Raw genomic sequence first — 144179 nt, 5'->3', positions numbered from 1 at the left:
TGTACAGTATTGCTGTAGAAGTATAGACTGGGCCTTGTTCCATAATTTTGTGAGCACCAACTAGCAACAATTGTAGGAACTTTGGGCCAGAGAATTTCCATTTGTAGGAAAATTGCTAGTTTGCTATCATAAAATAAAATTATCTTTATGACTGAAGGACATAAAATAGCCTTTAAACATGAAATATCCATAATCTTGGATGGTTTCATAAAAATTCTTGAATAATGAAGGCAATGGCCAGAAGATTTCCATAATAAAGTGAAAATGGTTGATACAGAAACATACTACCAAGGAAGGCAAGGAGGTACCAAGAACCAGGGTGCCTCTGTTCCCCTAGGATAAACCCTGGAAGCAGCCAAGTAGCTGCTGGATTTTATTGTCATTTATTGGTTACCTGTAGAAAGTTCTAGATTGACCAAAAAAGAACTGACCTTTTAAAGAATGTAAATGGAAATCATCCTGTTTAGAAGGTCAGTACCATGAGTAATGAAAGTAAAAACAAATTAGATTTGTAGGCTGAATTCCATGCTGTTTGCCTCTACATCTGTTTTTTTATCTACTCACAGGTAGGGTCCAATTGGTCCAGCACATTGACAATGGAACAGTGGTCCATTAAAGGGGTTCCCCATGGAAATCACCAAGGGAGTTTAAGTGGAGCATTAAAGTAGAACATGTTGATTCCCATCAAAAGACCTGCCTTCAGCACCAGAAGGTGATTGCAAAATATAAGTAGATAACCTGTTGTGCTTGCTGGAGGTACTCACCTTGTCCATGTCATCAGTGGATAATGAGGGGTTACAGTAATGCAAAAATGGGCTGCCTCTTAGTTTCCAGGCTGAACAATTATGATAAATATTAAACATTGCAATGGATTGTTTTAAACAACTGGAATTCATTATCTTCATGGTTTCAGAGACTAGAAGTCTTGCTTCTTCCTGAGATTGAGAACATTCTGGTGCGCTGGCAATTTTTAGGATTCCTTGGCTTTACCATCATATAGCAATGTCCTCTCTTTTCTCTTCTAGGTCCAAGTCACTCCTGACATCCAGCTTTTCCTCATGATTTTCCATTTTTAAGATCTTAAGTAATTATAATACAGCCTATCCTTATTCAGTTGGCAACAGATTAACAACATATTCAGAAGGTCCTATTTACAATTGGTTAACATCCATAGGAAAGACATTAAGATTAAATACCTGTTTTATTCTAGTTTACATAACTCAGTCTGCCACTAGCTGAATCTAGACACATGTGTGTTTCAACCTCTGAGACACAGCATATTGATAACAACATTTCTGTCTGGCAACAAGAGACAAAGAGACTGCTGATGGCTATGGGGAAGATTCCCTAGCAGTAAGGCTCTGGACACAGCTAGCAAGTTAAACAGATACTGGTAGCTCTATTGATGAATACTGACATAAATTACACTTACACTAGACTGGGTTTTGCACACCTATTAGTAGATGCAAATGACCAGAGTAGTATAAAAGAAACAGAACAGAAGATACTGTTCTGAATTGGACCACCAAGTCATGTTTCATCAGAACAAGGAACACACATCCTTAGAGTGATGGTTTGATATGAAATTGGAATAGGTGATTTAATATTAGTTCCCTAAAACCATGAGATACACAGGCATGAAGTGCTGGCATACACACCTTCAAGAGTTCATACCCTACCGCAATGGAGTGGCCAAGGGTGGATCCCAATATGATAAATTCCCTGGGAAAGCAGATAGATTCTTCTGCTTTCACAGAGAAGCTGGGAAAGATTGGGTGGGGGAGGGTTCTAGTTTGACTATAAAATTCTTCCCCAAATCACTTCCTTTTTTTCTTTTTCCCCATATCATCTCAAATTTATTTCTTGGATGATGCAGTGGTACCAGGACGAGGGCTGCAACTGCAAGTGCCAGAAGCAGAAATGATTCTCTGAAAGACAAATCAGAGCCAGCTTTGCAGATTTTGGCATTTTATTAGAGACAACAATGTTCTGTTGTAGCAAAGGTAGCCAGAACAGAAGTAATTTTAGGTTCCTAAGGATAGCAAAAATTTTTATAGCCATTAAAAAGAATTTAGCTTGACTCCTATTGGATGAAGTTTTGTCCATAGTCTTTGTCCAAGGAGACTTTTGTAGCTGAAGGACTAAAGAAGTCAATGGGCAGTGTTTGAGACATGAGATTTTATTCAGGGCTTACTTACAAGGAAATGGAAGTCAGTTATGCTGCTCTGAATGGCAGAGGGTTCAGAGCTCAGTATGTAGGTGCTCTCCATTTTGGGGAGCTGATCAGGCTGGTTATAAGGACTTGAGACAAAGACATTCCAAGAAGAATGAGAGCATAAGCATGGAAGTGGGTGTCTTGTAGTTTACATTAAGTGACAGAGGCCCAAATTTACAAGGACTGTAAGACAAACCTTAACTGAAATAAGTCATACAAGCTGCTGTGTGCAGCCTTCATGGCCGTTACGGAAAGCCCTGGGCCTGGAGCTCCCACAGTCCATCCCCAAGAAACAATTTGCATTGACCATAGCACAGATATTGCAACCATAATCCACAACAATAGAGTAAACAGAAGGGTGCAAGCAAACCAGTACATATTGACGGTAATCCTATTAATAAATTTTGCCATGGCCAAGTTAAAGAATAAAACCATTTGTACAAAGAATCTTGGATAAATGTTCAAAACATTATAATAGACTCATTGAATTTTACTGAACATTAACCACAAAAATAAATTTCCTCTTAATAACAATATATCCTTTATACCTTTAAAACTAAACTCATTAGAAAAATGCTAAATACTCAAAACACTTTAGTCAATGCATTATTGAAACAGTAGTAAATAAAATTTAACAGTAATTAATGGCACATGAAGACTTTAAGCTAAGTTTTACTAGTAGCTAGAAGAGTTCCTGGAGAGGGGATTTTAAATACTATATTTTTGTCTCCCTACAGTGTCATGGAGTCCTTCAGGGTCAGATCAACAGTCACTTTGGGGCATAAGGAGAGTTTATAAATTTAAGCATATAGTTCCCTGGGGATATGGGTTCCAGATTAGTAAAACAAACATCTTTTGGCATTTTGTGTAATTCTAATACCCTATGGGCTTAGGATTCCCAACCAGCCTGGCTGCATGGGCCAGAACTAGAGCTAATTAACCTCATTTTCCAAAATTTCTAGTGTTTGTGGAATAGTCAAGAGTAAATTATTATTGTTAATGCACTGCAGTCATAAGGTTGCTTGTCTCTTTAAATGCATTTGCATATCTTACAGGGGCCCATCAGTTACCATCTCAAGAGGATGGGGGCACTTGCCCTAGGCTGTGTTAATACTGATTTTTGTTGAAGAATAATTGAGTCCATTGCTGTAAGAAATTTTTGTCATCTTTCAGGAGTTTTATATATATATATATATTTTCATATATATGTATATATACATATATATATATATATATATATATATATATATATATATATATAATTGAGATTGTTCAAATACCATACAATTATCCAAAGATCCAAAGTGTATAATCAATTGCCCATGGTACCATCATACAGATGTGCATCCATCAACACAATTAATTTTTTTTTCAAATTTTAGAACACTTTCCTTAGTCCAGAAAAGAAATAAAGACAAAGAAAGGAAACTCAGATCCTCCCATACCCCTAACTACACCCCCACTCCATTATTGATTCATAGTTTTAGTATAGTACATTTGTTACTGTTGATGAAAGAATGTTAAAATACTACTCCCTGTAGTATATAGTTTGCAATAGGTATATACATATTTTTTCCTATCTGCTTCTTTATTATTAACTTCTAGTAATAGTGTCATACATGTGTTCCAGTTCATGAGAGAAATTTCCAATATTTGTATAGTTAATCATGGACATTGTCTACCACAACATTCACTGTTTTATACATACCCATATTTTAAACTCCAATTTCCCATCTGGTGACATACATGACTATGAGCTCACCCTTTCTACCACCTTCACACACCTTTCAGCACTGTTAGTTATTCTTACAACATGCTACCATCATCCCTGTACATTTCTAAACATTTAAGTTCACTCTAGTTGAATATTCTGCTCATAATACACAATCACTCCCCATTCTTTAGCCTCATTCTCTATCCTGGTAACTTATATTTCATGTCTATGAGTTTATATACTATAATTAGTTCATATCAATGAGATCCATGCAACATTTTCCTTTATGTGTCTGTCTTATTTCACTCAATATAGTGCCATCAAGCTTTCTTCATCAACCCATCTCTTTCAATATGGTTTTGTTCACACACCATATATTCCATACTAAGTAAACTGTATTTGGTTCTCTCTATAGTCATGTATTTATGTATTCAGCACCATTGCCACTATCTATATAAGGACATCTCTATTTCTTCCACAAGAAAGGAGGAGGAGACAAAGAAGGCAGAGAGACAAAAGAAAAAGAAAAGAGAAAGAAAGAGAGAGAAAGATAAGCAAAAAAATGAACTTGACAGCTAGAAAGCAGCAAAAGGAAAGATAGCATTAACCTAAAGCAGAATAAAGAGTCAGACAACATCACCAATGCCCGGTGTCCCACATGTTTCCCCTATTCACCATCCCCCCATATTTATTTAGCTTTGGTATATTGTCCTTGATATATTAAAGGAAGCATAATACAATGTTTCCATAAGTTATAGTCTCTAGTTTGCATTGATTGTATTTCCCCCAATCCAATTCTATGTTTAACACATTGCAATGTTGACATTCATTTGTTCTACCTCACATAAAGACATACCTGTATCTTTTATTACAATCATTGAGCAGCCTAGGTTTCCCTGAGTTACACAGTGCCAGTCTTTATCCTTCATCTTTTGTTCTGGTGTCCCACATGGTTCCAACCTTCCTCTTTCAATCATACTCATGGTCATCTTGGTTCAATTTTCTTGCACTGCTGTGCTACTATCTCCCAAAATTGTTTTCCAAACCTCTCACTCCTGTGTTTTCCTTTCTGTCTGCAGTGCATCCTTTAGTGTTTCCTGTACAGCAGGTATTTTGTTCACAAACTCTGTCATTGTCTGTCAGAGAATATTTTAAGCTCTCCCTCATATTTAAAGGATAGTTTTGTGAGATATAGGATTCTTTGTTGGTGGTTTTTCTCTTTCAGGATCTTAAATGTATCACCACACTTCTTTCTTGCCTCCATGGTTTCTACTGAGAAATCTGCATATAGTCACCTTTGTATGTGATGGATTGCTTTCCTCTTGCTAATTTCAGGATTCTCTCTTTATCTTTGATATTTGATAATGTGATTATTAAGTGTCTTAGCATAGACCTATTCAGATCTATTCTGTTTGGGATACACTGTTCTTCTGTGCATGTGTAATTTTGTGTCTTTCATAAGAGATGGGAAATTTGCATTCATTATTTCATCTGTTATTGCTTCTGCCCCTTTTCCCTTCTCTTCTCTTTCTGGGACACCATTGATATGTACATTCTTGGGTTTCATTTTGTCCTTATGTTCCTGGAGACATTGCTTATTTTTTTCCATTCTTTTCTCTATCTTTTCTTTCATTTGTAGGCTTTCAGCTTCCTTGTTCTCCAGTTCCTGAGTGTTTTCTTCTGCCTCTTGAGAATTCCTGTTGTATGCTTCCATTGCTTCTTTCATCCCTTGTGTTGTGCCTTTCATTTCATGATTCTACCAGGTTTTTTTTTTTTTTTAACTTTAGTTTCTACCTTATGTGCACCCAGTGTTTTCATTTTATGGCTCATCTCTTTCACCATATCGTCCCTAAACTTTTTGATTTGACTTATTATTATTTGTTTCAATTCCTGTATCTCAGTCAAAGTATAAGTTTATTCCTTTGACTGGGCCATAACTTCATTTTTCTTAGTTTGAGTTGTAGTTTTCTGTTGTCTAGTCATGGTCTCCTTGGTTAACCCAATCAAGTTTTCCCAGAGCAGAATGTGATCAGGTCCCAGAAGGAAGAAATATTCAGTATGTGCTTTCCCTGAGGATGTGTCTTAGAAATTTGGTACACCCTGTGATGTCTCAGGTCACTGTGATTTTCTGCCCAGCAGGTGGTGCCTGTCAGCCTGTAACTACAGACTGGTGTGAGGAGGTGTGGATCATGGCTGTTGTCTCTCCAGATCTGAGGCCTACTTCTGAATGGAAGGTTGGTAGTAAAGCTGGGTCCCACCATTTTCCTCTTAAGGAAGATAACCCCCTTAGAGAGAGGTCATTAGCATTTGAATAGACTCTGCCTGTGCTATCTTCACCCTTGTCTGGGTCAGAGCACTGGGTAGTGAAAATGGCTGAGGCTTTCTTCACTGAGCTGAAACAGGGACAGAAAGCTTCCTTTAGGAACAGTCCACAGCCATGCTCCAGCTCTCCAAGGTCAGTCATTACCCAAAGCCTCTGTCTGCTTGTTGGGGATTCATAGCTTATAGTGAGCAGTCCACACTTGTTAACTGAAACCCCAGTTGGAGCTCACTGAGCTATATTTGCTTGCTGAGAGAAAGCTTCTCTCTAGAACCATGAGGCTTTGCATCTCAGGCTGTGGGAGGAAGGGGGTTCTGGTTTGGATCCACAGTTTCTATGTACAGATTTTATGCTATGATCTCAGACATACCTCCCAATTCAGATTGGTGTATGATGAATGGATGGTCGCTTTTGTCCCCCTGCAATTATTCCAGATTATTTTCTAGTTGTTCCCCATGGTTTATTAGTTGTTCCAGGGAGACTAAATAGTTTCCATTCCTCTCTATATCACAATTTTAGATCCTTTCAAGTATTCTTTTAAAGGTCATTCATTCTCTCAATCAACACTTCTGCAGTGGTGTTGTAGGGTAGGTGGAATGTCCAAAGGATACCATGTTCAGCAGCCCAGGCTTGAGTTAGCTGCCTGACAAATGGGGTCTCTCTATCACTGTTCACATGCATGGGGACCCCAAAGAAGGCACATATATTTTGTAGGTGATGTATTGTACCCTGTTGCTTGGCCTTGCCCACCGAGAAGGTTAGCAGCAGTCCCGTAGTCATATCTATGGTGGTGAAGGCATATTTTGACCCTTCAGAAAGAGGAATGGGGCCAAGATATTCTACTTACCACCAAGTGATTAGGATCTTGTCTTGGACAGTTGCCCAAGTTGGTGAGGAAGAATTCTGGACTGCAGCAGTGAGCAGGAGGGGTAAACATCCACTATACCTTTTAATTGGTATTGGGTGATGGATAGTTGATACTGCTGTGTGAATTTCCACAGGATCTGTTTTCCTCAGTGCCTTAACTTTTGATGCAGAAACTCAGAAGCTTCATGTGCAGCTGGTGGTAGACTGTAGATCTTTGCCAATGCCTTTGCTTCTATTTTACCTTGCAATGAATTGGTGTTATGGGCAGAGACATGAAAATGCTTACCTTGCTTTGTGGACAATGACCTTCCATACAGTCCAGAGCTCAGCCCACTGGCTGCTATGCAAATTATATTCAAACACCAGATGGTGCCAGTATTGGGCTGGACAGCCAGTGCTGTCCAGGTAGCAGGTTGTCCATGTGTTAATCTGTCAGTATACCATGCAGAGTCAGGTAAACTTCCTTGTCTGTCAAAGGTGGGCATGGGAGGATCCACCTCAGAAGGATTGATAGGAAGTGGTACATGCTTCTATTTCACTTAGGAGTTGCTTCATAAAATTTGATATATCTCTGCATTTAAAAGTCTTTTAAAAATTCTGCATTTTGGAGGTATGCTTTCCATTATTTCAGCATGCTGAACTGAGTACTACCTGAATGGGTTTTTTTTATAGTGTCATGTATACACTACTATATGGGTATGGCCATGTATAAGGTCACTGGACACCCTTGAGTTAGCCCATTGACTTGTAAGAGAGCACTATAATCTGCACACAATTGCTTCCCCAAAGGGCTATATCTGAGTTCTGCACCTTTCCAAAGTTGGGACAAGAATCCAATAGGTACACAGTTATTCTATTGCTTTTGCAACAGACACCACCAAAAGCCAATATTGGCACTGGCTACATACAATACACAGGGTATATCAGGGTCAAACCCATTAAAGCCTATGCTTGCATGAAAGTTCACTTAGATTTTTTAAACACACCCTGCCATGGAAAAGTCCCATTCCCATGTTTTTCCTTTTCTAATTATGGTGTAAAAATAATTTAGAAATTGTGCTAAATAGAATACAAACAGTTTCTGATAACATAGTAAACAAAGAAAAGCTATTGCAGTGTGGGGCAAGTTTGTATTTTATCAATGACAGCTGAAGGAATAGCTTTAGTTTTAGCCAACTGGACAATACCACAGAACTTGACAGAATGTGCAGGGACTTGTACTTTGCTTTGATTTATCACCCATCCTTGACTTTCAAGTTGGGCCACCATTGTGCTATCAACAATTTCTACTTCTGGAAAAGAATTACTGGTTAACACATCATCAATATAGTGAAACATAGTGACATTTTTAGGGGGTGTCCATTTCTTTAAATCTTGTGCTACAAGTCCAAGGCAGAAGGTGGAAATATTGAGATATCCTTGAGGAAGTACAGCAAATGTCTATTGTTTTTCCATCGGAAAGTGGACACCTGCTGGCTGGAGGGATCTATAGAAATACTAAAAGCTTTAGCAACACTTAACACCAAGTGAAATTGGCTTGAGTACTTATATCCTGCCACAAATTATCTATAGTCAGCACAGCTGCAAACAAAGGAGGAATTCTATATTAAATTTACTATAATTAATAGTCACTTGCCAGGTATCATTAGGTTTTTTCATTGGTCAGACAGGGCTATTAGACTGTTAGTGGAGCTTATATTGCCCACTCTCTCTAATTCTTTGATGGTGGCAGTTTTGGCTTGATGGTCCCCTGGTAGATTATACTGAAATATTGCCACAGCACATCAGGGTGAAAGCATATTTTGATCAGGAGCTGTTGCTAGGGTGGTGAGAGCTGCCATGCCATCTTCCCTTACTGTGGGATCAGGGCATTGAATTTGCTCTGACTTAACCTTTTGTTGGGCCAAAGGATGAGCAAGCTTATTTTCCTCAGTTTTACTTTTCCAGACAGTGGCTCATCATCTTTTGATGAGGAATCAACAGGGTCCCACACTTTAGGGTACCAGTAAGGAGAAGCTAGGGTATGCTAACTTGCCCATTGGGCAGCTTATGCCCTCTTTCTCTAGTGTACTGGCATGCCAGTATTTCTAAACTTTTATCAAAACTGTCTTTCAATTCTGCTTGGGTCAATTGCACATCCTTTTGCAAATTAAATTATTTTTCTAAGTGGCATACTGCCACATCAGCAATTAACATATTTTCTGTAGCTGCACACACAGCCTCCAAGAGTGGCCAGGCTATTGTACAGCAGTCCTGCAGCTTTCCTTTTTCTCATGGAATCCTACTATGGCCTGTTGCAGGTGGGCTATTAGTCCAGCCAGAGAGTTACTAACATTTCCATACTACCTTGGCAGATTCCATTCATCTAGGATGGTAGCCACCCCTCCCCACATAGACATCACAGGCCACCCCAGTATCCCATTCAGGGACTATCCCTTTCCCTTTCCCAATTCATGATGTGAGTGTCTGAGGTTTCTTTAGTCTCCAGGCTGGTGCCTTGCCAGATGTCATGGCCCAAGGGGAGCTTTTCAGCTAAAGGACCAAAGAAGGCACCCGGCAAGGTTTGAGACACGAGATTTTATTCAGGGCTCATTTACAAGGAAATGAAAGTTAGTTACACTGCTCTGAATGTCAGCTAGTTCAAAGCTTAGTGTGTAGGTAATCTGAACTTTGGAGGGCTGATCAAGCCAGTTTTAAGGGCTTCAGACAAAGACATTCCAATGGGTATGAAAGCATAAACATTGGAGTGGGCATCCTGTAGATTACATTTAGTTCCAGAGACCCAATTTTACAAGGACAATAGTTCAAGCCTTAACTAAACTAGGTCATGCAAGCTGCTTGTGCCCACTCTTTAAGGCTCTTAGGGAAGGCTCTGGGCCTGGGGCTCCCATATCCAACTTATATGGTGTGTTTAAGGCAGGTGAGCTTTATTTTGTATTGGGCAAAAGGTAATGAATTCAGGGCTTTATTTACTATCTGGGTTGGCTGTCTTGGTGGGGATTTCAAATTTCAAAGGTAAAGTAGAAATTCAATATGGCATGTTTTTGGGGATTTTTCCCCTCCATTAAGGACTTGACGAAAAATGTTTATAATGTCTCATTCACTATTAAATGTGTCTCATCTTATATCACTGATTTTGTGGGTTAGATGATGTTAGAGATTTTTGGCCCATTCACAATGGTTTTTGTCCTCCAGTTGAATCATTTGTCGAGATAATGGCTGTGTAGTTGCATTTAACAGTAAAGAGATAGAGAAAATGACTGTGGAGTGTCATCAATGTGATTAAGAGGACACGGGCCTTTAATCAGATATCTCTGAGACAAGGTCCCCATGACCCTAGAGGTCAACCAAAAAGACACTCAGATCAATGAGATTCAGTAGGTGTGTAATTTTTTGCCATACATCTGTTTAGAGGATCCTGTTCATGTCATTTTTTATTCCAGAGGTGTTGGTAGTATTGTCCCCCATTTCATTTATGATTTCCATTATTTGTATACTCTGTCTTTTCTCTTTGTTAGTCTAGCTAAAAGATTTTCAATTTTATTGATACTATCAAAAAAGCAAATTTTGATTTTATTGATGTACTATTGTTTTCTTGTTTACTTGTTTTCTATTTTGTTTATCTCCACTTTAATATTTATTTCCTTTTTTCCTGCTTGTTTTGGGTTTAGTTTGCTCTTCTGTTTCTAGTTCTTTCAGTTTTGTGGTTTGGTCTCTTGGTCTAACATTTTTTTATCTAATGCAAACATTTAGAGCTATAAACTTCCTTCTCAGAATGGCCTTTGCTGCATCCCATAAATTTTGGTATGTTTTATTTTCATCTTTATTCCCCTCAAGATATTTCCTAATTTTGCTTCCAATTCACTCTCTAACCAATTGGTTATTTAAAATTATGTTTTTTTAATTTCCACATACTTGTTAATTTTACCTTTCTCTCTCTGTTACTCATTTCTAGTTTCATGCATTCATGGTTGGAAAATGTACCAGTATAAATTCAATATATTTTTTAATTTATGGAGACTTGTTTTGTGACTCAGCATATGATATATCCTGTAGAATGATCCAAGTGCACTCAAGAAGAATGTGTATTCCATTTTGGTTGTTGCAGTGTTGTGTGTGTGTGTGTGTGTGTATGTGTGTGTGTGTGTGTGTGATGGAGAGAGAGAGATTTCAAGCTGGTTTAGTGTTATTATTCAAGTTCTATACTTCCTTATTGATCTTCTGTCTAGATGTTCTAACCATTATTGAGAGTGGTATGCTCAAGACCCCTAACATTAATGTAGAACCATCAATTTTTTCCTTCAAATATATCAATATTTGCTTTGTATATGTTGGGGCTCTGCATTTAGGTGCAAATTTATTTATACTTGTTATATCTTCTCATTGAATTGTCCACGTTATCAATATATAATGACCATCTTTGTCTCTCATGAGTACTTTTGAATGTAAATATATTGTATCTGCTACTAGTATAGCCATGCCAGCTCTTTCTTGGTTACTATTTGCGTGGTATATTTTTTCCATCCTTTCACACTCAACCTACATGTCTCTTTGAATTCAAGGTGAGTCTCTTGCAGGCAGCTGATAGTTGGGTCATGTTTTTATCTGATCTTTCCAATATCTGACTTTTGGCTGGAGACTTTAATCCATTTACCTTTAATGTCATAGTGACAATATGTGACTTTCTTCTGCCATTTTACTATTTGACCTTTGTATGTTGCATACTTTTTTCCCTCAATTCCATTAACCCCTACTTTGTGGGACTGGTCTAGTAGTGATGAACAACCTCAGCTTTTGTTCATCTGAGAATGTCTTGTTTTTGGAAGACAGCTTCCCTGCATACAAAATTCTTGGCTGGCAATTGTTTTCTTTCAGCACTTTAAGTATTTCAACCCAATTCTTCTTGCCTCTACTGTTTCTGGTGATAAATCAGCACACAGTCTATCTGGGATTTCCTTGTATGTACACAATGCTTTACTTTTGCAGCTTTCAGAACTTTCTCCCTTTGCATTCAATAGTGTAAACAATATATAATGGGGATTCTTTCTCAGAATGTGTGCCTCTATAATTTTTTTAATATTATGTTAATTGACTCAAGCTGCTTTTGCCTGTAGAGCAAATTCTGGGAGAAGTGTCACTGCATACAGGACTTGCTCAAATTTGTCTTTTGAGGCAAAACCAGGTCCAAGGACCCACAAATGGGGTACAGACTGACTCCAAAATGCCCTGAGGAAGGGATTGGGAAAGATGGCAAAATCCTGCCTTATGGATCACCTAAGCTGTGCTCTCCTGGCCTGCTCTGCAATTGCAGCCTTCAGTTAACTGCCCTCTGCAGCTCTGAGGAAGAACTGGACCTTTAAATCCCCACAGCCTTCCTCCCCCTCATCTCTGTCCTGGGCAGGGTTGAAAAAATGGATACTGAAACCATTGTCCAGATAGTATTAAAAGAATAGCTGCCCTAAGAGCTAGACCCCCAGCAATCCAAATTCACTAATCAAATGCCATGATCAGTGATTGGCTGTGCCCACCCTTGTTATGGGGGAAGAGGTTTGTTACATTCCTATTATCAGAGAGCCAGCCAGGGACTGGATTTCAAGGTGGACTGCCATGAAAGTTGGGGATGGGCACTGGTAACTACTGCATGGACAGAGTAATTTATTATCCTTTACCATAGTTTGTCAGGCTCTTCCTCTTTTTGTTGGATGCTGTGAAGTGTTTGTCTTGCCACTAGAGTTTCAAAATCATTCTTTCAGACAGTTTCTGTGTTTAATAGTTGTTTTGGTTGAAGAACTGAGTCCTGGATCTTCCTACTCCATGATCTTCCCCAAATGTGACCTCATTTTTTGTCCCATAGTCTATTTAATTCATTTTTTTTTATAAATTGAATATTCGTATCATCAATGGTATTAATATCAATTTGACTAGAATTTTGACACTAGTTTCTGTTAAATAATAATTTATTGAAATTTGGTTAGATTTCAGAGTTTTATTAAGTCAATTGAATTGGGGAAATTTCAATCACAAGGATATGGGGAGAAATTCCACTGAACAAAGAGAGCAGGGAGCTTTTATGGATAGAATGAGGGAGTTTCTTGGAAGGAAATCTTGCTGCTTAATAAAGACTACATTTCCTAACATATCTAGTGCAAAGTGTTGCTTGGCAATGAGGTTAGCTGTTGCAGGAATATTGAGTTGAAGATAGCTAATTGACTGATTTAAATTATCTATTCTGGGCATAACAGACATTTACAGTGCATAAAAACTTACTTAGGTTTTGGTTTTTATGACATGAGGCATAATACAGGTGCTTGCAGTTGGGTTTTTTAGATTTTATTTATCATTTTCTAAGAAAGTCAAATCAATGGAAATTGCTTTTGTTGGATTCTACATTTGGCTGCATGTAACAAAAAAACCACAAGGTGGCTCAAATGTTTAAGAGGATCTTTATTCTCATGTAACTACATGTCTTGAGGCTGGCAGATTTTCCTTTGGTCCCACAGCACAGGGATGTGTATTGGCAGGTCTCTTTTATACTCATTACCTTTATTTCATTTCTTGAAATAAAATATCACTTCAAATATTATATCTGAATTTCCTCAAGGCAAGTTCAGGCTATTCAGTTTCCTTTAAAGAAGGTTCATGTTTCAGTTTTCTGGAGAGTCTATTTTTGAAGACTCAGTTTGAGCCCATGGTCAGAATATCTATCTTTAGGCCAGTAACAAGCTGTTATGACCACTGTAGCTTTGCAATATGCTTCAAAGTCAGGTAGTATGAGGCCTCCTAATTCTTTCCTCTTTCTCAAGATATTTTTGTGTATTCAGGGCATCCTGGCTTTCAAAATAAATTCAGTTATTGTTTTCTTTATTATTATTGCAAAGTAAGTTTTTGGGGTTTTAATTGATATTGCATTCATTCTATACATCAATTTAGATAGAATTGACATCTTAATATTTAGTGTTCCATTACATGAACATGGTATGTCCTTCCATTTATTTAGGCCCTCTGTGATTTCTTTATCAGTTTTTTGTAGTTTCTGTGTATAGGTCTTTTTTGTCCTTTGTTAAATTTATTCCTCAATATTTGATTCCTTGTGCTGTTATTGTAAATGGAATTTTTTTCTTGATTTCCTCCCCAGGTTACTGATTTTTCCTTGTTGAGCTTGTACCCTGACACATTGCTATATTCATTTATTAGTTCTAGTAGCTTTGCTGTATGCTATATTCATTTATTAGTTCTAGTAGCTTTGCTGTATATTTTCCAGGATTTTCTATATATAGGATCATGTCATCTGTAAACAGTGAATGTTATAGTTCTTCCTCCCAATTTGTATGCCTTTTATTTATTTTTCTTTCATAATTGTTCTAGCCAGAACCTCTAGCACAATGTTGAATAACAGTGGTGACAGTGGGCATCCTTGTCTTGTTCCTGTTCTTAGAGGGAATGCTTTTGGTCTTTCCCCATTGAGTATGATGTTAGGTGTGGGTTTTTTATATATTGCCTTTATCATATTGAGGAAGGTCCCTTCTCTTCCTATCCTTTTGGGTGTTCTTATCAATGATGGTTGTTGAATATTCTCCAATGCCTTTTCTGCACCTGTTGACATGTTCTTGTGTTTTTCTACTTTGATTTACTGATGTGGTGCATTACATTAATTGATTTTCTTGTGTTGAACCAGCATTGCACAACTGGAATAAAAATTGCTAAGGGTGTATAATTCTTTTAATGTGCTGCTGACTTTGATTTGTAACTATTTTTTGAGGATTTTTATGTGTATTTATTGTAGACATTGGTGTATAATTTTATTTTCTTGTGATATCTTTCTGTGGCCTTTGGTATTAGGGTGATGTTGGAGTCATGGAATGAGTTAGGAAGCTTTCCCTCCTTTTCAGTCTTTTAAGAGTTTGAGAATGATTTGTACTAATTTTTTCTTGGATGTTTGGTAAAATTCATATTTTAATCCATTTGTTTCTGGACTTTTCATTTTGAGGAGTTTTTTGATGACTGATCCAATCTCTGTGATTCATTTTCAAGGTCCTCTAACTCTTCCTTAGTCAACTTTGGTTGTTCAATCTTTTCTAGAAAGTTGTTCATTTCATCTATGTTGTCTGGTTTATTAATATATAGCTGCTCATAATGTCCTTTATCGCATTTATTTCTGAAGGTTCAGGTGTTATGTCTCCTTTCTCATGTGTGATATTATTTATTTATTTGCACCCCCTCTCTTTTTTCTCATTAGCCTAACTAAAATTCCATTGACTTTATTGCTTTTCTCAGAGAGCCAACTTCTGTTTTTGTTGATTCTCTCTATTGTTTTCATGTTCTCAGTTTCATATATTTCTGCTCTATTCTTTGTTACATCTTTCCTTCTCTTTGCTTTGGGGTTAGTTTGCTGTTCTTCCTCTAATTCCTCCAGGTGAGCAGTTAATTCCTCAAATTTTGCTCTTTCTTCCTTTTTAATACATGTATTTAATATAGGCATTGAAAGCAATGAATTTCTCACATCACCATCTATGCCACATCCCATAAGTTTGATTTGTTTTGTTTTCATTTTCATTTGTCTTGTTATTTTTACTAATTTCTCTTGTAATTCCTTCCTTGACCCACTGGTTGTTTAAGAGTGTATTGCTCAACCTTCATATATTTGTGAATTTTCTGGCCTTCAATCTATTACTATTTACCAGTTTTATTCCAGTGTTAGCTGATAAACTGTTTTGTAAAATATCAACATTTATAAATTTACTGAGACTTTGTTACCCAAAATATGGTCTATCCTGGGGAAAGTTTCATGTGCATTTGAGAAAAATGTTTATCCTCTTGTTTCTTTGGTGTAATGTTTTATAAATGTCTGTTAAGCCTAGTTCATTTATCATAACATTCAACATTTCTGTTTCCTATTGATCCTCTGTCTAGGTGTTCTAACCATTGATGACTGATGACAGTGGTATATTGATGTCTCCTACTATTTGTTTAGATGTGACTTGTTCTCCCTTCAGTGTTGTCTGTGTGTCTAATTTATTTTTATGTGCTTATGGATTGGTGCATAAATAATGACTGTTATGTCTTTTGATGAATTGTACCTTTTATTAGCATGGAGTGTCTTTCTTTGTCTCTTCTAATTGTTTTACATTAGATGCCTAATTTGTCTGATATTACTATAGTTATCCTCACCCTTTTGTTGGTTGCTGTTTGCATGAAATATCTTTTCCAACCTTTCTCTTTCGACCTATTTTTGTCTTGTTTGTAAAATGAATTTCTTGTAGGCAACATATATCTGGGTCCATTTTTTTTTAACCCATTCTGCCAGTCTATAACTTTTTATTGGGAAGTTTAATTCATTAACATCTAATGTTATTATTGTAAGGGCAGTATTTTTTTCTGCCATTTTGTGTTTTGAATTTTATATGTCATATCTTATTTTCTCTCTCTTTCCTTTTACCCTTCTTGATAGTTTAATTTCTACACTCATCTTCAAACCTCTCTCTTGTTTTTGCCTGTGAACCTGTAGCACTCCCTTTGTATTTCTTGTAAAGCATGCCTCTTGTTCACATACTCTCTCAGTGATTGTTTGTTTGAAAATATTTTATCTTTCCCCATATTTTTGAAGGGCATTTTTGCTGGATATAGAATTCTTGGTGGCAGTTTTTCTTTCAGAATCTTAAATATAACATATCATTACCTTCTCACCTCCATGGATTTTGCAGAGAAATCTGCATGTGGATGTATGATTAGTCATAGTCAAGTAATTAAGAAATGAGCATAGTTATTCATCATATTCATAATAAGCAGAGTTAATAATCATAATTAATGATCATAATACTCACAATTAATCATATTAATTGATCATGTTAATCATAAGACATATTAAATCATAATCATCATAATATCATAATTTATAATGATTATGTTATAAGCATAATTAAGCATAATTAATAATAAATTGATGGGATTATTACTCAGAATTAATAATTAATCATAGTCTAATCAGAATAATTATTCATAGACATGATTAGTCATAGTCTTATGTTTAGTAAGTGTCTTGGAGTTCATTTATTTGGATGTATTCTGTTTGGGCATTGGTGTACTTCTTGGATCTGTAAATATATGTCTTTCATAAGAAATGGGAAATTTTTCAATAATTGTTTCCTCCATTATTTTTTCTGCTGCTTTTCCTTTTTTCTCCTTCTGGGAACAGCATTTCATGTATATTCATGTGCTTCATGTTGTCATTGAATTCCCTGAGACCCTTCTCATATTTTTCCATTCTTTTCACAATCTGTTCCTTTGCATGTAGGAGTCCAGTCATCCTGTCCTCTGTCATCCTGTCCTAATCCTTTCTTCTGTCTCTTCAAATCTGTTGTAAATCTCCATTGTGTTTTTAACCATATTTCTAATTGTATAATACAACATATACACATAGAGGTAATAAATTTCCAGATGCAATTGAACATGTAGAGAGCAAATTTCAAAGAATATTATTGATTACATTTCCACTCTTTCAGTTTTTTCTGTATTGTGAAATATAACATATATGCAAAAAGAAAACCTCTTTCAAAGTAAGATTTTGCAAGCAGTTATATAGGAAATTTCCAAAGTTGTTATGAGTTACAGTACCACCATTTCAGTAATTTGCTTATTATGAATAAAACATATATACAAAAAAGTGATAGCCTTCAAATTAAAATATAACCAGTTGTTATGGAACAAATTTCAAAGAATGCTATTGGTTAGAGTTCCACCATTTCAATACTTTCCTTCTAGCAATTCTAATACCCTAGCAACTAAGATAAAGATAATTATTTAGAGATTCAGTATTCATAATCCTTTGTTAAGTTCCATATTGTCTGTCACTATCCATGTTTTTTTCTCTTCTCTCATGACTTTCTTTCTCATAAGTTCTGCCATTTAGTTTTCAATCTTTTTAGTTCTTCCTTATGTACATCCAATGTCTTCTTTATATACTTCATCTCTTTATACATATCTTCCCTCAACTCATTGATTTGATTTTTGAATTCATTTAGACTTTTGTTTGAACAACTTTAAATACTTGTTTCAATTCCTATATATCATTTGAAGTGTTAGTTTTTTCTTTTGACTGGGTCAAAATTTGTTTTTCCTAGTGTGACTCATAATACATTTTTTGATGTCTATGCATATGGTTTCCTTAATTAGTTTATTTTAGAGGTCCTTTTCACTCTTTTATTTTGAGTTTTCTTGTCAGTTCACTTTGTTCTCTTTCTGTTCTTTGGTGTTTAGTTCAACTTATTCTAGACCTCTAACATAGCTACAGTTCAGCTGATCAGAATTTCTCAGCTCTTGTTATTCTGGCTCTTGCCCTGCATATATGTCATTCTTGCTGGCCAGTTATCATATTAGCTCTGCTCCCCCCAAGTCCTCTATATTACCAGGCATGCACAGCAGACTGCCCTGGAGAAATAGGCAGTGGGCACCACAGCAAGTTCTATTTGCAGTTAAAACAAGTCAGCTGGAACACATTGGTGTTTGATTTTTCACTGGCCAGCAAGCCCTGTGTTTGTTTTAGAGAACTGTTTTAACTGTTGTGTCATCTGTATTTCTCAACTTAAACAGGGATGGTTTCCCATGCATGGGGTGTAGATCAGCTCCACTTGGCCTGGGATAAGGTCTGGAGAGTTTCTGAAAAGTCCTAAAATTTCTTTGCATTTTCTTGTCTGCCCAGCCAGTGCCACTGTTTGGTGACTTAATTGTCCACAGAAGGTGTTACCTTCTGGATCAAGGGCTGTTTCTGGCCAGATGAGGTTAAATTACCTCTTGGAGCACAGCTGACACTAACCAGGTGGGGTGAATTACCTCTTGGAGCTCAGCTGAGTCTGACTGGGTGGGGTTGAATTACATGTTTCAACCTTGCTGAGTCTGGTTGGATATGGCTGGATTACATCTTGGAGCCTGTCTGAGTCTGGTCTGACAGTGCTGAGTTACCTCTTAGAGCCCAGTTGATTCTGGCAAGGTGGGGCTCAATTATCTCTTAGAGCCTGACTAACTTGGGTTAGGTAGTGCTGGATTGCCTCTTGATGTCCCTGTTTGATTGGGCAGTGTTGAAGCTGTGGGTTTCCTACACCCTCATATTGCTGGGTAAAGTCTTACTCAATGTGGGGCTATGTCCCCCATTCTCTCTGATGCAGAGGACTCCCCCAGCTGCGCAAGTTTTCAGCCTTACCACAGGCAAGTATTTGGCCACTGGCTACTATTTCTCTGAAGAGTGGGGAAAGGGCTTTCAGACCTAGGGTTTGAAACAGTATCTGCTCACATTTTCTCAGGCTCTTCATCCCTCACTGCTCTGGGCCTTGAGATGTCCTCCCCTATATTCCTCATTTCTAAAGGATTGGGATGTGTCTCACCACAGCGAGTGAATTTTTAGTCTGTGTGCCCAGTGGGAGATGAGAGTAATCCTATCTGCTGGTTCTGTGTTCCTTCTGTGCTGTGCAAGAACAAGTGATGGGAGCAAAAGGATCTGACAGCCCGTAATGGAGTTCTCCTACTTATAACTTTTTGTTCTTCAAGTTCACATCTGTAAGGTGCTTCTCGAATCCATACCCTCCTACATAATTCTTAAGAAGTCAAGGCTACCCATTAATATAGCTGAATATTGGAGGAGAATTTTTTTGGCAGCCGTTTACATCACTATGTTGATAATGTCTCTTCCCAAGGTATATTTTTGAGACTAAATACTCACATTTTTATTTCTGCCTTTGTGCCATGCATCCACTCCTGAAGAATTATACTAAGATTGAGATAATTTGTAGTATTAAGTCTGGCATGAAAGGCAACAGTTTTCATTTCATTGTTTTCTATTAGGCTTTTTCCAAATTTTGCATGTATATACTAATAGATGATGTTCAAAATTTTTGTTTTATCACTTGAAGTGTTTCAATAAGTTTTATAGTCACATTTATGTCAGGATTGAGTTATGTGTGATTCTCCTGGATTTTCATTTCATAACCATATATCTGCTATATTTCCAGATATTATAACCACATACAAGAGAAAGACACGGGAAATGTGGGGATTGTTAAAGAGGGAAGCTTCAATTTTAATCAAACTTCTGTCATTCAGTTAAAGCCACTTAAAAGAATTCTGTGGAATCTTATTGACATCTTACTGAGAGGCAGCTGCAGCATAATTATACAGAATGGAGATATTTTAGTGATTGATTCAAATCCTGACTCTTCCATTTCTGGCTGACGTCCTTCAAAAATTGGTTAAGATATCTGTTCTTCAGTTCTTGTATGAGATTGAGTCTCTTGAGGAAACAGAATCAGCACACTAAAATTGAGTAAATTTGAGGAGTACATAATAAAGGGATTATAATGATGTTGTGGGATCAAGATAAGAAAGGATTGTGCAGATACTGTGCCTGGTACTGGGGGCAACTTTATTACTGTATGATGTTAAAATGCTAGGATATAATAGATATTGGGAATCTTAAGGTGAGTTTAGAATAGCAGGACCATCCTGACACACAAGGTATGACCTTTCATTAAACATGCAAGAAGCCTGGAACAACCTGATGGAAAGAGCTGAGGACATGACTCTTACTCTTCAGCTTTTTCCTTCCCCACAAACCTCCTACAGTTCTCACTCTGGCTAAACCCAACTTTAAACAGCACATCTGGGGAACCCATTGTGATGTACATACAGGGAAGCCTTCAGTAGCACAGATTAGGGTAGGGTAGAGGGAATATCTGAATGTGTAACAGAAAATATTGCTGTACAATCCACCCAACGATTTGAAGAGGTGAACATTGTAACACAGATTTGATATAAATTTGGTCCTACTGCTGCATAAAACATAAAATCAAAACCCACCAAAACTATTCTTCATGGCTAGGGGGAAAGAGAAGAGTAAAACAATTAATATAAAATATATGTGCCACAGATACCAAATCTGTGGCTAAATCATATTAAAGAAAAAATTGGCAGCCTTTTTCACCACAGATTCTTCTTTCCTCTTACCATCTGCTAATCAGTATTTTGGTTGGACAAATTTCTTTGTCTTGTAAGGTAACCCAAAATTTCATTTCTTTGGTATTTGTCTTCACTAAAATTATGTAATTTTCATTTTCTAAGACCATTGGGCAAGAAATCTCCAGTAAGTCACTTAGCTTCCAAGCATGGTACTCCTTAACCCTGGGGTAACAACAAGCAACTTTTCCCATGAGAATTTAAATTAAATATCCTTACCAATATAGTTACCATTTTCAACCTGTTTGTTCAGCAGCATGAGAAGCATGACCAAGTTCAATCTCAGATTCAAGTTGATTGTAACTGTGACTGCACACTGCATTGTATGTATTTCTCCCTTGAATATTAGGACTGTTGGGCTCACAAAAATCAAGATCACACTGATAGAAAACCAAACATATTGAAATGGGGGTATTATGTATAGTAAGGAAATCAGCCACTCCCATTTGAGCATGAAAGAGATGCTACCAAATCTTGGTGACTGCTTTAATTCATAAGCTGCAACCTACAGAAAACACCTTGTTGAGTGTTTTTCCCAGGAGGTACTGTAGCAGCCTTCAGCATTAATTTCATCTATTGTGTCAAGACAGAATTATCTGGGTAATAGTTTGTGTGGTAAGACTAGTGGATTCCATGGTTATGAGTTCAATTCTATATTCTTTTCCATAAAAATCCATCTGCTAACCAGAGGCTATGTAATATGAGATCCCATGTGAAAGACATTATGAAAATCCATGAATGGTAGAATAGTGGAGAAATTTATTGTCTGGAAATGCCAAATATGGGTCTGTATAAACTATAAAGCCACAACAAACACAGATCAACAAATACTGCACCATGCTCCTAGGGAAAATATGGGCCTCTGGCCACATTTTCATCAACCAATCATACATAACCTTGTTTAACATGTGTTCCTGCTGAAAGATACCCTATTAAATACAAATTATTGTTTCATGAACATTGAACCCATTGCTAATAGCACAATAACTCATGGCTGAGTGAAGCTTATATAACTCAGGCATGTTCTCCATAAGGCACAATACAGCTCCGTATGCTTAAGAACACTAGACACCACTTCAGCACTGTGCTTGAAGATCATTTTAAACAGTGAACTCACCAGCACAAAGCACAAAAATGTGAAAAACATTACACTAAATATAGTGAAATAAGGAAATTTGTTTAGAGCATAAAAGCTGAAATAAGAAGGCAGAATATAATGTTTTTTCCTCCTAACTTGGGAATATGCACAGAGTAAGACTTAATGTTTCTACCTTTCTGTACATGTCTTCAAATGATTGCAAATGCAATGCAAGTATGATTTGGGGTTACAAATAAATTTTAATGAGTGAATTAATTCACAAATACAGAATCTGGCAGTAATAAGAGTCAATTGTTCATACCTAAAACATGTGTCCATCTTTTAGAGAATAAATGGTCTCCTCAAGCAGCATAGAAGAGTCCAATAAAATCAGCTCAATCTCAGAGGCCTAGTTCATTCCCTAAGTGAATGATCAGTCAGTTACCTTTGGCTTATCCTGTTGCCAAGTTGGTCATTAACCAAAGCATCTTTTGTGAGGCCCAGTTCACATTGATGAACACAAGTAGAGTCTTTATCCAAGCCACGACAGAATTTTGCAAATGGTTCCAAGAAGTAAGCACCGGGGTAATTGAAAACAGAGCCTAGTATATCCCAGGAAGAATCAATGTCTCCACCAGATTATTGGGATCCTTCTCTGAAGTGATGCCACAATGGAGCAAGGACTTACAACAATTTTCAATCTGTTTCAAACAACTTGCCCCTCTTACCTTTTTCTTCTCAACCCCTGCCAAGCCATCTATCCATTCAGCCTTCTATGAATAGTGTAGAGCCATAACTCAGGGTTTCTTTTCATTCACTGGAAAAAAGCTCCTATAACTGGAATATTTCCCTTCACCACACTCTTTTAAGAACATCCTGAATGGGGCTTATGTCAGCAGTTGTCCATTTATGACTGTGGCAGAAAGCTGAGTACTTTCATACTAATCCAGGGCCACACATTTTGTCTTCTCTGATTAGTGGTTATGACAAATTCCCCTTAAGACAACGGATGTGGATTGAAGGAAGTATGCTTAGGTAGCAGAAACAGGAGTATGGCCACCAGCTCAGGCACCTCAGTTGGGCTTCTGTTATTGGGTCATTCAGATATATGCCATTTCCATAGTGGGTGTGCATATGTGTATCTGCATTCATGTATGTTAATATAATGCTTCTGTGCATTTTCAATTCTGAGGTGTGGTGGACTTGATATCATTCAGCTTATATTATGAACAAAGGATGACCTGTGTGGATAGGACTTCTGATAGAAGCACACAGGGTGCTTGATGTAAATACATCAGGTAATATATATGCCAACCTCACTCCTTTCCTCCTTCTCATCTTCTACTGGGCTTCACTAAATTGGTGTGGACAAACCTCCCTGCTGGGTGGTGAAAAAGGTGAAACAAGAATGTGAAGAATCTAGGGACAGAGTGTACATTTAGCACAGTTCCTCATCTATGAAATAGTGATGTTAGCACTTCTGTATAAGGTTACTATGAGGATAAAGCCAAATGATTTGTGTAAAGAGTTTAGAACTGCAGCCATTGACAGTTGCTCTCAGTTATCATTCTCAGTACACTATAAACATGGGGATTGGGAGAGGCTTATTTGTTCACTATGTCCAGGTTTTAGAAAATTTTCTGGCATATCTTTGTAAGCAAATTCATGAATTTAGTATTTCTGTTTACAAAGATGCTTGAGAAAGTTATATTTTCACTAGGCTAATTGATACCCTCAATTATATGTAGGTAATCTTAGTGAAAAAAAAAGCAAAGAATGTATGTGTTCCCACCACCTCTTCTACAGTGATCTTTCTCAATAACCTGAAATCACTAAAGGAAACCAAAGTAAGAATATGCTAAGTGCATAATTTTAGGATATAAAAATGAGTATGTAAATATAGGTTTTTTTGGACTGAAATAAAAATATTGAAACATAGCCTAGAGAAAAGATTAAGTCAGTGTGCATGATTTGTTTGCATTATATAATGGGTTTGGGAATCAATATATTCCATGCCTTATAACGCTTTAAGGTGTAATTTTTTCCTTTCATTTATCGATCTTAAATCTGGAAACTTGTGATAAAATATGCACTTCTAGTTTAACACTTTGGTCCATATTAAAGTCCAAATATTGTCTGCTGGTATGTCATTGGTGATGTTTCTATTTTTTCCAATTAATGGGATATTCATATTTTTTCCTTTGCACAAGATATAAGGGAGGCTGGAGTGGATTCTGAGAATTTCAATGAAATGGAAAGGAATTGCCAATGAGAGTGAAAGTAGTATATTTTGCAAAAGTTTGGCTCTGGCTTCCAGAGCCCTGATATTAGAAAGTTTCATTAGTTTAAAACTTTGCATTATATTGGTAGTAATCTCAAGAAAGGAAAAACAGATGTACAATAATAATCTCATGTATTCTGATCATCTATAAGTAAAGCCCTTCTCCCTGCCATTCCAGATTTCCACAAATTTCCACTCTATTCTCTTAAACAGTCTCACATCACCAAGTTTCCCTGTATGCAGAAATCTTCTCAGAAGGATCTATTCACTATGGGATAAACTTAAATTTGGTTATTCTTTAAATGACACTGAGGACAACAGAATTGCAGTGCCACAGACAAGAACACGAGATAAAGGACAGAAAGTGCTTGAGAACAGTAGTTCCAGGTTTCCTCCAGCTGGGCAGAAACTTCTACACCCATAGTGGCTTTGTGCTTGGAGAAATGAGTGGCTGTGTTTGGGTGAGTGTTCAGCCTGGAATGCCAAAGGGGAAAGGGCAGCTAGAGCTGCAAACACCATAGGGGAAAGGGCAGCCAAAGCCACATATGAGCACAGTGGGGAGAACACTTCCACTCCCTTGGCATCCTCTTCAGTAACTGGTATGGGTGATAACCCTTCACAGACCCATGGCCAAGAGCCCACAAACAAGGGACATACCATTGTATCAGGCAGATGATCATGGAAAGGGGCAATTTTCCATGCAGCCATCTTTGCAGCTAGCTGGGAGACAACCCTTCACAGGGACATGGCCAAGAGTTCCTTTAAGGGAATCTGGGATTCATTGGACTTGTGATGGCATTCTCTCTTCCTCCACAGAAACCCATTATGTGCACAGTATAGAGGCTAGTGTACCACATGGAAGTGCCAGGAAACCTCCCCCAATTCCAAGGACACATGGGTGACCTGCAGAGAGGGACTGTGGGACATTTGAACCAGAGAGGGAGATACACAGGTCTTCAGCCCCAGAGTATGTCACCTGCAGACCCAGGAAAGGCTGAGACCATTGTGACTTGGAGTGGTCTTCCTGCCAATCTGCATAGGGCATACCCCCTCAGACAGGGCTGGCAGTTGCTACCACACATGGAAAATGAGTTCACTGACTGGACTTCTGTATGGTTTGGTCTCTCAGTGCATAGACAAAGTTGGGGAGAACTGGGTTGAAGATAAGAGGCTGCTCAGGACCACCATCTGCTGATAGTTCAGGGAAAGTGCACTTCACCAAGCTGTAGCTCTGTCAAATTGTAGATAAGTGTTTAAATAAATCTGCATATCCTAAAAGAACCCTAACAAGACAAGCAAATGACAAGAAGCCAAAAACAACAGAAAAGTATAAAACAGATGAAGAAACCAGAAGATATGGATAATCCAAATGCCAAAATTGAAAAAAAAAAGAGAGGAAAGAGAATTTGGAGAAATTAATCAAAGAATTACTCACAAACATCAATATCATAGTTCAGGATATAAAAGATGTGAAGAAGACCTCAGAAGAGCATAAAGAAGAATTTGCAAGAGTAAATAAAAAATAGTGGATCTTATGGAAATAAAAGATTCTGTTGATCAAATTAAAAAGATTCTTGAGACAAATAAGATGAGATTTGAAGAGGTAGAGGAAACGATTAGCAAACTTGAAGATAGTGTGGTGGAAAGTGAAAACACAAAAGAGCAAATGGTGTAAAATAAAGAAAATTGAAGCAGATCTCAGGAAAATGATGGACAACATGAAGTACGCAAATATAAGAATCATTTGCATTCCAGAAGGGGAAGAGAAGAGGGTTAGGAAGAGCATTCAAAGACATTCTTAGGGAAAACTACCAAAACCTTATAAATGACATAAATATGCAAATCATAGATGCCCAATGATCCTCAAATAGAATAAATCCAAATAAACCTCCTCTGAGACATGTTCTGATCAGATTGTCAAATGGTGAAAAGAAGGAGAAAGATCTGAAAGCAGCAAGAGAGAAGCAATTCACCATATACAAGGGAAACAACATAGACTAAGTAGTGACTACTCAGCATACACCATGGATGGGAGAAGCAGTGGTATGACATACTTAAAATTCTGAAAGAGAAAAATTGCCAGCCAAGAATTATTTTTCCAGCAAAGCTCTCCAGCAAGATTGAGGGGGAGCTTAACATTTTCACAGATAAAAAATGTTGAGAGAAGTTACTAACTCAAGAGACCTGACCTACAAGAAATGCTAAAGGGAGTTGTAGTGGCTGAGAAAAAAAAAGGAGAGGGAGGTATGGAGAAGGGCACAGAACTGAAGATTTTCAGTAAGGATACCTTAAAGGAAATAAAGAGAGAGAGGAAAAATAAATATGACAAATAAAAACTGAATGATAGGGAGAACCTTAGATGGTGGCTAGGAGACACAGGGCAGAAAAACAAAAACAAAAACAAAAACAAAACAAAACAACAACAAAAAAAAAAACACCTCAGTGAAAAATACTAGATAAAAGCCAGAAAGTGGCCCAGAACATCAGTTCCAGTGATGCACCTGCTGGACAAAGCCTGCTGAACCCACAGGGACCATGCACTTGGTGAAACCAGGAGTCTGCATTCTGAAACGAGTGAGTGAGCCTGCTGAATATATGGCAGCCATGATGCAGTTTGGGGAAACCATGGGTTGGCATTAGGAGATGGCTAGCTATTTTTTAAAAACTCAAAAGTGGCTGCAAATATGGCAGTGAGAACTGCACAGTGAAATGTAGCAGGAAAGGGCTGTGCAAACACCTCAGTATCTGGCATGATTGATAGCCTTTCACACAACCAGTGCTAATTGTCTCAGACCAAGGAAGACAGAGGTGAGCCAAAAGGGGAAAAAAAACAAACCCCTTGCAGCTGTCTTCCTGGCAGGCTGTGCTATCTCCTGCCCACCTCAGGCACCACAGCCCAGAGTCATGCCAGATAACCCAATGTGACAGGAAGAGATTCCAGCAACATGCAAACATGCCACAATATCTAGCATGAACAGTAGCCTTCCATGTACCCACAGCTAATTGTCCCAGAACAGGGAAGGTGGAGCTATGCAAAAATGGGGAAACTAACATGTTCCATTCAACCATCCTTACAGCAGGTTGGAAATGCCCCTACACATCCAGGTGGCCCAGAACTTCCCTTGAGGGATGGCATGCACTTGTGATGTAGCACAACCTTCCTTCAGTAGATGCCCTAGAAGGGCATGTCTTAAAAGAGGGACCTGCTCAGAAATCCCAGGGACCATATGCCAATACTAAGAACTTTTGGGTCAGCAGCAGAGACAAAATGTGGCATGACTGAAATGAAGGTTTAGATTCTTGGAACAGCCTTAAATCTCTGGGAACACATGGGAGGTTTGAGTATTAAAGCTGCCCTCCTTCCCTAACCTCTCAGACGCATGCCCCAAATTCAGGGTGGACAGCACCAACAACACACCCAAACTTGGTGCACCAAGTTGACCCCACAAGAATCAGACCCCCACACACCACAAAGACAAAGTTGGGGAGAACTGACTTAAGAGGAATAGGTGACTCACGGATGCCATCTGGTGGTTAATTAGGGAAAGTGTATGCCACAAAGCTGTAGATCTGAAAAATTAAAGATTAGTCTTTGACTATTCCTACATATCCTAAAAGAACATTATCAAGTAAAGCAAATGCCAAGAGGCCAAAAATGACATAAAATTTTAAAGAATATGGAAAAACCAGATGATATGGATAACCCAAACCCAAACACCCAAATCAAAAGATCAGAGGATACACAGTACTTGGAGCAATTAATCAAAGAACTAAAGATGAACAATGAGAGCATGGCCCAGGATATAAAGGACATAAAGAAGACCCTACAAGAGCATAAAGAAGAAATTGCAAGAGTAAATAAAAAAATAGAAGATCTTGTGGAAATAAAAGAAACTGTAGGCCAAATTAAAAAGACTCTGGATACTTGTAATACAAGATTAGAGGAAGCTGAACAACAACTCAGCCTCCTCAAGGACCACAGAACAGAAAATTAAAGAACATAAGAAAGAATGGGGAAAAATTTGAGAAAATCAAAATGGATCTCAGGGATATGATAGATAAAATAAAATGTCCAAATTTGAGACACATTGGTGTCCCCTAAAGGGAAGAGAAGGGTAAAGGTCTAGAAAGAGTATTCAAAGAAATTGTTGGGGAAAACTTCCCAAACCTTTTACACAATATAAATACACAAAGCATAAATGCCCAGCAAACTGCAAATAGAATAAATCCAAATAAGCCCACTCCAAGATGTATTCTGATCAGACTGTCAAATACTGAAGAAAAGGAGCAAGTTCTGAAAACAGCAAGAGAAAAGCAATTCACCACATACAAAGGAAACAACAAAAGACTAAGTAGTGACTACTCAGCAGCCACCATGGAGGCAAGATGACAGTGGCATGACATATTTAAATTTCTGAGAGAGAAAAATCACCAACCAAGAATACTTTATCCAGCAAAACTCTCCTTCAAATGTGAGGGAGAAGTTAAATTTTTCACAAACAAATGCTGAGAGACTTTGCAAATAAAAGACCTGCCTACTTCAAATACTAAAGGGAGCCATACTAACAGAGAAACAAAGAAAGGAGAGAGCAATATAGAGAAAGGCTCAGTACTAAACAGATTCAATATTGACTCATTAAAGAATAATAAGATAGGGAAAAATACATCTGACAAACAACCAAAGGATAGGATGGCTGATTCAAGAAATGCCTTCACAATAATAACATTGAATGTAAATGGATTAAACTCCCAAATTAAAATATATAGATTGGCAGAATGGATTAAAAAATATGAACCATCAATATGTTGTATGTAAGAGACTCATCGTAGCCATAGGGACACAAAGAAATTGAAAGTGGAATGGTGGAAAGAATATTTCATGCAATCTACAGCCAAAGGAAAGCAGGAGTAGCAATATTAATCACAGATAAAATAGATTTTACATGCAAGGATGTTATTAGAGACACAGAAAGCCACTACTTACTAATAAAAGGGACAATTCAACAAGAAATAACAATCACAGATGTTTATGCACCTAATCATGATGCCACAAAATGCATGAGACAAGCACTGGCAAAACTAAAGGAAGCAATGGATGATTCCACAATAATGGTGGGAGACTTCAGCACATCACTCTCTCCTCTGGAGAGATCAACCAGACAGAAGACCAATAAGTAAATTGAAAACCTAAGCAATCTGATAAATGAATTTGTTTTAACAGACATATATAGAACATTACATCCCAAAGCACCAGGATACACATTCTTCTCTAGTGCTCACAGAACTGTCTCCAGAATAGATCATATGCTGGGACATAAAACAGGCCTCAATAAATTTAAAAAAAAATTAAATTATTCAAAGCACATCCTCTGACCACCACGGAATGCAATTCAAAGTCAATAACCATCAGAGACTTTGAAAATTCACAAACACCTGGAGGTTAAAAATGAGGGTGAGATGAAATCATTCCCAGAAAATCAAAAGCTGAGAGACTTGAACACTAGTAGATCCATCCTATAAGAAATGCTGAAGGGACCTGTGCAGGCTGAAAGGAAGGGACTCTAAACAATTGACTGAAACCACATGAAGAAATACAGATTTTCAGTAAAGATCACATGGTAAATATAAACACCAATACTATAGTTTTGACTTGTAACTCCACTATTTACTTCTTACAGGATCTAAAATGCATAAAGTGTAATGATAAATCAGTGTTTTTTTTTTTTTTTATTTTTGCCTGCAGATTTTATTTTATTTTATTTTACTTTTTGTTCAAATTCAGTTTTATTGAAATATATTCACATACCATATAATCATCCATGGCATACAATCAACTTTTCACAATACGATCCTATAGTCATGCATTCATCACCACAGTCTATTTCTGAACATTTTCCTTACATCAGAATTAGAATAAGAATAAAAAATAAAAGTATAAAAAGAACTCCCAAACCAACCCCCATCCCACTCTATTTGTCATTTAGTTTTTGTACCCATTTTTCTACGCATCCATCCATACACTAGATAAAGGGAGTGTGATCCACAAGGTTTTCACAATCACACTGTCACCCCTTGTAATCTACATTATTATATAATCATCTTCAGGAGTCCAGACTGCTAGGTTGGAGTTTGGTAGTTTCAGGTATTTACTTCTAACTATTTCAGTGCATTGAAACCTAAGCAGTGTTTTCTATATAGTGCATACGAGTGTCCACTAGAGTGACCTCTCGACTCCATTTGAAATCGCTCAGCCACTGAAACTATTTCATCTCATTTTGCACACCCCCCTTTTGGCCAAGAAGATATTCTCAATCCCACAATGCTGGTTCCAGATTCATCCCTGAGAGTCATATCCTGCATTGCCAGGGAGATTTACACCCCTGGGAGTCAGGTCCCATGTAGGGGGGAGGGCAGTGAGTTCACCTGCCAAGGTGGCTCAGTTAGAGAGAGAAGACCACATCTGAGCAAAAAGAGGTATTCAGGGGGAGAATCTTAGGCACAATTATATGCAACTTTATCCTCTCTTTTGCAGTAATGAGCTTCATGAAGGCAAGTCCCATGATCAAGGGCTCAGCACATCAAACTGCCATTCCCAATGTTTGTGACAACATCAACACCAGTCCAGGTGAGGAAGACCAACACTTCTGCACCTTCCTGCAGCTCCTTGGGGTGGGGGGGTTAAATATATTTTTTATTCTCTGCAGAAATTACTTTGGGATGTGTCACTATTTCACTCTAACCTATACTAATCTACTGTATCTCACTTCCTATTTAAAGTTCCATGTAATTGTGGTGTTTGAACAAACCAACAGTATAGTTATACTGTTTAGAAAATATAGATCCTGCACCAAATAGACATCTCTTCCCTTGGTCTCACGTGGAAGTTGAAGTTTTAAAACACAGTCAGTTTTGACCTTTACCATTTGGCCTGGTTTGCCCTAGTCTTAACCAGATCTGATTCATTCATATCACTGATTGAAATCTGGGATCTTTATCAGCATTTTTGGATTCAATGTAAAATATGTAATTTTTGACAAGAACTACATAAAAGTGGGGGAATGGAGGAGTATAGGAACATAGTTTATGTATCCTATTGAAGTTAAGTTGGTATCAAAGAAAACAAGATTGTTACAGATTTAGGATGTTAAATTTAAGCCCTATGGTAAACACAAAGAAAGTATCAGAATATGGTCATGGAGATGAAAAGTAGAGGATGGATTATGAGAAGTGGGGGAAGGGGCAATGGAGAGTTAATAAGAAATTAGTGTAGGGTCTCTGTTTGGGGTGAAGGAAAATTTCTAGTAATGGATTGTGGGAAGGTGATGGCATTGCAACATTGTGAATGTCATAAATCCCATTGAATGGAATGCTTGAGAGGGGTTGGATTGGGAAGATTTATGCTGTATATATGCTTCCACAATTAAAAAAAAAGACAATCAAAATAGATAATGGCAATTAAATGCCATAGATGATCTGGGATGAGATCTAAGAATAGGGGAGAAAAGGCTCAAAAGGGCACAATTGGGACAACAGAAACAAATGAAATACAGAATGTAAGCTTTATATCAATGTTAAATTTCTTGAACTTCTTAACTACACTTAATGTGATTACATGAATGAATATTCTTGTTCATAAGAAATGTATATGTGAATTATATTATTTGTTCAACGATGTACACAACTTGCTCTCATATGTTCAGAAGACAGAGCAATAGATGATGGATGATAGGGTGGGAGGGAAGGAGGGTGGGAAAGAAAGAAATGGTAAAGAGACCAAATATTAAAGGTAGTAGATCTGGGTATCAGTGGAGGGGAGTCAGTGTATGCTGGAGTTCTGTGTTTAGGGTTTGTATTATTTTTGTAACTGTCCTGTAAGTTTGAATTTATTTCAAAATAAAAAGTAAAACAAAACTGAAGGATAAGATGGCTTATTCAAGAACTGCCTTCATAGTAATAACACTGAATGTTAATGGTTTAAAGTTCCCAATTAAAAATAAAGATTTGCAGAATATATTAAAAATATGTATCATCAAATTGTTGCTTAAAAGAGATTCATCTTAGCCCCAGAGACACAAAAACCTGGAAGTGAAAGGAAGTGAAAGGTATTCCCTGAAAGCTGTAGCCAAAAAAGCAGGTGTAGCAATATTAGTCTCAGATAAAATAGACTTTGAATGCAATGAGGTCATAAGAGACATAAGAGAAGGACACTATATACTAATGAAAGGAACAAGTCAACAAGAAGTGAAAACAATCATAAATGTTTATGCACCCAATCAAGGTGCCCCAAAATACATGGGACAAATATTGGTAAAACTAAAGGTAGTAATAGATGTTTCCACAATAATTGTGGGAAATGTTAATACATCACTCTCTCCTATAGATAGACCAACCAGACAGATGACAAATAAGGAATTTGAGAATGTAAACAATGTGATAAATGAATTAGACTTAACAGACATATATAGAGCATTACCTACAAAATTATAAGGATACACATTCTTCTCTAGTGCTCATGGAACTTTCTCCAGGATAGATCATATGCTGGAGCATAAAACAAGCCTCAGTAAATTTAAAAAGTTTGAAATTATTCAAAGCACATTCTCTGATCACAATGGGATAAAACTTGAAATCAATAATAATCAAAGATCTAGGACATTCACAAATCTCTGGAGGTTAAAAATCATGAACAATCAGTGGCTTATAGAAGAAATTGAAAAAGAAATTGCTAAATATCTAGAGATGAATAAAATGATAACACAACATATCAAAACTTATGGGATGCAGCAGAATTTATAGCTCCAAATGCATACATTGAAAAGGAAGAAGGAGATACAATCAAAGAACTAATGGAACAATGGAAGAAGCTATATAATGAAAAGCAAACTAATCCTAAACCAAGTAGAAGAAAAGAAATAATAAGGATTAAAGGAGAAATAAATGATATATAGGAAAAATCAATAGAGAGGATAAATAAAACCGAAAGCTTGTTCCTTGATAAGATCAACAAGATTGACAAGCCCTTAGCTAGACTGACACAATAAAAAAGAGAGAAGACCACAATAAACAAAATAATAAATGAGAGAGGTGTCTTTACTTCAGATCCCAAAGAAATTAAAAAAAAAAATAATGAAACTATGAAAAATTGTACACCAGCAAACTAGACAATTTAGAGGAAATGGATAATTCCATGGAAACACATGAACAATCTAGATTGACCAGAGAAGAAATAGAAGACCTCAACAAACCAGTCACAAGCAAAGAGTTCCAATCAATAATCAAAAAACTTCCTACAAATAAAACCCCATGGCCAGACGGCTTCACAGGGGGATTGTACATTTCCAAAAAGAACTCACACCAATCTTAAAGTTTTTCAAAAAAATGAAGAAAATGGAACACTACCTATCTCATTTTATGAAGCAAACATTACTATAATACCAAAACCTGGTAAAGATTCTACAAGAAAGGAAAACTACAGTCTAGTCTCCCTCATGAATATAGGTGCAAAAAGTCTCAGCAAAATACTTGCAAATTGAATCCAAAGTCATTAAAAAATTATACACCATGTCCAAGTGGGGTTTGCTGCAGGCATGCAATGATGGTTCAACATAAGGAAATCAATCAATGTAATATAAAGCATTAATAAATTAAAAGGAAAAATCAATTGATCATCTCAACACATACTGAAAAAACCTTTGACAAAACTCCACATCCTTTTTTGATTAAAAACACTTCAAAAGGTAGGAATTGAAGGAAACTTCCTCCATGTGATAAAGGGCATACATGAGAAACCCACAGCCAGCATATTACTCAATGGCAAGAGGCTTAAAGCCTTTCCCCTAATATTAGGAAGAAGGCAAGGATGCCCATTGTCACCACTGTTATTCAACATTGTGTTAGAAGTTCTAGGCAGAGCAATTCAACATGAAAAAGAAATAAAAGTTCTCCAAAATGGAAAGAAGTAAAACTGTCATTATTTGTAGATGATATGATCTTATATTTGGAAAACCCTGAGAAACTGACTTGAGATAATTTAAAAAAAAAATAGGAAATTGGTGGGATACATGATTAAAGCATGTTAGTACTGTTCCTATACACTAGTAATGACCAAACTGAAGAGACACATGAGAAAAAGATTGCAATCTCAATAGCAAAGAAAAGATACAAGTACCTAGGAAAAAACTTAACCAAAGATTACATAAAAGACCTATGCATAGATAGCTACATATCTTTACTAAAAGAAATAGAAGGGGACCTAAAGAGATAGAAAAATATTCCATTTTCATGGTTAGGAATGCTAAATGTCATGAAGATGTCAATCCTACCCAAACTCATCTACATATTCAATGAAATTCCCAATCAAATCCCAGCAACCTAATTTGCAGACTTGGAATAACTAGTTATCAAATTTATTTGGAAGGGAAAGATGTCTTGAATTGTTAAAAACATTGTAAAAAATGAAAAATTAAGTGGGAGGACTTACACTTCCTAACTTTGAAGTTTACTATGAAGCCAGAGTAGACAGAACACATTGTTATTGGCACAAAGATAGACACATTGATCAATGGAACCAGATTGAGAATTTGAAAACAGACTAGCAGATCTATGGTTGACTTATCTTTAATAAGGTCCCCTAATCCATTTGACTGGTACATAATAATCTCTTCAACAAATGGGGCTAGGAGAACAGGATATCCATATTCAAAGGAATGTAAGAGGACACCTACCTCACACCCTACACAAAATGTAACTCAAAGTGAATCAAAGACCTCAATAAACATGAAGTACCATAAAACCCCTAGAAGATAATATGGGAATCATCTTCAGGACCTAGTATTAGGAGGTTGCTTCTTAGACCTTACACGCAGAGCACAAGCAATAAAAGAAATAATAGATAAATGAAAACTCCTCAAAATTAAAAGTGTCTGCATATCAAGTGAATTTGTCAAAAAGGTGAAGAGACAGTGAACTCAATTGGAAAAAATCGGAAACCATGTATCTAATAAAAGACTGATATCTTGCATATACCAAGAAATCTACAACTCAATGACAATAGTACAAGTAACACAGTTATACAACGGGCAAAAGGTATGAAAAGACATTTCTCTTAGGAGGAAATAGAAATGGTTCAAAAACACATGAAAAATTATTCATCTTCACTATCAGGGAGATGCAAATCAAGAACACAATGAGATATCTTGCACCAATTATAATGGCTGTCATTAAACAAACAGGAAACTACAAATGGAGAGGAGGTGGAAAAATTGGAATTCTTATTCATTGCTGTTGGGACTGTATAGGGGTATACCCACTCTGGAGGACACCCTGGTGGTTCATCAGAAAATGAGATATTGAGTTACTTTATGACCCAGCAAATTCATTTCTCAGTATATACCCAGAAGATCTGAAAGCAGTATCATGAACAAATATTTGCACACCAATATTCATAGTGGCATTGTTCACAATTGCCAAGAGATGGAAACAATCCAAATGTCCTTGAAAATATGAGTGTATAAACAAAGTGTGGTATACACACTCAGTGGAATACTAATTGGCAGTAAGAAAGAATGAGGTCATCAATCTTATGACAACATGGATAAGACTTGAAGACATAATGATGAGTGAAATAAGTCAGGCACAAAAAGAGAGTATTGTATGTTAACACTAATGTGAACTCCATGAAAATTGTAAAATAAATGTCTTATATTGTAGAATATAGGGAACCTAGAGATAGACAGCATCTGGTGAAGGTAAAACAATAATCTAATAAGAAGAGGTAAGACATTGAGGGCAATGTTAATGATATGGGAATGCTCAGGAATGACTATGGTTTGTTAAGTTTCTTGTGGTATGGTAGGAACAGATTGGAAGCCATGTAGTTATGTTAGGGTAATTGTTTTACTTATTCCTTTGTTTTGTTTGAAATGTTTTCTTAAAATTTTTTCATAAATAAAGACAAAAAATTATGCTGAAGTATCTCTAATTTCATTCTAAAACCCCAGAATTCATGTAAAATAGAAATACCATCATGTCATAATTCATTTCACCCTGTCTTCTCTCATTGGTAGCAGCATGGAAATCCCTTATTCATAACACTCACCAATACTTCCATGTTAATAATGAGAAACTTTCATATCTATGGTATTAAAGAGACACCCAATCTCTGGTCAGGATCTCCATTTCTTATATTAGTTTGAAGAGCATGATCTCAATCCTTCATGACCACATTGACTCCTCTAAACAATGTGCTGGTGAAGATGATCAAGCACAGAAGGAGATTGTAACAGAAAATGTTGAGTGGGGTTGAGCCCATGTATACATAGAGGAGTGGGTTTACACAGAAGCAAGAAAATACTATGAATATCACAGTAAACACACACACACACACACACACACACACACACACACACACACAAACTGTGGATATGGGCTGACATATTTGGCCCCATGAGATTTAGATTTCTGACTGATTGCATTTTGTCAGTCAACTTATTGTGATTTCACAGCTGAATGTAAGAAAAATGGAAATGTTTTGGAGCTATGGGGAGAGAGGAGGAGGCATGGATTTATAGTTTGGAGAAAGTCTATGGTCTAGGGATGTATAGTGATATTTCTGAGTGCTTAACTTGCTGTTTATTTAAAATATGTTCATATATTAAAAGTGAGATTGATCAACAAGGTTTGGACTTTTTCCAAAACTGTTTTATTGATCCATATGGAGTTTTCAGACATAGTAAATATGGTGATTGACTTGGTTGGATTTATGCCAGGTCAATGCAGAAACACCACACTTCATGGGAGAAATCCCTAGATGATATCAATAAGTTGCTAACAAAAACAATTAAAAAACTGTATTTGTATGTGTTCATAAATTATACCCTCTCAAATCTGAAAATAATGGATCTTGTTCATTTTATATTTCATTATTTTTGCATTTTATGTATATAGAGAGAGACGAGAGGGGGGGAGAGAGAGAGGGAGAAAACACAAATATTCATTGAGTAAAATATTGTTAAATTTTTATTCAGTCATCTTTTCCTAAGATAAGTGATCTCATTTTAAATAAAAGCAAGATTCCAAAATTTAGAGTCTAAGTTACTGTAAATGTTCATGTTTTATTTTCCTAAATGCTAAAACAAATACCATAAAATGGGTTGACTTAACAACAGGAATTTTTCAGAGGATAGAAGATAGAGGCTAGTCTGTTTGCTTCTTCCTGAGATGATATCTTTATCTTCTGGCTGGATGGCAATCCATGGAGTTCCTTGGCTTTTTTGTCACATGTCAATGCACATGGCAGCATCTTCTTTCCATTTTCTGTTGACTTCCAGCTTTTGACTGTTTCTTGTGGCTTCTCTGTCTGACTTTCATTCTGTTTAAAAAGGATTCCAATAATCCAGAGTAAAGCCCAACCTGATTCAGTTGTGCCACACCTTAACTGAATTAACATTTAACAGATCTTGTTGACAATGGATTCATCCACATCCACCCACCAGAATGCTGGTCAAGACCACCAAGTCAAAACTGGGTGTAAAGTTCAATTTACCACACTACACTTCTCTCTGCTTGCATATTTGTTTGAATGGGATAATAAGAGATCCTAAAATTCATTGAGCCCCTTTCCTGAAGCAAACAGTGTATATACCATTTTATTTAATTCTTAGACTGTCCCTTACAAAAGCCAGCTTTACAGATTTGGAAACAAGCTGGAATTTTAAGTGATTTGCCCATGTCAACTCACTAATCAGTAGTGATTCTGGCACTTATACTCTTTTCTCTGAGTCTAATGGTCATTTTATTACACTGCCTATAGTGTTCAACATGCTGCCTCAGTACAGCCGTTGGCTGAATTAATATGCTCATAAATTGTCTTTTCCTTCTCAAACAGAAGAAGAAAGTGCTATTTTCATAGCATTATTTGGTCACACTCATGAATAATTCCCTATGGAAACTCACTTTGCTATAAACAGTAAACTGTCTCTGATAAGAGTTCCACTATTATTAAGCTGACTACACATGAGTGGTTCCATCATCTATTTCATGCTCAGTTATTTCAATCACAAAATGAGAAAGCATTAGTATGTATTTTCTAACATATTTTATATCTTTTAAATTATATTTTGTGATAAACAGGCCCATCCTGTTTGGCCTAATTCTAAGTGGCAGACAAATGCACCAGAGTTCTGATGGTTGATTGGTTTGCTTTAAGTACAGATATGATTTAATCTCAAATAATCAAAGTTGAGGTAAATGACCTGGATTTCGCCCCCATGGACTCAGACTTTGGGGATCAGTTACAAAAGAAAAAGGAATATCTAAGGCTTGATGATGTAAGGTTCTACATATAAAATGTAGCCATTCATCTTCCTCTCTTCTAACAGTAGAAGCTTAAGCAAGTGCGAAGGACTAGGTGTGAGATGACTTATCCTGCTTTCATTGGAACAAATTAATGGAAAAGGAAGATGTTGGAACTAATTGCTAGGTATGCAAATAGAAAAATATTTCACATAAGAAGGGGAAGTTGTTTTCTGTTTCCAACACATCCTAAACAACAGAATCTTCTAATGTCTTCATGAGTTTTATGCTAAAGATACTGAAGAGCAACAGGAACAGTGAGGAATGGATGCTGTGAAGTGATCTGTGGGAATTTATTTCTCATAAATTTTATCATATAATGTGGAGATTCTCCTTTCATATAGAGGTTTTCATTTTGATGCAGGGCACATTGACTGGTGACATGATTTCATTCATTTCTTAGAATTTTAAATAACTCAATGTACTCTCAGAAGAAAATGGTGTCATAATGGTATGTATTCACCCAAAATATAAACTCATGAACTTTGGACAAAGTGAATCATGGTGATATTATTGAATTGAGTGAATTAGGGTTAAACTTAATATTTTAATTTGGAGATGTAGTTTTTATCTCATCAGAAAACTCTCTTTGCCTTATTTGGATTAGGCAGATCCATATCAAATTTGAAAAGCCAAGAATGACTTTAAAATATAGAAAGAGGCAATGTGAACTTATGGGCAATGTATATGTGCTACTCTGGAGTATTAAGATACTTACTTTCTCTGGGTCTGAGGCCCATTAACAATTAAATGAAGGGCATAAAGGAAATCAATTCCTATTGAAGACCTACTATTTGCTGAATGAACAGGATTCATTTAATTCCACCTTCACAGCTGCCCTAGGAAATTTTTTAAGTTTAATTAGCTGAGGCTCAGACACAAAAGATTGTACTAATCAATTTTGGGCTGGTTGTTTATGAGACTTTTAAAAAGTGCACCTTACCTTTCACTTTTGAAAACAAATGCAGGACCCTGAAATTGGGCCTTTTACTTATGTTTTATCTTCTAGATTTTTTTGGTTTAAATATAAATTTCAGCCATATATGTCTTGTGAAGTTCAAGAGAGACACTCATTTTAGGTCCACCTCTGACCACAGGGAAAACATTCTCCAAGTTATAGTGTAATCCAGCAGCAATAATTCATGTAATTCCAGTGCATTTTATGTGATCCCATACACAATAAAGCTCATTAATGTCAATGAAAATTGATCCAAAGTTCTAAAATAACTCTCTAACAGTTTCAAGTCCCAGATTCCCAGACACTGGTAATAATTTTCTTCCATAATTTCACAACATGTCAGTTTGCAATTCAGAAAACCAAATAATCATTATAACTTTCATCAATATGATACTCTGAGCAACAGAGAATCAAAGTAGAAATATGTGTCTCCATTCAAAAATATTGGCCCATGACATGTGGAAACTTAGAGCTGGCTCTGTTTGATTAGTGTTTGGCTTATCCTTTTCTCCTCCAGAATTTAAGACTGGATTAAAGAAAGGAATGAGGAAAGAACCTCAAGATCTGAATCTCTCCTAATTTCCTTGCAAGTTATGATAAAAGACTAACTTTTTAGTTGAACTGACCACTTTATATTCAGGTGAATATCATGTTAATTTCCTACTAAGGCAAATATTTTGATTCATTTCATGTTGCAAACATTTTGTAAGCCTAGTATTGGGCCATTCTACTAGAAATAGAAACATGCATTATATATAGATACAGCCCTTTTCCCAAACATGGTGGCCAACTGCCTGGATTTGCCTGGGTGTGAAGTAATTTTAGGGAAGTGGGACTTCAGTTTAAACCAGAACAGTCTCCAGAGTACTGGGACAAAATGGGGATCCTACTCTTAAAACTCAAGTAAGGGTGATCAGGCATAATAAAGATATGATTGATAATGATGATGATGATGATTGACAGGCTTCCCAGGGAATCCACCACATGTCAGTGTCTATGACAGAGCCTGTGTATTATTTAAATTAATTTTCACAAAATCAAATGTGTAGGGAATCTGAGAGCTGTGACTAACTGTGATAACAAACCTCCTAGAACACCACCCCTTTAGTCTCTTACCAGGGATCCTAACTAGTCTCTTACATGCTTACAATTTTCAATTCACCCAAATAATCCATCATGATACCTAGAAACGTACTTAATATCCTTATCCTTCCATATTCAATGGCTTCACATCTCACAGAACAAAATCAAAGTCCTTGTAGTGGCCTGGCATTTCCTACAAAAAATTCCCTCTTATCATTTTCATTTCCCCCTTGCATGCTATGCTTCTGGAACACTATGTTCAGAGTACTTCAGAGAAACTAAGTATGTTTTCACTGTAAGGTTTTCCTTGCCATTCACTCTGGGTAGGATATTCTTTAACCAGACCTGCTGAAACTTTACCTCTTCAAACAGGCTTTTGCTAATACTGTTGTCTGCCTGAAAGCACTGTCTCCTTATTCCCTTACCCTACTTCATTCTTCTTTATTATATCAATCATTTAATATATGATTGTCTGTCTGCATTTATTGGTTTGTTATGTTCATTATCTACTAAATTTTAACTTATTGATTGTAGAACCATGTATGCTTCAATCACCAATGCATCTCAGTACTTAATGGCACTGTTATATAATATACAATTAATGAAAATTTTTGCATACATTAACATGTCATGATGATCACATTCTTTTTCTCTTATGTCCTCAGTTTTGATTTCTAAAACTTTGTAAGTAGATCGTGTCCTGATCTCATCTAGTGTCCCATTGAAAAATGCACTTGCCATGCTCCCTGTTGTTGCACTTTTCATTGTTAGCATTTGGAAATGAGAAAGCTATTAGAATGATTTTCCATTTTCTATGACAGCTGTACTTTACAGTTGTATTCATGCTTATCAAAGTTATATGAAATGGCAGTATATTTTAATTTACTGAATGTGAATAATTGCAGAAAACACTAATTGACTTTTTTAAGAAATTTTATTTTGAAATAAATTCAAACTTACAGGAGCAGTTGCAAAAAGAGTTACAAACCCCATTCATAGAATCCAGCATACCCCGGCCCCCATCCCCAACACCCCAATCCACCACATTTAACATCCTGTCACCACTGTTTCTTTCTTTCCCTCCCTCTCTCCCTTCATCCCTCCCTCCCTATCTATCATCCATCTTCTACAGCTCTGCCCTCTGAACATATGAGAGCAAGCTGCACACATCTTTGAAGAAATAATATAATTCACACATACATTTCCCATGGACAGGAACATTCTTTTATGCAATCCCATTAAGTGCAGCTAAGAAGGTGAAGAAATTCGGCATTGATACAAAGTTTGCATTTCATATTTCCTTTTCTTTTTTCTTATGTCCCATCTGTGTCCCTTTGAGCCTCCTCTCCTCCATCCTCAGATCCCATCCAGGAACATCCTTGGCATTTAATTGTCATGTATTTAGACTGCCTTTCTTTTTTCAATTGTGGAAACATATATACAGCCTAAATCTTCCCATTCCACCCCCACCTTAGCATTCCATTAGTGGGATTAATCACATTTAGCATGTTGCAGTGCTATCACCTTCCCATCATCCATTTCTAGAAGTTTCCCTTCACCCCAAACAGAAACCCTACACTCATTTCTTAACTCCCCATTGCCCATTCCCCCTCTTTTTGGAAACTCTACTCTACTTTTCATCTCTGTGGTCATATTCTCTGATATTTTCTTTGTGTTTACTGTGGGGCTTAAATTTAACATCTTAAATCTGTAACAATCTTGTTTTTTTGATACCAACTTCACTTCAATATGACACATAAACTATGTTCCTATAGTCCATCATTCCCCCACCTTTATGTAGTTCTTGTCAAAAATTAGATATTTTACATTGAGTCCAAAACCACTGATTTAACATTACAGTTTATGTATTTTAGATCCTGTAGGAAGTAAATAGTGGAGTCACAAATCAAAAATACAGTAGTATTGGTATTTATATTTACCATGTGATCTGTACTGCTAATCATTATTTCTTCATGTAGTTTAAGTCAATGGCTTAGTGTCCCTTTCTTTCAGCCTGCTCAACTCCCTTTAGCATTTCTTATAGGACTGATCTACTGGTTGTGAAGTCCCTCAGCTTTTGATTACCTGGGAATATTTTCATTTCCCCTTCATTTTTACCCTCCAGTTGTTTGTGATTTTTTCCAAGTATCTGATGGTTACTGACTTCTATATGTATTCCACTGTGGTCAGAGAATGTTCTTTGAACAAATTCATTTTTTTTTTTTAATTTATTGAGGCTGTATGGTCCATTCTGGAGAAAGATCCATGATCACTAGAGAAGAATGTGTGTCCCAGTGTCCTCGGATGTAATGTTCTATATATGTCTGTTAAAATCTCTATATCTCTCTCTCCTTTCATTGTTTCTCTGTCAGTAAGGCTCCCTTTAGTATCTGAAGTAGGGCAGGTCTTTTATTAGCAAAATCTCTCAGAATTTGTTTGTCTGAAAAATTTAAGCTCTCCCTCACATTTGAAGGAGAGTTCTGCTGGATAAAGTGTTCTTGGTTGGAAGTTTTTGTCTCTCAGAATTTCAAATATGTTATGCCACTGCCTTCTCACCTCCATGGTGGCTGCTGAGTAGTCAGTACTTTGTCTTTTGTTGTTTCCTTTGTATGTAGTGAATTGCTTTTCTCTTGCTGCTTTCAGAACTTGCTCCTTTTCTTCAGTATTTGACAGTCTGAACAGAATATGTCTTGGAGTGGGTTTATTTGGATTTATTCTACTTGGAGTTCACCGGGCATTTATGCTTTGTGTATTTATATTATGTGGAAGGTTTGGGAAATTTTCCCCAACAATTTCTTTGAATGCTCTTTCTAGACCTTTACCCTTCTCTTCCCCTTTGGGGATGCCAATGATTCTTAAATTTGGACATTTTATTATATCCATCATATCCCTGACATCCATTTTGATTTTTTCAATTTTTTCCCTATTGTTTCTTTTGTTCTTTCATTTTCTGTTCTGTGGTCCTTGAAGAGGCTGAGTTGTTGTTCAACTTCCTCTAATCTTGTATTATGAATAGCCAGAGTATTTTTAATTTGGCCTACAGTTTCTTTTATTTCCATAAGACCTTCTGTTTTTTATTTACTCTTGCAATTTCTTCTTTATGCTCTTGTAGGGTCTTCTTTATGTCCTTTATATCCTGGGCCATGCTCTTGTTGCCTGCCTGTAGTTCTTTGATTAATTGTGCCAAATACTGTGTGTCTTCTGTTCTTTTGATTTGGGTGTTTGGGTTTGGGTTCTCCATATTGTGTAGTTTTATCATATGCTTTAAGATTTTCCATTGTTTTTGGCCTCTTGGCATTTGCTTTACTTGATCCCTAATTTGTCAGAACTGCAGCTTGGTGGCATACACTTTAACTAACCAGCAGATGGTGTCTGTGACTCACCTATTCCCCTTAAGTCAGTTCTCTCCAACTTTGTCTTTGTGGTGTTTGGGGGTCTGATTCTTGTGGGGTCTAATTTGTGCACCGAGTTTGAGTCTATTTTTGGTGCTGTCTGTCCTGAATGTGGGGTGTGTGCCTGGGTGGTTAGGGAGTCAGGGCAGCTTTAATAATCAAACCTCCCAGGTGTACCCAGAGATTTAAGGCTGTTGAAGGAATCTAAGCCTTCATTTCAGTCTTTCCACAGATTGTCTCTCCTGCTGTCCCACAAGTCCTTGATATTCACATAGGGTCCCTGGGATTTCCAAGCAGTTCCCCCTTAACAGCTCTGCTCTTCCAGGACCTCTGCTAAGTGGAAGGCTGTGTCACATCACAAATGCATGCTGGCCCACCAGGGAAGCCCTGGGCCACCAGGCCATGAAGGGGCTCTCCCAGTCCATTTCAAAGATGGTTGAATAGGATGTGTTAACTTCCCCCTTTTCACACAGCTCCACCCTCTGATCTCTGGGAAAATCAGCCATAGGTGCACTAAAGGCTACTGTCCATGACTGATATTGTGGCATGTGTGCAGTGCTACAGGAAAGACTCCCTGTCACACTGGGTTCTTGGCATGGCTCTGGGCTGTGGGTCTGGCCCTGGGCAGGAGCATCCCCTGCCCACTGGGGAGATGGCTGCAAGGAATGTGGTTTTTCCTCCTTTCAGCTCCCCTCTTCTTTCCTGGTCTGGTGACAATCAGCAGTGGGTGTGGGAAGGGGTATCCTCCATGCCAGATACTGAGATGTTAGCCCAGCCCCTTTCTGCCATGAGAACTAGTCCATCTCCAAATGCCAGCCCACCATTTCCCCACACTGCAGCACAGTTGCTGGACTTTCAGCTGGCTCACTCACTCATTTCAGAATGCAAGCTCCTGGTTTCAACACATGCACCATCCCTGTGGATTTAGCAGACCTTGTCTGGCTAGTGCTACACTGGAAGTTCTGGTTCACTTTATGGTTTTATGTAGTATTTTTCATGGAGGTGTTTTTTGCCCTGTCTCACTTAGCTGCCATCTTACGTTATCCTAATTGTTGATTTTTACTGTTTAAAATCAATAATCAAAATTATTATCAAAATTAATATCATGGCTCACATATACCATACATGTGTCCTCAGAGAGAAAGACACATATAGAGCAGCACATCTCACATAAACACTGGGTAAAAGAAAAAAAGAAGCAAATATGATAAAAACATAAGAAATGTTACAATCACAGTTTATGAATGCCTGGGGGACTGAGTGGAGGAAAGAACAAATTGCCTAAATTAAGGTAACATAAATAAAAAGATGAGAGGCTCTAGAAGGTTAAGTTACAAATAAAAATTCCCAGGAAAATTCTTGGCCAAAAAGCTAGAAAAATTTTCCAGAAAGGAAAATTCCTTCATTTATATCTCTTCTTGATATATTTATCCTAATCATTAATATTTAATTTTAATTTTAATCCTTGCTAAACAACAAAATCTGAAGAGAGTTAAGTACAAATGCAGATAAACTATGCATGATGATGGAAGCCAGAGCCTCCTGCCATATGCCTGCCTTTCTAGTTGAACAGATTTCCAACTGCTTGATTCTGCTGCAAACTATTGTTTATATCCTAAACTATAGAAAGAGAAAATAATTGTTTTCCAATCTCAACATAGTTTAACCTAGCCTGAAATATGGACTAAACCTTGATACATTGCAAAAAAAATGTAACACTGCACATTTTAAGGTGGAATGAATTACATATTTTACACAGAATAAGTCATTTATCAAACAACTAGGAAAAAGAATAATGAAGCATCTAGAAATATGAAGCAGGCACACAAGTTCAAAATCTGATTTTATAAGTATCTGTTTTTGAGTAATTTATTTTTCCAATCTATGAATGCTACTTTTTACATTTGGTAAAATTAATGTATGAATGCATAAATATGCAATACAGGGGAAGACTTTAAGAAATGAGGTAATATGAATAATACCTCAGATAATCTATGGCATTGCAAAGACTGCAATATATACTAGTTATTGTCTGTTTTCTCCTGTTATATTTCTATTATTATAGCAGTTATTGCTAGAGACAGTGAAAGATAGAATAAAGAAATATATATTATATAATCTGTGATACTATATCATCATGTAATTGACCTATATAAAGAAGAGAAGATTATGTGGGAAAATCTGTGCATTTGATTTTGAGTCTTGTGGGGCTTCAGAAAATGGAAACCTCATGGAAGAGAGAATATTCAAATAATATTTTGTAAATAGGTGGATGTATATGGGCATTTAATACCTTCACAATACAAGGACAGTTATTTTGAATGACATGTGTTTTTAAGAAAGGTAAAAAAGTGATAAAAGCATGAGCAGTGGGTTAATGGCAGACATAGATCAGAAATTTAAGATTTAGAAGACTTTGTTGATAGAGGACATAGAGATTGTCATATTTTAGTTAACATTGTGAACATTTGTGCTAAATTGACAGACATTTGTTGAATGCAGGTGGATTGTATGTCTTATTGAAAAATTTTGAGTGATGTATCTCCCCAGTCAACATTCTAGAGAAGGGAATGCCATAGTTATCTTATTTATCTTTGCTGCTAATAGTTTGTATTTTATGCTTAAAAAACACATGGATTCCCATGAATTACCAAGTTGTTTTCCAGAGAAAAATGGGAATGTTGACATTCAATTCAGATATTTCCATCAGTTCAACAAAAGCTGAAGTGTTGAAGGAAGCACAATTGGTTGAAAACAAGCATTAATTGACTCAGTGTTCCTTTTTATGCTCTTGTTTCATTTTGTTTCACACTTTTTTACTTTGTTTTTTGTTTTCACTTTTCTCTCAAGGAAGTTAAAGCAGTAAGCTTTCATGGAGAAATGGAATCAAACTTCAAATGATTTCATTTTGTTGGGTTTGTTTCTCCCAAATCAAACTGGCCTACTTCTCTTAACCCTCATCATTCTCATATTTTTCCTTGCCTCCATGGGAAACTCAGCCATGATTCATCTCATACGATTGGATCCCCATCTCCACAAACCTATGTACTTTCTACTCAGCCAGCTCTCCCTCATGGACCTGATATACATCTCCAGTACTATCCCCAAGATGGTGTTCAACTTCCTTTCTGGCCAGAAAAGCATCTCCTTCCTGGGATGTGGTATACAAATCTTCTTCTTCTCAACAATGGCAGGTTCTGAAGGTTTACTACTGGCTTCAATGGCCTATGACCGTTACATGGCCATTTGTCACCCTCTTCATTATCCAATCCATATGAGTAAAGGGATGTGTGTCCAGCTAATCATAGGATCCTGGATCATGGGGTCCATCAATTCCTTGGTACACACAGCCTATGTCCTCCATATTCCTTACTGCCAGTCAAGGGCCATTAATCACTTCTTTTGTGACATTCCAGCCTTGTTGCCTCTTGCATGTATGGACACCTGGATCTATGAGTACATGGTTTTTGTGAGCACAATCCTCTTTCTCCTCATTCCTTTTCTTGGCATCACAGCTTCATATGGTCAGGTCCTTTATGCTGTCTATCATATGCACTCAAAAGAGGGAAGAAAAAAGGCCTTCACTACCTGTTCAACACATTTAACTGTAGTGACATTTTACTATGTTCCTTTCATCTACACATATCTTCAACCCAGGAAGCTTCGCTCACCTAGAGAAGATAAAATGTTGGCAGCATTCTACACCATCCTCACCCCCATGCTCAATCCCATTATCTACAGCCTGAGGAATAAGGAAGTGCTGGGTGCTGTGAAAAGAGTGTTTGGGGTATTCTCTTCCATGAAAGAATAGTTACTGCCATCCTTATTGGGTTTTCTTTATTCCCCCTTTCATGTTGATTAGAACATCCTAGAGTAAACTATCTAAAATATATATATAATGTGAGCTGTATATGTAATTTTATATTTTCTAGTACCTAAATTAAAAAAGTGAAATGAAAATGATATTAATGTAAATACATTTTTTTACCAAAAACATTAATATTATAGTCAATATCAATGTTATCAACATTGACATGAATTTCTTATTAATTACTGAAATATTTTAGATATAATATCCATGTTTGTGCATATTTTACTCATAATAGAATATTTTTAATCTTTATTTTAATATTTTCAGTGTAACAGATATGAATTAAATTTTAGTTTACTTTTCACATGCTGAGACTTCAAAATCTCTTGTGTATTTTATATTTAGAGTACATTTTACTTTTGATGATATAGATTTCAAGTGGCCAATACTCCCATGCCTAAAATAGTGGGTACCATATTGGACAGTACAGCCTTATAGCACACAGGAAAATGTGGAAAATACACATACATGGTATATAAAATGTAACATGGTACATAAAATATAGATAATGGATTATGAAGTGCCAAGGAAAATAAGTGTGCTTAAATATTTCCAAGAACTCACTTATCTTTCTTCTATTTTCTAGCATGTATACCTTGGTTATAATTGACATCTGGACAATATCCAATTTGATATTCATTTTAAAAACTATTTGAGGGGACTTTGTATGATTTAGGATTTTTGGACTGCAATAAAAAATATTGAAATTAATTACCTGCATTAGGATATTAGAATATTAAATGATTTGTTCTACATTGATGTTAACAAAATTTTATATTTAAATTAACTCAAAGAAATGACTTACACCTAATGAAGCTTTTTGCTTAAAGTCAGTGAGACAACTGATTGGGTGACTAAGTATGAAATACTTAAAATCAAATTAGGGATGTTTTTTCAACTACAGCATATAAATTCTAAATAGGACCCTATAACAGGTGAATTGTAGGGTAATAAGTCATAATGTTGCATTTATCCAAAGTTTTATTATCTTTATTTTACTAGTACACTTATGCTTCTTCAAGCCATTCTATGAAGGGGATTATGTAAATGTTCTAAGGATTGTAGGGGAAAATGGGGATGTAGAAGATTCCACCTCACCCTGTTTCTCTATTCACTGCTAAAGTTCACTCTCCCAATATCTTTCACTAGACTCATTTAATACACTTCTAAGTGTTTAGAATGACTCCAATTCATTTCAATCTTAAAAATTTTATCTTGCACATTGCCATCCAAGTTATTTTCCTAACATACAGATGTAGTCTTTTCTTTTCACAATGATTCTGTAATTATTCACAAAAATTTCCATACTTAAAGTCATATTCAAATGTTTCTAAAAGTTACATTGTGTCTTACTTTTCCTGTTTCTACCACCCTATCCCTACACCTACTAGTATGATTACATTAGGCTCCTAGCATATCCACACAGCACACCAGAAAATTTCTGTACACAAGGTCAAAGGTTAATTGCTTAGAATCTCCCTCTGTCTCTTCAAATTAGCTGAGGAGACAGCTTTCTCAGTCTATGATACAGCTCAGAAATTTACTATACTTCTTCTTGAATTATATATATATATATACACACACACATGTATACATATACACACATATATATACATATATACAAGAAAATTAAATATATAGTCTTAGAGCACAAAAAACTTTAAAACATGACACAAAATCCATAGTTTATAAAAGATGTATTGATTAATAGGACTATTTATAAACATCTCTACATGGCAATAAGGATTTTAAAGAAAAAAACAATGATATATAAAACTTACAATGTTGTGGAATTATATTACACAGACACAGGGACACTTGATATATAAAGGGTTCCAAAAACCAATAGAGTGGAAAAAATAAAACCTTCATTTAATTTTAAAAAATGGCTAAAAAATTGTAGAACAAATAATATAAATGGCTGTAAGATACCTGAGATTTTCAGTATCATGTGCAAATTAAAAATACAGGGTAGAATCAATATTTACCTATGTTTGGAAAGGATAAAAATGCTTTATTTTAGAGCATAATGCTTTTCATTTGTAAGGATGGAAGACACACATTCTCACGCACTATTGGGATTTAAATTTGTATAACATCTGGCATGAACAATTTTACAAATTTAAACATTTTTAAAAAATTCCCTTTGGCCTAGTATTATAATGCCTACAGTTATTTTTTACAGATATACTTACTGTAATATATGAAATATCTGTGTAAGCTAATATTTATTGCAATGTGTATTGTTGTCTAAAGCAAACATTTAGAAACAAGCAATCTATATTGATAGGAAACTTAGTAAGTAGATCATAATGTGTATTTCTAATGGCATAATTTATATTAGTGAGATAAATGAAATCAGCTCTATATGTGTTTTATGGAGCAACTTTATGGTACATTATTAAATAAAAAAGCAAGATGGGGACTCATAATTTTATTAATTGCAAATTAGTTAATTTCTATTGACCTTTTATCTGAAGGAAAATAAAAAGTTTAGATGAAATGTTAGAATGTAATCTGCATTAAAGTATTACAGCCTAATACACTGATGTGTAATTACCAAGCTAATATCCCAGAAAAGATGGAACCCAAATAAGATAAGCCTTGACTTGGTGCTAATCAGGAAGAAGGCATTGAGGAGCAATCTGAAAGTTACTTTTTATGCAATTTTATTGAGATATAATCACAACATACAATCATTCAAAGTGTACCATCAGTTGTTCACAGTATCATCGTATAGTTGTGCATCCATCACTGCAAAGTTTGAACATTTCCCAAAAAAATGAAATAAAGATTGAAATTAAAAACAACATCCAAACATTGCATTCCCCTCATAACCCCATTGTTCATTTACTTTTTAAAATACAGTTTAATTGAAATATATTCCCACATCCTCTATTCATTCATCCACATGGTACAATTACTCATTCACAGTGTACAATCAATTATTCACAGCACCACCATACATTTGTACATTCAACACAATCAATTTTTGAAAATTTTCCTTACTCCAAAATAATAAAAGCAAAATGAAAACCTAAATCTTTCCATTCCCTCCATGCCACCCTATTCTTCATCTAATTTTTGTCCCCATTTTCCCATGCATCTCTCCATACACTGGATAAGTGATGTGTGAACCACATTTTGAAATCCTTTGGGAAAGTCTCAGGAGAGAAAAGAAAAACACGTGACAGAAACAATATTTCAAGAGATGACATGAGAATGTTTCAGAATTGATGAAAAACAATTTATTAACACCTTACCAAATTCCAATGCATCATAGAAAGGATTTTAAAAAAGTTATACACACAAATACATAGATAATGAGCAGAAATGCAATGGTCATTGCAACACAACTGTAGGGATGTAAGTTGCAAGCTACAAGCTGGGAACTCTGTGAAGGTTTTTGGTGAATTCCCCAGGGAAACCTGGATGTCACAAGTATAGATGGAAATTCTCTCTTCTTACTGTTGAAATCATCAGTTCTACTTGTAAGGCCTACAATTGATTGGGTAAGACCTTTCTCATTGTTGAAAGCAAACTCCTTAATTGATTGTAGATGTAATCATCCATAGATGCAATCAACTTGGCACCCATACAAATCTCCTTACTGTGTAAATAAAAACAATGACAGTCATGTTTTCACTTAGCAATATTCAACTGTCTTGCATACAACAAGAAATGCACTGATTTTCCCCAGAAGGTGGTGCAAGTCCTTTGGTAATACTCTTAAACTTAACATCTTATGACTTAAAAACTATGGCATATTTTATTAAAATATGTATCACAAATGTACAAGATAGGAAAGAAAATAAAGATATTTGGTTATATATATACATATATATTCATGACAAAACAAGGGAGGAAAATTCAAAACCATTAGACTCTTGATTTCTGTAATTTGTCACATGGTCATAGCTTGTATTTATAGCTACCTTCTTTTAATTACCCATTCTATATTCTTTTTTCTTTCCTCCCTCTTATCCCCCTCTCATACACATTTAGCTTTGGTATATTGTCTTTGCTACATTTAATGGAAACTGTTTGGTTTTCTTTTGTTTATTTTTGTTTTTGTTTTTATTCATTTATTTGTGATATATTCAGATACCATGAAGTCACAAAAACAAAGCATACATTCAATTTTTTCAGTAAAATTATATAGTTGTGCATTCATCAACAAAATTAATTTTTGACATTTTCATTACCACACACACAAACATAATAAGAATAAAAATTAAAGTGAAAAAGGGCAGTTAAAATTAAAAAAGACCACTGGGTGCCTTTTTTGTTGTTTTTTTTTTCCCTTCCACCATTTTTCAACTCATCCATCTATAAACTATACAAAGAGGATTGTTGTCCATATGGCTTTCCCAATCACATTGTCACCCTTCATAAGCTACATTTTTATGCAGTCATTTTCAAGATTCATGTGTTCTTGGTTGTAGTATGATAGTTTCAGGTATTTGTTACTAGCTATTCCAATGTATTTAGAACCTAAAAAGGGTTGTCCATATTGTGCATAAGAATGCCCACCAGAGTGAACTCTCAGCTACTTTTGGAATCTCTCTGCCACTGAAGCTTATTTCATTTCCTTTCACATACACATTTTGGTCAAGAAGATGTTCTCCATCCCATAGTGTTGGGTCTAGATTCCTCCCTGGGAGTCATATTCCATGTTGACAGGGAGACCATATTGTCTTTACCCACATCAAGCACCTCAGCTGTACACAGTTCTTTGCAGATGGGGTGACACTCACTCCATTCCTAAACTTGCTTGGTCATTACTAGTCCTGCTGGATTGGGTTGTTGAAGTTTTCCATTGACTTTAATAACAGGACATGATAGTACTAAGAGATGCCCCAGTAGATCTCCTGTATTGCAGACCTACTCTTTTATATGTCCATTGTATAGTATCAGCCCTATTTCCCCCTGTTAATCAGGATCAATCACCATAGCCAGTATAGTAATTTCCTTCTCTGTTGTTTCAGAGGCACAAGGAGCCCAAAGTGGCCTATTGGCAGTCTTAACTTCCAGTTCAATGGGATCATTCCTGTGTCTACTGGTGGTAGCACTCCTTCTTTAGGAACTTACCCTTGTAGAACAAAAGAGCTAAAGGTTGAAGTGACAAGATTCAATGTTTTTACTGGATTAATATGGCTAATAGTGAGTTGTACCACTCTCATTTCCACCCTTTGTTTCCTCAATCCATGAATTCTTGCTATGAGATAAAGAGTACCATAGAGTGGACACTAATTTAGAGTATATACTGTCTTCTACAGAATGGTGCCCCAGCACTGCCAGGTATTGACAACAGTTGACATCATAATTGGTTATTAAAAAGGCCATTCCACCATTCTGTCAATCCAAATGTTTTAGGATGATAGAAATATTGTAAGACAAGTGAATTCCATTACCATGTGCCCATTTCTACACTTAATTTGCCATGAAGTGGGCTCCTTGATCGTAAGCAATGTTGTTTGGAATAATATGCCTGTGGATAAGGCATTCTGTAAGTACATAGATAGTGGTTTTGGAAGAAGCATTGCATGCAGGGAAGGTAAACCTATATTGGGAGTATGTTTTTATTCCAGTTAGAACAAAATATTGCCCCTCTCATGATGAAAGTGATCCAATGTAATCAACCTGCCATCAGAGAGCTGACTGATCATTCCAGAAAATGCTGCCATATTAGGCCTCAGTCTAGTGCTTGCTTGGCCAAACAAGAGGTAACATTACATAGCCAAGTTGATACATGTGTTAACAACCATCACTGGTTTGTTACAATTCAAAACCACACAAGTTTCCATCAAGTTTTATGATAAATGACCAGATGCATTATGATGATCAGTAATTACAAATTACTAAGACTTCTGTAAAATTCTTCAGAATATGTGATATTAAACTTCTCAAATTTAATTCAATTTTCAGGCATTGTCTTAGGCTTGTAAGGATATAGCAATTCAAAGAAATAAATGGTAGTTTGAGGCAAACAATAAAAAATAAATATATCACATACATATATTTTACTGTAATGGATGAGTACCATGAAAGAATAAAATAAGTCAAGGATTTAGTAAATCAGGGGTGTGGCCAAAACATGAAATAGGCTGTTCAGAGGAAGCCTCACTGAGAAGGTAAAATTATTTCTAAAGTAATTGTGGTAGCCAGTCTTTAAGTTATTTTGTGTAAGGGCATCCCCAGCAGAAAAAAAAAAAAAAAACTGCAAGTGTGAGGATGTTGTAAGTGGGACCTACCTGGCTGACCCAAAGAGCATTAGTGCATCTAAGGGAAAATGAGAATGGAGCAGTTAGAAAGTGGATGACATGAGGTTGAGAAGTTAGCAATAAAGGATGGAAGGACACAGTCTATTATGTATGTTTTCCATTGAACAGATTTTTTTTCCCTAACTTAGAATAACAATTGCATGTTTCTGAGATTATCTTTGCAAAATATCATAATACTTTTTCTTTGAGAAGGCTCTGTATATGGGCAAGGGTGTATGTGAAGAGAACAGTAGGGGAAATTCACAGTGAAATGCAAGATATACCATCGGAGTTTGGATAAAGTGATAGTGGTGGTGATGAGATGTTTTCTGGATTCTGGATATATTTTAATAGCAGAACAGTCAGTTTCAGACCAAGGTCTGGGAATTCAAAATTGAACCTGGATGGTTATGATCAAGGGAGAGATACAACAATTTAACAGAAATTTCTAATAGGTTGTTTGTAATGGTTAATTTTATGGGTCACCTTAGGTAAGTTATTGTGTCCAGCTGTTTGGCCAGGTACTTTTCTGGATGTTCCTGTGGAGATATTTTATAAATTTAAACTCTCCTTTGAATTTCGGACTCAAGACTGTAACATCATCACTCATAAAAATATCCAACCTGATGATCTACCTTATGGAGCACTGATATGCAAGCCCCCACAATTTCTGTTTCTCTTTAGAACCTGACAGATACAGGCTGTAATATACTTTCATACTGGGGATGATATGAGGTTATTCAACAGTGTATTGAATTGATATCCTTTTGTTCATCAAGATCTCAATTCAATTTTGAACTTCCTGCTTTGTTGTGATCTCATTTGAATTTTGTTGTTATTTTGACACTTCCTTTCATTGTGAAAAATTCTAAGTCTTCTGAATCCTTTTCTTTGAAGATGTATTTTGGTTATATTTTCTGCCAGTTTAGCATTAATGCTGTCTGTTTTCTGCCTTGATAGCACAATTTCATGGCAGAATTCTAAGAACATCAATAGCTTCTTTGAGAAACTTGAGGTTTTGAAAGAGGTTTCATCTAAGACCTCTACCTTCCCCTCACCACCACCTTCCTTCTAAATTCTTGATCATTTTCCAGCTTCCTATTATATCCTTTGACTTCTTTTCTTCCCACTCCTGCCCCCAATTCCTTATAGCCATTAGGGTTTTAGAAGTCTGTTCATGTTAGTACCCTGCAGGTGATTAGTGAACTCTAAAGCAGTCATCTGCAAGTTGAAAAAGTTAATTGGAAAGAGAGTGAATATTCTGGCCACTCAAGAAGACCATGGAGACACCCAGATGGTGACTTCCCCTCAGGCTCTCACCCAAAATTTTGTCCACAACATTCATATGATTACACATTGGTGCAGAAATATCATAAAAATCTGCACCTCAAATATTAGGAGGGAAGCTTTAGCTTTCATATTGAACAGGAAATCTCAATTTCTGCCACCTGATTGAAGTACCATCCTGGTAAAATTGAGTGGGGCAGAGACAAAATCCAGCTCTTTTTTCTTTTAATTCAGTTTTTTTGAGATATATTCACAAACCATAGAATCAACCATGGTGTACAATAAACTGTACACACTACCATCTTATATTTGTGCATTAATCACTCCAATCTATTTTTGAACATTTTCCTTCCACCAGAAAAAATTAGAATAAGAATAAAAAATAAAAATAAGAAAGAACACCCAAATCAACCCCCTATCCCACCCTACTTTTCATTTAGTTTTTGACCCCATTTTTCTACTCATCCATCCATACACTGGATAATGGGAGTGCAATCTACAAGGTTTATCAGTCACACTGTCACCCCTTGTAAGCTACATTGTTATACAATCATACTCAAGAGTCAAGGCTACAGGATTCAAGTTTGGTGGTTTCGGGTATTTACTTCTACTTACTCTGATATATTAAAATCTAAAAAGTTTTTCCGATATAATGCTTAAGATTGTCCACTTGAGTGATTTCTTGACTCCATTTGAAATCTCTCAGCGACTAGAGCTTTATTTCATTTCATTTTGCATGCCCTTTTTGGTCAAGAAGGTGTTCTCAATCCCACAATGTCAGGTCCAGATTCATCCCCAGGAGTCATATCCTGCTGTGCCAGGGATATTTATAGCCTTCGGAGTCAGGTCTCATGTAGGGGGGAAGGCAGTGAGATCACCCACAAAGGCAGCAAAAGCCAGCTCTTTTATAGAAAATAGTGCATTGTTTATTTCTGTGTTTTTGACTGACTTATGACTGAAATGTTTAAAATTGTAATTATAATCTGTGTCTGTATGTTTATGTATGTAGGAATGTATGTTATATATGCATATTTAATTAAAATTCTGAATGGTATTACCAAATTAACTTTTAAAATACCTTGAAGGAGCTCTACTTCAATTGGATTAAAGATAGAATCATGCTTACAAAAGTTAAATATTCCTGAATCTCCCAGAAGTTAAAAAAGTGCTAATCATTATGTGGTAAAAAAGTATCCTTATAAAAACTAACCATAATTGGTTTAAGCATTTGATTTCACATAATTTAGGTAAATTATTGGTTATCAGTACTAGTTTATATTTTTAGTTTAGTAAAAACATTTCAGTATTCTGAGTTTTGGTCATTAATTATAGTACAAATATGTGTTTTATTTAATTGAGTGTGTTCCTAAACTTTTACAGGCTTACCAATCAAATAATCTAACATTACATTTACTAGATACTTAAGAAGATAAAAAAATAAGTATGAATTTATCCAAACTTAGTCATAATTCTGAAAAAAATTATCAGTGGTAATTGCATTGTGTACATCAATTTGAAGATAGGTTCGAAGGTCTTTTAGTTACTTAAGACCTTAAATTTATGACAAATTATATACAAAAAGCAGGAAATATGTGTTTTTCTTGATGAAAAAGTGGGTAGATTTGTCCTAAAGTAAAGTGACTGATTGCTGCAGAATGAGAAAAAGGAATGTGTAGGACAGAGCCTTAATGGATATAGGGGGATGTAAAAGTTTTGCAGAAAAAGAGTTATATTTCTTCTGGTCACAGTTGAGTGTGATTTTATGTTTATCAATAAAAATTTAAGAAACTAAGTATCAAATACTATAGGGATGCAGGAATAAGAATTGCTTTTTCCTTAGTTAAAATGACAAAATTTTCTTGAATTATTAGGTTATAAAATGTTATAAGTGGTTTTTCTTCACTTTCTGGGTAATCAGGTGAAAAGACAATTTCCTGGCTTCTTGGAATAATTTCTTGTGATTTATGTTGTCTTTAAAGTGAACCAAGCCTTCTTACTTTTAAAGCAATGAAGGTTTTTTTTATCCCTTTATCTCCTATTGTCATATTAGTTAGCAATGCATTTTTTCACAGTGACACAAGATCCTATTTAATTGAGGATACATTTCCTGGTAAATTTTTGCATTTAGTCTTCCAAAAATTAAATTCTAAATGATATTTTACTGATCAGAAACTATTTTTGGGATTTTCCACTAGTTTCCTGTAAAATCTCAAGGAATGTGTTCTTTCACTTTCTAAAAATTATTGCTAGAAATAGTTAGATTTTTTTGATGTGTTATGATTTGCATAGGAATTGTTACCAAATTAAAAGAACACATGTAGCTTCCTATGGTTAAATTTGTATGGAAAATGTTAAAAGTATAAATATTTTAGAAACTTTAATTAGATATTTTTCAATTTCTTCATTCTCCATAATATCTGATGGTAATGCTTTGCCTGATAGTAAACAATATTGTCAGTCACAATTTCAATAATTCTAAAAAAGTTACAGTCCACAGAAACAACCAAACTATCTTCTTAGATATATTATTTTTGTAATGAATCTCATCAGATCTTTCATTTTGGCATAACTAAGATACTCACCACGTCCATTTTAAGTTTATTATCATCTAAAGGCATTTCTTTGTTTTATTCTGATGCTTCCCTAAAGTCCTTGCAAGCATATACATTTTGAAGAATACTGTCTTCAAAATAAAGGGATCTACCTTAAAGACAGAAAAGGCTATGCCACATACTCTGGGGGAACATAATTTAAGGATATTACATAAATAGCTTTGAGAGCATACCACTGAGCTAATTAAAAATTTCCAGCACTTTATTGGAAAAGCTAACAGATTCATGAGATTGCTGACACAAGATTTAGTGAAACAAGAGTCAATTACATAGGACTGAATGAACTGGTACAGGATGATTTTGGGTTTTGTTTAGAATGTGCTTGTGTTATGATTTTCTATTTCTTCATAGAAAGGACTTGTTCTCTTTTCCCTTAAACTATCTATAAAGCATAGCTAATTAGTAGATTATACTTTTATAAACAGAAATGAATCATTTTTCTACATGCCTGATCCTTGTAGAATTCAGAAACTCTTGAATACTCTTCTTTTCATGGTAATATCATTATGTAAGTTAATAAGAATCTGCCTTCCTTGTTAACAGGATTTAACTAGCACTATTAGTTATATAACCAAAACTTTGACTGAAATCCTAATTCCAATCTTGTCCAGTTTAGGATACCTTATTAAAACTTCCAGCAAAGGAACGACAGGCTGCTCTTATGTCAACAATCAGGCCATGTTGAACAAAATAAGCATATTTTATTATCAATAATAAATTTTCTTGGAGTTATCTTTGACCAAAAGGAGGGTGAGTATTGCGGTCGCAGTTGACTCGTCTGGGGGGGGGAGGTGGTGGCCGGTTGCCAAATCCTAGGCTCTCAGGATTGCTTGGAGGGTACCGGCGGCGGGGGCTCTTTCCCGGAGGCGAGGGCGAGGCGGGGGACTGGGCCCGGTCCCTGGCGTAGGCGTGCAAAGTATGGAGGGTGGCGAGAAAGGAACAGGCGGGACACGGTTCTTTTAGGGTGAAGAAGTCAAGAGAGTTTATTAGGGGAGAGTACAAGCTTATATCGGGCGTTTAGAGGGCGGGGTAGCTGTAGAGGTTAAAGGCTTGGATTGGTTCTGAGAGGGCGCGGAGGTTGATTGAAAAGGGGCAAGAGTTGCTCCGGTAACGGTGTCTGGCAACAATGTATGCGCACTGGTGGTAATGGGAGTTGCACTGGCAACGGGGAGTGTCCGGGCAAGATAAGGGGGTGGGGAAAAGGCGGTTCCCTCCGGCAAGCCTCCCCTAACAGTGTTATTTTGGGTGAGGAAATGAGGCCTGCCTCTGGCCTCACTTTCCCAGGCCCGGGGGGCTGCGGAGGGCGCTGTCGCCCGTGCCCACCACCCTCCCCAGGGGCTGATCAGGTCCCCCAGCCCAGGCCCGCCAAGTTGAAGCACGTAATCAGTGTCCCACAGAGTATAAAGAGAAAATTTGCATTTCAATGATAAACTATAGAACACTCTCAAGATTATCAGATACTGGTGCTTTTCAGCTAGTTTACATGTTTTTGTAAGCTACAGATGATTTGTGATTTCATTCACTATATGTAAGTTGCACTAGATCCTGTCATCTTGCACATATTGTCAAAACTTCTGAACTTTTGAATTATTGCATGTTTTTTCAGTATTAGGCACCAACAATCAAAATAAACAGTTCAGATTTTCATCTCAACCTCTTTATTATGTTCCATGCAAAACTAAGTGTTGACTGCCTAGATACTTCTTGAATCTCTAGGTTGCCTTATATCTGACCTTTTCCCATGGATCTAAAACATCACAGTCAGCTAAAGCCCAAGGAATTAATAATACATAAAAGAATTCTTTGCTTCATCAGACCATGCATGGGCTGCATTTGTCCCTAGATAAGCTGCCCTGTGGGTCATTAGGAAATTCTGGTAAAATGCTTAGGTCATGTATGCCCTAATATGAAAGATAGCCATGACCATGGGCAACATCCCCAAGAACATGTACATCTTAGCTTCAAGAAACTCAAGGAAATCTGCCACATAGTAGGAATATTTCATCCAATGACTTCTTAGACTTTAATACAACCTTTATATTAATATTTCTTTTATTCTTTAGACATACTTCTTTGGCCCTAAGAAAAATTGATTTTTCCCATCACTTCTCAAAAGATTGTTCAACTAATTTTATAGAAACAATGCCAGAAACAATATTCATGAGAGCATGTCTTAGGCCACACTCAGATCTGTGATGTGAATTTTTCATCTATGAATAAATCTTATTTATCTTCAATGAAAGGAGGGTTTAGCAAAGATGGAAGCAATTTCCCATTAGCTTGACTAAAACTTGGACAGGCTTTTCCCTGTCTCCAAAACACTGAGCTCCATCTTTAGACTGTAAAATATCTGAGCCCCTGACAGAAGTTTACACAAGGGATTTCTTATCTCCTTCCTCTCTTCAGTCTGTTTGGAAATCCATGTAACCTAATCATACAGCAAAGAAAACATTCTAAACCAAATGGCCTTAATTTCTGACTCAGTGAGTAATCAGTGACCATCATCCCCTAAAGTCCTCCAATGCTTTCCAATCGCCCACCCTGAGTTTTAAAATCTCCACTACTCTTCATCTCAGTGAAGTTGAGTTCTAGTCTTTCTTCCCTGATACTGTAGTCCTTGATTGAAAATATCCTTGCCTGTTTAACCTCATCCAGTACAAATTTTTGACACTAATTAGTACTGAACAGAACTCTTCCTTTTGTACTAGGATAAAAAATGGTCCAAATTCATATCACCTCTTTGAAATGTGGATCTTCTGGTCTGGAAAATATCATTATTTCCAATTCTTGTATGTGGTCACCCATCACTGTTCTGCTTTGGGTAATCCATATCTTTTCTAACACACTCAGATGAAGTTGCTTCTTTGCACTTGTCTTCAGAGAATGAGGAGTATATCGGTAGCACTGTGTCCTAGACAATTATGTTGCTTCACCCAGCATATACACCTAAACTATATTTGGAAATAATGGTGGGGTTTGATTATATATGCAACTGAGAAGCAGGTATGACTATTAAAAACACCAGTGCAGAGACATTGACTCTTCACTCTCCAAAATTTCTAGAGTTATGGGAAATGTCAGTGGAGAAATAATTGCTTAGCACAGAGATTATATTCTATAGAGGGATACAAGTAGTTAATTGATATGTAAAATTTGAATGTCTGATGGGTGACAAATGAGGAGTGGCTTGTAGTGTCTAACACACCTCTATTAGACTGAAACTGCTATTAATAATATAGCACACTTGTATTCTGCCTAGTCTAATTTTTGGTATGATGTATGAGAAATCATTTCCTTTGGATTTATCCAGATTCATTCAGAACATATACCATAGAAAATATAAATTTGTCATATTTCATCCATAATGGTGGAAAGTCTTCTAAATTCTAGAGTTACTCTGCCTTATGACTATATATTATTGTTCTTTTGAATTTGGGAAAAGGAATAACCAGTACATACATGTTGAGAGTAAAATATAATGGAAAAAAGTCTAATTTTCTTTTGTTTTTAATAGATCCAATCCATCCTAAAATAGTTATTGTTCTGTTGCTTAATTTAATCATATCAGGAGATAACAAATAGAGTAGTACAGTTATGCTGAAGGATAATTTCAATTTAGGTAGTTTCCATTTTCATTTCTACATATTAAAACAAGCATCACTTTGCTCATGCCCTAGTGGAAATTATTTTCCCTTTATATTTACAGAAAATATCACTATAAAAAGAAAATTATTGCTTTGGAATATAAAACTTTGTTTTCCAAGTTAATTTTTAAATCCTTTAAAATTTTTAATTTCTCTCTTCAAAGCAATTATAATATTTTTCCTAATTGCATACTCTGCTGAATGAATGAGGAATGAGTACCTGATGCTTTGGAACTTGTGTTGGAATCTTTGTCCATGTATTCACAGAGAAGATTCTACATGAATCACTCTTCTCAGGGATCCCACCACCTCTTTGTTTTGCAGGCTGTAGATGACAGGGCTGAACATAGACGTGGGGATGGTGTAAAAGATGGCCAGAACTTGTCCTCTCTTGGAAAGTGAATAGATTTAGGGTGTAGATAGGTGTAAACAAAGGCTATATAATATAATATCACCACAGTGAGGTGGGTACTACATGTTAAATAGGTACTCTTCTTCCCTTCTGCTGACTACATGCAGTGAACAGCAAGGAGAACTTGGCCGTAGGAACATGTGATGCCAATGAAAGGAAATATGAGGAAAGGGCAGTCATCCAAAACACTATGTACTCATAGACCCAGATGTCCATACACTCCAGAGTGAGCATGGCTAGTACATCACAGAAGAAGTGATTGGTGATCATGGATCTGCAATATGGGATGTGGAGTATATATGCAGTGTGGGTACAGGCAATGATAGACTGCATGATCCAAGATCTTATGATCTTCAACACACATTCGTGTTTGCTCATACAAATATGATAGAGCAGAGTTTAGGAAATAGCTATGTAATGGTTATAGGCCATAGATGCCAAGAGAAGGCCTTCTGCCCAGCTGTATTCATGAAGAAGAAACTCTGAACCCTGCACCCAATGAAGGAGATAGATTGTTTCCAAACAGATAATTGGAAGCCATCTTGGGGACAATAATTGAGATATAATTTAGCTTCATGAGGGAGAGTTGACTACGTAAGAAAAAGTGGTGTGGAGATGAATGTTTTGCCAGTCTGTATATATTATATCCTCCAGAAAAATCCCTGTTCTTTAATGTATTCTTCTGGGGGCAGATGTATTAGTGTGCATTGGGTTGGAACCTATTGGTTCAATGTCCATGGAGATGTGACCCACCCAAACATATGTGATAACTCTGATTGGATAATTTCTATGGAGGCATAGCCCTGCCCATTCAGAGTGGTCCTTGTTTAGTTTGCTGGAGAACCATATAAGCTCAGACAGAAGGAGCTCATAGTTAGCTGGAGCTGAGATAGACATTTTGAAGATGGCCATGGGAAGCTGATGCAGACATTTTGGAGAACGTGACTTTGAAATGTAACGTGGGGGGAAGCAGATGCCACCCACATGCCTTTCCAGCTAACAAAGGTTTTCTGGATGCCAGTGGCCTTTCTCCAGTGAAGGTATGCTTTATGGACAATTTATGGCCTTAAGACCGTAACTGTGTAGCTAAATAAACCCCCTTTTTAAGAAGCCAATCCACTTCTGGTGATTTGCATTCTGGCAGCATTAGCAAACTGAAAAAGATGTCCAAGGTAATGAGAAGGATCATAGAGAGGCTGTCAATCATAGCCATTAAGAAAATGAAAATGATGAAAGTGAAGAGGAAGAGTCCAATTCTTGTTGCTGGAAACATCCCCAATTAGATGAAATCAGTTGATGTTTGATTATAATATCCCAATGGAAATCACTTGCACTTTCCTGAATGCCAGAACAAGATTAAATAAGTATAAATCATCAACTTATTTTTAATTTGTTTGTTAATCAGACTATGATTAATTTTGGAGCTATACCATTCCTAACACAAGAATAAAATGATCTATCTTGATAGTAGAAAACCCATTTTTTGACATGTGCATACTATTTGAGGAGGTATACACTTATGGCAAAAATATTTTGAAAGAAATCTGTGAAGTTATAAGAAAAATATGGTTCTATAACAAAAGCAGGATGTAGGTATTTTATTGTCCTAAATAAATTCAGAGATCAAGAACAGACATTAAATGAAAATGTATGCATCAAAAATCAATACAAGTGCACAGATTTTACACCCTTATTATGAATGACTTTTATGATATTTTTTTTTTGTGGAGATGGAGTTTTTCCTCTATATATATTCTATAAAAATTACCTCTGAGACTGCAGCAGCCTCTCATCTCATCATGGAAGTATATATCCTTCTTGAGTGCTCTTTGCACAGTAATGCTTTATCAAACTTCCACAAAATCAGTTATCACAGTTTGGCTTTTCTGTTCAAAAATCTAAAATGAATTATATTGCCAAGTATCACATACACAGTCATTTTATTCATATTTTCAATTTCCAGCTTTCTTCCCTGTGTATTCTCTTCTGACTCCTCAACACATTTCTGTGTGTTCAGTTAATGCAGGCCCTTTATCTGAATGTCTATATCCTATATGCATTGTACTTTCCATATTTATGATACTGTACTTCCCAAAGAGAAATTTTAGTTTTTCCACTTCTCTAATATATAGGTACCATTATACACTGATTTAGGGTATCACATTCTTACTCTTTCCCCTTTTTTCCAATGTCTTATTTCATTTAAATATCTTTCCAATTTCAGGTATTTGGGGGGATGATATTACCTCTCCTCCTTAAAATCAAAATACCATGATGATAAAATCTAAATATATTTTATAAATTTTAAATTAAAAAGCAGAGAGAAAGAGTGAGATAGGAGGAAAAAGAGAAAGAGGAAAATGAGAACAGGAGAGAAGATTGACATAGATGAAATATTTCAGGAAATTTTGAAAGATGGAATTTGGATAGAGGTGCTATCACACTTAAAGTTAGGGTAAGAACCTGGATGGTTCTGTGGGAGATGATTCTCCTCTGGAGTGGAAAACCATCTATTGATAAACTCAGTTTACTATGTGATAGAAAGGATTATAGTGCTTCAGTCTTTCATAGTATTCTGGAACCAAAAGTAATCAGAATTTTTAGGGTGTTGCTATTATGAAAAAAGTGGAAATCCATACATTTGTGCATACAAACATACACAGACATTGTATATACACTTATATAAAATAGCTTGGAAGAATGCAGAATGAGACGGTACATGTAAAAGAAAATAACTTTCTTAAGAGAAGCATTAGAAATTATAAAATTCACAGCACAGCAATCATGATATATAGAAAATGAAGGTCCAGAAAATAATAAAGTTCTTTTGGAAATTACAAAACATAGTGTTTGGCAAAATACCAACTAAAATTTTCAAAAGATAAAGTAGAGCAATTCTACCAGAAAAGAAAAAACAAAATACAGAACATGCTAGCAATATAAAGAAATCATTATTTAAGAAACAAGAAATTTGAGAACCAATATAGCAGGACCAATGTACACTGACAGACATTCCTAAAGGAAGTACACAGTAAGTTAGTAAATGATTGAAATTATCAAAAGACAACATTTTGTAAGAACTGAAATATTTGGGCCACCATATTAAAGCATCATGCAGAGAACAAAAAAAAAATGAAAATTATTTTATTGACAGACGTTTTATTGAAAATTCTAAATGTCTTCTTGAAAATATTTTCTTGAAAAATCTCAATATCAAGTACTAATGCAAAATACTGAAAGCTTCTTGAGAGAAACAATGATCAAAATTATGAGAAAAAAATATATTTCTTTATAGGAACAACTAAAGTATCTTATATTTTTATATTAGTAGTAAAATTTAGAAGACAGAGCAATGTTGCCAACCATTCCCCCCAAGAAATAAAGTGAATGAAACTAAGGGAAATCTGTGGAGGTGGTAACTGGAGAAGGGGACAGGTTCCCAACCATAGTGATCAGAATCACAGGATGCTAATAGTGATTTAGAAATAAAGAATTAGAAAAAATCCTGTTGTTTGAAAATATAAGGGTAAATATAGGAAAAAAATGGTAAGATATTTTTAGCTGTTACCCCAGGAGAGCAAATTTTGTGGTAAGGATGAATGGGTTATTGGTCCATCAATTTTCCTTGTGAGAGCTATTGATGTTATGTTCATGCATTACTTGAATAAACATAAAGTGATTTAAAAATCATGGCACAGAGGATTGTGGGAAGATAGCTAAGGGGAAATCTCCAGGAATAAGTACCAACCACCTAAACAACTATTAGCCAGGCAACAGTGCCTGAAACCACTATTTTGAAACTCTGGAGGTCAGAAGAACATGGTACAAAATTCAAGAAAGAGTGAAAGGAAGAGGCTGATAAATTACAGTGCTAAAATGCAAATTCATGAAAAGAAATAAAAACAAAATAATATCATGGTTAAGAATTTATAAGTACTTAAATTATTCCAGATGTGAATCTCTAATTAAAGTATATGAAACTTAATGGAAGAGTCCTGAGCTTGCATGGAATCAACAGATAATTACTGTGTGGTCCCTGACAACTTCCAGTGCCAACACTGGCAGAAGAAATGTTTTCTTAAATGTCATTTGGATTCAACTGGAGAAAATATTAAATTTATATCAGAGTATATTTAATTTGCATTTTAAAATATTGACAAGGTAGACAATGTAATATTTGTAATTACCAATGAAATTACTAAACAATCACTCCTATCATTTTTGTTTTGCATAGGGCTATGAGAAAGTTTCTATGAGGAATTAATATTGTAATTTAAAGATTGAGGAAAAGAAGCATAGGAGAGAAATAATGAATGGCATATTAAATCTGTTATTTGATGCTGTGTATTATGACTTATCTGGTAGATTGAATTGTGTACCTATTTTAGGCATGTGCCTGGTATTTCTGTTGATGTGAACCCATTGCAAATAAGATATCTTAAAGATATAACTTCAGATAAGATGTGGTACAACTGTTTCTTGGTGAGCTTTAATCCAGATCACTGGAGTCCTTTATAAGTGGAGTGAAAGTCACACAGAGGGAAGTCCCAGAGATCAGGCAGAATCTGGAATCAGTGGACATGGGGAGACAAAAGAGGAGATTTCACCATATTTGTTGCCATATGACAGAAAAGCCAATCACCCAGGATTATCTGGAGCAAGCTCCAGAATGCAATAGTCTTCTCAGAGATAGCATCATCTTGCTGGACCTCAGTTTTGGACTTTTGTAAGCAAATTAATCCCCATTGTTTAAGCCAACATATTGTATGGTCTTAGTTTTAGCAGGTAGGAAAATAAAAACTGTCAATGCAGCACTTTGATTACCCATGTCACACAGTTCTTAAGCACTAATATCCTACTGTGTGATGTAATGTAATGGAGAGCTATGCCTCATAGGTAAGGAAGCAGCTGCATACAGAGTGTCTTTTGCAAAGTTAGAAAAAAAAGTTATTTCAGCTTATACAAAAATAAATCAACATATTTTGCTTTTATCCACTGAAATAACAACAAATTACTAATTTGAACCTATGAAATATTTTCACTTGTCTTTATTTTTTTATTTTATTGTGATTGTTCACATTCCAACAATCATCCAAAGATCCAAAGTACACAATCAATTGCCCATGGTATCATCATACAGCTGTGCATCCATCACAATTAATTCTTTTTCAATTTTTAGAACACTTTCATTACTCCAGAGAAGAAATAAAGACAAAAAAGAAAATTTGAATCCTCTCATACCCCTAACTATCCCCCCTCCATTACTGACTCATAGTATTAGTATGGTCCATTTGTTACTGTTGATGAAAGAATGCTAAAATGCTAACTGTTGTTCATATTTTGCAATAAGTATATTTCCCTATGTACCCCTCTATTATTAACTTCTAGTTATAGTGTTATATATTTGTTGTAGTTCATGAAGAGATTTCAGATATCTGTACAGTTAATCATGGAAATTGCCCACCACAAGATTCATTGTTTTATACATTCCCATATTTTAATCTCCAACTTTCCTTCCAGTGACATACATGATCCTATGCTTCCCATTTCCACTGCATACACATACCATTCAGCACTGTTATTCTCACAATAACATGCTACTATCACCTCTGTCCATATCCAAACACTTAAGTTTAAGCAAGTTAAACATTCTGCTCATAATAATGAGCCAATCCCCATTCTTTATCCTGGCAACTTTTACTTCATGTCTATGAGTTTACATATTATAATTAGTTCATATCAGTGAGACAATACAATATTTGTTATTATGTGTCTGACTTAATTCACTCAATATAGTGTCATCAAGTTTTCTGCATCAACCTGCTTTTCTTAAGACAGTTTTGATCACTAACTATACATTCTATCCTAAGTAAAAAATTGATGGTTCCCTGTATAATCATGCATTTGTGCATTCACACCATTACCACTATCTCTTTAAGGACATCTCCATTTCTTCCACAAAGAAAGAGGTAGAGTCAAAGAAGGCAGGGAGACACAAGAAAAGGACATGTAAAATTTGACAACTAAAATGAAGCAAAAGGTAAGATAGAATCAACCTGAAGTACAATAAGAGTGAGACAACATCACCAATGACAATAGTCCCAGACCTCCCCATTATGTACTCCTCTTATAGTCTTTAGCTTTGATACATTGCCCTTGTTACACTGGAGAGAGCATAATACAGTGATTCAGTTAACTATAGTTTCTAGTTTGCATTGGTTGTATTTACTCCCAATACCACCCTATTTTAACACCTTGCAAGTTTGACATCCATTTTTTCTCCCTCATGTAAAAATATACTTGTACCTTTTATCACAATCATTCAGCACACTTGGTTTCACTGAGATATTCAGTCCCTGTCTTTATCTTTCCTCTTTCCTTCTGGTGTCCTACATGCAGCTTAACTTTCCTCTTTCAACCATACTCAGAGCCATCTTAGTTCAGTGTTCCTACATTGTTGTGCTACTATCTCCCAAAATTGTGTTCCAAATCTCTCACTCCTGTCCTTTCCCTTTTGTCTGTAGTGCTCCGTTTAGTGTTTTCTCTAGTGCAGGTATCTTGTTCACAAACTCTCCCATTTTTTGTGTGTTGGAAAATATTTTAAACTCTCCTTTATATTTGAAGGACTGTCTTTTTGCATATAGGATTCTTGGTTGGCAGTTTTTCTCTTTCAGTATTAAATATATCACACCACTTCTTTCTTGCCTCCATGGTTTCTACTGAGAAATCTGCACATAGTCTTATCAAGCTTCCTTTGTAAGTGATGTATTGCTTGTCTCTTGCTGCCTTCAGGATTTTCTCATTTTTCTTTGATGTTTGATAATCTGTTTATTAAGTGTCTTGTTTTAGGTCTATTCAGATCTATTCTGTTGGGGTATGCTGTGCTTCTTGGATCTAGAATTTTACGTTTTTCATAAGACATGGTAAATTTTCATTGATTACATCTATCATTCTTTCTTTCCCTTTTCTGTTCTCTTCTCCATCTGGGACACACATAGCACATACCTTCATGTGCTTCTTGTCATTTAATTTCCTGAGATGTTTCTGTTAGTTTTCCATTCTTTTCTCTATCTCTCCTTTTGTGTGTAGGATTTCAGATGTCTTGTTCTCCAATTCATGAGTGTTTTCTTCTGCCTCTTGATATCTGATGTTTTATGTCTCCATTGTGCTTTTCATCTCTTGTATTGTGCCTTTCATTTCCATATATTCTGCCAGTTGTTTCTTCAAATTTTTGATTTCTACCTTATGTTTTCCCCCAGTGTTTTCTTTATTTCCTTCATCTCTTTTGCCATATCTTCCCTGAACTCATTGATTTCATTTTTGAGTTGATTTAGCATATTTCTTTGAATATCTTTAATTGATTGTTACATAAAAGTGAAACAATATAACAACTGTATCTTAATGGATGTGTAAGTTTTTCTCTTTCACTGGGCCATAACTTCATTTGTCCTTGCATTATTTGTACTTTTCTGTTGTCTACACATCTGATTCCCTGGTAACTCCAATCAGATTTTCGCAGGCCAGAATGGGTTCAGGTCTCAGAATGGGATTATATTCAGTTTTGAGTTTTCTGTGGGTGTATCTTAGAAAAATGAGATGTTCCTGTGAAGCTTCTAGCCATTGTGCTTTTCCTAACCTGTCCAGTATGTGGCACCTGTTACCTTGTCAGTCCCAACTGTGGAAGGATATGCAGCCCCTTTAGTTTCTGTATTGGCTGTTTCCCCCAGGTTCTGCAGATTGAGTTCTGAAGGTAAGGCCAGCATTAGAGCTTGGCCCCACCTCCTCCCTCTTAGGGAAGCTACAATCCCTAGGGAGTTATCTTCTGCATTTGAATTTCCTCTATGTCTCTCTGACTCTGTTATCTCCACTCCTCTCTGGGTCAGAGTGCTGCAAACTGAAAATGTCTGAGGATCTCTCCACTGAGCCACGCAGGTTAAGAGAGATAAAAGGGAATGAAGGACCATTTTCAGAACCAGTTCATGGCTCCTAGTTTAAGCAGTTTGTCAGAGAGCACCTGGTCTTCTGGGCTTCCTTTCTTGGGGCAAAGTTTTCTGGCTCTTTAAGGTCAGTCCTTTATAAAAGCCACAGCCTGCTGGTTAGGGGTTTGTTAGTGTTTGTAGCTTGTATTCAGCAGTCTACATTTGTTAATTAATACCCCATTAGAAGCTGGGCTGAATTATATTCACTTGTTCCAGTACAGTTGCTTTCTCTCACACTGAAGTGTTGTAGATCAGCCTGCTGTTGTGGGAAGGGAGCTCATGGAATGGTTCTGCAGTTTTTACTTACAGATTTTATGCTGTGATCTCAGCCTTTTGACCCAATTGAGGTTATTGTATGATGCATGGAGAGTCATGGTTGTCCCCCAGTGGTTGTTCCAGATTATTTACAAGCTGTTCCAGATTGTTTATTAATTCCTCCAGGGGACTAACTCTATTCCACTCCTCTCTATGCCACAATATTACCACTACCTCACCTGTCTCAATTTTTTATTTCCCCTAAATCCTTTTTTCATTTTGGCCTCAGCATTAATGATATTTTACCCATGAGGAAAGAACAAGTAGAAAACTCCTAAAGGTCCTAAAAATGGTTACATGTTGGGTAAAAGAAACACCAAAGGGGAGATAAAGATATACACTTTCATTGACCATATCTACTCAGTGGTTCCTGATATATTTCAGCATTTGCTCCAGAATTAAATTGAATTTAATAATTTCCATAAACTCTTGAGTTGAAATCACCACTGATATCTTGAAATCTTATAGAATCAGCAATTTTAAGTGATTTAACATGGATCCCATCTAGTAAGTCTTACATATATATTTGCATATGAAAATTTTAAGTGAATTCATGCCCCGTATTTATTTGCTTGTGAATATATAGAGATAATCATTCTGAAATTATGGTGTTTCACTCTTTAACCTCCCAAAACTAAAATGAAAGATAAAAGGAAAAAAAAGAACAGAAAAATAAAGCTAATAACATAGAAATTCTCTGTAGGTGATAGGTGGTGAGAATATAAAATGAATTGTGACTTTATATCATAATAAATTGTTTTATTGTTTAAAACATATGATTTTCATAATCTCTTCCTTCTTCTATTTCTCATGTCTCCTGGATTTGCCATACTTTCACTTGTTCCTTGCAAGAACACAACTTTCATGAATTGTGGAAGATGATAGACACATAATCATAGAAAAATAGATTCCTGGTACCACTAAGTGAAGATCAATTCTTGCATTGTTTTCAATTCCAAAGTGTACCTACCTAGGATATATTCTCTACACAAAAGGAAACATAGGATGTTCTCTGTAATTCAGGTTGTAGACATTTTTATTTATGAATGATGAGGAATATCCTTCAATTGTTACCCAATTGTCAAAATGAATTATATATTACATTCATACAATAAGTATGTCTTTTATTGAATAGACATTATTTCCTTTAACTATAATTCATTGCTGAAAGTTAAAACTGCACTTAATATATGTACCTACATATGTTTATACTATATATTTTGATTATTTAATTATAAAAGATATAGATTTTTAAAATATAGTCTCACTAACATAAAATGAAATAAATGAATCTCAGAGATGTGAAATTAGTTATTCAAGACCATAAGGAGACCTAGAGAAAGAGATAACCTGTAGCATTGTAGACAATTAACTGATCTCTTCAGAAGCACACATCTTTTCATACACTTATCCCATAATTGATAAATAAATAATCTCATAGAAAGATTATTCTTGGTGAACAAAGGTCTGGAATCTTTGGGTTTGGCTTCACCATTTACATAGCAAGCAACAGTATGAATTTCCATATAACCTCACTAATTTTCTTTTGCTATAAATTTTATGGAATCCTAAGCTGAATATTTAAAAGCCCTTGAAACTCAAGAAACTCCCCACTAAGTTTCACATAAATTCTCATCAGTTCTTCGGTTTACTGAAGGTCTCCAAAATATCCTAAGAATATAGGTCTTTTAAAAGTTACCTTCCTTACCCATCTTTAATGCTGGAAACCCTGTATATCATGTATAAGTTCAGTTTTCCTGTGAGTGCTTTGAATTTATTGGCCATAGAAAGTCAATTTTAGTTCTCTAAGTATGTCTTAACATATATGAACTTCATATCTGTAAATAAAAACTATTTTTCACTAAAAACAGTTGTCTAGAATTTACTGTATTGTAAAATTACATTCTTAAAATCAGATTTAGATGATTCAACAGTACATGCTGAAGTTAGATAAGGCTTACTTTGGCAAGTATCCTTGCATGTGATTCCTCACTACACCAAAGTTTCAAAAATCAATACAATTAAAGAAGCAAAAATTCATAATAATTAAGTTACTGGCTTACAAATTAATAATCTTATTTAATATTTAAGAAAACTACTTACAAATATATAGAATGAAATAGATATTGAGTACCATAAAATTGTTAGAGTTGAAAGAGATCTAGATGACTCAGTATGTTTGCATGTGTGCATGTCAGTGCATATCTAAATTATATGCCTTCATTTGGTGAATCAGTATTAATAAAGAGATGAGTAGATAAATATATAGATGGTGATTTTGATAGATAGATATAAGCTGATTGCTAGAGCATACCTTTATTTTTGATTCAGAATGGGATGGATGTATTCTACTTCATTGTACAAGTAAGACTACTGAATGTTTTGGATAAAAACTAGATCTAATTTTGGCTGTGAAACATACTAGATATGTAAATTTGGGTTAGTGAGTTTATCTGTATGAGATTGCAGCTTATAAATAGAACAGATATAAAGAAATAATCAGGGGCAAGATGGCAGAGTGGTGAGGTGTAGGTTTTAGTTAGTCCTCCAGGGCAGTAGGTAGAAAGTCAGGAACCATGTGAACCCGACACTGGAGAGCAATTTGACTTTCAGCTTACTTCATACAACACTCAGGAATGGGTGGAACAGCTGAGACCATTGAAATCTATAAGTCCTCATGGTCAGGGGCCCATGCCCCTCCCTGCCAGGCTCAGTGCCATGGGAGGAGGGGCTGTCAGTGCTGGGAACAAGGAGGGAGAACTGCAGTTTTGGATCTTATTAAAAACTCAGACTGCTGATCCAAACTCCAAACATAGATAGACTGAGAACAGACACCAGAGAATCCAGGAGCAGTCAGCCCAGTGGGAAGGAGATAGGGATAGGAGAAACAGCAAAAAAAATTCCCCAAAGTAAAAAACAGAGACCTTTTGGAGTTATGGTGCACATAGAATGGAGAAAGGAAGGAGTCAAACAGAGTCAGGCTTATATGCAAATCCACAGGGCAAGTTTCTTTGTCTGAAGAACCAGTTTCTCTGCTTTCTTGATTGTTCCTTAATGGCCCTAATCTCCTTGTCTCTTAGCATTTCCATAGCCCATTAGGACTACAAGGAGGGGCATTCTTTATTTATCTTTATCTCTTCTTCTAAAACAATTACTGTATGAAGCCCATTACAGAATGCCTCAAAGACTTACAATTTGGGCCCCAAAAAGAGCAGAGCTAAGAGAGCTCTGAGACCAAAAGCAGTAAGTCCAGTGGCTGAAAAAATTGCTAAACACTACATATTCCCAAGCAAATGGGGCATCCCCTCACAGAAATCTTCCCAGTGGGCTGGGAATTCTCCTGCCTGGCACCAGCACCACAGCCCAGAGCTATGCCACACAACCCAGTGTGATGGGAAGTGTTTCCAACAACACTCACCACAATGTCAGGCATGGACAATAGCCTTTCCCACACCCTCAACTAATTGTCCCAGAGCTGGGAAGGTGAAGCTGTCTGAAAAGTGTAAAATTAACATGCCCCATTCAGCCATCTTTTCAGCAGACTTGGAACACCCCTACACAGCCCTGCAGCCAGAACCTCCCTTGGGAGACAGCACTCACCTGTGACATTGCACAGTTACCCCTAAGCAGATGACCTAGGGTTGCATGGCTTGGAAGAGGGATCCACTTGCACATCCCAGGGAACATATGCCAGTACCAAGGACTTGTGGGTCAGGGACAGAGAAAAACTGTGCCAAGACTTAACTAAAGGATTAGAAAATTGCAACAGCTTTTAATCTCATGGAACACCTGGGAGATTTGATTATTAAAGCTGCTCCCTCTCTGTAACTGCTCAGACAATCTCCCATATGCAGGGCAAGAAACAACAAATACACACACAAGCTTGGTGCACCAATTGGACCCCACAAGGCTCACACCCCCACTCCCCACAAAGACAAATTTGGGGAGAACTGGCTTGAGGGGAATAGGTGGCTTGTGGATGCTACCTGCTAGTTAGTTAAAGAAAGTGTACTCCACAAAGCTGTAGATCTGACAAATTAGAGATGAGGGTTTGAATCAGTCTACTTTTCCAAAAAGAACTCTATCAAGTTAAGTGAATGCCAACAGGCCAAAAACAACAGAAAAAATTAAAGCATATTGAAAAAACAGATGGTATGTATAACACAAGTCCAAGCAACCCAATCAAAAGATCAGAGGAGACACAGTACTTGGAGCAATTAATCAAAGAAATAAAGGTGAAAAATGAGAACATGGCATGGTATACAAAGTACATGAAGAAGAACCTAGAAGAGCATAAAGAAGAAATTGCAAGAGTAAATAAAAAAGATCTTATGTATGTAAATAAAAGTTAACCAAATTAAAAACATTCTGGATACTCATAGCACAAGATTAGAGGAAACTGAACAGTGAATCATTGACCTAGAGGATGACAGAATGGAAAATGAAAGAACAAAAGAAAGAATGGGGAAATAAATTGAAATTGAAATGGAACTCAGGGATGTGATAGATAGTATAAAATATCCAAATATAAGGGGTAAAGAAGGGTAAAATTCTAGGAAGAGTATTCAAAGAAATTTTTGGGGAAAACATCCCAAATCTTCTAAACACCATAAATAAAAAAATCATAAATGTCCAGTGAACTCCAAATAGAATAAATCCAAATATACCCTCTCCAAGACAATATTCTGATCAGACTGTCAAATACTGAAGTGAAGGAGCAAGTTCCAAAAGCAGTAAGAGAAAAGCCATTCACCACATACAAAGGAAACTGCATAAGACAAACTAGTGACTACTCAGCAGCCATCATGGAGGTTAGAAAGCAGTGGCATGACATATTTAAAATTCTGAGAGAGAAAAATTGCCAGCCAAAAATTCCTTATCCAGCAAACCTCTCCTTCAAATGTGAGGGAGACCTTAAATTTATAACAGAAAAACAAATTCTGAGAGTATTTGCTGACAAGAGACCTGCCTTACTTGAGATACTAAAAGGAGGCCTACTGACAGAGAAACAATGAAAGGAAAAAGAGATATGGAGAAAGGTTCAGTACTAAAGATATTCGGCATGGGTATGTTAAAGGACATTAAGATAGATGGGGAAAAAAATTTGACAAACATAGCCAAAGGAAAAGATGGCTGATTCAAGAAATGTATTCTCAGTAATAATGTTAAATGTAAATGGATTAAACTCCCCAATCAAAAGATACAGATTGGCAGAGTGGATCATAAAAAAATGAACCATCAATATGTTGCATACAGGAGACTCAACTTAGACACAGGGACACAGAATTGAAAGAATGGAAAAATATTTCATGCAAGCTACAGCCAAAAGAAAGCAGGAGTAGTAAAATTAATTTCATATAAAATAAACTTTAAATGCAAGGATGTTATGAGAGACAAAGAATGCTACTACATACTAATAAAAGTGGCAGTTCTACAATAAGAAATAACAATCATAAATGTTTATGCACCCAATCAAGTTGCCTCAAAATGCATAAGACAAACACTGGAAAAGCTAAAGGAATCAATTGATGATTCCAAAATAATTGTGGGAGATTTCAACACATCCCTCTCTACTATAGATAAATCAACTAGACAGAAGACCACACCATCACCAAGTGTGGTTCATTCCAGGCATGCAAGGATGATTCATCATAAGAAAATCAATGCATTACAACACATTAAAAAATCAAAAAAGATAAATCAAATGATCATCTCAAGAGATGCTGAAAAAGCACTTAACAAATTCCAACACCTCTTTTTGATAAAAAAAAAATTCAAAATGTAGGAATTGAAGGAAACTTACTCAATATGATAAAGAGCATACATGAAAACCCACAGCCAGCATAGTACTCAATGATGAGACACTGAAAGATTTCCCTCTATAATCAGGAACAAGACAAGAATGCCCACTATCACCACTGTTATTCAACATTGTGCTGGAAGTGCTAGCCAGGGCAATCTGGCAGCAAAGTAATAAAAGATATCCAAATTGGAAAGAAAGAAGTAAAACTATCATTATTGGAAGATGATATGATCTTATAACCAGAAATCCCTGAGAAATTGATGATACAGTTTCTAGAGCTAATAAAGAAACTTAGCAAATTTGTGGGATACAAGATTAATGCACATAAGTCAGTAATGTTTTTATATGCTATAAATGAACAAATTAAAGAGACACACAAGAAAAAAATATCATTTTCAATAGCAACTAAAAAAGTCAAGTACCTAGGAATAAACTTACCCAAAGATGTGAAAGACATATAAAAGAAAACTACATAACTCTACTAAAAGAAAGAGAAGAGGACCTTAAAAGATGGAAGAATAGTCCATGTTCATGGAAAGGAAAGCCAAATGTCATTAAGCTGTCAAATCTACCCAAACTCCATCTACACATTCAATGCAATCCCAATCAAAATTCCAACAGCCTACTTTGCAAACTTTGAAAAGCTAGGTATCAATTTTTTTTGGAAAGGGAAGTTGCCTCAAATTGCTAAAAACACTCAAAAAAAACAACAACAACAAAAAAAAAAAACAAAGAGGGAGGAATTACACTCCCTGACTTTTAAGCTTATTATAAAGCACAGTAGTCAAAATAGCATGGTACTGGAGAAAATATAGATATATAGATAAATGGAATAGAACTGAGAATTCAGAGATAGAGCCCCAGATCTATGGCTGACTGATCTTTGATAGGGCACCCAAAGCCACTGAACTGGGATATAACAGTCTTTTCAGAAATTGGGGTTGGGAGAGTTGGATATCCATGTCCAGATGAATGAAAGAGGACCCCTACCTCACACCCTACACAAAAATTAACTCAAAGTTTATCAAAAACATCAATATAAAAGACAGTACCATAAGACCCCTAGAATATAGTGTAGAGAAACACCTTCAAGACCTTTTATTAGGCAGCCACTTCGTAGGCTTTACACTCAAAGCACAAGCAACAACAAAAAATAGATAAATGGAACTCATCAAGCTTAGAAGGTTCTGTATCTCAAAAGAATTTGTCAAAAAGGTGAAGAGGTGGCCAACTCAAAGGGAAAATTTTTTGGAAACCATGAGTCTGGCAAAAGACTGATATCTTGCATATATAAAGAAATCTTACATCTCAATGACCGTACTACAGACAGCCCAATTATAAAATGGGCAAAAGATATGAAAGACAATTCTCTGAAGAGGAAATACAAATGGCCAAGAAACACATGGAAAAGTGTCCTGCTTAATAGCTATTAGAGAGATGCAAATTAAGACCACAATGAGATACCATCTCACATCAATTAGAATGGCTGCCATTAAACAAACAGGAACTAGAAATGATGGAATGGATGTGGAGAAATTAGAACTCTTAGTCATTGTTGGTGGGACGGTATAATGTTTCAGCCACTGTGGAAGTCAGTCTGGCACATCCTTAAAGAACTATATAGAGTTACCTTCAATCCAGCATTTGCACTTCTTAGTATATACCCAGAAGATCTGAAAGCAGTGACATGAACAGATATCTGCATACCAATGTTTGTAGCAGCATTATTCACAATTGCCAAGAGATGGAAACAACCCAAATGTCCTTCAACAGATGAGTGGATAAATAAAATGTGGTATGTACACACAATGGATTACTGTAAGAAAGAACAATGTGAAATATATGACATGGATGAATCTTGAAGACATGTTGAGTGAAATAAGGCAGGCAGAAAAAGAGAAATATTATATGCTACCTTTTTCAATGTAAACAAATTGTTTATAATGTAGAATGTAGGGAAATTAGTCATAGAAAGCAATTAAGGCAGGTGAAATGATAACCCAATAAGAACAGATAAGTTATTGTGGGCAAATTTAATGTTCTCAGAATGCCCAGGGACGATTATGGTCTGTTAATTTCTGATGGGTATGGTAGGAACAAGTTCACAGAAAAGATGCTATATTAGGTTATTTTCTTGGGGTAGAGTAGGAACATGTTGGAAGTAAAGTAGTTATCTTAGGTTAGTTGTCTTTTTTCTTACTCCCTTTTTATGGTTTGTTTTAAATGTTTTTTTATTGTATGTTTTTAAAAATATTTTTAATATAGTTGATTTAAAAATAAGTTAATTAAAAAAATGAAAAAATGCAGAGCTCCCTTGAGGAGATGTTGGAAAATGCTGGGGTGTTGGGCTTCCCTACCTAGATGGTTGCTGATGTGCTCACAGACATAGGAGACTGGTGGTTTGATGGGCTGAGCCCTCTACCACAGGACTTGCCATTGGGAAGACCATTGATGCAAAGAAGAGGCAAGGCCTCTCTATAATTGTGCCTAAGGGTCTCCTCCTGAATGCCTCTTTGTTGCTCAGATATGGCCCTCTCTCTCTAGCTAAGCCAACTTGGCAGGTGAAATCACTGCCCTCTCCCCTACATGGGGTCTGACAACCAGGGGAGTGAATCTCCCTGGCAAAATGCAATATGACTCCCAGGGAGTAATCTAGACCAAGGATCATGAGATGGAGAAGATCTTGATCAAAAGAGGGATGTGAAAGGAAATGAAATAAGCTTCAGGGGCAGAGGGATTCCAAAAGGAGCTGAGAGGTCACTCTGGTGGGCACTCTAATGCATAATATAGACAACTCTTTTTAAATTCTAATGAATTGGGTTAGCTAACAGTAAATACCTGAAACTATCAAACTACAACCCAAAATCCATGAATCTTGAAGATGATTGTATAAAAATGTAGCTTATGAGGGGTGACAATGTGATTGGGAAGCCATATGAACCACACTCCCCTTTGTCTAGTTTATGGATGGATGAGTAGAAAAATGGGGGAAGAAAAAAAAAACAGTTAGTTATCCAGGGGTGTAAATCTCCCTGGCAACATGGAAAATGACTCCTGGGGAGGTATCTAGGCCCAGCAAAGTTATGCACAATACAGATAACTCTTTTTACGTTTTAATGAATTGGAATAGCTAGTAGTAAATATCTGAAACTATCAAACTACAACCCAGTAGCCTTGAACCTTGAAGATGCTTGTACAACAATATAGCTTACATGAGGTGACAATATGAGTGTGAAATCCTTGTGGATCACACTCCCACTTATCCAGTGTATGGATGGATGAGTAGAAAAATGTGGGCAAATAATCTAAAGGAAACATAGGGCAGGAGGCAGGCAATGATTTGGATGTTCATTTTTTACTCTTACTTTTTTATTCTTATTTACACTTTTCCTGGTTCAAGAATAATATTAAAATAGATCTGGATGATGAATGAACAACTATATGTTGGTAATGTGAACAATTGATTGTATACTTTGGATGATTGTATGGTGTGTCAATAAATCTTAGTAAAAATTAAGTAAACAGGAAGAAAAAGAAATAATGATGTTTACAAGAAATGGATGAGATAATATATAATGGATTTTTAGTGCAAACCTGGGTAGAAATCATCACTGAATCATAACTGCAATCTTTATCATATTCATCACCATTTTTGTCATCACCATGAGCATAATCATCATTTTTGTTCACACACTAGTCATTCACAAAACTGTACTATGATACAGTTTTCAAAATTTTCTCATATAACCAAATACATTGATTGTACACTTTGGATTGATTGTATGGCATGTGAATAAAACTGTTAATTTTTTCTCATATACTACTCATTTTATTAGCACAAAACTCTGCAAATTTACTAGTACAAATATTATTATCATTACCATGAAATTTAGTGATGTGTACTGGAAGAAAAAAATAATAAGGAACAAAAGTTAAAAGGATGAATCACAATTGTCACAGTTTTTGTTAGGGGAAAAAGGAAACATAACTTTACAACCAAAATATATTCTCAAATCCAATGATTTTTTGCATTATTTCCAGAGGTGTCTTTCATTTTTAAGAAATATTTCATTTCCTCATTGACATAATTTTATCCATTGTTTTAAACTTTACTATACGGTCCATTTTATATTTTCTTATAAACAAACAACAAGCAGATATTTAGTTAGAAAGAAATAACATAAAATATCAACAACAGTAGGATATAGTAATAAGGCAACATAGGACACCACATAACCTCTCTTCATTTTATGGAAGAAAAAAGAAAGGAATGGGAAAATAGGAAATACTCCCTGCAGACACATCCTGGGTGATGCAACAAAAAGTATTTTTAATTTGACCTTGTCTCTCTTCTAATGACTTTTGTCTCCTTTTGAATCCAAGTAATGCATTTATGAATTAGCTCACAAACTACTTCTTTTGTCTAAAGTTCATACTCTAGGATTACTTCTGAACAGTTCTGCCAAAAATTTAGTGACTGCCCGTGATCTCCACTTTGTATCTTCTATTTTTGAATCCCACCAACTTTTAAATGGCTTATGCCATGCATTTCTAAACTGGCCATATTAAATCCAGAATAATTGAAATCGTGACACTGATCTACACTGCCAAAAGGTTTAACACAATGGCGCTAACACCAATGTGATCACATCACACACTTGCATGAAAACACATGTATTCCTGGAGTATACTCTTCATATTACTCATGCCATATTACAGCATACTCACCTTGTCCCAACCCTTTTCCCATCTCAGGATTTCTATCACAGGCTCTGGAAACAATGCAACCTTACTTCCTTAACAAATTCTAGTTATCCTTAAATAAATTTAAGGATTAAATTTATTTTAGCATTAAATAAAAGCTTAATAAATTTTTCATGCAAATTTATCTTTACATTTTTGGCAAAATAAATTATTTCTTCACTTCTTGTTTCATTTAGTTCATATAATCTTTTATTACATAATTCATCATGTATTATTTATTTTCAAGTGACCATATTTCCATGAATAGGTTAACTTTAAGGATTGACTTAAGTCTAGTCACCATAAATTGAGGGAAGTAGCTCAAAGATGAAAGCATTTGACTGGATTTTCAATTACAGTACATTTCTTCATCATTTCAGAGTAGATTATTCACAATCATACTATCTCTTTCCAAAATAGTGTAACCTATGTTTTAGATTTAAAAATAAATTCATGTATTAAAATGTATAAAGAAGTCTTTCAACCATTGTGAATTTTTAAAGATATATATTAAAATTTATATCTTTATAAATAAAATTTTAATTATATTTTGCACAAATACTATATATGTATATGAACATATAAATATGTAAATATTATATATTCATTCCTATTTTATCCCCATATCATTAAATAAAATTTTCTGTAATTGCATTAGTAGTGAGATATCTGAATTTATCAACTGTTTATTCCCCCAAATTACATATTACATATTGTAATTACATATACAATTACATAATTACAAACAACATATTTTCATTCATTCTAACTAAAGTTTTTTAAGGCACTTGCAGAAGCCTCTGTTTACTTATATTATGAATACAGATAGCAATTAAATTAGGATTGGCAACTTTTATTATCTTCACACTCTCCAAATTCACTGCTATGTTCAGCTGGCATTTGTCCCATAGTCAGCACACAAACAAGTCCTTTGCTGAGTTAAATTCCTTGGTATTTTTCTAACAAAATTATATGTTCATCTCTCGTGCCAGCACTTGACATTTTAGTTACCATAATGGGGACTCAGCAGCCTCCAGGATTCAAGGGCTCTTTAACTGGAGTTTGTTACTTGTTTTGTGATCCCTTGAGAATGCCCAATGAGACTTGAAAAATGTAGGGTAAGTCACTGATAACAAAGGATGGCCTCAGGTCCCTGTTGTCAAGGAATTCTGATATTTTGTCTGGATGTTCTCATACATGGGTTAAAATTCAATTCAGTGGAGGAAAGAAACAATATATATGTTTGCATGTGTGCAGAAAATAACTTAAATATTTTTAGATTTCTCATGGTCTCCAGTATCTGAATTAATTTTTTGTGCCACTTTTGGAGGAGAAATTTTGTGTCAGTTTATAGGTTTTGTTTTCTGAATATTTGATTTCTGAAAATTACCAGCAAGACAATTGCTCTAAGTCAAAGTACACAGATTTTGAATATATTTGACCTTGATATTTGTATTTCCATGTCAATATTAAATAAAAAAGAAAATTTCCCTTTGAATTTACAAGTGTAGCCCACACATAGAATACTCATGATACACTATTTATGTCAACTTTAAAGTTTGAAAAACATTTGTGATGAATGAGAAAGCAAGACCCTTATTAACCATTGGGTGCAAAGTGGAGCATCAAGAAAACTGCTACAAGAAAGTAAATCATTTTGGACACTGCTTTTTGGCTAATGAACATAGATGTAGCAAAATGGACTTGGAGTTTTTAAACTGAGAAGACAGTCATCTGGATTTCAGGGTGAAGTCATCCTCAGAGCACCCTCAAAGACCAATGCTTGGGGCACCCACAAGACAGCAGGTCAGGATAGGTGTGCATTCAGTCAGGTAGGAACAGAGTAAACACCTACCAATCCTACCCAATGCCATCCAACCCAGGGATAAATGGATTCTGGAATATGTCTCTTCTCTACAAGATCCTGTGGTGAGTATTTAGAGATGCATACTTCTCTCAGAGATACAAAAGCACTGAGCAGGCACATGGCACTTGAATTTGGTTTTTCATAGAAGGAAGAGAGAGATATGATACTTAAAGAACAGTAAGCCTTATATATAAGACTCTAATGATCGATCTAACAGAAAATTTTTTATTAAATTACACAGCTTCTTAAATAAATAATCAAATTTACCAATTTTGAAAAAAATCCTGTGACCCATTGATGGAAGATACAGATGGCAAGCAAGTACATCCAACAATTTTTTAAAGAACTGTAAAAGTATAAAAGAAAAATATTACCATTTATACGTTAACAAGATATAGAGGTTTTCTTCCCTTCACAATTTCATGTATATAGGTTGAGATATATTTTGCTAATTGATAGTAAGAGTCTATACTGAAAAGATTTCTCTTCTCCCACAGATCCAAAAGTTTTTGGTGGGCACTTAGCAAGCTGATTCTAATTATGTGGAAAATTAGATGTCATTTGATATAATGGTCAAAGAAAATGCAAAACTTGCTTCGAGGAGAAAATATTTTGAAAGATGTTAGCCCTTCAGCAAATTTTGGGCATATGAAGAAAAAAGGACCAAGGAAATTATAGTTATAATATAATATTCTAGGAAGGAATAATTTTAATGATATATGGATTCAAGTTTGTGTTATTATGTGCTTCATTGTTAGGAATAATTTTTATCTGTGGAAGCAGATATGAAAGACTCAGTGGGTGGGAATCAGGGATGCTTCCTTATAGGGATGGTCTGATAAATGTGAGAAATATTAATTGTCTTATAAAATAAATTCATGTGAGGATAATGTGTAATGTCTTCCAGACACTAATGTAGCTTAACATTAAAATGAAGGTCTGAACCTGTTATCACTTGTTCAGAATGTTTTGATTTAGTGTGAAGAGGACATATATTTTTGATAAAGAGTGTTAGCATATGATCCTAGAGATGTGGAAATGGTTTAAATAACAGAGAGGATTGTATCACTAAGGGATTGTATCACTAAGGAATTATATTGCTAAGAAATTTTATCAGGTTACAATTCACTTAGAATTTTATCACTAAGGAAAATTATGCCATTAAATTTCATTTTAGTTTGATAACTCAAGAGACAGTCTGGATTCAAAGACAGAAAGAAAAAAGGAGATATTTCTCTGGGGAGACTACAATTATGGTAACACATTCATCTCTAGATTCCACTAGCTTGTGAGAACAAATGAAAACTTCTGTTGGGGACCTACCCAGGAAGGTTTGATATTGTAAAGTATGAAAGATGGAGGGGCTTTGGGATGCCAAAGGGAGGGTGCAAAGTGAAGGGTGGGCCTTTTTAGTCAGCTATAGGTCACACTTGGTCACCCCAGGATATTTAACCAATAGTTTCACAAATTACTCCATGACAGCACTTTCTCTCTTCTATCTGTCATATTTTCCATCTAGAGTCATACATAGCCCTTGTGGCTTAATTTGGGAATGGAAATCAAATGACTTCTAATTTTTGATCACACTTGTCTATTTCTCAAACTATTCTGTCTAAAACTGGTTCCTCACATATTCCTCTAGCTCATCCATAGTGATTCATGACAATATACATTGCTGGGTTGAGAAGAAAGGCTAGAGGACATTTGCTGCACTTTTGTATCTGAACATGCTTTGAAAGTTTCTTAGAAAGAAAAATTTCAGTATCTATTACAGAACTGAAATATTCACTTCTCTACCTGACTTAAAGCTATGATTAAAGCACACACTCTGGACTCTGAATTAAATACTGTGACCCAGGACTTTACATTTTAGGTGGAGGTAGTTATTCAAGAAGCAGGGCATGTTTGCAATCAGTAAGGAAACATGGATGCAACAACATTAAATTCATTCATTTTCCATGGGTGAAAATAAGGGAGCTGTAACTGGCTTCAAAGATGGCAACATTGGAAGATTCGCATGACTCATTCTTAGACATACTGAGCATTGCTCAGGGTTATCAAATCTTCAAAACTTACATGCATTTCTGAAGATTCTAACCACTCAATATCTTTCAACATAAAACTTTCCTGCTTATATTGTACAAAATTTACTTCTGTGTTTTCAGTTAAGAACCCATACTGATAACATCAGGCTCAAAATCCTATGTGAATTCAGATGTAGACAACCAATATAGAAGAGTGTAGAAAAGAAAGGAGAACCTGAAGACTGTGATTACAGGTATTGAGGAACAGAGAAACTTCCTCAAAATTTTAAGTTGACAAGGTTAAGAAGATTATGTGATTAGTTGGATTTGTTGCAATGAAAGAAAATAAGTTTAGGTAGATTTCCATTTGCCTTATTTGTTCGACATTTTGTTTTATTCCTCCATCTTATTTTTTTCTCCCATGTAGTAATTGCTCAACAGATAATTTTTCATGGAACATTAACAGCAGTATCTGTTCCTTTTTTCTTAATCCAAATGTGAAATTCTAGTAAGTTATGGGAGATGAGGTAAATCTTCCAACAGCAAGCAAATATTTACCTTTACCATATCAGTATGATATTATCATATAATTTCTGTCTGTAAAAATTTATACTTCATTTAAATTAGGAGAAAAGCAACTGTAACTTATTTGTCATCCCATAAATCAAGATTTTAATCATTTTCTACACCAGAAAACTCTAAATTTGAACTTGGCATTAGTATTAAAACATCCAAATTCCTATCATCTCTTCAAAACATGGATCTTATAGTCTGGAAAAAATCTTTATTTTAAATAAAAATATTATCATTCATCATTCTCCTGTTTTTGCAAATCCAGGCTTTTTCTAAAATGTCCATGTTTTCTTCTTCCCATCTATTTTTAGACAATGAAATTTATATCAGCATTATCATCTACTGGAAAGCAATGCCACTTTTACTACAGTATATATGTAAAATGATAGTATGTTACTAGAAATAAGGGGGGAAATGAGTGGGTGTATCTATTAAAATACTGCTCCAGATAAGTTTATTCCTCATTCCCCAAGATTGCTCAACAGAATTATTAGACAAGTGAGTTGAAAATAAATATCCCATGACATTATTTCCTATAAGGGTACCACTGTCTACTTGGGATAAAGTTTGAATGTGCCCTGGGGAATGACTGAGGACTGAGTTGGTTAGTTTACCATGCACTCATTTGAGTGTAAATTATAAAAATTATCCTATACAGCAGTTTCTCATTTTTTTATAGCCCTGTTGGAATCTACCTATCTTAATTACTTAAACTGAAGTAGAATTGTTAATAATTCAATTACCTAGGATGCACCTACATAATTCCTCTTTTATGGAAATCATAAACTTGTCATATTTCCTCCATAGTGGTATATAGTTTTCTAATTTCCCAAGTATTTATCAGTATCTATGAGTTCCTTTGAATGTTGGGAAAAAAAAAAGAAACAGCACACATTCATTATGAGTAAGCTATAATAAAGCTGATTCTTTTGCATTAAAATTAGATCCATATATCCTTAAATATTTATTATTCTGTTGTCCTAATTTAATCATATCAGAAGATAAACATAGTAGAATTGTTATTCTGGAGGTTTAACTTCAATTTAGGCAGTTTCCATTTACATTTCTGTATATTAAATCAACCTTCTTATTTAAAAGTTCTTAGTGGAATATATATACTCTTTATATTTCTGAACGCTATCACAAAAATGAAAAATCATTGCATTAGAATGCCAAATTATTTTGTATTCCCTTAATATTTTATATCCTCTTTCATACTTCCTTTTCCTTGAGGCAGGATAATATTTTACTTAATCATATACACTGTTAAAAGAACAAGCACTTGAGTCTTGAGACTTATGGAGGAAATGTGTCTACATCTTCACAGAGTAGCTTCTCCAAATCATCATTCTCTGGACCCCATAAATTCTGTTTTTTTTCAGGCTGTTGAATACAAGGCTGATCATGAGAGTGAGAATCATGTAGAAGACAGAAAGAGTCCCATCCACTATTGGTGATCAGATGGATAGATATAAGCAGAGGTTAAACAATAGAATGTCACCAGAGAGACGTGGGTATTAAATTTTGAATAAATCTTCTTTATCCCTTCTACTCACTGCAAACAGTAACAGCAAGATCAAGACCATAAAAGCATGCAACAATACTGAAAAGAAACACAAGCAAGAGTGCAGGGTTTCCAAACACAGTGTACTCATAAACCCAGGTGTCCATGCACTCCAGTGTCAACATGGTTGGAACATCATAGAAAAAAGGGTTGGTGTCTCTGGATCTGTAATAAGGGCTGTAGAGTGCATATGCAGTGGGGGTTTAGGTATTGACAGAGCCTATTATCCAATATCCTGTGATCATCAGCAAACACATGCGTTTGCTTGTGTGGAGAGGAAAAAATAGCCACAGAATGATCACAGAACTTTAGTGCCAAGAAAAGATCTTTAGGCACTGTTAGAGTCAAGAGGAAACACTCTGAACTCATAGGAGATAGACATTTTTAAAATATTTTTTGTTGAGATTGTTCACATACCATACAACTATCCAAAGATCTAAAGTGTACAATCAATTGCCCATAGTACCATCATACAGCTGTGCATCCATCAACATAATTATATATTTTTTTCAATTTTTAGAACATTTTCATTACTTCAGAAAAGAAATAAAGACAAAGGAATCTCAGATCCTCCCATACCCCTAACCACACCCCCCTCCATTATTGATTCATTGTATTGGTATAGTATGATTGTTACTGTTGATGAAAGAATGTTAAAATACTACTAACCATAGTATATAGTTTGCAATAGGCATATATTTTTTCCTATATGCCTCTCTGTTAACTTCTAATTATAGTGTCATATATTTGCTCTAGTTCATGAGAGAGATTTCTAATATTTGTATAGTTAATCACAGACATTGTCCACCACAACATTCACTGTTTTATACATTCCCATCTTTTAAAATCCAACTTTCCTTCTGGTGACATCTGTGACTCTGAGCGTACCCTTTCCACCACCTTCACACACCTTTGAGCACTGTTAGTTATTCTCACAACATGCTACCATCACCTCTGTCCATTTCCAAACATTTAGATTCACCCTAATTGAACATTCTGCTCATAATAAGCACCCACTCCCCATCCCTTAGCCTCATTCTATATCCAGGTAACTTATATTTCATGTCTATTAGTTTACATATTATAACTATTTCATATCAGTGAGACCCCACACTATTTGCCTTTATGTATCTGTCTTATTTCACTCAATATAGCACCCTCAAGTTTTCTTCATCAGCCTATTTCTTTTTAGATGGTTTTGTTTACACACCATACATTCCATCCTAAGTAAACAATCACTGGTTCCCTGTATAGTCACATATTTATGTATTCAGCACCATTGCCATTATCTATATAAGGACATCCCTGTTTCTTCCAAAAGATGGAGGAATAGTGAAAGAAGACAGAGAGGCAAAAGAAAAAGAAAGGAGAAAGAGAGAAACAAAAAAATAAACTTGATAGCCAGAAAGCAACAAAAGGAAAGAGAGCATTAACCTAGAGTGGAATAAAGAGTCAGACAGCATCACCAATTCCGTGAGTCCCATAAACTTCCCGTATTCCCCACTGCCCCATATGCATTTAGGTTTGGTATATTGCACTTGTTACATTAAAGGAAGCATAATTCAGTGTTTCTGTAAATGATAGTCTCTAGTTTGCATTGATTGCATTTCCCCCAATCCCACCCTATTTTTAACACCTTGCAATGTTGACATTCATTTGTTATGCCTTATTTAAAAACATATTTCTACCTTTTATTATAATCATTGAGCACCCTAGGTTTCCTTGTGTTACACAGTCCCAGTCTTTATTGTACATCTTTTGTTCTAGTATCCCATATGATCCTAGCATTCCTCTTTCAATTGTATTCAGTCATCTTTGTTCAGTGTACTTATATTGCTGTTCTACTATCTCCCAAAATTTCTTCCCAAACCTCTCACTCCTATCTTTTCCTTTCTGTCTGCAGTGCTTCCTTTGGTGTTTCCTGTAGAGCAGGTATCTTGTACACAAACTCTTTCATTGTCTGTTTGTCAGAGAATAATTTAAGCTCCCACTCATATTTGAAGGATACTTTTCCAGACATAGGATTCTTGGTTGGGGTTTTTCTCTTTCCATATCCTAAATATATCATCCCACTTCCTTCTTGCCTCTGTGGTTTCTACAGAGAAATACACACATAGTCTTATGAAGCTTCCTTTGTATTTGATGGATCACTTTTCTCTTGCTGCTTTCAGGATTCTCACTTTATCTTTGATGTTTGATAATCTGATTGTTAAGTATCTTGGCATAGGCCTATTCAGATCTATCCTGTTTGGGGTATGCTGTGCTTCTTGGATCCATAATTTTATGTCTTTCATAAGAGATGGTATATTTTCATTGATTATTTCCTCTAATAGTGCTTCTGCCCCTTTTCGCTTCTCTTCTCCTTCTGGGACACCAATGATACATAAATTCTTTCTCTTTGTTTTGTCCTTAAGTTCCCAGAGATGTTGCTGGTATTTTTCCATTCTTTTCTCTGTATGTTCTCTCATGTGTAGGCTTTACATCCCTTGTGTTGTGCCTTTCATTTCCATAGATTCTGCCAGTTGGTTTTGCAAACTTTCAATTTCTACCTTATGTATGCCCAGTGTTTTCATTATATGGTTCAGCTCTTTTGCCATATCTTCCCTAAACTTTTTGAATTGTCTTATTTTTATTTGTTTTAATTCCTGTATCTAAGCTGAAGTGTAAGTTGTTCATTTGACTCGGCCATAACTTCATTTTTTTTAGTGTAAATTGTAGTTTTCTGTTGTCTAGGCATGGTTTCCTTGGTTAACCCAATCAGGTTTTTCCAGACCAGAATGGGCTTAGGTCCCAGAAGGAAGAAATATTCAGTATCAGGGTGTGTCTTAGAAAATTGGTACACCCTGTGATGCCTTAGGTCCCTGTGCTTTTCTGTCCAGCATGTGGTGCCTCTCAGCCTTTAATTCCAGACTGGTGTAAGGAGCTGGGGCTTGTGGCTGTTTTCCCACAGGCTCTGGGATCTGGTTCTGAGTGGAAGGTGTGTAGTAGAACTGGGACCCACCCCTTTCCTCTTAGAGAAGATAGACCACCTAGGGATAAGTCATTAGCATTTCAATGGTCTCTCTCTGTGCTATCTCCAACCTTGTCTGTGTCAGAGCACTGGGAACTAAAAATGGCTGAAGATTTCTCCACTGAGCCAAAACAGGCTCTGAAATTCCCCCTCTGGGCTAGTCTGCAGTGATCCTCCAGCTCTCCAAGGTCAGTCATCACCCAAAGCCTCTGTCTTCTGGTTAGAGATTTGTAACTCATAGTGAGTAGTCTGCATTCACTAATTAAAATCCCAGTTGGAGGTCAGCTGAGCTATATTTGCTTGCTAGGAGAGAGCTTCTCTCTAGTACCATGAGGCTTTGCAACTTGGGTTGTGGGGGAAGGGGTCTCCAAGCTTGGATATGCAGTTTTTACTTACAGATTTTATGCTGTGATCTAGGGCCTTCCTCCCAATTCAGTTTAATGTATGATGAGTGGACAGTCATGTTTTTCCCCTGCAGTTATTCCAGATTATTTATTGTTGTTACAGGGGGTTAACTAGATTCCACTCCTCTCTATGCCACCATCTTGGATCCTCTCCATGAGATAGATTTTTTGACAAACAGGAAACTGGAAGCCATACTGAGGGTAATGGTGGAAATGTAAATTATATCCAGGATTGGGAACTAATTGAGCAGCTAATACGTGGGGAGGTGGAAATATGTGTCCAGAAAAAGAGGAAAATCATCAAGTAGTTGCCAATCAGAGCCATAAAAAGAGAAAACAAAATGACAGTTTGGTTAAAATGAAAAGGAGCAACCCACGTAAGATGAAATCAGTTTGATTATAATTTTCTAAGGGTTGTTCACTTGTTTTTCCTCAAGGCAGAGGCAAGAGAAAGTAAGTAAAATATAGAATATTGAACAAGTTACATTTTATTGGTTTAATGTGATTATGAAATATGCATGAAATTTTACAGCTCGTAAATGAATATCTTATATATTAAATTGAAAAATAATATTCCTTTTCTGAATCGTAGACAAATTTCAAAAGAACACAAATTTCAAAAGAACAGCAATTCTGGCCAAAAATATCTTAAGAAAAATCTGTTAAGTTATAGGAAAAATATTTCTATAAGGACTTCAGTAGAATATACTTTATTGACCTACATAAATTCAGATATAAATTTCAGAAATTTTACTCAATTATATGCTTTAAGATAAGTATAAAATCACAAATTAGAGAACCATATTGTGAATAAAATTCTCATGACCCCTAAGGAGCATTTTGTCTTTCCTATTTATGCTCTAAGACTTTCTCTAAAACTGCAGCAGACTAATAGCTTATGCTGAAGAACAAGTACCATTTACAGAGTTCAGTTGAAGGTAAGTGTGGGAATTAAACATATATATTTAATATCTCTCCCTTTTGAAATTAAACTTGCTTGATGTAATGATATACATCTTACAAATTAAAAGTAATAGTGACAAGAGAGGGGGAGAGGGAGACAGGAAGGGAAGGAGAGGGGGATGAATGGAGAAAGGAAATAAGATAGAGTAGAGGAGACAATGAGGAAGTCAAAGAGTTCAGGATATTTTGAAGAAATAATTTGGATAGAGGAACTGTCAAATATTAAAATGGAGATAATGAAATTGCATCCTGAGAGTCTTCTAAATGGTATGTGGGAGAATTCTCCTCCATATTTGGAGACCATCAGTAGAGAATCTCTAAACAGTATGCCTATAAAGGGTTGGTGTTCTGATCTTATTGTTTTACAGGGAAATGTCACCAGGTTTTTAGAAAGTCTGCAACTTGAATCAAGGACAGCCACAGAGTGTGCATATGTGTGCATACATGCACATACACACATGCACATACTCCCATTCCCCAAAATACCTAATGAGTTATAAATAGTGGGAACAAAGAAGAAAAAGAGAAAACCATTTGAATACTCATATTTTGAAAACTGCAATTTGTCATTAAATCCGCAATGCAAAAATCATGTGCTAAATAAATGGTGTGTTATTTAACAATAAAGAATTCTTAGAAATTAAAAATGTAATAATTGAAATTATAGATTCAATGAAGATTTCAAAAACCAGAATTGAGGAAATCTCACAGAAGAATAGAAAATAACAGAAACATAATAATATTGATGTTTAAAAAGATAATTCAAAAATGAATACAACATATGCTTTTGAGAGTTCATAACATATACTCATGTGAGTTCCTAGAAATGCATATAGCAAAAGAATAAAGGAATTAATATTAACAAAGAAAAACACTTTATCCTAACTGAAATATGATTCTTCATACTGAAAGAACATGAAAAGAATGCATAAAATTAATGAAAATATTTTTGAAAGATATTTTCTTGAAAGTACTAGACGACTTCTTGAAAAATATTTTCTTGAAAATTCTCAATATCAAGTATAAAGAGAAGATCTCAAAAAGCTTCTTGAGAGGTGTGCCAGTTTGAATGTAATATGTCCCCCAGAAAAAGCCATATTCTTTGATGCAATCTTGTGGGGCAGACAGAATAGTGGGGATTAAGTTGGAATGTTTGGATTAGGTTGTTTGCATGGAGATGTGCCCCACCCAGCTGTGGGAGCTGACTCTGGTGGGATACTCCCATGGAGGTGTGGCCCCACCCATTCGGGGTGGGCCTTGATCAGTGGAGCCATATAAATGAGCTAGCTCAAGGAGATGGAACTGAGTGCAGCTGTGAGTGATGTTTTGGGAGTGCAGCTGTGAGTGACGTTTTGAAGAGGAGCAAGCTTGCTAGAGAGGAACGTCCTGGGAGAAAGCCATTTTGAAACCAGAACTTTGGAGCAGATGCCAGCCACATGCCTTCCCAGCTAACAGGGGTTTTCCGGACGCCATTGGCCATCCTCCAGTGAAGGTACCCGATTACTGATGTGTTACCTTGGACACTTTATGGCCTTAAGACTGTAACTGTGTAGCCAAATAAACCCCCTTTTTATAAAAGCCTATCCATCTCTGGTGTTTTGCATTCCTTAGCATTAGCAAACTAGGACAAGTGGTATAATAGAAATAATAATAGGAAGAAATATATGTAGGAATGACAACTAAATATCATCTTGTCCTCATTTTATGTTGGAATAATTTTTATTTTTATATTTTAGAAATAAATAGTAGAAGATGGAACAATGTTCTCAGTATTCTTCCCAAGACATAAAATTTATTGTAAATATGTCTGGAGGGTGGGGAGTGGAAGCTGTGTGGAAGTACTATGTGAGGAGGAGTAGGTCCCCATCCACAGGCCAAAGCCATGGGAAGTTATCTAAGATTTAGGAATCAAGTATAAGGGTAGAAAACAAACTATTGTGTGAAAATATATTGACAAAAATAGAGGAAAACAGTAAAAATACTTTGAAATTGTTTCCTTTGTGTAATATATTCTGGGGTGAGGAGTAGGTTGTGAGAATTCATTTTACTTGTAGGCTATTGAGGCCATGTCCATCCATTATTTGACTAAACAAAATGATTTAAACATTATGTAAAAGTTAGAATTTAAATGTACCAAAATTATTCCAGGTTGAACCTCCACATAAATTGTCAGAAAACAGTGTAGAGTCAATTGATCCTCAATTATTGTGTGGTTTATAACAACTTGTGAAGGAAAAATTGGGAGATCATATTACTTCTTAGATGTCATTTGTATTCAGCCTGAGACCAGCATATTAGACTTAGATAATATTATATAAATTATATTAGTAGTTAAAGTAATTAAATAATTCAAGTTAGAAAATATAATAGGAATTACCAATGTAGTTGCCATTACAATCACTCTTATCATTTGTATTTCATGTGGAGCTGTCTGTAAAAATATTCCCATAAGTAGTTAAGATAGTTTGAAGAAAAGAAAAAGAACTACAGAAGAGAAATAATGAATGGAACATTGTGCCAGATTGAATGCATCATATCCCCTAAAATGCCATTAACTTTGATGTAATCTTGTGTGGGCAGACATATCAGTGTTGAATAGATTGTAATACTTTGAGTGTTTCCATGGAAATTGAACCCAACAACTGTGGGTGATGACTATAATTGGATAATTTCCATGTAGGTGTGGCCCTGCCCATTTAGTGTGGGCCTTGATAAGTTTACTGTAGCACTATATAAGCTCAGACAGAAGGAGAAAGCTTGCTACAGCCAATAGGGAATCTTTGAAGAATGCACAGAAGCTGAGAGAGTAGCTGTAGATGAGACACTGTTTGAAGATGGCTATTGAAAGAAGACTCTAGCTCCAGAGAAGCTAACAGAGGACAAATGCCCCAAGAGCAACTCAGAGTGACATTTTGAAGAGGAGCTGCAGCCTAGAGAGGAATGTTCTGGAAGAAAGCCTTTTTGAAAGCAGAACTTGGGAGCAGATGCCAGCCATATGCCTTCCCAGCTAACAGAGGTTTTCCAGACACCATTGGCCATCCTCTAGTGAAGGTACCTGATCATTGATGTATTACCTTGGACACTTTATGGCCTTAAGACTAACTGTGTAACCAAATACACTCTCTTTTTTAAAAGCCAATCCATTTCTGGTGTTTTGCATTCTGGCAGCATTAGCAAACCAGTACAAACATCAAAACTGTTGTTGATGTTATGTCTCATGACTACTAATGCAGCATCTTTTTGATTATCCATTTTATGTGTTCTCATTTGCTAATATCTTGTCACATGATATCATTTAAAGACTAGATGAATGTACCAGGAAAAGAGTCTCAGCAACTGATTACCTGTTTCAAGATCTAAGAGAAGAGGAATTTTTTTTTTTTTTGCAAAATAAATCTCGATGTTATTTTTTTCCAAATTATTTTGCCTTTATTCATTGGCACAAAAAGTAGGAAATTTATAGACTATTTGTAAAACATTTTCAACTGTCTTCATTTTTAATTCCCCCCAAAACCTTAGCAATTTTGACATCAACATTCATGTCATTAAACCCAGGATTTAAGAACAAACAGGAAACAGTCTGATAGTTACATAGTGATTAGGTAAAACAAATCCTGAACCATGACCAAGTCCATTATACATATCCACTAGGTGGCATTTGAAATGTGTCATGGTTTGTGCTAGGACTAAAGGATATTTAACCCTTTCCCTATCTTTTGAGTTTGATATCACCAACATCTTATAGATTAAGAGGTTTGAAATGACTTTAAATCCTGAATTCCTAGGTAGAAAATATTGCATATATTTAATACATATTTAATTTCTTTATATATATATATATATATATTCTTTATTTAAATGCATTTCCAATCTTTCCCCACAAATATTTTAGGTAATGATTATGTCATATGGTTGTTCAATTTTTAAGTACTCAAAATCCATAAAAAAGGTAAAAAGAAAGAAAGAAAAAATAAAAACTATTAAAATAGAAAATTTCTATAGGTACTAGGTGGTCAAAATTGTAAATAAAAAGTTTTTCTTCCATAAAAAATTGTGTTCATATTTCAAATAAATGCTTTTGAATATTTTCTTCTTCTTCTGTTCCTTCATGTTCCCTGGATTCACCATACTTACGCTTGTTCTCTGCAACAACAAAACTCTAATGAAGAATGGAAGAGGAGTCACACATAATCATAGAAAAATGGTTTCTTGGAGTCTTTGAATGAAATCCAATTTCTCTGGTGCTCCAATTTAAAAGTGTCCTGATTGAATAGACTTTGTTTATAAAGGACCACCAATATTAGTCTTCTGTGAGTCATGTTGTAGATATAGTAGTTCCAGCAATATCAACCATTAATTTTATTTCCAATTCTACTACTTTTCACTGCCATTACACTCAGAGTAGATTATTGGTCATCACAACAGTTCTTTCCATAATTGTGTAACAACTTGTTTCAGGTTTAAAAAAAGCTAGATGTGTTTAAGAAAAAGTGTACAAGGGTTCAAGCATCCCATTGTTTTTGCATATTTTGTTTTTACTTGTATGGATATGTGTGTGTGCATGTCTTCCTTTAAAACACATTTTACCAAATAAAATTTTCTTTTTGGAGTTCCTTAGTAAATAAGAAACCAAAATATACCAATTGCTTATTTTGATAATTATTATTTTAATAATTATTTTTAATATAATATAAAGCAATTCTTAACTCATTCTAATGAAAGTTTGTTAGGACTTGCAGAAGAATCTCTCTTCATCTGTGATTAATGAAAACAAAAATATAATTAAGATTAGTAACATTTTTATCTTTTCACTTTCATAAAGTCAGTGACATTGTGCACTCACAGTGGTTCCACATTGATAACATGAATTGTCATTTTTTCTTGAAAATTACCTTGAATTACTTTTTCCTAACAAAATACATATTTATCTCTGATTCCTCCACTTGGCATTTAAGATTCCTTCATGGAGAGTCAGCAGAAACCAGATGTCCAAGACTTCTTTACCTGGAAACAGACTCTATTAATTGTTATGCTTGTTTTCTCTTGGGAATGTCCACTGAGACTTGGACAATGTAGGGCAAGTTACTAATTACACATGATGGCTGCAGGCCAATGCTGATGAGTTTTGATATTATTTGTTCTTGTAAGTTTCACAGGTATGCTAAAGTTCAACTCACAAAGAAAAATATATATTTGCTGCTCAGATTTCTCTAATATTAATATTTCACTAAAGTGTTATGGAGTTATTTTATATAATGGCATTCAGTTAGTGAATAATAATGATGTGAGGGCATTAACTTATTTATTTGCCTATTTTGATTATGTTGGCCAACACATTTAATAAATTAAAAAGAATTTAATAAATTTCATAAAAAGACATAACACGTATATGTATATACATATATATATATGCTTGTGTAGTATAGCTTGGCAGAAATTCTTAAAATATCACATAATTAGGGAGTTATCTTTAATTAATCTTAGGTATTAGATATTTTCATTTTTCCCTTCTGTTGGCAATGTCAATTAAATTACAAATAATTCCTATGAAAATTAGTAATGAAAATGAGGTTATTATTGAACTTGTCAGGATTATATGTTAAAACTTGTAATAATGTGTTCTTACTGCAGATAAGACCATTAATAAGTCTTAATTTTCTCATGGGTTCCAAGAAATGATTTAATGCTAATTTTCAGTTGGAGTGGCATACTGTTGGTCCACTTTAAAACTTTTTGGTTTCTTTTAAGGTTTAGAAAATATTTTAATTCCCATAATTCAATTAAAAATTACCTGAAATTTCCTGAAAGTCAAAATCTGTTTATTGGAAAATTAAAGGGTTATTTGAACAATATTAAAACACTGCCTTTGAATACAAAAGAACACACCTGCTTAGTGGATTCAGGGCATGGTACTAATATCATCTTTAAGGACAAAAATGTTTGTGCCAAACACTTTTACAAAGAAAGGGTAGGCTATGAGGGGAGGGCAACATGGAAAGGATTTCTACTAGAAAGACATCTTAGACCTGCCCCCCAATGACCCATTAAGAGTCACAAATCTAGGTGTGGGGAATCTGAGATAGGAAACACCATATGGATTTGGGGAAATGAAACCAAGAAAACCTTTGGTCTCATGGCAGAAGCATCCCACAGTCACCACTTCATGGGAAAAGTACAGGAGAATAGATATGTCTGGATGGCTGTTTTCTCTATCACAGAGGTAATTAGTGAGCCCTTCAAAATCCCATCCCAGCAAACACAGGAAATGAAAGAAAACTGAAGTATCCTTATACTACCCTAAGCACTGAGGAAGATGTGGGAACAGAGAGCCCTGCACATCTCCACCAGAAACCATAACACAGAGTATGGCATGCAGTATTGGTTTTTACTAAAAGAAGAGAGTATTCTCTAGAACAAAAACACAGAACAGTGACGTTTCTTCAATTATTTTTCTTTGTTTTTAATTTCTACTTTTTGTCACATATGTGAAGTATTAATTAAATCAGTCAACACCTTAACTGAATAACCCAATTTATTCATTTCAAAAAAAAGAAATCTGTGTTCTAAAGATGCGAGAATGAAGATGCAGAACTTTGCACCCAAAATCTTTTGCAATAAAAGAAAATTGTCTTCCACATATCTACTTAAAAAGGATATAATGTTCAGCCCTTCATAAGTTCTTGTATATTTGACAAGATGTATTCTGAAATGAACTGAACGTCTGTATTGAATAGAATTATTTTCTCCACAAATTAATCTACAGATTCAATGCAATAAAATACCAACATTTTTGGTGGACAATTTTCAAGCTGACCATAATAATTATATGGAAATACAATGAGCTCAGAATTCTTAAGATATGCTGTGAGGAGCAAACATTTCACAGGGACATTTGCCAGTCATTAAGCAATGTTTAGGCATAAAAAGAAGAAGAAAGTGCCAAGACACTGATGGTTAATACTTAAATGTCTAGGAAAAAAATACTGAAAAACAAGGTGATTACAATAATGTGTGATAATATTCTTCATTATTAAAAATAATGGGATCTATGAAAGCAGGGAGGAAGAATACAGCAGAAGCCTAGGTTCAAAGATTTTTCCTCATGAAGATGACATCCAAGCATAGCCTTGAAAAATTTGAGAAATATGAATTGTCCAGCCAAAGAAAATTCTGTGAGAATAGAAGATAATGTATCCTAGAAACAGGAAATTACATAACTAAGTTCATGGTTAAACAGATTATCACTTGTTCAGATACAAGATTTCAATTTAGCATGTGGAGAAAAATATTGTAGGTGAGATGGTTTGGGATTTGATACTGGAGATGTAGATAATGGAGTTAGTTTTGTATCCCACTATGGAATGTTAATCTCATGAAAACTAATTTTAGTTAGATCACTTCAGGAGCAATTTCAAGTCAATCCATAACTAAAGAGGAAAAGATAAACTGGGAGTGTACAGTTATTATTACACAGTCATTGCCAGATTCCAGCAAGACTCCATTCTAAAAAATCTGAAAGATGAAGTGCACTTGAGATGCTATTGGGAAGGTAAGAGCATTCAGATATACACACATTGTTGATAACAACTTGTGATCATTTCTGAAATGAACAGACTGCCTTTCTAACTAGCTCTAGGTCACCCTGGGTTATCAGGCCCTAGGGGAACAATGCTTGCCCTGTAGTTTTACAAATCCCTTTGTGACAATGGTGTCTCTCTTCTTCTTTCATTCATATGGTCTACCACAATTGGAACATAATATGAATTTGAAGTTTAAAACGTAATGGGAATTAAATGATTTCTACTTTTTCAGATCCTATATCCATTTCTTAAGCATTGTGCCTAAAACTAACAACTTACATATTCCTATATCTCACTAAAATAACATAAGTAGATAATTGATGGGCCACCTGAAGTGGCTTTAATTCTCCTATTGCCTAGTTGGCTTCTCCAGAGCCCTAAATTTTGAGCCCAAGGTAGACCTATTAATAAATCACCCCCCTAACATTCACCCAGACAAATTCAGATCCCCTTTGAAGAAAGTCATAAATTGTCATATTTCCTCCATAGTAGTGGCCTCCTAAATCTCTGAGATAAATGCCCAATCCCTATATGTGTATGTTCACTAAAATTTTAGGAAGGAAACTAGTAGACACCTCATAAGAGCACATAACAATAGAGATAAATCAAATACTCTTTTGGTTTAAATTAGACCCATCCTTCCTAAAACAGTATTGTTCCATTATCCTAATTTAATGATATTAAGAGATACACTAAGGCAGTAGAGCTGTTATCCTGAACAATAACTCTAACATATGCCATTTCTAACTTGATTTCTACATATTAACATAACATTCGTATTTCTCACAATTTATTGAAATATATGTGACCATCTTTATGTTAGTGGGAAATGTCAGCACAAAGCAAATACAAATTATGGCTTGAAAACATACAGTTGTTTTTTTTTTTTTCAGTTCATTTTTCTATTCAGTTTTATTTAGATATATTCACATACCATACAGTCATCCATGGTGTACAATAAACTGTTCATGGCACCATCTTATAGTTGTGTATTCATCACCCCACCCTATTTTTTAACATTTTCCTTACACTAGAAAGAATCAGAATCAGAATAAAAAATAAAAAATTTAAATAAAATAAAAAACCCACCCAGATCACCCCCCATCCCACCCTATTTTTCATTTAAATTTTCTCCCCATTTTTCTACTCATCCATCCATACACTGGATAAAGGGAATGTGATCCACAGGGTTTTCACAATCACAGTTACTGCACTCATTGTAAGCTACGTTGTTATTCAATCATCTTCAAGAGTCAAGGCTAGTAGGATGGAGTTTAGTAGTTTTAGGTATTTACCTCCAGCTATTCAATATATTAAAACCCAAAAATTGATATCTATATAGTGCATAAGAGTGTCCACCAGAATGAGCTTTCAACTCTATTTGAAATCTCTCAGCCACTGAAGCCTTATTTCATTTCATTTCACATCCCCCTTTTAGACAAGAAGATGTTCTCAATCCCAGAATGCTGGATCCAGATTCATCCCCAGGAGTCATATGCTGTGTTGCCAGGGAGATTTCCCCTCCTGGGAGTCAGGTCCCATGTAGGAGGGATGGAATTGAGGTCACCCACCAAGGTGGCTTAGTTAGAGAGAGAAGGCCACATCTGAGCAACATAGAGACACTCAGGGGGGAGATACTTAGGCAAAATTATAAGCAGAGTTAGCCTCTTCTTTGCAGTAATAAGCCTCATATGGGCAAGCCCCAAGACAAAGGGCTCAGCACATCAAGCTGTCAGTCCCCAATGTTTGGAGAATATCAGCAACAATCTAGGTGAGGAAGTCTAACACCTCTGCATTCTCCCCCAGCTCTTCAGGGGGCCCCCAAATATATTTTATTGTTCAACCAAATTACTTTAGGATGTGTTGCTACTTCATTCTAATCTATACAGACCTATCATAGTTCACTTACTACTCAAAGTTCCATGTAATTGTAGTGTTTGAACAAACTGTAGAAGTTATATTGTTTAGAAAATATAGCTTCTACACCAAATAAACATATCTTCCCTTGGTCTCACATGGAAGTTGAAGTTTGAACCCACTCATTTTCAACATTAATCCTTTGACCTGAATTGCTCTAGTCTTATTCATATCTCTAATTGAAGTCTGGGGTCTGTTTCAGCTTTTTGTAACAGTTGCTGTATGTATAAATACTCATATTCATATCTGCTGAGCTCTAGCTCTGAGTTTCAGGTGTAACACATATACCCAATATTCTAAAGACCAATCAGGTTTTACATTAAGGGATAAACATCTCAGAGTTTGGAGATAGCCATTTCAATTCAGGAGTATATTTGACTGCTGTAAGAGCTTACAATCTAGGGACAATTACAATAATCATTTTCCTGTTAGGCTGTGTTCTAAGATTTAATTCTGAGTTTAGACAATGCAGTTAGTCCTTACTGGTGAGGCATTATAGTGTTTGCCTTGGTTTCTGGTTTACTTCACTCAACATGCTGTCTATGGGATCCATTCACCTCATTGCATGTCTCACAGCTTCACTCCCTCTCATAGTTGCTCAATATTTCATTGTATGCATACACCACCATTCACCATTCTGTTCCTCAGTCAGTGTGCCTTTAGGCCACTGCCTCCCATTGGAAATAATGAACACTGACTCCAGAAACACCAGTGTGCAAATGTCCACCCATATCTCCACTGCTGGATTCTCCAAATACACACCCCTCAATGAAGTCACAGGACCCATGGTCCCACATATTCAACTTCATGTGGAGCCACCACAGTGACCTCCAGAAAGGCTACACTATTGTGCCTCCTCATCAACAGTAAATAGGCACATCCCTCTCTCCATGTTTTCTCCAGCACTTTTACCTCTATTTATGTTTTTTTCCTACAGTCTTATAGAGATATATTCACGTAATATACAACCATCCACAGTGTATAATCAGTTGTTCATGGCATCACATAGTTGTACATTTATCATCACAGTCAGCACTTGAACCTATTGATTATTTTGAAAAAGTGATTTTGGTGAATAAAAAGATAATAAAAAACAAAAATAAAATTGTCACACAATGCAAAATAAAAGTAAGGACAAAAACTATACCACTACCAATATTCCCATATCCCTCCCTTATATCCCCCTCTCAAACACATTTAACTTTGGTATACTGTCTTTGTTACATTTAATGGAAGCACACTGGAATGTAACCATTCACCATAGACTTCAGTTTGCTTTGATTATGTTTTTTTCCCAAATACCATCCGTTTTTTCAACACTCTAGATGGTTGACATTCATTTGTTCTCCCACGTGTGAGAACAGTTTTGTATTTGTACATTTAGCAACAGTCACTGGCCACTCCAGTTTTGCCAAGTTATACAGTCCCAGTCTTCATCATCTATCTTTGACTCTGGTGACATACATTCCAATATCCCCCCTTTTCCAACTTTACTCACAGACATCTTTGTTACATTTACTTACAATATTGTGCTACCATCACACAATATTAAGCTATCCATTTCCAGATCTATGCAATCATTTCTGCTGAACATTTCTGTAGTCCTTCAGCATCAAATGCCTGAACTCTACCCTCTTTCTATCTCCTGGTAGCCTGTGTTATCAGCTTTAAACTCTCAAAGTTTGTTTATTTGTATTATTTCATATTAGGGAGAGCAAGAATATTTGTCCTTTTGTTTCTGGCTAACTTCACTCAATATAATGTCCTAAAAGTTCACCCACATTATTATATGTTCCATGTCTTTGTTCTATCTTACAGCTGCATAATGTTCCATCATGTGTATATACTACAGTCCATTTATCCACTCATCCAATGATGGACATTTGAACTGCTTCTACCTCTTGGCAATCATGAATAATGCTGCAATAGACATAAGTTTACAAATGTCTATTTGTGTCTTAGCTTTCAGTTCCTTTGAGTATGTACCTAGCAATGGAATAGCTGGGTTATATGGCAGATCTATATTTAGCTTCCTGAGGAAATTCCACACTGTCTTCCAGAGTGGTTGCACCATTCTACATTGACCACCAGCAATGAATAAGTGTGCCACTTTCTCCACATCCTCTCCAGCACTTGTGATTTTCTGTTTTATGGATAATGCCTCTTCTGGTATGTCTGAGATTGTATCTCATTGTGGTTTTGATTTGCATTTCCCTAATAGCCAGTGAAGTTGAGCATTTTTAAATATGTTTTTGAGCCATTTGTACTTCCTATTCAGAAAAGTGTCTGTACAGGTCTTTTGCCCATTTTTTAATTGGGTTGTTTGTCTTTCTGTTGTTGAGTTGTAGGATTGCTTTATATATTCAGGATATTACCCTTATCTGATATGTGGTTTCCAAATATTGTCTCCCATTGTGTAGGTTGCCTTTTTACTATCTAACAAAGTCCTTTGATGTGCAAAAGTGTTTGAATTTGTGGAGATCCTATTCGTCTATTTGTTCTTTGGTTTCTTGTGCTTTGGATGTAACGTTTAGGAAATCACCTTCTATTTCAAGAACTTTACGATACTGCCCTACATTTTCTTCTAAGAGTCTTATGGTCTTAGTGCTTCTGTTTAGGTCTTTGATCCATTTAGAGTTAATTTTTGTGTAGTGTGTGAGGTAGGCATACTCTTTCATACTTTTGGAAATGGATATCCAGTTTTCCAAAGTATTTATTGAAGAGGCTGCTCTTGTCACAGTTGACTTGGCTTGAGTGCCTTATCAAAGATCAGTTGTCTGTAGATTTGAGTCTATTTCTGAACACTCAATTCAATTAATTGGTCTATATCTCTGTTCTTATGCCAGTAACATGTTGTTTTTTAATATTCATTTTATTGAGATATATTCACATACCATGCAGTCATACAAAACAAATCGTACATTCAATTGTTCACAGTACCATTACATAGTTTTGCATTCATCACCAAGATCAATCCCTGACACCTTCAGTACCATACACACAAAAATAACAAGAATAACAATTAAAGTGAAAAAGAGCAATTAAAGTAAAAAAGAACACTGGGTGCCTTTGCTTGTTTTTTTTCCTTCCCCCATTTCTCTACTCACCCATCCATAAACTAGACAAAGGGGAGTGTGGTCCTTATGACTTTCCCAATCCCATTGTCACCCCTCATAGGCTACATTTTTATACAATCATCTTCAAGATTCATGGTTTCTGGGTTGTAATTTGATAGCTTCAGGTATCTAACACCAGCTACCCCAATTCATTAGAACTTAAAAAGGGTTGTCTATGTCGTGCATAAGTGTCCCACCAGAGTGACATCTCAGCTCCTTTTGGAATCTCTCTGCCACTGAAGCTTATTTCATTTCCTTTCACATCCCTCTTTTGGCCAAGATGTTCTCCATCCCATGTTGCCAGGTCTACATTCCTTCCTGGGAGTCATATTGCACATTGCCAGGGAGATTCACTCCCTTGAGTGTCTGATCCCATGTAAGGGCAAGGGCAGTGATTTCACCTGCCAAGTTGGCTTATCTAGAGAGGGCCACATCTAAGCAGCAAAGAGACATTCAGTAGGAGGCTCTTAGGCACAATTATAGGGAGACCTAGCTTCTTTGCGGCAACAGTCTTCCCAAGGGCAAGTCCTGTGGTAGAGGGCTCAGCCCATCAAACCCACCAGTCCCCTATGCCTGTGAGCACATTAGCAACCATCAAGGTGGGGCAGCCCAATACCCCTGCATTCTCCACCAGCTCCTCAAGTGGGTTCTGTATATATTTTCTTCCTTGTTTTTTTTAATTCCTTTTAAATCAACTGTATAAAAAATAAAAACATAAAAAATTAAAATATTTAAAAAACATAAAATAAAAGAACATTTCAAACAGACCATAACAAGGGAGTAAGAAAAAGACAACTAACCTAAGACAACTATTTACCATGATCTTTTGACCACTGTAGATTTGCAATATGCTTCAAAGTCAGGTATTGTGAGACCTCCCACTTCATTCCTCTTTCTCAAGACATTTTTGGTGATTCAGGGGACTTTGCCTTTCCAAATAAATGTGGGTTCTGGTTTTTCTATTTCTGCAAAGTAAGTTGTTGGGATTTTAATTGCTATTGCATTTAATCTATAAATCAGTTAGGTAGAGTTGACATCTTACCTATATTTAGTCTTCCAATCCACGTACATAGTATGTTATTACATTTTTTTAGATCTTGTTCAATTTCTTTTAGCAGTTTCTTGTAATTTTCTTTGTATTGGTCTTTGTGGCCTTTGTTAAGTTTATTCATAAATATTTGATTTTTTGGTTGCTATTGTAAATGATTTTTTTTTAATTTCTTCCTCTTGTTGCACATTACTTGTGTATAAGAACACTGCAGGTTTTTGTGTGTTGATCCTGTAGCCTGCCACTTTGCTGTATTCATTGATTAGCTCTAATACCTTTGCTGTAGCTTTTCTGGATTTTCTACATATGGAATCATGTCATCTGCAAACAGTGAAAGTTTTAATTCTTCCTCTCCAATTTGGATGCATTTTATTTTGTTTCCTTGCCTGATTGCTCTAGCTACAACTTCTGGCACATTGTTGTATAACAATGGTGACAGTGGGTATCCCTGTCTTGTTTCAGATCTTAGAGGGAAATCTTTCAGTCTCCCCCATAGAGTATGATGTTAGCTATAGTTTTTTCATATATTGTGTTTATCATATTGAGAAAATTCCCTTCTATTCCTATCCTTTGAAGTGTTTTAATCAAGAAAGGATGTTGAATTTTGTCAAATGTATTTTTCTGCATTGATTGAGATGATCATATGTTTCTTTTGCTTTGATATATTGATGTGGTGTATTACATTAGTCTTATGTTGAATAAGTCTTGCATATCTGGAATAAACCCCACTTGGTTGTGGTGTATAATTCTTTTACTGTGCTGTTGCATTTGATATGTATTTTTTTGAGGATTTTTGTATCTATATTAGTTAAAGAAATTGGTGTATAATTTTCTTTTTTCATAGTATCTTTGTCTGATTTTGGTATTAGTGTCATGTTGGTTTCATAGAATGAGTTAGGTAGTTTTCCTTCATCAATTTTTTGAAGAGTTTGAGCAGGATTGGGATTAATTATTTCTTGAATGCTTGGTAGAATTCACATGTGAAACCATCTTGTCCTGGGCTTTTCTTTTTTGGGAGATTTTTGATGACTGACTCAATCTCTGCTTGTGATTGGTTTGCTGGGGTCTTCTATTTCTTCTTGGGTGAGTGTTGGTAGTTTATGCTTTTGTAGAAAGTTATCCATTTCACATAAGTTGTCTAGTTTATTAGCATATAGTTGCTCATAGTATCTTCTCATTATCTCCTTTATTTCTTCAGGGTCAGTAGTCGTGTTTCCTTTCCCATTTCTGATTGCATTTATTTGCTTCTGCTCTTTTTATTTCTATTTTTTTAGCCTACTAGTGGTCCATTAATTTTGCTGATTTTCTTGAAGAACCAGCTTCAGGTTTTGTTGATTCTCTCTGTTATTTTCCTGTTTTCAGTTTCATTTATTTCTGCTCTGATCTTTGTTATTTCTTACTTCTGTTTGCTTTAGGGTTTATTTGCTGTTCTTTCTCTAGTTCTTCCAGGTGGACAGTTAATCCTTCAATTTTTGCTCTCTTTTCTCTTTTAATATAGGCATTTAAGGCAATAGATTGCCTTCTCAGCCCCACCTTTGCTGCATCCCACAAGTTTTGACATATTATGTTTTCACTGTCATTTGCCTCAAAGTATTTGTTAATTTCTCTTGTAATTTCTTCCTTTACTCACTGGTTTTCTAAGAGTGTGCTGTTTAGTCTCCATATATTTGTGAATTTTTCAGTCTTCTGTCTGTTATTTATTTCCAACTTCATTCCATTATGATCTGAGATGGTGTTTTTTATAATATCAATATTTTTAAATTTTTTGAGGCTTGCTTTGTGACCCAGCATGTGGTCTATCCTAGAAAATGTTCCATGAGTACTCAAGAAAAATGTGCATCCTGCTGCTGTGGGATGTAGTGTTCTACAAAAGTCTGTCAAGTCTAATTCATTTATCATATAATTAAACATCTCTGTTTCCTTGTTGATCCTCTGTCTAAATGTTCTGTCAGCCAATGAGAGTGGTGTATTGAAGTTTGCAAATATTATTGTGGTGTTATATACTTCTTTCAGTGTTCTCAGTGTCTGTCTCATGAATTTTGGGGCACTGTGGCTTTGTGCATAAATGCTTGATTGTTATGTTTTCTTGATGAATTGTCCCTTTTATTCATATATATTGTCCTTCTTTGTCTTTTTTAATTGTTTTACTTTTGAAGTCTACTTTGTCTGATATTAATATAGCTACTCCTGCTTTTTTCAGTTTGCTCTTTGCATAAAATATGTTTCCAACCTTTCACTTTCAGCCTATTTTTCCCTGTGTTTAAAGTGAGTTGCTTGTAGACAGCACATAGATGGGTCTTGTTTTTTAATCCATTCTGCCAGTCTGTGTCTTTTTATTGGGGAGTTTAATCCATTAACATTTAGTGTTATATCTATAAGGGCAATACTTTCTTCTATCTTTTTTCTCTTTTGGATTTTATATGTCATGTCTTATTTATTCCTTTCTCTGTTTTTACCCTTCCTGCTAATCTTCATTTCTACACTCTTCTCCAAACATCTCTCCTGTCTTTTCCTATCAGCCTGTAACACTTCCTTTAGTATTTCTTGTAGTGCCTGTCTTGTATTCATGACTCTCTCAGTGTCTGTTGGTCTGGAACTATTTTAATCTCTCCCTCCTCTTTGAAGGACGGTTTTTCTGGATATGGAATTCTTGGTTGGCATTTCGCTTTCAGTATGCTGAATATATCATACCACTGTCTTCTTGTCTCCACAGTTCCTATGGAGAAATCTGTGAATGGTCTAATCAAGCTTCCTGTGTATGCAATGGGTTGTTTTTCTCTTGCTCTTTCAGAATTCTCTCTTTGTCTTTGACTTTGGACAATCTGATCAGTAAGTGTCTTGGACTATGCCTATTGGGGTCTATTCTCTTTGGGGTATGCTGTACTTCTTGAATCTCTAATTTTCTGTCTTTCATAAAAGTTGGGAAATTTTCAGTGATTATTTCTTCTATTATTCTTTCTGTTAGTTTCCCCTCCCTTCTCCCACTGGGACACCCATAACATGATGTTTGTTCATTTCATGTTGTCACTCAGCTCCCTAAGACCCTGCTCATATTTTTCCTTTTTTTTTTTTTTCACCATCTGTGAATTCAGATATCTGGTCTTCCATTTCACTGATCCTTTCTTCTACCTGTTCAAATCTACTGTGGTGTCCCTCCATTGACTTTTTCATCCCCTCCGTTATGCCCCTCATTCTCATAAGTTCTGTCATTTGTTTTTTCAAGTTTATGAATTCTTCCTTATGGTCATCCAGTGTCCTTTTTATATCCTTCATTTCTTTTGTTATGTCTTCCCTCAGTTCACTGACTTGATTTTTGAATTGGTTTAGATTTTTTTGAACATCTCCAATTCTTTCTTATCTCAGCTCATTGAATTGATTTAGCAATATCTGCTTCAACTCCTGTATCTCACTTGGACTATTAGTTTGTTCCTTTGGCTCATTCACATTTTCATGTTTCCTACTATGGCTCATTATTGTAAGCTGTCTGGGAATCTGACTTTCTTGTTTAGTTTATTCTGGAGCTTGTTTTCACTCTTTTACTTAGGATTTGCTTCTTGGTTCACTTTGTTCTCTAAACTTTGGTGTTTAGTTCAGCTTTTTCTAAATGCTTAACCTAGATTCTATTTAGTTGATCATAGTTTTCATCTCTTGTTTTTCTTTCTTGCCCTGCCTCTTTGTAGCCTCTTTGTGATCCCCTCAGATATTTTCAGCCCCAGTCAGATTTTTCTAGTCCAGAGAGACCCAGGTCTTGGCAGGAGGGTATGGCATTTACTTCAAAATGAGACCATCCTCTGAGGCCTTTAGGCTCTGTGCTTCTTGTATGCTGTCTGGCAGGTGGTGCTTGCTAGCCTGCAGTTCCTCCAGCAGTATAAGGAGACCTTTAGTTCTCCAGGTGACCCTAACCCATTCCAGGACATGGCTGACTGAAGATAATGAATTCCAAATTCTGGGTTCTGAGTTCTCAAAAGGGCTGGGAAGTTATGGTGTTCAGTGAATTTTCTCCACAACCAGTCTCACCACTTTGTCTGGCAGAGATATCTTAACCATGCTCTTGCCTTGGCCCAAATTGCAAGTCTTTGAGGCTTTCTGTAGTGGGCTTCCTAGAATAATTGTTTTAGAAAAAGATAAAAAAATTAAAAAATAAAGGGCCTAGATGGTCTATTTACAGTCTTTACTGATCTAATGGCCTATTGAAATGCTAAAAGACCAGGAGCTGAGGATGAATAAGGAGCTATCAAGAAAGCAGAGAAGCTGTCTTTTCAGACAAATGATCTCCCTCCCTGGATTTGCATATGTGTCTTATTCTGTTTGAGCCCTGACCTTCTCCACATTATGTTCACCTGACTCCAAAAAGTCTCTGTTTTTACTTTGTATTCTATTTTTTTTTCTGTTTTGCTAGCCCTATCTACTCTTTGCTGGGCTGACTGCTCCCAGATTTTCCAGTGTCTGCTCTCAGTCAATCTATGGTTGCAGCTTTTATTCTCACTCCTGGTTCCCAGCATAGATGGTCTCTCTCATCCCACAGTATTGTGCCTGGCAGGGAGGGGCATGGGGCCCTGGCCATGAGAACATACAGATTTCACTGATCTCAGCTGTTCCACAAATTTCCAAGTGTTTTATGAAGTTTATCCAATCCCAAATTCCTCTGCCATGTATGGTCCATGCAGTTCTGACTTTCTATCAACTGCCCTGGAGAATTAATTACAACCTAGACCTCACCACTCTGCCATCTTCTGATGTTCCACCTTTGAATTTCACTTTTAATTATTTATAATAATGTTTCCCTGTCTTTAATCATGGAATAGTGTTTTTCTTACTTTTTATATGTTTCTGAACTGCCATGAACCTGTACCTTGCAGACTATTGGAGAAAATTTGTCTACCCCTCAATAGAACACATTCTGTGAGTCACTCTTCTCAGGGCTCCTAGCACCTCTTCTCTTCTCTTCTCATGCTGTAGGTGATAGGGTTGAGCATGTGGTTGAAGATAGTGTAGAGAACAGCCAGAACCTCATCCCGTTGGAGACTGGAGGGATCTATGGCATTGATAGGTTTAAGCCAGTGTGCGTAGTATAAAGTCACCACTGTGAGATGGGTACTACATGTTGAATAGGGCTTCTTCCTCCCTTCCACTGACTGCATGAAGTGAACAGCAAAGGGAACCCAGCCAGAGGAACATTCAATGCCAAAAAAAGAAAACATGAGGAAGAGGGCAGTGCTGTATTTATAGACCCAAGAGTCCATGCATGATGAAGTCACCATGACTGGGACATCACAAAAGAAATGATTTATGTCCTTGGACTGGCAATAAGGGTTGTGGAGTGCATATGCATTGTGGGCACAGGGATTCATAGAGCCGATTATCCATGATCCTATAATATCAGCACACACATTCCTTGGCTCATACAAATGGGATAGTGGAGTGGAACACAAATAGCCACATAACACTCATATTTTCATGTGCTAATAATTCCCCTAGTCTATGATTTTTGTTCTGTAAATCAAGCAGCACTCTTGATGGTTGACCACATATATCTTGCCCTAGGATTTCTAGGAAATACTAGCCCTATTCAAATTGGTTGAAATGTGGTTTCCCATTTTGGAAATTATATTCACCTTGACTATGATGCATATGTTGCACAGCATGGCCCATTATTATTGGAAACCTTACATCCCCACTTAAATATTGGACTCTTGTTATAAAGAAGCATCTGTTTTCTCTAGCTCTTGTCCAAAATGGGCAGCTACCTATGGACTTCTCGAGGATGCTAGTTCTGTGCTCAAGGGTGCTATGCATTAAATTCTTGGATCTCCTGGGGATGACAGTAAGTTTGCCTTTCCTAATAAACATTACAAATGTGACAACTGCTGTTTTTTTTTATTTTTTTTACTTCTCATTCAACAGATGGTGTGGCAGATCTGCTATTTCCATTCTACCTATCATAGGGCTTTGTGGTGGTTAGTTTATTATGTTAGCTTGGATAGGCTAAATCACGTAGTTGTTCAGTCAAACACTTCTCTAGATGTTGCTGTGAAAATATTTTGTAGATGTGATTAACATCAGCAATCAGTTGACTTTAAGCAAAGATTATATTGTTAATGTGGGTGTACCTCAATCAATTGAAGATCTTAAGAACAAAACCTCAAGTTTTTCAGAAAAGATGAAACTGCTGAAAGGTAACCACATCAAATCTTGTTTGACTTTCCAGTCTCCTAGCATGTCCTATAGATATAAAACCTTTCAGTTCCCACAGTTGTCTGAGCCAATGTTTTAATATATTCTTAATCCTATATAGTATGTATGCTCACACACACACATGCACACACACACAGTTTCTATCTATATACAATATGCATTATGCCTTGGCTAATGCCTTAATATTCTTAATTTATATATTGGTTCTATTTAGTTTAGATATTGATTAAATATGGCTGTAGATGAAAAGAATCTTAGGCATGAACTTTCTACAATTGTTCTGGAGCAGCTGGAATTCGTTCTCTAACCTTAATAGTCATTCATAATACTTATTTCTACTGGGAAAACGGGCTTGGAGGTCATATGACCACCCTGAATGGCAAAAAAGTCATCTATGCTGGTCCCAATGATGTTGAAGGGGTTTTCTTGCTAGCATAAGAATGAACTAACAGGCTCTGGTCAGAAAATTCCAAGATCTAGAGAAGACTGGATGTAAGTAAGCATTATGATTACAGGACACTGCTTCTGGGTAACCAGAAACAGTAAAGAATTTAAAGAGTTGGTAGAGACAATGCATTCTGAAGAACATCCTGAACTGTTTTCAGTACCTATGAAGCATTAGAAGCTTATTATTTCTGTAATGGGATGCAAATTCAGGGTAAATGGGTGCTGTCCCCAGTATTGTCTTTAATTTTGAGACTATTTTCCTACAATTGTCATACACAAGGTGCTTATATATATTTGTGAATTAAAATCTATAACTAAATCTACATTGTCATGTTATCACAAAACATCATGAGTTTTCACTATTTGTTAGTGCTTTCAGAGAGAATTGGACAATAGAAACAATGATTTTGTGTAGATAATTCATGAAACTTTGCAATTAAATCCCACTGAAATGAAGCTAATTGGATATTTTACCCCTAATTTGGATGGAAAGCACCAGAAGCCACACATCCATTATTAACTAGCAAATGCTCTAAATATCTGTTACTGAATATTTCTTAAATTAAAATAGAAAATGATTAAATTGATTTTTTCCTTTGAAATTTTAATAACTGGTTCACCATTTAGTAGATGGTACAGACATGTGATGGTTTGAGTTGTAATACAAATGTCTGAAGTTTTTATTGACAGGTAATCTTTTGATTTTAAGAAAAGAATGTATCCATGGGTTTAACTTTCTGCATTCTTGCCACTGGGTTTCATTTTCTCTATGAAAGTTTAATGGCTCCATCTTTCTTTTCTTCTTGACCAAAGTTTAGTCCTTAACTCCAAAGGGTTGGTTTAAGCATTCAGTGATAGCCTTAAAATTTTGGTGCATTTTTTCATTAGAGATGATATGCTGTTATTGAATATACATTATGAATGATTCTCTTATTAACTGAAAGTTATTTGGCATAACATGGATTGATATAGCTTTCATTGTTTTCAAAACTACAAAATGTTAATTTTGTTTTAGTACTTTAAAAAAAATCTGATTTTTTAAACAAACATGGTTCATGCTTGCAACTATGTGGCAATAGAGATAAGCAAATATCACCATTTGATAGTCTTAATAAATTAACATTAAAAAGGCAGCATTCCAGGTGACCACATATTTGATGCCTAAGAATATTTTTCAAGGCTAAGTATAATGAGGTTCATATGGTGAAGGAGAATATTTGGGAAGAAAAGGATAATCTCAGGTTTCCAGATTCCCAGTGCAAACTCTGCAGAAATGACATGAAAAATTATATATCTGTTCTGCAAGAAAATTTATCTCTTTTTGCCACAGAGTTGATGTTTATGAAAACAAACTCAGACCTTCACCCATGAGGGGCTCACTCAAAGAAAACTGAATTCCAAAACTTACAGCTATTTGCTTTTAAAGTAAGAGCATTGATTGAGAATTAAAGGGATCCTAAAATATTGAAGGAAAATATCTGGACATATCCTGATGGGTTCAGTTAGGTGGCATTGAATCTCTATATTCTGTTGAATCTCCTTTGCCAGTAGAAACTATCCTTCAACTCCTGTCTAAGCTAACCCTACTTCTTCCTGAAAAAAAAGTATTATGTTTTCCCTGATGCAGTTGCTTTGCAAGACACTGCTTAATCATTACAAGAACTACCCTGCACCACCAATCTTTGCTCCTAAACTTATAATGAGACTTAAGCCCCAGCTGTTTACAAAGAATGAGTTGCAAATTATAACCCATTATGGGATGTGCTACACATCAAATGAACTGGATGATTTTTCCAATTTTTACAAGCAAAAATCTGGGTAATACATGTGGGAATGGATATGAAGGGTATGGTATAGTAGTTGAAAGATCATAAAACTTAATCAAGCCTAATTTATAAATATTATTGCAGCAACTGTAATTCCTAAAATGAACAAGGTTGACAGGCATCATTATTTCTGGCATTGTTGAGAAATTAGAACTTGCATGCATGGATGTAAAATTGTACAACAATTTTTGAAAATTTTATTGAAAATTGCTCATACCTCTACCAAGAGAAATAAGAACTTACAATCACCAAAAGGAGGTTATAGCAGATTTAGTCATAAGAACCCTAAACTGACAATGGTTAACATGTCAGTCCAAAATAATGTATGAAAATACATAAATATATTTATTGAATGCCCCAGTATGAACTAATAAAAGTGAACAAAACTATGGATATAATATGCTGGGATAAAGTTGAGTGAAAGAAGCAAGAAATGCAAGTTTAAGTTTCTGTTCCAATGAAATTTTAGAATAGCCTGGATCAAAGCCTGTTGATAAGAATTATAACAGTAGTAGTGGCTGCACATGACCTTAGATGTTTCACTAGAAAAGAGCATGAGGATTATTTCTGGGTGAATAAATATTTTGTCTTTTGATAGTAGAAGTGACTTACATGAGAGTATGTACTTCTCAAGACTAGTTAACAGTATAGCTTCTGCTTTTAGCATTTTAATGAGGGTAAACTATACATCATATAAAAAGGTCAGTAATAAATCTTCAAAATTGCTTGAGTACTTAGCCATTTCTTTGAAGGACTATTTACTGGGATATGTGATATTGAACATTTTACAAAGTGGATGTGATTTAGAGATATGAATTCTTGCAGAATTTGATTTAGTGGTGACATTTTAGCAAATGAGACAAAATTATGGAGATTCATACACATTTCAAAAACTAGATAATTATACGAATAATATGTAGATATAAATATGTACAACATTTTGCATTCACTGTGGGAAATCACACAGGGTCACTTTGGATAGCCTTGGAATTTGGGACAAATGCATCTTACTTATGAGTTAAGGGAATATACTGACACGTACACTTCCATAAGCCCTCCTTGATCTTGGTGTTCCTCAGACTGTAGATAAGGGGTTAGAAGCAAGGGTAATGATAGTATTAAAAAACTGACACAATTGTATCATGTTTAGCTGGCCTTTAGGATTTGGGTCTCATGTAAATAAAAATAGCAGCTTTATAAACGAGTCCCTTCAGAGCCAAATGTGACAAACAGGCGGCAAAAGACTTCTTGGGGTCTTCTATGCCTTGCATGTGGAGAACAGCAGCTAGGATGGGACTTTAGGAAGTCAGGATCAAAGAGATTCAATTCAGAAGCATTAACACACAGCAATATACATGGCATGCTCAAAGACAGATGTGTCAGCACAAGCCAAGTGCAACAGTGTGAGTGGCTCACAAAATAAAATATGAAACTCACATGATTTGCAAAATGGATAGCTTAGGGTAGCAGTAGACTACATAAATCAATCAGATGCTCCTAGAATTCAATATACTATATAGGCATAATTGCCAGCTCATGAGGATGGGTTATCATAGAAGGTAACATGAAGTCACATTGCAGCCATAAGACATGGCTTCCAAAAGGAAGGACTCTCTACAATTCAGCATGAACAAAAGGATGATCTGTAACCCACAACCAACAGTGTAGATGAATGTATTTCCAGCAGCCATTTTGGGCACAATGGTGATAACCAGAACCATGCCCATGAGGGAGAGTTGGCTCACTATAAAGTACATAGGCATGTGCAGGCAGTGGTTCTTGTGGATCAGGAGAATCATGAGGGCAATCCCTATCAGGCAGTTGAAGACAACTCCTAGGAAGAGGTAGGCACTTGTGTTGTCAAAGAGTCCTAGAGGAATAAAATCTGATGCATGGTTTCCATTTTCCATGATTTAACAGGAGTGACACTGTAAACAGGAAAAAGAGTTAAGGTGTTTTAACAGGAGTGGGTGTTTGGTGGAATGGTGAGTAATCATAAAGGAAACAAAATTTGTTAGGGCTGATGAAATTGTAGGTACTAGTGATTATGGTAGCACAATATTGTGAATGTAATCAATGTCACTGAATTCTACACATGAAAGTAGTTAAAAGGGGATATTTGCATTGAATATAAATATAAGGAAATAAAAAAATATTTTAAAAATGGAAGTTCTCAGATTTAAAAAATGCTCCATTGGAATTACTTATGTCTTGAAAAATACTACTATGAATTGATGAAATTGATATCACATCCTTCATTTGCCATTTGCTAAATGTTCTCATATTTCGAAGATTTCCAGGAGAGTACTTTTCAGGGTGAGTATCAATTAAATGATACAATGTAGAAAAATGATAAAACTTTTGTTAAACTCCAATTTCTATATAAATCTTTTAGCTCTTTCAGATTCCAAACTATGTGGATAGGAAAAATGATTTCAAAGAATTACTTATTTATATTTGTACTTGACTTATGCCATTTATAGTTAATATTCTAAGAAACAAATTAATTGAATGATTTTTAATACTTAGAAGCTATGCACTTGACAATTGATTTATACATCTATAGCATATAAAAACACATTGAAATCTACCAAAATAACATAATTTTTCCAGACAGGGATTAACCATGCAAGGACATTTTTGTTTTCAAAGAGAGGAATCTTTTTTCTGAGACTTAAGACCTGGATGTACCATGTGTTCATATGGAAATAAAACTTAGTTTGGAAATGTTTGTAAGTTTAGTTTGATTTTACTGTCATACACAAAGAAAAAAAGACTTTCTTATAATACCTTTCCCCAATGAAAGACTACATTGCATTATCAATAGCAAACTTTCATTAAATGTAAAAATGTACTTTGCTGTGAGACTGTTTCCTCTCACAGTCATACAAATATATGTATTTCAATTAGTAAAGTTGAAGTGAAAAAGAACACACACAAATATAGTAACTTTTTATTGAAATAAATGCTATATCTTTACACATAAACATGCTGAGATAATGAATCATGTATAAGGATAGTTCACTCTTTCAATCCCCAAAATGAAAAAAAAGGAAAAAAATAATTAAAGCTATTAAAATAGCTAAAGGAGGTGGGGCAAGATGGCAGAGTGGTGAGGAGCAGAACTTCATCTCTCCCCTAGAGCAGCTGGCAATTACCCAAGAACTATATGAAACAGTGTTTTTGGGGACTCCAGTAACCAGTCATACATTGGACACAAGTTTGGAATTGGAGGAAAAGCTGAGATCGCAGCGAACATTGTAAGTTCCCCGGACCAGGGGTCTGGCACCCCTCCCCACCCAGACCTCACAGAATGTCTTGCTGCTGGCTCCCTGAAAGGGGGAAAAAAAAAACAAAAAACAGCAATCTGCTGAGGGCAAGAAGGGAGGCTCAACCCAGCCTCAACTGCAGAATTAATTAACAAATTAATTAACTAACTTTGGGAGCTGGGGTGCTAAAGAAGGGCTGGGCTCTGAGAAGTGGGGGCAAGTAAAAGCGGGCACCCATTCCCAGACTCCAAAAAAGCCATTTTTTCCCCCTACATTTTGTCCCTTCTGGCTTCTCACTGATCCCTTATCTTTTTGCATTTCAATAGCCCCCAGCAGGGGTGGAACTGAAGTAGTTGGAGAGTAATTATCAGACAATAGCCCAAAGCATATCTTTAAATGCTCTATTCTGACACTGACAAAACTTCCAGGCTGGGGAAAGACTTTTAAAAGAGACTCTTTTTTTTTTTCCCTTTTTTTCTTTTTCTTGATTTCTTTTCTTTTCTTTTTTCTTTTCTTTTCTTTTTTTTTTTTTTTTTTTTTTAATCTAAAACTAATATATGTGGTTATTTTCTATCGGAAAGCCCAAGTTGAGGGACTAGGCTGGGCTTGAGGGAGACAGAGTACCCACAGTGCCTTTGAATTCCATATTCATTACTGAAGTCCTCCACCCCGTCTTTAATTGGCAACTCAGGCTTACCAAGGAATCTACCTGGAGAGGCCCCAAAGAGGAGAGAGGAAAAGGGAATAGTGCCCCTGAGAGACAACTGGAGTTCTGAGGATTGGGAGAGTGCAGGGAAGTCCAGATCAACTGGTAGTCCTCCTTCTGAGAACTCAGACCCCAGGGGCTGGAATTCAGATTCTGGCTTCAGTCAGCCACGCCCCCGACAGGATCAGAGTCACCAGGAGAACTAAAATCTACATACCTCCTTACACTGCTGGGGGAGCTGCGGGCTGGCCAGCGCCACCTGCTGGACAGGAGAGGAAAAGCACCAATTCTAAAGGCCTCATAGGAGGGTCTCATTCTCAGGAAAACTCCATACCCTCCCAATGAGACCTGGTCCTCACTAGACTGGGAAAATCTGACAAGGGTTGACCATATCTGAGGAGACCCACTCACAAAAAGGTTACATAGAGGCAGAGCAAGAAACAGAAAAAACAAGAGGGGAAAAATTCCTATCAAATAAATAGAACCTAAGTTAGAGGTCTAGAATAAGTTGAACTGAATAACAGAGGCCAGAGAACAAAGCCAACAAACAAGAAAACCACTAGGTAAAAGACAGAAAACAAGCTCCAAAATAAACTAATCAAGAAAATCAGATGCCTAGACAACTTAAGATAACAAGCCATGCCAAGAAACATGAAAACATGGACCAGCCAAAGGAACAAACTAATAGCTCAGCTGAGACACAGGAGTGGAGGCAACTAATGCTAAATAAATTTGATGAAATGAAGGAAGATATAGCAAAAGACCTGAAGGATATAAAGAAGACACTGGCTGACCATAAAGAAGAATTCATAAACTTAAAAAAACAAATGGCAGAACTCATGGGAATGAAGGCCACAATGGAGGAGATGAAAAACACAATGGACGGACAGAACAGTAGATTTGAACAGGCAGAAGAAAGGATCAGTGAACTGGAAGACAGGTCATTCGAATTCATACACACAAAAGAACAGATGGTGAAAAAATGGAAAAATATGAGCAGGGTCTTAGGGAGCTGAGTGACAACATGAAATGAACAAATGTACATATTATGGGTATCCCAGAAGGAGAAGAGAGGGGAAAAGGGGCAGAAAGAGTAATAGAAGACATATTCACTGAAAATTTCCCAACTCTTATAAAAGACAGAAAATTAGAGATTCAAGAAGTACAACGTACCCCACATAGAATAGATCCCAATAGACCTACTCCAAGACACTTACTGGTCAGATTTTCCAATGTCAAAGACAAAGAGAGGATTCTGAAAGCAGCAAGAGAAAAGTAATCCACCACATACAAGGGAAGGTCAATAAGACTATGTACAGATTTCTCTGCAGAAACTATGGAGGCAAGAAGACAGTGGCATGATATATTTAAGATACTGAAAGAGAAAAACTGCCAACCAAGAATTCTATATCCAGCAAAACATTCCTTCAAAAATGAGGGAGAGATTAAAACATTTTCAGACAAACAGACACTGAGAGAGTTTGTGAATAAGAGACCGGCACTACAAGAAATACTAAAGGGAGTGCTACAGGCTGATAGGAAAAGACAGGAGAGAGAGAGTTGGAGAAGAGTGCAGAAATGAAGATTATCAGGAAAGGTAAAAGGAGAGGAAAAAATAAGATATGACATATTAATTCCAAAAAACAAAATGGTAGTAGAAAGTACTGCCCTTACAGTAATAACACTAAATGTAAATGGATTAAACTCCCCAATAAAAAGACACAGACTGGCAGAATGGATTAAAAAACAGGACCCCTCTATATGCTGTCTTCAAGAAACTCACTTTAGACACAAGGACAAACATAGACTGAAAGTGAAAGGTTGGAAAAAGATATTTCATGCAAACAACAACCAGAAAAAAGTGGTCATAGCTATATTAATATCAGACAAGTTAGACTTCAAAAGCGAAACAATTAAAAGAGACGAAGAAGGACACTATGTTAATAAAGGGGTCAATTCATCAAGAAAACATAACAGTCATAAATATTTATGCACCAAGCCAGAATGCCGCAAATTCATGAGGCAAACACTGCGATCACTGAAATGAGAAATAGATACCTCTACAATAATAGTTGGAGACTTCAATACAGCACTCTCATCAACGGATAGAACATCTAGACAGAGGATCACTAAAGAAACAGAGATGTTGAATTCTATGATAAATGAACTAGACTTGACAGACATTTATAGAACGCTACATCCAACAACAGCAGGATACACTTTTTTCTCAAGTCCTCATGGAACATTCTCTAGGATAGACCAAATGTTGGGTCACAAAGCAAGTCTCAAGAAATTTAAACATATTGATATTATACAAAACACTTTCTCAGACCACAATGGAATGAAGTTGGAAATAAATAAAAGGCAGAAGGTCATAAAATTCACAAACATATGGTGGCTAAACAACACCCTCTTAGAAAACCAGTGGGTAAAGGAAGAAATTACAAGAGAAATTAGTAAACACCTTGAGGCAAATGACAATGAAAACACAACTTATTCAAAACTTATCAGATGCAGCAAAGGTGGTGCTGAGAGGGAAATTTATTGCCCTAAATGCCTATATTAAAAGAGAAGAGAGAGCAAAAATTGAAGAGTTAACTGCTCACCTGGAGGAATTAGAGAAAGAACAGCAAACTAACCCCAAAGCAAGCAGAAGGGAAGAAATAACAATGATTAGAGCAGAAATAAATGCAATTGAGAAGAGGAAAACAATAGAGAGAATCAACAAAACCAGAAGTTGGTTCTATGAGAAAATCAATAAAATTGATGGACCACTGGCTAGGCTAACAAAAAGAAAGAGAGAGCAGATGCAAATAAATGCAATCAGAAATGGGAAAGCAAATATAACTACCAACCGTGCAGAAATTAAGAAGATAATGAGAAGATACTATGAGCAACTATATGCTAATAAACTATACAACTTAGATGAAATGGACAACTTCCTAGAAAAGCATAAACAACCAAAATTAAATCAAGAAGAAATAGATGGCCTCAACAAATCAATCACAAGTAAAGAGATTGAGTCAGTCATCAAAAAGCTCCCAAAAAGGAAAAGCCCAGGACCAGATGGTTTCACATGTGAATTCTACCAATCATTCAAGAACAAATTAGTACCAATCCTGCTCAATCTCTTCAAAAAAATTGAAGAAGATGGAAAGCTACCTAACTCTTTCTGTGAAGCCATCATCACCCTAATACGAAAACCAGGCAAAGATACTACAAAAAAAGAAAATTATAGACCAATTTCCTTAATGAATATAGATGCAAAAATCCTCAACAAAATACTTGCAAATCGAATCCAGCAGCACATTAAAAGAATTATACACCACAACCAGGTGGGATTTATTCCAGGTATGCAAGGCTGGTTCAACACAGGAAAATCAATTAATGTAATACACCACATCAATAAATCAAAGCAGAGGAACCACATGATCATCTCGATTGATGCAGAAAAGGCATTTGACAAAATTCAGCATCCTTTCCTGATGAAAACACTTCAAAGGATAGGAATAGAAGGGAACTTTTTCAATATGATAAAGGCAATATATGAAAAACCCACAGCTAACATCACACTCAATGGGGAGAGACTGAAAGCTTTTCCTCTAAGATCAGGAACAAGACAGGGATGTGCACTATCATCATTGTTATTCAGCATTGTGCTGGAAGTTCTAGCTAGAGCAATTAGGCAAGAAAAAGAAATAAAAGGCATCCAAATTGGAGAGGAAGAAGTAAAACTTTCACTTTTTGCAGATGACATTATTCTATATGTAGGAAATCCAGAAAAATCTACAGCAAAGCTACTAGAACTAGTCAATGAATACAGCAAAGTAGCAGGCTACAAGATCAACACACAAAAATCTGTAGTGTTCCTATATACAAGAGATGTGCAACAAGAGGTGAAAATCAAGAAAAAAAATCCCATTTACAATAGCAACCAAAAGAATCGAGTATTTAGGAATAAACTTAACCAAGGACACAAAAGACCTTTACATAGAAAACTATAAGAAACTGCTAAAAGAAATTGAACAAGACCTGAAAAAATGGAAGAACATACCATGTTCATGGATTGGAAGACTAAATATAGTTAAGATGGCAATTTTACCTAAACTGATTTACAGATTCAATGCAATACCAATTCAAATCCCAACAACTTACTTTACAGAAATAGAAAAACCAATAACTAAATTTATTTGGAAGGGTAAGGTGCCCCGAACAGCCAAAAATGTCTTGAGAAAGAGGAATGAAGTGGGAGGTCTCACACTACCTGACCTTGAAGCATATTACAAAGCTACAGGGCTCAAAACAGCATGGTACTGGCATAAGGACACATACACTGATCAATGGAATCGAATTGAGTGTTCAGAAGTAGACCCTCGCATGTACGGACAACTGATCTTTGATAAGGCAGTGAAGCCGAAGCAACTGGGAAAGAGCAGCCTGTTCAATAAATGGTGTTTGGAGAACTGGATATCCATTTCCAAAGGAATGAAAGGGGATGTCCATCTCACACCTTATACCGAAATTAACTCAAAGTGGATCAAAGACCTAAACATTAGCACCAAGACCATAAAACTCTTAGAAGAAAATGTAGGGCAATATCTTAAAGGTCTTGTGAAAGGAGGTGGTTTCTTAGACCTCACACCCAAGGCACGAGCAACCAAAGAACAAATAGACAAATGGGATCTCCTCAAAATTAAACACTTTTGTACATCAAAGGACTTTGTCAGAAAAGTCAAAAGGCAACCTACACAATGGGAGATGATATTTGGAAACCACATATCAGATAAGGGTTTAATATCCCGAATATATAAAAGAATCCTGCATCTCAATAACAGAAAGACAAACAATCCAATTAAAAAATGGGCAAAAGACATGAACAGACATTTTTCTGAAGAGGAAGTACAAATGGCTCAAAAGCATATGAAAAAATGCTCAACTTCACTGGCTATTAAGGAAATGCAAATCAAAACCACAATGAGATATCATCTCACACCTACCAGAATGGCCATTATCCAAAAAACCGAAAATGACAAGTGCTGGAGAGGATGTGGAGAAAGAGGCACACTTATTCATTGTTGGTGGTAATGTAGAATGGTGCAACCACTCTGGAAGACAGTATGGAGGTTCCACAGGAAGCTAAATATAGATTTGCCATATGACCCAGCTATTCCATTGCTGGGTATATACTCAGAGGAACTGAAACTTAAGACACAAACAGACATTTGTAAACCGATGTTTATTGCAGCATTATTCACAATTGCCAAGAGATGGAAACAGCCCAAATGTCCATCAAAGGATGAGTGGATAAACAAAATGTGGTATATACACATGATAGAATATTATGCAGCTGTAAGACAGAACAGAGACATGGATTATGTAATAATGTGGATGAACCTTGAGGACATTATGTTGAGTGAAGTTAGCCAGAAACAAAAGGACAGATTCTGTATGGTCTCACTAATATGAACAGACATTAATGAACAAACTTTGGGAGTTAAAAGCTGACAACACAGGTGACCAAGGGATAGAAAGAGGTCAGAGATCAGCCATTTGATGCTGAAGGACTTCAGAATGTTTAGGATTGATTGCATAGATCCAGAAATACATAGCATAATACTGCGTGATGGTAGCACGGTATTGTAAGTACACTGAACAAAGATGTCTGTGAGTAAAGTTGAAAGAGGTAGGATAGGAGAATGTATGACACCAGAGGTAAAGATAGATGTTAAAGACTGGGACTGTATAACGTGGCAAATACTGGAGTGGCCAATGACTGTTACTAAATATACAAATATAAAATTGTTTTTGCATGTGGGAAAGCAAATGAATGTCAACCACGTAGAAATTTGAAAAAGGGATGGTATTCAGGAAAAAACATAATCAAAGCAAACTGGAGTCTATGGTCAACAGTCACATTGTAATATACCTCCATTAAATGTAACAAAGGCAATATGCCAATGCTAAATGTATATGAGAGGGGGATATAGGGGAGTAATATGGGATTCTTGGTAGTGGTGTTATTTGCTGTCCTTAGTAGTATATTGTATTGTATGACATGTTATTTTTCTTTTTATCAATTTTCCTTATTGCTAAAACAAAAAAACAATTTTTCTTGTAGTAATCAGTATGTTCAAATGCTGATTGTGGTGATAAATGTACAACTTTATGATGATACCATGAACAACTGATTGTACACTGTGGATAAATGTATGGTATGTGAATATAACTCTATAAAATTGTAGGAAAAAATATATATAGGAGTAAATGTGTTGGAGAAAACATGGTGAGAGGGATGATGCCTCACCAATATGGACTAACTACAATGTGTAAACTCAGAATTGAATCTTAGAACATAGCCTAACGTGGACACAATAATTGTAATAGTCCCTAGATTGTAAGCTCTTACAGCAGTTAACTCTATCTCTGAATTGTAATGCCTATCTCTAAACTTTGAGATGCTGATCCCCTAGCATATAACCTGATTGGTCTCTGGAACAATGCATATCTCTGAGACACCTGAAACTCAGAGCTAGAGCTCGGCAGATATGAATGTCAGTATTAGTGCATACAGCCACTGTCAAAAAAAAAAAAAAAAAAAAAAAAAAAGCTGAAAAAGAGCCCAGACTTCAATTAGTGATGTGAATGAAGCAGGTCTGGTTAAGACCAGGGCAAGCCAGGCCAAAGGGTAAAGGTTGAAACTGAGTGTGTTTTAAAACTTCAACTTTCATATGAGACCAAGGGAATAGATATCTATTTGGTACAGGATCTAAATTTTCTAAACAGTACAACTCTACAGTCAATTTGTTCAAACACCACAATTGCATGGAACTTTGAATAGGAAGTGAGATACAGTAGGTTAGTATAGGCTGGAGTGAAATAGTGACACATCCTAGAGTAATTTGGGCAGATAATAAAAAATATATTTACAGCCTCCCCCTCCCCAGCCCCGAGGATCTAGGGGAAGGTGTGGAGGTGTTGGACATCCTCACCTGGACTGGTGTTAATATTGTCATGAGGGGTTTGATGTGCTGAGCCCTTGAGCATGGGACTTGCCCTTATGAGGCTCATTACCACAAAGGAGAGTCCAAAGTTGTATGTAATGGTGCCTAAGGGTCTCCCCCTGAGTACCTCTTTGTTGCTCAGATGTGGCCCTCTCTCTCTCTAAATGAGCCTTCTGGACAGGTGAACTCGCTGCCCTCCCCCCTACGTGGGACCCTACTCCCAGGGGTGTAAATCTCCCTGGCAATGCAGAGTATGACTCCGGGGGATGAATGTGGACCTGGCATCGTGGGACTGAGAGTATCTTCTTGACCAAAAGAGGGATGCAAAATGAGATGAAATAGTTTCAGTGGCTGAGTGATTCCAAATGCAGTCGAGAGGTCACTCTGGTGGACATTCTTATGCACTATATAGATAACACCTCTTAGGCTTTAATGTACTGGAATAGCTAGAAGTAAATACCTGAAACTGCCAAACTCCAACCCAGCAGTCTGGACTCCTAAAGACAATTATAGAATAACATAGATTACAAGGGGTGACAGTGTGATTGTGAAGACCTTCTGGATCACACCCCCTTTATCTAGTGTATGGATGAGTGGAGGAATGGGGATAAAAACTAAAGGACAAATGGGGTGGGATGGGGGATGATTTGGGTGCTCTTTTTTCATTTTTATTTTTTATTCTTGTTCTGGTTCTTTCTGATGTAAGGAAAATGTTCAGAGATAGATTGTGGTGATGAACGCATGACTATGTTATCATACTGTGGACAGTGGATTGTATATCATGGATGATTGTATGGTGTGTGAATGCATTTCAATAAAACTGAATTTAATTAAAAATATAGCTAAAAATTCTCTATAGTTGATAGATGGCAGAGAAAGGACATGAAGAGGGCATTGTTTTATTTTTTATAATTTACTCCATTCATCATCTTCATCTTCAATTTCCTCATGTCTCCTGGCATTGAAATATTCTACCATGTTCTCTGCAAAAACAAAAACAAAAACAAAAACAGAAAGAAAAACAAAAACTAAAATGAACAAACCAACAAATAACCCTAACTTATTTAATTGTGGAGGAGGATGCACATGTCAGCAGAGAAATGTGATTTATGATGCATCTAAGTTCCAATTTTTGCCCAGTTTGTAACTCAAAAGATTTACTCTACACAGGTACCCTCACTTTACACTTCATAATTCAGTCTGTAGTCATGCATACTAATTCCTGATGATGAATATCCTCCAATTGCCAACCAAAATTTAAAATGGATAATATATAATATTCACCTAAGTTCAACAGGTGTGAATTTCTTTGCAGTCATTATTTTCCAATGCTTCACATTTATTAGTGAAAATAAAATTGTATGTAAATATCTCCCTTTATATTTAAACATTTATCATATATATTTACATGATATATATTTATATTATATGTTTAGAAGACAATAGTTTTTAAATATAGTCTCATTATTGTATGATAACATAAAATGGATCCCAGATATTTCAATTGAGTTATTTAAGACCATAGCATACCTAGAGGGAAAAATGCTTAACTGGATGGATGTTCTCTAAAGTCTAGACAATGTGATGAAAAATATTCTCTAAGAAAGATCAATCAGAAAATAAATTTGATGTCATTTTGATTTAGCTGACCATTTACATAGTGCAGCAAGAATGATAATTTTCTATAGATGCCACCTTATTTGCCTATGTGGAAATTCTATAAGGAATCTCAAATTGGACTTTAAATGCTTCTAAAACTCAAGAAACTGTCCATTAAGTTTTCCTATTATTTAGGTCAATTCCACTCTCTCAAGTTCTCAAAACAGCCCAAGACCTTAGATCTTCCTGAAAGTGACCTATCCATACTAACAAGTAATGACCGTGTAAGACAGTGTAAGGTCAGTTTTCCTACAAGGGTTTTCTATATATTGTCTTCAGAAAGCTGACATAAGTTCCTTAAAATTGGCTCATCATAATTGACTCTTCAGGTCATAAATGAGAATTATTTTTATTGCCATCAGTTATCTAGAATTTACTGTATTGGAAAATGAGTTTCATGGAATCAGAATCAGATGATCCTGCAGAGTGTTGTCTGTAGTATAGACAAAGCCTAGTCTTCCAAGTATCCTGGCATGTAATTCTATATCTGTCCCAACAGCCCCACACCTAAGTACTTTGTCAAAAAAAGAAAAACATATTTTCAAAGAACTGTATTTGAATATTTGTAAAAATTTGAAACTTAAACCAAAACTATGAAGAGCTTTGTGTTCATTACAAGGTGAATGTACAAACTGTCACAGATCAAAATCTGTTCAGGTATTGATCTATGCAATAACATGGGTAAATCTCAAGAGGATACATGCTGCTTGATTCCATTTACATGACATTCTGGAAAAAGTCAAATTATTAAAGTAGAAATCATGTTAATGGTTACCAAAAGGAAAGGGGAAGACTGAAAAGAAGAGTCAATGAAAATTCCTATATGTTGATTATGGTGGTGGTTACATCTGTAAACATATGTCAAAATGTATCAAATTTAAATGAGTGAAATTTTTTGTATATTAATTATACTCCAAAATTTTAAAAATCATTTAAAATTGTCCTATCTTATTGATTTGCATGAGTAATATTTGGAAAAAGAAAGTGTTCCAGTTTCCTATTTTCCATTATGCAAAATATGAATTCCAGTAATAACATTTGTATGGAATAGAGAACAGAGAAAATCATGTCCAGAAATGAGTCTGATATTGAAGATGGCATTAAATACACATAAAAGGCCCAGCTGAGGAACACAAATACAATGATTATGTGAGGGCCTCAGGTGGAAAACACCTTTCCTCACTCTCCAAGTGGTTGGAAACTTGAGCACAGTAGAAAATAAATGAATATAAGACATGATAATGAGGCTAAATCAGCCAACACCAAACCCTATGGCAGAGACAAGAATTAAGAGCTCCTTGTTGAAGATGTCAGAGCTAGAGAGCCTCAGCAGAGAAGGGATGTCACAGAAGCATTGATGAACAGCATTGGACTAAGGACAACAGGAAAGTGTTGCCAGTGTGCACACCTGCATAGACAAGACCACAGAGAAGAGCAGCCAGTATCATCCAGATGCAGATTTTGTGGTTCATGATCTCAGGGTAGTGGAGGGTCTTGCAGATGGCCACGTAATGGTCCTGGGCCATGATGGTGAGAAATAACATTTCTACAGAGGCACAATAAAGGAGTAGGAAGATCTGAGTTGCACATCCAATTTATGCAGGCATTTAGGACAGTGATAGAAAATAAGAACATATTGGGAAGAATCCAGAGTTAAAAATACATGGTTGTGTGAAGTTTCTGGTTGAGTTTGGTGGCAATAGTGATGAGAAGATTCCCTATTGAGGTAGCCAACTACATCAGTAGGAATAACGTTCAGTATAGGAATCTTAGCTTCCACCATTCATCAAAGCCCATGAGGACAAATTCAGTCACCATGTTGGAATTGGCCATTTTCTGGACTTATTGACCTGGAAGGCAAATGGGAGAAATGTTTGGAAGCACAAAATTAGTGAATAAAGTCACCTTAAGTATTTTGTTTGAAAATGTTTATTTCTATTTCTATAGTTTGCCTTTATGAGTAAGAAAGGAAGCATTTTAAAATTTGTAACTGCATTGTTCCTTTTATTCTTAAATTAATCCTTTTGTGGAAACAATCAGCACACTAAATATGGTGCTTTTGATTTCAATTGTTTGTTAAAAATGTCACATTTCCTCTTCACACATCATATCATCTCAATTCATCTTAATCTATTATGCCTTTTATTCAACCTCAAATTCATCCTTAACACTAGTTAAAATTCAGGGTACAGAGGCATGAGGCTATCAGTCAATCATTTCTGCAAAAATATGTATAAAACTGGACAGGATTTTAAAATAAAGCCCCACAAATTTATCGTAATTAAGCATAGTTGCACAACAACTTGGATGAATTTATGTTTGAAACGAGTACAGCTTCAGTAAAGAAAAGTGAAGCAGGGCAACTTCTTCCATTTCACCCCAGCCATTGCTGTAGGAAACTGTAATTTTATAAGGACACAAGTAAAGTTAACAACCTAGATGAAATAAACAAGTTTAGCTATTATTGTGTTCATGATATTTCTACTAAATAAATAAATTTAATAAAACATATTTAAAAAGTAGAAAATTTGAATACATCTAAAAGAAGAAAGAAATTTAATCTATTGGAAACCTTTCCATGAACCCAGTTCGGAGTTTGGTGATTACTATAAAACTTTTAAGGAATAAATAGTACAAGTACTGTATTAACAATTTCAGAAAATAATGAAGGAAAGACTTCTTTGAAATTAATTTCATAAGCAATTATCAAAGTCAGATTATGAATTACAAGAAAATAAAACCAGAGACTGACATCCTTTATGAACATCAATGCAAATATCCTTAACAAAATAATGTCTAACTAAATCCAACAACTTTTAAAAAGAATATATACTGACCCAATTGGGTCTATACAAGGCCTACAAAATTATTCTAAGAATTGTACATCAGTTAATGTAATATCACAAATTAATACATTATAGGGCAAATCCCACACAATCATCACAATAGATGCATGGGAAGCATTTTAAAAATCCAATATCTGTTTGTGATAAAAATTCTCAAAAACCTAGGAATAGAAGTTTACTTTTAGAATGTATAACAGACACCTACAAAAGATTTAGAGTTATCTTCACAATTAAAGTGAAAGGATGTATGATTTTCCCTAAAATATGGAGCAATGCAAGTATATCTATTTATACCAATGCTAGTAAACATTTCCTGGTGTCTCTTTCAATTTAAAAAAAAAATGAAATTATTGACATAAAGATAGGGAAGGGAGAAGTAAAAATATCTCTTTTACACAAGGCATTATCTTATATATGGAATATCCTGAAAATAAAAAGCAAGTTTAACAAGGTCATAGTATGCAAAATCAATAAGCAAAACTCAGTTGCATTTCAATAGCCTAGCAATGAATAATCTGTAAATTGCATAAGAATGCAATACAATTCACAACAACATGAACAAGAATGAAATTCTTAGAATTAAATTTAACAATGTAATGCAAGACTTGTATGTGGAGGCATGAAAATTTCCCTGGCTCAGCAAGTTAGTCAGGGAGGCTGCCTCCTAAGCATTGTGTGCCTGAAGGTAGGCACCCAGGCACTGTGGGCTTGAAGGCAGGCACCTAGGCATTGTGTGCCTGGGGGCAGGTGCCAAACAATTGTGTGCCTGAAGGCAGACACTGAGACGTTGTGCACCTGACAACAGGCAATTAAGTAAGAGAATGATGCTTGGCTCCTTGTGTGCCTCTGCTTTCCCACCTGGTTCAGAAGCAATCATTCCCTGAGATTACTATTGTCCTCAAGCTTGCACCCAAATATTGTAAACATGCTAGTCTTGTGATTTTAGAACAAATGTGGTTGTCTGGGGAAACAGGAAAAACAATTTCATAGCCCAGAGAATGCTCATGCTATATAATACTGTGCTAAAAAGCCAATAAAGCCAATAAAGAACTTCTTGCAGGAACAGAGAGATGGAGTTGACCCCCTTCTTTCACAATTGGTGCCTTATGTGAGGACATTCCAATCCTGACCACAATATTTGGGAGCTGTGCAGTAAGTTCAAGTGATTTATTTTATGGTGGTTCAGTAGTTTCAGCCACTAAATCATATGGGTCAGTCTCTTACAGTTCCCCTGCACTGGTATGTGTTAACTCTACAATGGCTGCTGCAGGCTATCAGAGCTTCTGTCTCCAAGGACACTTTGTATTCTTCGTTACATGATGTTGTTCAGCATAACCTTTGGTTTCCTGATGAGGGCACATTAGATCTAGATGTCTAGGAATGAATTGGAAGGAATTTAAAATGTGATTTTGAGCAAGGACAGAAAATTTCCTCTAAGACATTTACTACATGGGCTCTTGTTCACACTGCCCTTCCCCTTCTTCATATTGCTGGAACTGAGCTTTCTGAAACTGAGGTACCTAAAAGGGAGAACACAGATGTCTCCAATGAATTTCTTCTGCTTCTTGAGCCCTCAGCTCCCCTTCCAACAGCTGATAAAGGCAGCAGACAAACAACCATGACCTGTCCCTCTCCTCCTCCTCCTTTACCACCACTACCACCTCCTATTCCTGGAGGTGCCACATCAGTTTTTCAATGCTGTTTGTGTGAAGTGGCATTGGCTGGTGATCTTGTTTGCCCCATTATACTTAACCAGCAGAATCAAAGAATGTTTGAGCCATTACCCTATGCAACTTATAAAGAGCTCAGAAAAACTGTTCAAGAAAACAGTGCCTGAAGCCCATTTACTAAAGGGTTACTGCAATCCTTGTCTTAAAGCTACACCTTAACCCCCCTGGGAATGGTGATATGCTTATGTTTCCACCTCATCAGGCCCCATTGATGATGTGAGAAGTCCTAAAGAAAACTACTCAAAAGGCTGAAGCAGTGCTGTAAAAGACCAGCACCCTGTAACTCCAGAAATACTGCTTCTGGCAATGGTTTCCACTATCCATTGCCAGAGTGCAGTAACCTTAATCTTCCTTTCCTTGTTCTCCTTTCTATCCCCATGTGTCTTTGTCACCTGTATTGGGCACACATTTTAGACCCCCTTCTGTTCCACCCAGTAACTTGTGTGGACTCCCCTTTCCCCGTCTCCCACAATGTTACCACTTGGCTAGGTGGAGTGCATGTGCTACCTAGCAGTCCTCTAATTAATTGCAGTCAATGGAACTTAGCTAACAATAGTTTAATTTTCACCTCCTCTCATCTTATCTTTAACCAGTGAATATTGCATATTGCATCAAACCCCGTAACTGTGTCTGGCTACATAATGCCTCCCAGACACTCACTTTCATATCCACAGGGAGCCTCACTTATGGAAACGAAGCTACCCAGAATAATGTTTCTGTGCCAGCTCCAGATCCCCCTTGTGCATCTAGATGCAACAAATATAAACCCATGAGCATCCCTTGATTGGGAACCATGAGGTGGCAAAAATCCCCATGTCCATTTCATTCATAACCACTCTATTATTAATTGGAGCCCCATCAGATGATTCATGTCCGGCAACCACGCACAATTAGTTCATTGGGTCAGAAATCACTCTGACCTTGTGGCAAACTCCACCAAATCTATCATTTGGACCAATGGCTCATTAAGTCTTCCTGTCCCTCAACTCAACTCCTGGCTGCCACGGCATACTGTGTGGCAGTTAGGACATGTCTTCCACAAAGTATCCATCTGGCATGGTAATTATAACTCTTCCAAGCATACACATATTAATTTCACTCATAACTGTACTCTTGATGTCCTAATCTGCACTACACATCCTTACATATTCCTAATCAGTGATTCCCTTAATATTACCTATTTTGATTATTACAACATTACCTTCTCAAACAACTCATATTTTACTTCTTGTATTTCAGACACTAACATAGCAGTGGAATATAACAAGTAAGTTTTTCTTAAAGAAACAAGCTGAAATATTTCTACCAGTGAATTTAACTCAAGAATGGCAATTTTCCTCCTCTCTTGCTGTTCTTGAACAGGATTTGCAAATAATTTGTGTCTCCTGTTTCATATTTACTCTAATTGCAGTTCTTATATCTGCTGTTGTAATGTTAGCCTCTGCTACTGCATCTATAGTAGCTATCACCCAAACTGTACAAACAGCTAACTTTGTAAATTCTGCTATTGAAAATGTTAGCCAACAATTTATTACTCAACTAAGCATTGATCAAAAAATCCTAACCCAAATCCAAGCTCTAGAGGCTGCAGTTGAATTTGTAGGTGAATGGCAAGATGCTCTTGCCTGACACCTTACCTTAAGATGTGATTGGCAGATGACGTCCACCTGCATAACCCATTTTCAATGGAAACATACATGCCACACTTGGAAAGATGTCAAAAACAATTGTGGGGAGCATTTCATGATAATTTAACTAACAATGTGGATAATCTAGAAACAAATTTTAGAAACACTCCATGCCATCTGAATCAATGAAGAGTGAACCAATGTTATAACTACTCTACAAAATCATTTGCAATGACTAGACCCAAGCTTCTGGGATCACATATTTTCTCTACCCTCTATAGCTAAATGGCCCTTACTTAGTGCTATATCTTGTGCTTTGCTTTTAGGACTCCATTGTTGGTGGACCAGCCTGAGAAGATGTCATGCCTGTTCTCAGAATCCCCATGATATCCTTATGAATGAGCTTTACATTATGTTACACAAAATTATAATCATACTCAAAAGGGGGAGATGTGGAGGCATGGAAGGTTCCCTGGCTTGGCAAGTTATTCAGGGAGGCCACCTCCTAAGCATTGTGTGTCTGAAGGCAGGCACCAGTCTGGGAGAAGGCCAAAGCATTGTGTGCCTGAAGGCAGGCACCCAGGCATTGTGGGCCTGGGGGCAGACCCCAAGGCATTTTGTGCCTGATGGCAGGCACTGAGGCATTATGCACCTGAAGGCAGGCAATTAAGTTAGAGAATGATGCCCAGCCCTTTCTGTGTCCCTGCTTTCCCACCTGGTTCAGAAGTGATCATTCCCTGAGATTGCTAGTGTCCTAAAGCTTGCATCCGAAGATTGTAAACATGCTAGTCTTGTGAATTTAGAACAAACATGGTTGCTTGGGGAAATGGGAAAAACAATTATGTAGCCCAATGAATGCTTATGCTATGTAATCCTGTGCTAAAAAGCCAATAAAAAACTTCTTGCAGGAACTGAGAGATGGAGTCAGCTCCCTTCTTTCACACTTGTACACTGAAAAGTATACATTTTCCTGAGAGAAATTAATGACAATCTAAATAAAGAAGTATATCATCTTAATGAATTGGGAGACTCAGTGTTATTAGGATGCTAATTCTCCCAAATTTGCCCTTTAGATTTAATCTAAACCTTAAAAATATCTTAACAGTTTGTTTTATTTTTTTGTAGAAGTTGGCAAGCTGATTTTAGAATGTACTTGGGAAAGCAAAGGAGCTAAATAGAAAAAGTGGATAAGGAAGCACAAATCTGGAATGCTTGAAACAAAAAGTATTGAAACTGTCAAAAGTATTTGCTATAAAGACAGGATAATCAAGACAGAGTAGAATTAGGAGAGAATAGACAGTCCATAAATGAAAGCTTATATTTATAATCAACTTATTTTGATAAAGTAACAAGCATTATTCAATGGGGAAAGGAAATTTGTTTTTTTATAACAACTGTTGAGGGAATATCTGGATACACAAATGCAAAAACAAAATAATGAACAAATAAAAATAATTTCTTATCTAATATCTTATACAAAAATTCACTCCAAATGGATCACAGATTTAATACTTCTGGAAGAAAATTTTGGAGGAAATATTCTTGATTTTGTATTAGGCAAAAATTCCGTAGTGAGGAAACAACTGCCTGATTTTTGAATGAAATTTCAGACTGAATCACAAAGAAAACTTTTCTTATTCAAATGACAAAATTAAGAAAATTAAAATATGATGAACAGCCTGGGAGAAAATATTTACAAATTATATATCTGATAAAAGAACTCATATCAAGAATATATAAATAACTATTGTACCTCAATAATAAAATTAAAAATCCACATAAAATGGGCAAACAATTTGAATAGATATTTTAACAAAAAATTACCATTGGGTAATAAACTCATATAAAATTGCTCAACATATTTTGCTCTTAAGGAATTACAAATAAACTTCCAATGAACTTTCACTTCACATACACTAGAATGGCTTTAACCTGGAATTTAGAAAATAAGTAATGTTGGTGAAGATGTGAAGGTACATAAGCTTTCAAACATTGCTGGTAGCAATGTAAAATTGATCAGGAACTTTGAAAATAAGGCTGCCAATATCTTATATAGTTAAACATAAATTTACCAGATAATGCATGAATTCCTTTCCTTGGATTCTACAAAAGAAATGAAAAAGTATATTCTACTCATGTATATCCATGTAAATGATCATGGTAACATTATTCATAACAGCAATAGGATGGAAAATATTCACATACCCATCATCTGATGAATGGACAAAAATAGTGGTATATCCATAAAATGGAATATTATTTCACAATAAAATGGAATGAACTATTGAAATATGCTACAAATGGATGAACCTGAAAAATACTATGCTAAGTGAAGTTAGCCAGGCATAGAAAGCAATGTATTACAGGATTCCATTTATATGGAATTTCTAAAAATGCCAAAACTGTAGGGACTGGAAGCAGATCAATGATTTACTTTAGTTGTCATGGGAATGTGTAATGACTACAATTGGGCATGAGGGAACCTTTTGTGTAATGGATTATTTTGAAGCCGGATTGTCAGTGATTGTTACATGTGTATAACTTTCATAAAAAGTTTTGAACTGCAACTTATAATGGGTAAATAATATAGTATGAAAATTATACCTCAAAGCTTTTAAAGACACAGTTTTAGCATTACAAATTCCTTGGTGATATCAGACTTAATCCACTAATTTTTAAACTCTCAAATAAGTCTCTTGCACTAATCTATAAAATTACTATACTGTATAGAAATACAGAACATTAGTATGTATCTATCATCACTTAAATGTGTTTAATTCTTGATGGTTTTGTGTATTTTAGTAGTAAATTTCTCCACATATAGAAAGCAATAATTATTTCTTTCAATAAATGGATCACTACTGATATATTTTTATATTCTATTTCTTTACATAATGGGATTCCAAAGGAATGATATAGTTTCTTCACCAAAATCAATTAATTGCATGTAGGTCTTAAAAACATTATTGAATATGGCCTCACCCCATTGTATTAACTATGGTCTTGTTCTGTGCCAAGGGTTTCATTAAGTACTGTTAATGTATTCTGTATACTATGAAAGTAAGACTGAATTTTTAATACTATTAAACTCCACTTCAGAGAGGAGGAAACTGAGGCATAGGATTATAACCTCTACAAAACTTTGAGGATATGAATCATGGAGACATGCTTTATACCCAGTAGTCTTTTAGCTAGCAGAAACTGCTTACTTTTCAAAAATTAACAAAATAATTAAGGTATTTAAAATAACTCATCATGGGCTTGTAAGTTTTGGGATTTTTAAAGTACCTCAATGATAACCAATTTTTCTCTTGTGTAACATGTTATCCAAAGTAAATTAACTAATTCAATTCTTGTAAAAATATTTGAGAATTATTGATTGCATTCTTAGAGAATGTTCCAATTCCATTTGGATGGCAAAATATTCTATTAATGCATCAACTTGGAATGAGTAGCAATATGAAGAAAAAAATGCAAGGTTTGATTCCTGTCATCATTGCTTTTTTGTGTGTATTAAAGTTGTATAAAGTTTCTAGGGTGATCAAATTCATTTATTACTTATTTTCTTCCAACATATTGTGGATGAGTATCTACAATCTGCCATGAATTGATCCACACAGCAAATTTCTAGAATTCATAAAGTAAGCAAGGATTCAGATACATTCATATAGAATTTTCTGGAAAATTCAGAAAGTGATAAATGTCAGGAACACAATATAAAAACAGCTTACAAGATGTTTCAATCTCCTGGAATGATATCAAGTCAATTATACATGTTTAAAACATGCAAATTGCCATAGAAATTTTTTACTATACTTCCTTCTATTTTATGTGTGCATATTTCCCACAATACCTTGTAAAGCAGACACTAGCTATCTTTAAGATTAATTGAAATGAACTGCATAATATTATTTATTTTACAAATTATGTTGTGGATGTTATTTTCTTATTTTATTTTTCACGGATAGTTTTATAATTAAATATTGCAAATTTTCAAATGTTATGAGATATAAGTATACAGTACTGTAAATAGAATTCTAAATGGCAATATGGCCATTCCATCAAATAAAATTTGAATTTTTCCATAATACAGGTAATTTTCCTACTAATTTGATACATTTCAATAAAAATTATTTTGAGAATTTTCACACAAAGTTGCAATTTTAAAATTTAATTTGAACTTTATATTTCTATTATATAATGCATGACAAATACCTAATGTGAAATTTCCAAAATATGATGAAATAATAAAAATGGAATAGAGTAATATGCCAAATATGTTGCCTGCAGCCTAAATAACATAAAGACTAAGTAGAAATAAAAGACAAATAACCAAAAATATGTTGTCAGAGCCCCAAACTCCAGAAATATGATATTTATCTTTGGAGGCTTTTCTAGCTAAAAAGTTGTTGGTGAAGGGCAAGGCACTTACTATTCAGTTCCATGTTTTTTCTTTTAGAATATCAACATGGACTGCCTGAATTGAAGCAGTGTTGGTAATTTCTTTTTAAGTTCGCATCTCTGTATTACAAATATTAACTAGTAGCATACCAATAATAATCTTTGCATTTTACTGAAATAAGTTTTTGTCATTATAAAGGTGCTTCCTGATGTTTAGAGTAATTCTCCCTATTCCAAATTCATTTTGCCACATATTGTTGACTCACACTTTTGATAACTTCCATTTTTCCATATACCTAATAATTGTTATAGGCATATATAATTCTATGATTAATTAATGCTAGAAATTAAAATGATAGATACCATTTGCAAAATTAATCACTCTAATTCTAAAATAAAATTTTAAAATTTTATACCTAATGCATATTTGCTAAATTAAATATATTTAAAATATCACAGTAAATAATAGAGCAAATTTATCATATACACAAATATGCATATGCATATATTAGTATACATGATTTTAAAATATCTAAATAATCACAATATTTTGGTATTGACTGAGAAGTGTGCTTAATTTTTTCATTTGACCTCAATGAAATTCCTCATCACCACAATCACTGATATGTTAATATCTGATATCTGTTAACTAAGGATAACTACAGATTGCTTGCAATAAACTGGATTCATTTAATAGAAAGACAGCAAATTTTAAATTGACATTAGACCATGAAAGAGTCCTCTATTGTAAATAGAATATACTTCCATTCCTTATAAATTTTTAATATCAAATCTTGATGAACTAAGGTGAAGCTCAAGTTCTCAGCTATAGAAACTTCTAGTTACTTTGTGGTTGTCATTTAATATAACCTTTGTTTACATGCTAAATTATTTACCAAGTTTTACTTAAATAAGTATAACTAGTTATTCACTGAGTAGTTATTTTATGGGTTTCAGCCAATTCGCAAATTATGTATTTGCTAACATGTTATGTTCACCCTAGACAAAATTCCTAAGACAATATTTATAAGAACAAAATATAATCTTTTTTTAAGATATGTGTGTCTTTGGCTTTTTGACACTGAAGTCCATTTATACACTCCTTAATATCATACAGAATTAAAATTACTAAGGCAATTTTAGGCTGAAGCCCATAATTACTTGTGCAATGAATCTATGTACTTTTATTTCATAATAATAATCATAGTTTGCATATTATAGTGTTTGTCAAAGATTTAAAAAGAATTCAGGAAATCAGCTTTGTAGAAAACAAAAAATATGTGAATTCCTCTCTCAACCATTAATAGGGGGTTTGTCCCTGTTTAATTTACTTTATATTTTTAAATATAACTTAACTTTTAGCTGAAATGTCTTCTCCAAAAGTGGAGTGTTTTCTAACATATTTTAAATTAAATAGAAATTCCAGTTTTCAAACAAAAATTATTAGACTTTTCAGAATAAATGATACAAAACTGTGATCAACTAAGAAGTTAATTTCTTAATATGAAAGGAATAAAATTGTATTCTGGTTTAAGAAAAGAAAGAAAAATCAGATGTATAATAATACCTGTTTGCATTTCTGCTCCTCTATTTAAGGAATAATGTGAATATATGTGAAACATCAAATACTGTTTTCATCCTTTTTGAACAGAAGACAAATTAGAGCAGTGAGCAGGATAGGCTGTAGTATTTTCTTTGGATTTTCAAGACACTTCATAGTTTTCCTTTCCCCTAAAACTCAGAAACATATGTCTATATCAAATAAGGATGCATTTTACAAGCTGAAGTACTGAAAGGATTGGTCCATCAGTTTATGCAATAATTTATTCACTCATTAACTGAACAATGGAAAATAATTTAATTGAATATCTAATGTGAGGCACACTGGTCAAGACCAGAACTTCATTTGTCAATGAGTTCTGACATTATGATATGTAATGGGGTGTTTATGTTAGCCCTACAAAATTAGGTATAAAGTAGTTCTTTTAAACATTCATAAATAAAAATAAAATACTTTGCTTTATATAATTATTGTTCTAAATAATCCAATATTTATTATCTTTGTTTCAATAGTTTTGTCACTCTTAATTTTCTGTGCAACTTCTGTACATGTGGTTCTGTGCTTTTTCAACATACGACTGAATTTTCTTTGAAACTAACAATATTTTAAGTTTCACTATTTTAAACTATTTTAATTTTAACTATTAAAAAACAGGTTAACCATAAATTCCCTGAATTTCCTAACTTACATGTTGTCCTTACATTGAAAGTGTTACTTGTTTCACAGAAAACAAATAGGTTGTGCTTATTTCATTGATGTCCTAGCCATAGTGTCTATTCTAATCTCAATTCCTTTCTCTTCACAAACCAAGAAAAAACAAGGTAAGGGATTTTAAGGAAAATGAGATGTGAAGGAGAGGCAATGGTGGAAGGAATACAATAACAAAAGTAACCAAAATGTATTCATTCTTGAATGTTGTGAGTAGAAAAAAATGTTTCCTTTTAGCTTCTTCAAATCAAGGTCTTAAAGAAGATTCAACCAAAATGTCCTATGTAAACAGAATTTTATAATTCTACTGATGAGAAAAAGTGCCATTCCTATGTTGTGTGAAAAGGCCAATCATGTTCTGCTTTATCTGAAATTATAGGCATGCCCATGTAATCATCAACAAAGCCACTGAGGACACAATTATCACCATCCAGTGGCAGCCTATGGTTATTCTGTCAATTCTCCATATCATTTATTTCTGTTTAAACTTTGTTATTTTTTTCTTCTACTTGCTTTAGTGTTAGTTTGTTGTTTATCTCTAGCTTCTTTTCTTGTCCTGTTAGGTCTTCGGTTTTAGCTCTTTCTTCCTTTTTAATGCATGCATTTAGGGCTATAAATTTCCAAATCTGCACCACCTTCACTGCATCCCATAGATTTTGATGTATTGTGTTCTCATTTTCATTTGTTGCCAAATATTTACTGATTTCTCTTGCAATTTCTTCTTTGACCTATTGATTGTTTCAACGTGTGTTGCTTAATCTCCATATATTTGTGAAAGTTCTGGCTGTTTGTAGCTATTAATTTCCAGCTGCATTCCATTGTTTTTAGGAATGTACTTTGAATAATTTCATTCTTTTTAAAAAATTATTGAGACTTGTGTTTTGCCCAAACATGTGATCTATACTTGAGAGCATTCCATGAGTGCTAGAGAAAACTGTATATTCTGGTATGTTGGGGTATAATGATCTATATGTGTCTAAGTCTAATTCATTTATCACATTGTTTATGTTCTCAATTTCCTTATTGGATTTCTGCCTAGTTATTTCTAAAGAAGAGATTGGGGTATTGAAATCTCTCACTTTTATTATAGAAATGTCTATTGCTTATTGCTTCCTTCAGTTTTGCCAATGTTGCCTCATGTACTTTGGAGTACCTTGATTGGGTGCATAAACATTTATGATTACTATTTCTTCTTGGTGGATAGTCCCTTTTATTAATATATAGAGTCTTTAGGCAACTCATTGAAGTTGTTTTGGAGATTTGTATGTACTTTTTTAATAAGTCATCCCAAGTTATGTGTCTCTTCTGGCTTTTTAATTTGGTTATTTGTCTAGGCCTTATTTTCTTTGATCTTCCTATGCTTTGTGATTTTCTATTGATTTCATGGCAGTTGCTTCTCTTAATAAGGTTATTTTGCAAGAGGCAAGTATACTTGGACATCTGTATAAAAGTTGACACTATTTGTCAAGGTGCACTTTCCCTGTCTTCCCAGTAGATGATGCTCCCAATTCACTCCTTCCTCTCAAGCCCACTTTTCTGTGACAGTGACTGTGTGCTTGGCAGAGTCCAAACCTGGTGTAAATCCAATCAGCACAATAGTCTTCTGTGTGCACTGGAGAATGCCAGCCCTGGGGGTAGATTGTGGGCACTGTGTAGTTCATTAGAGACTCCACTTAATGGCACATTGGGTGTGGTGATTCCCAAGCCTCCAAGTGGATAAATCTTGGGCTATCGGGCTGTGAGTTTCACCTTCCCCAGCCCTCAGCCAGTTTAGATATGTGCTTTTTCTTGACTCATAAGATTCCAGACTTCCATGCCTCCATGGGCCTCTGGAGTGGGGGAGGGGTTCTGGTGCTTCCATGTGGCACCCTCCACTATCCTTAACTCTCCACCCATGCACACCATGAGTCTCTGTGAAGGAAAAGTAAGGCAGAAGCATACAGAATGTCTTTTAGCCAGCTAATTGTCAGATCTGCTTTGATCTGCTTTGTAACCCCTCTCCTCCTGGGAGTTGTGCCTCCTTGTCTTCCCTGAGGCCAGGCCCCCACACCAGCCCAATTTAGAAATTAGGGGTAGGCATTGTGAACTGCACTAAGATTTCTGTTTGTGTCTAGCACAAGTACACATGTTCCCAAGTTCCCTCATGGGAGCTTCTTGCTGTAAAGCTGAGAAGAGCTACTTCTGTAGCTGGTTAATGCAATAGGAATATGGGAGGGCCGAGCTCTTCCCTCTCTTACTCCAGTATTGCAGCACTGGCGGCTGTCACAATAGGAAAACTCACCCCATACTTTCAGTTTTAATTTCTTTGCTTTATCATCCAGGACCCAACTGTGTATTGTCTAGGTCCTTCTCTGGCTGCTCATAAACTGGAATTACTATTTCCATAATTTTCTGCCTGTCCTCTGGTTATTCCATAGGGGAGAAATTTGTTCTGCCTCTCCTATTCTGCCATGTTCCCAGAAATCCAAACTGGTATACAGTTATTTTTGCTTGTTTGCTTTGTTTTTAATTCAACTTTATTAAAATATATTCGCATATCATGTAGTCACACAAAGTGTACATTAAATTGTTCACAGTACCATTATATAGTTATGCATTCATCACAGAAACTAATTTTTGAACATTTTCATTATAACATAAACAAAAATAGTGAGAAGAAAAATTAAAGAGAAAAAGAACAATTAAAGAAAAGGAACACTGGTGTACTTTTTTTTGCCCCCATTTTTATATTCATCCTTCCATACACTGGACAAAAGGGAATGTGGTCCATATGGCTTTCCCAATCACATTGTCACCCATCATAAGCTACATTTTTATAAAATTGTCTTCAAGATTCAAGGGTTCTATGTTGTAATTTTATAGTTTCAGGTATCTACTGCTAGTTATTCCAATTCACTGGAACCTAAAAAGGGTTGTCTATATTGTGGATGAGTGCCCACCAGAGTTCCCTCTCAGCTCTTTTGGAACCTCTCTGCCATTGAAGCTTATTTAATCTCCTTTCACATCTTCCTTTAAGTCAAAAAGATGTTCTCCATCCCATGATGCCAGGTCTAGATTCCTCCCTGGGAGTCATATTCCACATTTCCAGGGAAATTTGTTCCCCTAGGTGTCAGATCCCATGCAGTGGGGATGGCAGCAATTTCACCTGGCTTAGCTAGACAGAGAGGGACACATCTGAGTAAGAAAGGGGCATTCAGGAAGAGAAACTTAGGCACAATTAGAGTCAGGCATAGCCTCTTCTTTGCAGCAACAGTCTTCCCAAGGGCAAGTCCCGTGATACAGGGCTCAACTCATCAAACCACTAGTCCCCTATCAGCACATCAGCAACCCTCAAGGTAGGGGAGAACAACACACCTGCATTCTCCCCCAGCTCCTCAGGGGGGCTATGCATATAGTTTTCATTTTTTTTGTTTTTTAATTAACTCTTTTTTAATTAACTATTGACTACATCAAAAAAATTAAAAAAAAAACAACATACAATTAGAAACATTTCAAACAAACCATAACAAGGGACTAAGAAAAAGACAACTAGCCTAAAATTACTTTACTTGCAACATGTTCCTACTCTACCCCAAGAAAATAACCTAATGCAGCAACATTTATGTGCACTTGTTCCTTCCATACCCACCAGAAGTTAACAAACCAGAGTCAGACCTGGGCATTCCCAGAAGGTTAAATTTACCCATGATAGCTTCAAGGTTCTTGTTGGGTTATCATTCCCACTTCATTAATTGCTCTCTATCACTAGTTCCCCTACATTCTACATTATAAAGTATTTATTTTACATATTTTGATGTTCACATTAGAGCATATTACATGTCTCTTTTTGTGCCTGGCTTATTTCAGTCAGCATTATGTCTTCAGGTACATCCATGTTGTCATATGTTGCATGACGTCATTCCTTCTTACTGCCATGTAGAATTACATCATGAGTAGATACCACATTTTATTTATCCACACATCCATTGAAGGACATTTAGGTTGTTTCCATCTCTTGACAATTGGGAATAATGCTGCTATGAAAATTGGCATGCAGATATCTGTTCATTTCATTGCTTTCAGATTTTCTGGGTATATAATGGGAGGTGCAATTTCTGGATGGAAGGATAACTCTCTATCTAGTTTTCTAAGGAACTGCCAGACTGACTTCCAGAGTGGCTGAACCATTATGCAGTCCCAGCAACAATGAATAAGAGTTACAATTTCTCCACATCCTCTCCAGGATTTGTAGTTTCCTGTTTCTTTAATGGCATCCATTCTAACTGATGTAAGATGGTATCTCATTATGCTTTTAATTTGCATCTCTCTAATAGCTAGTAAGGCTGAACATTTTTTCATGAGTTTCTTGGTCATTTGCATTTCCTCTTCAGAGAACTGTCTTTTCATATCTTTTGCCCATTATATAATTCAGCTGTCTGTACTATTTTCATTCACTTGCAGGATTTCTTTATATATACAATATATCAATGTTTGTCAGATACACGGTGTTCTACTTTGCTAATGCTGCTGGAATCTAAAACACCAGAGATGGATTGGCTTTTATAAAAGGGGGTTTATATGGTTACAAAGTTACAGTCTTAAGGCCATAATGTGTCCAAGGTAAGGGGGTAACTTTACTGAAGGATGGCACATGGTATCTGGAAAACAACTGTTACTTAGGAAGGCACGTGGCTGGCATCAGCCCCAGAATTCTGGTTTCAAAATGGCTTTCTCCTGAGATGTTCCTCCCTAGGTTTCAGCTTCTCTCCAAAATGGCACTCTCAGTTGCTTTTGGGGCATTTGTCCTCTTAGTTTGTACAGATCAAAGTCTGCTTTCAAAGGCCATCTCCAAAATGTCTCTCATCTGCTGCTCCTCTTTCAGTTCCTGTGCATTCTTCAAAGTGTCCCTCTTAGGTGTTGCAAGCTCACTTCTGTCTGAGCTTTTATACTGCTCCAGTAATCTGGGCCCA

At 35.7% G+C, this 144179-nt stretch overlaps 1 protein-coding gene and 1 pseudogene across 1 annotated transcript; one reads left to right on the top strand and one right to left on the bottom strand.

Annotated features, from left to right (window-relative positions):
- The first annotated feature begins 47130 nt into the window (after positions 1–47130).
- LOC119511758 (olfactory receptor 2L13-like) lies at positions 47131–48069 on the top strand. The gene has a single exon (XM_037806282.1). It carries the CDS (start codon positions 47131–47133, stop codon positions 48067–48069), a length of 939 nt encoding a protein of 312 aa, XP_037662210.1.
- A 14127-nt stretch (positions 48070–62196) lies between these two features.
- Positions 62197–127882, bottom strand: LOC119511351 (annotated as a pseudogene).
- Positions 127883–144179: the final 16297 nt, after the last annotated feature.

The sequence above is a fragment of the Choloepus didactylus genome, chromosome 16 (assembly GCF_015220235.1).
Source record: "Choloepus didactylus isolate mChoDid1 chromosome 16, mChoDid1.pri, whole genome shotgun sequence".
NCBI classification, from domain to species: Eukaryota; Metazoa; Chordata; class Mammalia; order Pilosa; family Megalonychidae; genus Choloepus; species Choloepus didactylus.
The sequence above is the reverse complement of the archived record's forward strand: the minus strand, read 5'-3'. Positions and strand labels throughout refer to the sequence as shown.

What these genes read in the sequence shown, in the direction of transcription:
- LOC119511758 (XM_037806282.1), top strand. Translation starts at nt 47,131, where the DNA reads ATGGAGAAATGGAATCAAACTTCAAATGATTTCATTTTGTTGGGTTTG.